At 41.7% G+C, this 110,486-nt stretch overlaps 6 protein-coding genes across 9 annotated transcripts; 2 read left to right on the top strand and 4 right to left on the bottom strand.

The window, feature by feature from the left end:
- Window positions 1-10,202: 10,202 nt before the first annotated feature.
- PODN (podocan) lies at window positions 10,203-36,118 on the bottom strand. 2 transcript variants are annotated; one of them, XM_063166126.1, is made up of 13 exons: window positions 36,021-36,103; window positions 35,322-35,403; window positions 33,417-34,565; window positions 30,792-31,036; window positions 29,216-29,309; window positions 27,602-27,666; window positions 23,382-23,491; window positions 20,996-21,152; window positions 19,492-19,607; window positions 16,989-17,646; window positions 14,547-14,695; window positions 12,733-12,940; window positions 10,203-11,639 (listed from the first exon to the last, which is right to left on the bottom strand). In XM_063166126.1, the coding sequence occupies exons 3-12, from the start codon at window positions 33,499-33,501 to the stop codon at window positions 12,766-12,768; spliced, it is 1,854 nt and encodes a 617-aa protein (XP_063022196.1). In that variant the 5' UTR covers window positions 33,502-34,565; window positions 35,322-35,403; window positions 36,021-36,103; the 3' UTR covers window positions 10,203-11,639; window positions 12,733-12,765. The 2 variants fall into 2 exon arrangements, 1 of the variants encoding a protein (XP_063022196.1); XR_010029038.1 differs by having other exon boundaries at window positions 14,547-17,646; window positions 34,393-34,565; window positions 36,021-36,118.
- A 4,172-nt stretch (window positions 36,119-40,290) lies between these two features.
- SCP2 (sterol carrier protein 2) lies at window positions 40,291-59,511 on the bottom strand. Of its 2 annotated transcripts, XM_063166124.1 has the most exons (16): window positions 59,380-59,511; window positions 57,238-57,292; window positions 56,585-56,656; window positions 55,981-56,112; window positions 55,222-55,286; window positions 54,075-54,201; window positions 53,352-53,415; window positions 52,989-53,075; window positions 52,224-52,374; window positions 51,325-51,472; window positions 49,628-49,735; window positions 47,168-47,321; window positions 44,641-44,734; window positions 43,900-44,029; window positions 42,423-42,502; window positions 40,291-41,174 (listed from the first exon to the last, which is right to left on the bottom strand). In XM_063166124.1, exons 1-16 carry the CDS (start codon window positions 59,419-59,421, stop codon window positions 41,079-41,081), a joined length of 1,605 nt encoding a protein of 534 aa, XP_063022194.1. In that variant the 5' UTR covers window positions 59,422-59,511; the 3' UTR covers window positions 40,291-41,078. The 2 variants fall into 2 exon arrangements, with proteins under 2 accessions (XP_063022194.1, XP_063022195.1); XM_063166125.1 differs by lacking the exons at window positions 40,291-41,174; window positions 42,423-42,502; window positions 43,900-44,029; window positions 44,641-44,734; window positions 47,168-47,321 and adding an exon at window positions 48,639-48,896.
- A 1,093-nt stretch (window positions 59,512-60,604) lies between these two features.
- ECHDC2 (enoyl-CoA hydratase domain containing 2) lies at window positions 60,605-67,266 on the top strand. The gene is made up of 10 exons (XM_063166123.1): window positions 60,605-60,654; window positions 62,035-62,102; window positions 62,712-62,799; window positions 63,096-63,182; window positions 64,316-64,408; window positions 65,002-65,058; window positions 65,466-65,653; window positions 66,107-66,157; window positions 66,516-66,563; window positions 67,021-67,266. Exons 2-10 carry the CDS (start codon window positions 62,052-62,054, stop codon window positions 67,096-67,098), a joined length of 741 nt encoding a protein of 246 aa, XP_063022193.1. The 5' UTR covers window positions 60,605-60,654; window positions 62,035-62,051; the 3' UTR covers window positions 67,099-67,266.
- Window positions 67,267-68,120: 854 nt separating this feature from the next.
- On the bottom strand, window positions 68,121-88,915 carry LOC134423255 (protein zyg-11 homolog B). Of its 2 annotated transcripts, none has more exons than XM_063166122.1 (14): window positions 88,826-88,915; window positions 83,043-83,208; window positions 79,918-80,672; window positions 77,734-77,874; window positions 76,327-76,503; window positions 75,369-75,433; window positions 74,688-74,787; window positions 74,557-74,607; window positions 73,879-74,040; window positions 73,720-73,767; window positions 72,896-73,093; window positions 72,748-72,800; window positions 72,397-72,494; window positions 68,121-70,121 (listed from the first exon to the last, which is right to left on the bottom strand). In XM_063166122.1, exons 1-14 carry the CDS (start codon window positions 88,826-88,828, stop codon window positions 69,931-69,933), a joined length of 2,208 nt encoding a protein of 735 aa, XP_063022192.1. In that variant the 5' UTR covers window positions 88,829-88,915; the 3' UTR covers window positions 68,121-69,930. The 2 variants fall into 2 exon arrangements, with proteins under 2 accessions (XP_063022192.1, XP_063022191.1); XM_063166121.1 differs by lacking the exon at window positions 88,826-88,915 and adding an exon at window positions 87,643-87,666.
- A 2,534-nt stretch (window positions 88,916-91,449) lies between these two features.
- LOC134422732 (uncharacterized) lies at window positions 91,450-91,815 on the bottom strand. Its single transcript, XM_063165125.1, has one exon. It carries the CDS (start codon window positions 91,813-91,815, stop codon window positions 91,450-91,452), a length of 366 nt encoding a protein of 121 aa, XP_063021195.1.
- Window positions 91,760-93,588, top strand: LOC134423254 (cytochrome c oxidase assembly factor 7). Its single transcript, XM_063166120.1, has 3 exons — window positions 91,760-91,919; window positions 92,000-92,140; window positions 92,998-93,588. The coding sequence occupies exons 1-3, from the start codon at window positions 91,814-91,816 to the stop codon at window positions 93,444-93,446; spliced, it is 696 nt and encodes a 231-aa protein (XP_063022190.1). The 5' UTR covers window positions 91,760-91,813; the 3' UTR covers window positions 93,447-93,588.
- The last annotated feature ends 16,898 nt before the right edge of the window (window positions 93,589-110,486 follow it).

Genomic DNA, 110,486 nt, shown 5'->3' with positions numbered 1-110,486 from the left:
TGTAATCCACAAGCACTGGTGCTATGTTCCTCTCCTGTAACCTATAGGTTGTTCTACTGTAAATATGTATAAACTCAACGCTCAAGCTCATGAACTCTGTGCTGTGTCCAAAGGGCAGACTGAACACTAACCTGGAGCCGAGGATGCTGAGTTAAAATGGGGTTTGGGAGGAGTTTGCTGTGGAAACTGTCCTATTATTTCTCATTATTCAGTCGACAGTTACTCCCCTTCCACTGTCACTGAATCTTTCACTTACAGTAAAATCTGCCACATATGTTTCCAATGTTTGTGATAGAGAACATTTTTAATAAACCTGCCATTTAAAAACAGGCTGTCTGTGCACTTCTACTATTAGTGTCTTCCTATGTCTCTGCTAAAATAGAGAGTGGAAGTGAGGAGACCTTTTGAAAAGTTGGGATTTGATCCAGAGATTACATACCAGCTCATACCAACACATTTGACATATTATATTTTGCTACTTGTGGCATAGCAGCTTGAGATACCATGTGCCTGGTATTCTAATATGCTCTTCTCATCTGTAGTCAAAAAGGAAATTTCAAACCCAGTCAAAAAGGACAAATTCTGCATTAACCAGTAGCAGAAGTGTTTCATGCACTAGTTCATTGCTGATTCAGTGTATCATTCATTCATGATTGGTGGTTTTCCTGGGATGTACAGGTTCACCTCTTCTTTAAGGGCTCCTGTTCAGACTATTTCTTATATCATGCACTGAATAGTTGCCTCAGAGCACTGTAGTATAGGTAGTTTAATTACCAAGCAGTGAAGCCACAAAGAACACACATAGGTCTTCCTTGTCTGTAGTTCCTCAGAAATTACATATTATTTTGAAAGTATATACAGTTGGTAACTGTTTGCTCGATTTGAGCCTAGAATGAAAACAACAAACTCAGAACACAAAGAATAGGGAAGAACTGAAATGATTCAGAGCAGTTTGCTCCAGAACAAGCCCAGTAAAGGACCTGCTCTGCAGAGTGTCACAAGAATGAGTGACTGGGGAGAGCTGAGGCTGGTCTGTGCCCCCCTGAATGGGCAGAAGCACTGACTGGCAAACACAACATCTGATATTTTCATCTCAGTGGCACTGGCAGCTCCTGGAGGTCCCCCTCATCCTTCCCCAGCTGTCCATTCATGCCTGCACTGCCTCCCCTCCTCTCCCAGCTGTACAGACCCAGTTATTTATGAGGCCAGACAAAGAACCAGATGAGAAGCATTTTTAATTCAAACCAGTTCACATATGTTTTTAGCACAGTCCTAACAGACAGTTGTGTCAACACAAGTGAAGGGGTGATGTAGGGACAAGATCAAGCAGCCAGGATGAAACAGGGTAAGGGCACGTGGACTGGGCAGGGTCTCCGTGTGCTAACTGCACCCACAAAGAAAACACAACCCAAAGTTTCAACTTGACTCAAATACAGCTACATGAAGTGATAATGTGATCCTGCCAGTCATCTATCAGTTTGCAAGCACCTTGCATAGCTAAAAATTACAAAGAGAGAGGCCGAGTGGATGCAAGACTTGGAACAAGTAGTTCTGGACTAAGTGGTTTTGCAGAGTCTGCCCACACACCATGCCACTGTGCCATGCAGAAAGTGCTCCCAGCCTTAGCACCACCCTCCAGCCCAGCCACCCACAGCCTCTGGCTAACTGCAAGTGCAAATCCTTTTGCCCCTTGCCTGAGACAGCTTACTTGGTGTGACACTTTTCAGTGCAGTCATGGCTCAAAAGGTCTAATTCAACTCTGGTGTTTAAGCAGCTCCTGGGAGAGCTTCAAATGAGATAAAGCACCAAAGACCAGCAGTCAGTTGTGCTGCTCAAGTCCTGCACAACAAAGAAAACCCATCATGGGTTTTCAAAAATTTTGCCCATTATGCTCTCACATAGGTAGTATGGGTAATATGGGAGTCTCATGTGTGAATGCATATTTTTATGGAATCAACAGGCTGGTTTAAAATCAGGTTTCTGCATTCAAACCCTACTCAAAGAGTATCCAGTTCTGCTCTAACTAGAGCCATAAGGCACTTGGTGTCTGTACATGTTAGTGTACTGTGTCCCTGACTGGAGCACCTGACTGCTGCTGCAGTCATGCTGTACTGAACACAAGACACACTGCTAGCTGGGAGAGGTGAACACTGCTGGTGTGATAATTTCTGATCATTTCTATGGTAAGTTCTCCTCCATTTTGCTATTTTCTGTGTCTCATGGTGTGTGTTGTCAAGCAGCTTGATGCACAGAGCAATTAGACTAGCAGTAGGTTCCTTAAGATATTTGTATGCATGGGTCTGTTCACATTTTCCAGTTATAATCACACTCCCTTCCAACAAAAATAACAAAGCTGTTGATTATCAAGTTAGAGTGCAAGCTTTGTGTTGGTAAATATGTTTCTCCTACTTTCAGTGCATATAAACAAACATGTGACCTTTACAGTCTCAAAAAATTTGTATTAAAAAATCAATCAATCGACCAGTCAATCACTTATTACAACAGTCTGCATGGTATAATTTCAAGCATATGTGGAAAGAACATATTTCTTAACTGGCAACATTCAATCCTATTTTGAAGTTGCCTTCCCCTGCTAAACAGAAAGGGAATGTGGCCAATTAAAGTCTTCTAAAGGCACACTGGGGAAGAGTCTTGAGGAGGGAAAAATCATTAAGAAGGGTGGTGCACTGCATACAGCTATAGAAGAAAGAATTTGGAAAGTAACCCAGATCAGCACATATTTATCAGAGGCAGTGGTTTTATGCTTGTTAATTTGCAACTCCTTTGCTCTGATGACACTACTGAGAGGAAAGAAGCCACCACAGATTGTTGTGGCATAAAACATCATTAAAGACAAATTAAAACAGGTTCTTGAGGACTTTGCCAATGCCAAGGGAGTTCTGCAGTGTTGAATTGCTGTAATAAATCCTTGTGCAACTATTAGAACTGAGAGAAAAAGATACAACCAGAGCACTTACACATCCCAGTAATTCCCAACAGCTTTTGGCTGCCAACTCAAATACAGAAGTTTATGGAACTAATACAGTTACTCATATGCTCTGCTGGTCTTAATTGATTCCACTTAAATTATTTAATTGCACCTAAGTTTATTTGTGCCAGCTGAATATGAATCTTAACATACAAGTAAGATTATCTAAATAGTCAAAAACATTAAATTGGAGTTACCCACTCTGCTAATCTAGCAATTCTATAGAAATTCTATTCTATTTTCTATAGAAAAGACAGGAACTCTGTAACATCCCCATTTGATGAAGTCTCGCTTTCAATTCTACAATAAACCTCAATTTTAGTCCCTTTTTAACAACAGCAAACTGATTTATAATACTTTCAAAGCAGACAGAAAGCTTCATCTTCAAGCCAGATGGACAGTCTTGGAGATGACCTCAGTCCTTTCTGTGCTTTCCATAAAAATGAGGTAACCATTAGCAGAGGGTGGTTGATGTGTGTGAGATGAGTGAGTGTGGAAGGCTCAGGCTGCCTTTGATCTTGCCCAACGCTGAGACCCCTGGCTGTGCCTCTGCTGAGCAGCCAGGTGTGTTTTTCCAGCACGAGCAGCTCTGCCACTGCAGCCACAGAGGCAATGAGCAATTGCTGGTTTTCCCCTGCAGGCAGCCAGCTGACTGATATCACAGCCCCACACCTGAGGATAAGTACAGGGAAGAGAGAAAGTAATGAAGGTTTTTCTGCAGTGACGCTACTGTTGCCTACCTTGCAGTGGGAGAGCACAACTCCTTGCAGTAATGAGTATCTGGCTTTGCTGCATTTGGAAAAGAGGCCCCAGAACAGACAAATTTAATGAACCCATTTGCTAAGGGCTGAGCTGAAAAGGAAACACATGAATTAAAATTCTCAGTTTAGCCTGTGATTTCACCTACAACTGAGATGAGAGACACTCAAAATTACATTCCTTACTAACTACTCTGGAGCATACTGATTGATATTCCTGGAATTTTAAGAGGGTTTGTCCCACAAAACCCCAAATGGATTAGATCAATAGAACAGGAAGGGTGGTCACTACTTAAGGTCATGTTCATTGTTCACTCAGAGTTCCCAAGTGACCACAAGAATGCAGGGTTTGCTTCCCCTCTGTAAACAGAGAAAAGGTCCTTTCTAAATCAACAGGGTGATGGATAAATGAGCTGAAGACTGAGACTGTTACATAACACAGCAAAGGGGACTCACGATTACCTTGGATTAGCCACTTCTGTCTCTCTGGAAGCACTACTCACAATAGTCACAGGAATTGCCAGGCTTCCATTTTAAGTGACAGAACCTCAGATGCCATCATTTATAAAGCAGCAACAGTTGCATCTCTGTTGCCTAGAAGATGATACATGGGAATAGATTTGGCACAGCAGAGATTTCTGGCAGATTTGTGTCACAGGGTATTTTAGAAATCTTGCAGGCTGTCAAAGTGAAATCGTAGCAGTCTGTTACTGAGAGTGGTATTTTGGGGAATGAGTACAGAAGGCTTCAGAAAGACAAGATGGGCAGTGTGGTGGGTGAACGGGGAAAATGTTCAATCACTTCTCCTGCAATAGAATCAAACCTTCTTTCCCTGCTGGTTCCACGATGAGATGGTACCAACAGCTGGAGATGTAGGGAGGGAGCAAAGCATCCATTCTCCTCACAAAGCTCCTGTCCCCACATGGCCACTGAAGGCAACTCTGCATGTACCCACAGGTACCTGTGACTCCCCTCACAGCTGTCCTTCCTTCCAAACCAGCATAAAGCACTCAGTCCAGCACAAGAACCAGCAAATGCTGCTCCTGAAGAGTTTGCAACTCAATCATTATAAAACTCTAGATTTCCCACTCCACTGGGAATTCCACTGGGATGTGCTCAGGTAGGTCACAGATGTGCTTTTCAGGTTCCATCTCTAGAAGTTTCATTCTGCAAGGTACAAAGAGTTCTACATCTGTTGCTTTAAAATCAGCCCTCTTTCATCACAAAGAGCTATCTGCATTTCATGTAGGGATTAAATGTATGCTTCTGTGTTTCTGCACACCACAGCAGCTGAAAGCCAGGCTCTGACCCACCACATGAAACTCACCGTAGTTAATCATCGCTTTTGAACTTTCCTAAAAAGGATCTGATATCTCTAGCCCACCCCTTTCCACCCCCCTGCACCAAAAAGTATTTTAATAAGATGGAAAAAGCAGGGGAAGCAAAACAAGAAGTGTTTTATGTTCACAGATATCTCATATTACATCTGCTACAAAAACTGCATGGGCTAAATGGCAAAACCAAAAGAAAAATGAGACTGACCTTGAGATGTTTCATTATGATTTCATTGCTTCTAGTGGTTGTGTTGGGTTTTACCACTAGGCTATTAAAAACATGTGGAAAGTACACAGAATTAAGTCAAACTGAGCATTTTCAACCCTTCTTCTTTTCCATTTAAATACTTTCATATTTCTTTAATCCGTTTTCCTGAAAACAAAGTGCAGAGATTTGGGTAGTCTATATTGAATGTTAATCAGTATAATCTTTGTTTTAGAATAAATCATTCCCTTTTTTCAATAAAAGAAATAATTTTTCTGACATTAATCCTTCCTAACCACATATTTGGGAAGGGAGGAATCAGGATGGACAGGAGGGTGCCAGTCCAGCACTGTGGCTGGATCTAGCTCTAGCAGGAAGTTTTGAAAAGAAGTTTAAAAGCTCTGCAATTGGGAGAATTTCCACAGCTCCTTCTCAGCTGTGGTCTCCACACTGGTGCTGAGCACAGGACTGATGTACACCTCCACACCTCACTTTCTGCACAAGCCCTCCAGAGTAAATTTCACAATGGGTATTAAGAATTAAGAGGTGATGTGCATCCCATTTTGTTCATCCCACAGGTGGGAACAACCTGGAAGGGTCACTTTGGTTGTTTGTGCCTGGTTTGGCATTGGGAGATTCCCTTTGGTTCCTCCCAGCTGCTTTGCAGAGAGCAGGAACCCCCAAAGTGAGTTCTCCAGTGCCACATCATTCAGCTGTGGGTGGTGGGGCTGCCTCAGGGTACAGCAACTCAACTCTTCAGCACATCAGGGGAGTTTCCAGCTTTCAGTTTATTCCACTGCTGCATTTGCAATAAACAGGCCCAAACCAGAGGTCCACCAGAAAGAAGGGGAGACATCTAGAGTGTTATGTAAGTAATCAAAGTGAATTTTAATCCTGCGTGAAAGATGGATTTTAAGATCTTTTTAAAGCTAATTCCTGTGATGACTGTCAACAAACACACAATTCTATCCCAAGTAACAAAATGAGTCTCACTAATTTCTTGTATGCAACTGGAGTTGAAAATACTGAAAATCAATACAATTTTTTATCAGAAGCAACAGTCTCAGCAGTACCATAATCATATGCTAAAAACAGATTCTGGAACTATCATGGGGAAAATTTGAGTAGTCTGTACAACTGTGCATTAAAACACTCTTTGCCTGATTCAAAATCATTTAAAGAAGGACTTTCTTGATGGACTTTTTAATGTCCTTGGATACTACTGAAGAATTTTTATGGAAATACTTTGTATACTGGATTATTAGAACACATTTATCATCCACTGCCTGCACATATATCTCACAGCTGGCTGACTTCACAATAGCAGCATGAATCACAGCTACAGGGCACACCAATATTTTCCTCACTAAAGGCAATGGAATTCTTTAGGGAATTTACTCACTGTTCTTGTATTAGAATAATAAACCAATTACAATGACCTCCATAAATTAATCCATTAAACAAGGAAATATTTTTAAAAAACCTAAGCTTATATTATGTAAGATTCCATATATGTTTAAGTTTCTAGGATACCTACACTCAAACCCAGGAATCAAGACTCACCAACATTACACTGTAGAATGAAATCAATTACAGGACATTGGACTATATCATAGAAGCCTCCCAAGAGACTGCTTCCTATCAAAAAATCTATTTGTAAAATATGTCTTTATTCTTGTTAAATAAGAATAAATTTTCTTAGGTTTTTTAAGCAAAATTTGCAAAAATGTTAGTGGAATCAAACAACACGGTGAGAAGGGGCATCATAAATTAAACTCTTATTTACCACCAGGAAACACTTTCAAGAGAGAACAATCATGCGGTTTTGATCAAACCCCTCCCACTTCCCTGCTCTGCACGGACCACTGGGGAGCAGAAGAAATGGCAGTGGGGTCCCAGGAAGGAGGATACTTCCCATTCTCATCCACATTGATAATGCAGCTCCCCAGCCTCACTCCTGCATGCACCGAACGCCTGCTCAGGAAAAGTCGTGTCTGTCTGGCACAGCAGCAGGAGAGGAGGAGGGCGTTTGGCCATAGATGACTCAGGAGCAACCCTGCCAGCCCAGCTCTTCAGCACCTGCAGGAGCTGGAGGATCCTTTCCCCAACTGCCCTTTTAATGTAGTCCTGAAGGATTTATGAGAGCTAAGATAAATAATCTCCAAGTCCCAAAAGCAGAGATTCTTCTGCGGAGCAGATGCAGCAGCTCTTCACCCCGGCAGGGCTGCCTGGCCCAGAGCCCCCGGCGAGGGGAGCAGCTGCCAGCCCTGGGGAGCAGCCCCACGGGGACCCTGTCCCGCTGCTGGGGACACTGTCCCTCTACTGGAGACCCTGTCCCACTGCTGGGGACACTGTCCGACTGGCAGAGACCCTATCCCACTGCTTGGGACACTGTCTCTCTGCCAAGGACCCTGTCCCACTGCTGGGGACACTGTCCCACTGCCAAATCTGCAGTCAGTTCCTCAGGAGCTGTCACTGCTCCCCCAAGGGAGGCATTGCCGGCCTCCCTCTGCCCCCACCACACCTCCTTCAAATTTCATCCATAGTTTTTCTTTGGGAGTTTTTCTTTTTTTCATAGAATCACAGAATCTTTGGATTGTAGGGGACCTTGAAGATCAACTAGTTCAAATCCCCTGCCATGGGCAGGGACACGTTCCTCTAGACCACGTCGCTCCAAGCCCCATCCAACTCACCTTGAACCCCGCTAAGGATGGGGCAGCCATAGTTTCTCTGAGCAACATGTGCCAGGGCCTCACCACCCTCACAATAAAATTTTCCCTAATATCTAATATAAACCTACTCTGTTTCAATTAGAACACGTTCCACCTTGTCCTGTCACTGCATGCTCTTGTAAATAGTCTTGTCCCATCTTTTCTTAACAAAATATTAGTTTTAAAATAATTTTCGCTCAGAAGAGTATCTGTATAATGCGTAAATCACTTCTTCATTAAACAGACCACTCAGACCCCGGACACCACAGCACAGGGTGTAAGGCGCTCGAGGCAGGGCAGGACGCACCTCACAACCCCACAGAAGCCTTGACTCCGTCCCTCATCCTCCCTCCCTCCGCCCCACAAGGGCCCCCTGGAGCTCACCCCTCCTGCCAGCTGAGGCTGGGCACATCGGGATATGGTCCTCCTTGCAGAGGGAATCACAGGGTACCATCTTGCATCGGCAGAGCCTCGGCCTTGTGCCGCCTCCCTCCCTCCCCACAGAGGGGCCGCCATGGCCGGGGCCGCGCCTCCCCTCACAGCCGGCGGGATGGCGCCCGCTCCGCTGTGGGAGCTCCGTGGCCCTTTGGGTCAGGAGGCGCCTGCAGCTGTGTGAGTGTGGGGAGCAGCGGGGAACGGGCTCCCCATCCGGCCCCTCACAGCACCCCGGGGAGGCAAAGGGGGTAACACCATGTGGGGAGGGAAAACCCCATGGGAAGATGCCGCACTCGCGGGCCTTTTCCCTCAGAAATGGCCGAGGAAGAAGCCGTGGGGTAGTGGAGGGGCGGTGTGGGGCAGGAGCCGGCGCTGGGTGCCCTCGTGAGGGGGTGGACATGGGGCGAGGATCCTGGAGGAATCCGGGGTGAGGGGAGCACGGCTGCAGAGCGGCCCGTCCACATGGCACACACAGATGGGCTGCGTGCCCACCGCCTGAAATAAAAGCTCATTATCCACCAGCTATTTTTGGCACCTGATTATTCTTTATAGCTCTCAAGCTGCATTTGTACTCCTGTCGCTGTGAAAAATCATAGCTCGGAAAAATCCCATTTCCCCTCATTTGGTGCAGTATTTTCTGTAATGAGGAAATATGGCTTTTAAAAGAAAAACAGCAAATAAACCCAGACCTCAGTCTGCATACAGACCACACAGGAATAGCAAGCATGCACAAATGCACATTTAGGGATAAAATTGCCAACTGAATGTTTTTGACTTCAACTTTCACTATTCAAACATCTATCTCAGCCTTAAAACCATTCTATCCTTCTCTTTCCCAAATCCAAGCAAATTACAGGAAGGAAGTTACATGAAAGCAATGTCTGTGTTGCCTCTTTGTGGCCTAAGAAAAGGCCAACTTCCCAACTCCCATTTTCACTAAAGGAAATAATAAAATTAGAGCCTGTTCCTGGGTCCTGCCATACAAGGTCTGGATTTGACTTTTGGGTGATGGGTACCAGCCACAGTCAAAACTTAGGCTTAGTCCCATGGACTTCTGATGATTCCTCAACATCCCTCATGGCATTTCTTCCTCCTTTAAGAGAAAGAAATAAACTAAAAAAACATTTTGGCCTGACAGCATTATGTCCAATGTCATAGGTATTGATAATATCAGGTAAGTGAGGAATAAGGCCTGTGGTTCTTCCTCACCAATCTCTTACAGTACAATCAAAGAATCTTGGAGCATTTGAGGCTTTTACTGGGTAAGAATGGTGGTGGTTTTTGGGGTGGGGTTGCTGCTGGAAAACAGTGCCCCATTTAAAGGACAGATTCAGTGTGCAACTACTTGAAACAAATTTAGATAAGTGTTTCCTAACTTTACCTTTAAACTGTGGGTGAGTCCCCTTTGGTAAAGGCTGCTGCTTGCTCCAAAAGCTTAACAGTGCATGTGTCATCCTGACATTTTGGGCCTGATTCTACAGCTGCTAAAATGAACCTTCACTGCATCAGACAGACTCTCAAGGGATTCAAAGAAGTCTGAGGCATCTGACTTTTCATAGAATCTTAATCCAAGGGACAGAAGTTTGAAGACAATAGAACAGTTCTCCATAAAACTATACAAATCTGCATATTCTCAGCTTGTTCAGGAGTTTAATAAATTGGTCTTTTTCACAGAAGTCTGGCAGAATTTCCACTGGAAGTTTGCTGGAGATGGCTAATTGATTTGAGCTACATTCTGTAGACATTTTACATAGAAATCTATCCCAGCAGTCAGTTGGAAGGATATTTTATTGCTCAGCTCTATAGCTGATATTAAAAAATGTGTGGGTTTTGCAATTTCTGGGGCCAAGCTTTTACTTTTTCAGGAAGCAGTCTTTCCTTCTATGATTAATGAGTGTGTTGAATTGTCTTAGGTAGGGAACAACAGCTTGAAATTACTGTCATGAGCTATGGGAAACAAAGGGAGAGTGTGGAACTAGATCCCCAGCAGGAAAACAGCTGGTAAAAAATTAAGCCAACTGTGTTTCCAAGTCAATCCTGGAATGCATTATGCAAAACAACATGTGTTCAATCAGAAATCCTCAAAAGAAAAGACCATTTTGTCAAGCAGATTAGCTGCCTCAGATGAAGGACATTATAAGCAACTGAGAAACTTGTACCTCTGTAGGTCTTCTTTTCCTTGGTTTCTTTATTTTCTGATTCCAACAGGAGCTGAGAGCACTCAACATCATAAAATAGGAGAAGCTTTAAGGGAGTATGACAGCAAGCACTGTCTCCAGACTTGAACTAAACAAACTTCTTTAGATACTTAATGGTTTTCTCCTAAGACAGCCCACACTCACTAACCTCTTCTACACCATTAGTCCCACTCCTGCCTCTGGGTGTGAATGAGATACACTGTGGAAAATTCTACCACATCCATTAAATTCCATCCTGTCACTCCATCCTCTGATCACACCTTCAGAGACATTCACCCAACTGCCCCATGGGCAAACAACAGCAAGACAGAAACTTTACCAAAGCTCTGGAAGGCAGACATTTTATATATGTATTTATATATATATTCACAAGAGCATTGTTTTATCTTAAAACCTTTCTAAAACAGGAATATACTGCAGGTTTTAGCAGTAGAGATAAAATATTACGGGATCCAGCCTTATTTTGTTTTTCTCATCCAAATATACACATTGTTATAACAGAGAAATAATTGCATCCAGAATTATTACTGCTGCTTGATGACCAAAATGCCTCATACACTGCTCTGCACTTGAAACTACTGCAGATATTCATCTGCCCTGGCCAAGAGCAGCATCTTTTGGGTGGAAGAAAAGAAAGGGGGCATAAACATGGTTCACTTAAAATGCAGTGACAAAAATGGCATTTGAAGGCCTGCGTTCAAAACAGTCCCATATTGTTATTACAGATGGAAACAGTGAGGGAAGAGAAACAGAAGAAACAAAAGCCAGCTTTTGTGAGTTCCAGAGCAATCCCTTATGATCCTGGGTCTTGTATAAGATGATTTGGAAGCTTTGGAAAGGCATTCAGGGTCTCTCCCTGAATAAGGCACTGAAACACACTGTCTTCCATGAGCCTGGCCCAGTGCCACAACAGTTTCTGCATAATTCATTGCACGTTTTGCTAAGTGTTCTCTGGATATCTATATAGATGTATACACATAGACATATATGTATTTTTCCATATGTTTTCCTGAAAAAACAGAAAAGTAAAATAAGTTACATAATGGAATACAGAATTCAGAATGAGACAAACATAGTACCTGTTGACATGTCACACATGCCCCAAAACTAAACTGGAGAGGATTGATTTTGAACGTACCCTAAGTCTGTAGATATAAATTATTTCTTGTCTAACAAAGTTTTCATATAACTCAGTCAGGAGGGCTAACGTTTGACTTCCCAAATACCTTCTGCCCTTTTCAAGCCCCATCATCTTTTAAGCTTATTAGCACTATTCCTAGCAATTCCTTGTGTCATTCTCAGTGACAAAATGTTGATTAGGGACAAAACTATTTTTTCCCCACTCTTAGATCTGCAGCAGCAAAGAGCAATCCTGAACCGCATCATCTTTGAACATAAGATGCTTAAGAGATGCAGTAAATAGATCACTATTCTTATGAAAAGAATGGATATTCTTCAAGTAGCTTTGTCCCTGTATCTTTTTTTCCTGCAGTTGAAAAGAGATTCAAGTAGAGATGCTATTCTTTCCATAAGAAATACACTAAGTATAGCATTATTTTTCTCCTCCAAGTGGTCAGTGATTTAAATACTGCTTGTGACAGTTTGTAATCTAATGACACATTTAACAGACACCAATGGGTCTAATCTTGCTTTAATTTGTCATCTATTTTCACCTCATGTCTTCTGCACCAGCAAGCTTCACAGTTTGTTCTTTGTTTTCCTTTTGAAGTGATTGCTTAAAAGTATTATGAAATACCTTTGCATTTTTTGTTATCAGAATTAGTGAACAAGTCCTGCATCTCTAACCACTGTGTCTGCTGTGGCTATAAACAAAAGCCAGTAAGAACAGTCCATTAAGAAGTCTGATAAAACAGATATATACTGTTTCATTTTACAAAATATTGTATTTTCAACCCTTTTTGATGTGTGACTCCCAGTCATGCTTTAGTGGAAGTCTTTAAGTTCAGGGTTCAGACATTCAATCAGACATTCAATCAGACATGATTGAAGCATGTTATGCTTCAATCATGTGTGTAAATTGGAATTATTTACACAAGAGTCTGAAAACTGGGGCCTTAATTTAACTCAACTACAGGTGTTACCTCCCATGTGATGGGATTGCATGACTTCACATTTTATCTCAGTTCTTCTTCCTCTTCCTCTTCCTCATCTTCCATCTCCTCTTCTGAGTCATCCTTATTCTTTGAACTGTTGCTGAATTCAAGGTTCCCTTCAATATCCAGCACCTGTAAGTGCTTCAGGTTTTGGAAGGTACTTTCTTTCAGTGCTCCAACTGCAATCTTATTAAACCTTAAACAAACAAAAAGGCACCCTTGTTAAAACAAACCCATTTTTATATACAACAGAGAAATTAGGGGACCAAGAGGAAACCATTCTGCAGCTACTCTATACTGACCCAAGTTACTCTAAGTTTACACTGACTCACAACAGCACTCTAGAAGTGCTGACTCCTCTAGATGGGGAAAGAAAAAAAATCATAATATTGGAATTCCTCCCCCACAAATTCTTTCTCTTGCTATTCTCCTTTCTCCTTCCCAGAGAGGAAAAGCATCTGCTTCACAGCCCATATTTTAAAGTATAACTGATTTTTCATAAAATTCTTTGTCATTCCTTGACAGTTTAATTCTTCATCTACTAAACTCAAAACAAAGTAACCCTTTAAACACAAAGCAGTCATTTTCCAGCTGTTATTTGCATTTCCAGGAATACAAATAAACTAATCTGCAGTTTATGAACCTGTCACATATACTGATCTGTTACTTTTGAACTGTATTCTATGTAATATTCCAAATGTATATTATTGTTTCACAGCACTGCAATGATTAATGGCCTCCCATTAAAAATATGACTGAGCTTGGGTGGAGTTGCCTCCTGAATATGTTAGCAAAACTGTTTTGCAAATTCCTTTTTTCTTTATATAGAAATATAGAATGTGGCATGTGGTTTCTGGTTCACATCCAAGCATTCACTAAAATCTCATAAATGTGAGCAGCTGAATAGACAGACTGCTCTAATTTACACCAGACTTTGTAATTTTATTTGCTTGGTATGGAATCATTCATCCATAAAGGTATGCTCCAGAACTGTTAAGAACTACAGGGCAGTTCAGCTGCATATAGTCAAAATAAGACCATATTTAGTCTTCTGCAGCCTAAGCCTTTTGAACACAGCCATTGGATCATCTTAATCATATACTAAGGAATTAATAAATTACTTCTAAATAATATTTTCAATAATATTCCATCAGATTAGAACTGAATATATTACAGGGACAGATTCCCTTAGTGTGCTATAAATCTCTGCTTCAGTCAGTTGTTACTGTGAGTTTACATTACATGTGAAAAAAGGTCAGTATCTGTCATCTACAAAAACAAAGTCCTCATCCAACTGACAGAGTGGGAAAGAACCCAGCAAAGCCCCTAAACTGGGTTACATAACTGTCACAGTTGTAACTTGTCACTTGTTTCTGACAAAGCTATCCAGGGAATGCACACAACTCCAAGATTACTCACACACACCTCACTGGAGGGGGATTTTGTCAAAATCCAGGGCCAACAGACACAGGCAAAGCTGCACTTCTGCAAGGGGACTGTAAACTTTTGGCTCACAGCTGAATATTGGAATATGACATCATGTTAAATATTAATTGCCCAGAATTACTGGCATACCCAATCCATTCTAATAAGCATAGAAAAGACAAGCTCTCTAAAAAGAGTTTATTGTGTGTATCCTTGTTGTTTCTGAGCAGATAAATACAGTTTTGTCACATATTAGTGTAAACCAAACATACTTGTTCAAAAAACAAGGATTTTAAATACTTTCTAAAAAGTAAGCAATTATAAAGTAGATGAAAAAGGAAAAAATCTTGTATGTTGAAGTGGAAGCTTGACCTTACCTGAGGTAAATCCCCTTTATTTTGGGTGTGGATTCAAAAGCATTCTCTGAAACCGTTGTGATCTTGTTGTTCTGGAGATACAGATATTCCAGAGATTCTGGCAGGCCTAATGGGATAGATGTCAGCTGGTTGCCAGCCATGTCTAGTGACTGCAAGGAAGAGACAACAAGGGGTCAAATAACTGAATTTAAATATTAGAAACACACCAGAAAGAGATTTAATTTTGAAGTTATATTTATTATAGAATAAAATCATTTAATCTACCTCAAATTTGCAGCAAGGCAAGTGTGGCCAAGACAATTCTAGTCTCTTACACTCCTACTGAGCATCCTGATTCCACATGATATGTCATGCTGGTTTGTTTCAGAGTTCCAACATTTCTTTATCTCTGTCCCCAGGCATTAGCCCATGTCTGTTTAAGTAAATTAAAAACAGTCTGGGTTTCAGATATGCAGGAGAATTCCTTGGCATCTGCTACTGCAAACACTTTGCTGGCTGAGGATGGTGATAGGTGAAGTTACACATAAAACCATCTGGAAATATTCTAACATGGAGGATGTATGAAGACAGCAGGACTAAAGGTCATGGTTGTTTTTCAGATTAATTTTTTGCAAGAGAATGGATCAATAGAAGTGTTTTGTTGTCCTGTATTGTAGTATTTTCATAGCACCAACCTGATACTATTTACCCACTAGTCAAAGCCACACTTCTGCAAACAATTGTCCTCATTCCAGTGTTTTTATTCCTCACATAATGCCAGTCTGGAAAACAATTATCATAGAACCATTGAATTGTTTAGGTTGGAAAAAAGCTTTAAGATCATTGACTCCAACTGTTAACCCAGTACTGCCAAGTCCATTATGTAAATGTCTTGCTTTGCAGTTGCAGAGTCTCCAGCGATTTCCATGGAAACAGTGTGGACTCAAGTATTTACTAAGTATATGCATGATCAGGACCTTTATGGATGGTTATTTGCCAAATTCACTCCAGGGCAACAACTCAGAAACCAACTGCACAGTTAAGCACTTAATGATAAAAAAGATTCAGCTGGAAAGAACCAACAAGAATTAATGCTGTTCCAAAGAAAAGCAACAGCCATAAATGCCCCATTAGTCCAGCAGAACTTTAAGTCAGTGCTATTATCTGAACCCTGTTTAGTGGGAGTGGGGTTTGCTGTGGGGATGGCCAATGGCTGTCAGCAACACCTCTGGCTTTTCATTGACTGCAGGGAGAGAGAGTAGAACAAAAGTTCCACATAATTGTGAATCTGGACCTTTGAGAAGGAAAGCTCATCATTCCAACCAGCAACTCCAGCTACCCAGCAGGGATCATGACCCATTTTTGTTTGAAAATAAAACAACCTACATTTTATTAAGGTGCTGCAGAAAAGCAATCCCAGCCATCTGTAATTTTCAATGGCATCTTCCTTCCAGGCTGCTTTGCATGTTAAATATATTTGCTCACACATGTATCAGTGTGGCACCAAACAAATGCAAAAGGTATTATTAAAGCCAGGGACCAAATCTGCAGCTGATGCAAACAGCTCTGCAGACACTGCTGCTGCACTGCTCATTGACATTAACTGAGGAACAAGCTATTGGTTATTCCCAGACACAACAGAAAGGGAAACGTTCCTATAGATTAACGTCAGGATTGTCTGAAAACACACTGGGGGCCAGTGTGACATATGCTGCACGTCCTTATCCCTGATCTGCTCTGAGATGTGCACATTCTGCTGTGCAGTGACCTGACCATATGCCCCCTCCGTGGCTGCTGTGTGACACAGGCAATACCTTTCACTGCAGGAAAGGGCCGTTGCCTAAAAGGAAATGCAGACAAATCCTTCAGCCGGCGTAACAATTCTGAAAGGTCATTTTGCTCGGCACAAATGTGATTGTTCCTGCCTGCCTTATGGTTTGTGTTTAACTTTCTCCAACAATTAAGCAAATGAGAAGACTGCTGATTGAATCCAGACTCTGAGCTGCTCCTCAGGTGCCTTAGCCAGCTGAGCTGCTAAATCCTACAGCTTGGCTTGTCTGACTATAAGCTGATGTGGGGGCTTTGAGAATTAAGAGTGTTTTTGTTTATGCATTCCTTCCTCCTGCTGTCTCTACTCAGAGCTGATTTTAAATCTTTTGGGAGACAAGCTCTTTGAAAGGCCTAATTTCAGTTTTAATGACAACATTCACTGATGTTTTTCTGAAAATATAGGACACTGTCAGGATTCAGACACAAAGCTGGACTGGCCAGCAGTGGAAGGTACCCACCTCTGGCACAATAGCACATCATTTCTACTCTAGAAACACGGTGTGTAGCACTTACAATGCAACCCCAAAACACGAGGACCAAGCACATTTAGTATTGGTGCTACATAATTTGATTTAGGCAGACAGATGAGGATATCAGCATCACTAAAACAATTAGAGAAGGTGGTGTTTCTACCTGAAGACTGATGAGTTCTCTCCACGCTCTTGAATAAATTGAATTTACTTTCAGTTTATTGTTGCTCAAATACAGTTCCCTCAGTTTTGTCATCCCAGACAAAGTCCCTTTTGGGATGATGCTTATCTCATTCTCCTTCAGCTTCAGAACCTGCAAGTTCTTTGGGAAGCCAAAAGGCACTGTGTGGAGATTGTTTCCAGAAAGATCCAGGGACTTCAGTTGCCGCAGTTTACGGAAGGCCTCCCGATGGATCTGGGGGCTTGTGAGCTTGTTGTAGCTCAGGTTCAGCTCTTCAAGGAAGTAAGTGGTAGCAAAGTCATTCCTGTTGATCTCTGAGATCTGGTTATGAAGGATCATCAGTGTCTTCACCCGCCGGGGCAGCCCGCTGGGGATCCTTTCCAGCATGTTGTTGTACAGGTGCACAGTGTGCAGCTTCTTTAGGCCATGGAAGGCTGAGGGGTGAATACCTCGGGCTTTTAATTTGTTATTGTGGAGCAGAAGGTACTCCAGGTTCTTAATTTGGGTCAAGACATCTCTGTCAATCACCTTAATTGCATTCTTCTCCAGGTGGAGGAGGACGATGTTTCGAGGTAAACCACTTGGGATTTGGGAGAGGTTATTGCTGGACAAATCCAGATATTCAAGACTAGACAATTTCCTTGGGAAAGCAGGAAAGAAAATATTTTGATTCTGCAAGGTGAAACAATAACCAATTTGCTCAAAGACTTTGCAATCTTTGCTTTGGAGCCTTTTTGCCCAGCACAGCTCCCACTACTGACTGCCCTTTTCTGACTTGGGATATGAATGATGTGAACACCAAAACAGGGAGCTCCCATATTGCCATAAGGGATTAGGGCTTGGCACTGCCACTGCTCCCCAGCCACACCAGCAAGAGAACATGCCAGAGTCCACAGACACCCAAACTGCCACTGAGCTGAGGCCTAGGATCAGTTCTGCAGTCCCAGAAAGCAACACATGAGCAATTTCAGTGAACAAATACCACAAGGAAGATGCCATGGCACCACCACCAGAACAGGGAATTTAGCTCTCAGTTTCACAGAAACAAAGCCTGAGCATGAGTAATTTCTGTCTCTCTCAAAGTATTTGCTGAAAGTGAAAGGCAGGTCTGCTTTCTAGATGATGAAATGTTACTTTTATGAAAAGCAGAAATGCTAACTTAGTGGCCTAGGCTAAGGTAGTGAACTCCTCATGACCCTCCAGTATTATGGAAGTGAGTCAGGGCTAGAGCTGCTTTGTGTAAGCTACTGAATCTGGATTCCACGGTCTCAGTTGAAGCTAAATTAAATCCTCAGACCAGCCACTTATACCAACTGGATATGGATCAATGGTTGTTCCACAGCCAGGACTGAGGAACCCTGTATTCCCTTGTATTTCAAGTCAGTTTCTCAGCTCAAATTAGAGTTTTAATCTACTTGACACAACATAACCCATTGCAGATGACCGGAGAGTTTTCAGGAAACAGGAAGACTAATGTGTTACAGACATTACTTACTGGTTACTACACTGCTGTTCCAGCTATCCAAGCATGCTCTGAATAAACAAATATAATCTTTAGGTAAAATGCTTCACTGCTGCCATTTGTAAGGTTTCCCCAGGATGGGAATATCTTAACAGAATTTATATGTCCAACATAACCTGGAGGTGGACTTCAGACAGATATAGTAAACTACTAAGGGAGGTTTCTGGGAATGGGAAATGGAAAAGGAAAGCACAGTTTGTTATATTTTTGTGTCTGGAGATCAGAAGGGTTTACAGAACTAAATTATATGCAGGACTGATTGTGTGGCCTGGATTTTCAGGTAGAGCAGGGGCAGCATTCGGTGCAAGCAGAGAAAAAAAAATTTTAAATTTGAAGGGCTAAGTCCCAGGCTAAATCTAGGACGGCCAAAGGCTATTTCTGTTGCACCAGTTGGTAGAAAAGCTTTTGCAGCCATCTGGCTCTCGAGCAGCACCACTGCATCCCTGCCTGCTCCAGCAACCACCTGCACTGGGATACAGCTGGGCATAGGGAAGTCACAGCTCTGTGTGTGGGGCTGCTTTCAAACCATCTTCACAGAAACACACAAGTGGCTGCAGTGAAGATGAAGGTCTGGCTTTGATGCCCAGTGAAGTGCCCTGGAAACTGGAAAGTCCCAGGTAACCTCACTTTTGAATGTTTTGGAAGAGCAGAGAGTAGCTTTCAGTTGTTCTAGGTGGCTGTTCCCAGAAGGGATTTAGTACCTGGTGTGACTGGGTCTGTGGCAGGCAGGGAGTGGTGCAGTCTAATGTTCACTGTTCTGTCTTTTGTATAAAACAATTCTGCAACCACTCACCCAGACCTTTGCTCTTGAATGGCAGCATCTGCATCTAAGCAGTGAAATGTATAACATCACCCAGCTTTGAATCACTTCACTTTCCACTGTGTCCTTTGTTCAGTGGATGCACAACTGTCCCAGAGGGAGCAGACAGACACAGAGGCACACAGTGCACATCTCAGTCTCACCAGAAAGTTTCATTGTCCATTCCCTCATTAGACAAGTAGTTGTTCTGCAGATACAGCTCCCGCAGCCCGGCAAGCTCGCTGAAGGCTCCTTTGGGAATCTTCTCCAGCTTGTTGCTCTAGATCACCAGAAGCACAAAGCACAGTATTTGGCATGAACCAACACAACATTTGGGTTCTGTTCAACTAGCACAGGCAATTAAACTTCAGAAGGGCTAGACATGAAATATTTAGGGAGCTTTATAATGGACCAGATTAATTTGTCAACGTATATAAAGTAGAAACCAACCTAGACAAATTTGGCTGAGTGTCTTAATAAAAAGTAAAAGAAAAAACCACATCTAAAGTACACCTCTCAGATACTTCTGGTCCACTTTTGGCTGCCTCTCATTTCTTGTTGTCCTGTTTTTTCCCAGTCAAAATATCAAGGTAAATGTTACTACTGACAGATAGTGCACTTGCAAATAAAACACTCATTTCTCTGCTCATCTCCCCTGTCCTTAACACAACTGGGGACAGCAGGGAAGGAGACAAGTTCAAAGAGTAATCCTCACAGTGTGAGACCCCTTTGGGAGATAATGATTATCTGTAAGTGTTGAAAAAATGCAGGGGACAAATAAGGGAAAATTTTTGGAGGGAAATTCCAGCAATTTAAAGGACTGGACTGGTTGCATTTACTTTTCTTCAAGCTGGAGAAGCCTGTTCTCTAAATTTTAACAGGAGTTCTGGTGAAACCTTCAAGGGAAAAGAGCTGGGAGGCAGCACAGAGCTGCCTCAGTCCAGGGCTGATAACAGACTCCAGTCTCTGCCTGTCCAAGGAGCTGTCAACACTCAGAGCAAGCAGACCAGGACTCCCCACTGCTGTGGCTCTCCCATTGCTGAGGCTCAGATCTCCAGCTCAGACATGATGAAGTGTTTTTATCAGAATCAGATGACATGGAATCCAAAATGCTGGAGAGTAGTTAACAGCACAACTCTGCTATTGCACTATGGCTGGAGGAGTTGTAGTAATAGGGAATTTCTGATCCAAAGTGAATTGCCAGCTCAGTAGCAAGCAGCAGCCACTGGTGCTGGGAAGCAGTGGTCTGTGTGAGATGATTCAGTGAGCAAAGCCAGTACAGAGTGGGTAAGCAGCTGTCAGGACAAGTGGCATTAGAGGCAAACTTACCTGGGAGGTCATGGAGCAAGGCCGTGGAATGATGCACTTCCTGTTCTAATATTTATTTATATTGTTTTATGCAGGGAGGAGACCAACAATGCAACCACACAGGGATTTGAGTACCTCCCTCTGCAAACACAGAAAGGCATTTCTGCCCCCTGTGAGCATTCTGGTGATTTACAAAAACACACTATTGCTTATGGACAAAAAAGGAAGGAGATGGGGACAGCTACTGATGAGAATCCAGCAGGCAAGCCTTAAAGTGGGCCTGGGGATGTTTCCAGAAACCCACACAAACACAGTACTTTGTCACAATCCTAAAGGATTACAAAACGTTTTTGCCATTACCTGTAAGTGTAATTTATATAGTGCTGGAGGGAGATTCTTTGGAACATACTTCAAGAAATTGCTGGACATGATGAGTATCTCCACATTATTAGAGCCATTGAACATATTATCAGGTAACCCAGCATCTGAAAGTTTGTTGTTATGAAGATACACAGATCTGTTTGAAGGAAGCAAAAGATGAAGTCAACAGATAGGGAGATCTGGAGTTTTTGTTTACTGAGAGAAAGCTTAGTTTAAAACTTAATTTCAATATTTCTTCTTTCCTTGAGATAATTGGATTTGGTTTTAAAATGTGCCTTTTAATTTAGCAAGGGATACAGATGTAAAACCAAATGGTCAGCCCCAAGATTCTCTGAAAGTTGTGTCTATTCAAAATCCAAATCTGCACATGAATAAAAAATTTCACAAGTGGCCTTAACTTCTTTACAAGAAACTGAGTGCAAGCCTGGGACTTTGCAGTACTTAAAAACACAGAATGTCAGTGTGGGGGCCTCACTCAGAGGGTCAGAATTCATCTCTTTTTAACACATACAGCCCCACCTTTAACTTCTATTTGGAATTGAGTCTGGACTGCTTGGGCTTACAAAATCAGCCTGGAGGTCTTGTTAAGAAAGGACCATCTCTTAACCCTCCATTCTTTCTGCTCCCATGAAGGCTGGAAACAGCCCAGGAAACAGTTTCTCTCCTACTCCTGGAACTCAGAATAGGATACTGACAGAAAGACAAGAGATTGACTCAGTCTGGCAGACTTTTCTCTTTTCTATGCTTTGGTTTTTAATGAGCCATTGGGATTGAGAGACAGAGTTCCTTACTTTTCCTTTGCCTGTCTTACTTCCAACCTTTAATACTCACCAAATAGTTTCTCCAAACAGATTTTCAGAAACTGATTCATCCTTACACAGGTTTCAATTCTGTACAAAGCAATGTACCTCTATGAAGTTATTCCTCCTTTTCACTGGCATAACTGCTAAATTAATTCATTTTACTTCTTTTTAACAGAAGAAATTATAGGCTTTTAGTGACTTTGATTACCTCTTCCTTTCCTGTGTTTACCCCCAGATGCAGCAGGCAGCTAAATTTGTAGAGAGAGGTTAAAACTGCAAAAGTGTCAAGTGAGCTTTTTTAACTTGTTCTTGGATTCTCTACCAGTAGCAGAGAACTTGGCAACATCCTTCTGGAAGGAAGGAAAGGCTCAGTATGGAAATACAATTGTGTGATCACACACTCCAGGGAGTTCAGAGCTACACTAGAAGTATTGTTTACCCTGCATGGTCAGCTGTACTTTTAACTCACAAATATTTGCCTTTCTGAAAAACTTACTCTCCAAATAATCAGTCTGAGATCATGAACTCTGCTGGGGGCAAAAAAACAACTGAAACAACTGTGTTGGGATTTTATATGAGTAACTTTGGAAATCAATTAGCTCTTGTTCCGATTAAAATTTGTGTTTGTATAGGAAGTGTGAAAATCACTTCAGAAGAGTCAATAATTTCAATATGGGATCAAAAGACAGCAGCATCTCCACCTGAGATTAAGGAAGAAAACATGGATAAATCTAGCTTCTTTCATTATGAGATATTGCCAGAAATCTGTGAGTGACTCAGCCCTTTCAGCTTCCAAGAGCCTGAGAGACTAAAGGCCCAGGAAGTGCAGAGCTGCTCCTGCTCTCAATGAATTCAGTGGGAATGGAAAGTTCTTCAGTTCATCACAAGACTGGGCTGTAGGGGCTCAGCTGTAATTAACTGCTTCCAAAGCTGGCTGCACAAATCGCTCCCAACAGTTTGGGAGTCTTTGCAGGATCTGCATGGTGCAGTGTGTGGATGCTGCAGATGACCCAAAACCCCTTCAGCAAAGGCCACACCTCACAGGAGGTGGTCGGGGTGCCTCTGGATTTGACATGGATGTGCTGCAGTCAGTCCAGGTGAGAAAATCACAGCCTGAAGCCAGCAGAGACCTTTGGCAGCAGATCTGGAGGATGAACCCCTTCTGAAGGTGCTGAAGTTCTTACCCTGAATAGAACTGAGTTATACTGCACTGAGTAGTGCCCTCTTCACCTGATTTTACTTTTAAAAATGAACAGACTATAATAAAACTAGAGAGTTCTAAACAGCTAATCTCCATTTTGAGAAACTTAATTGTTCTTTTCAAATCAAATACACAAATAAAATGGGGAAAACTTAATTTGATATTTGCAGAAGTGTCTGGCAGCTAGCAAAAGCCTTTGGAATGTGTTTGTTTGATTTTTCATGCTGAGAATAACAAACAGCTTCTTTCCAAAAACACAAGTAGGCAATAATATAGTTTAGCCAGATATTTTCTTATCACCCACCAACTGCATCCAAGCAGTGGCAGAACACCAGTATTGTTTTACTTCCCAGTCCCTTACCTCAAGTTTGGTTTCTGTCCAAATGTGAGCCCATATATCTTAGTGAGATAATTGGCTGCAAAATCTGCACTGATCAAGGTATTTGGTAGGAATTTTGGAGCCACTGTTAGCTGTAAAAGAAATATACAGGGGAGTTCCAATGAAATGTAGCAAATGTTTTAACCAGGTATTAGAGCAGCAGCAAAACACTTTCAAATTTATCTTCCCTAAGCAGGCAAAGATAAATTAAACTGAATGTAGATTTAATGAACAAAAACAAATTGTCCTCACTCACTAATCTCTCCAGGAAGGAGACAGACTTTTGCTCTAAGATATGAAAATGTTTGTTTTGGTTGGAAGGGTCCTGTCTCTTTTTGGTGGAAGAAATCAAGAAATTGTTATTCAGAGAGCAAACACTTTGCTTATTATTGTTCCTAATTCCTCAGTCTGCTGTGCCAAAAACCTCCAATCCCCCTCACAGTGACCTAGTGCTCATTCTCTTAGGAAAGTGTATTGTGGAGGGGAGGTGTCACTTCACACCTCTGCCCCACTGCAGCCATTTATGATGATCTCTGCAGGGGGGATTCAGGTTCCCAAAGAACCAGGACACTTCTGAGCCAAATGATGGAATATTGAATGGCACTTCAAAGCAAAGGGTACAGTGGTACCTTGTTCAATAAACCAGTGATGCATCAGGAAGTACAGAAAGGCCCTGTCCTCAAAACTTTATAGCTCACAACAGGCATAGGAGTGAATGTGTTACTCTTGTTGCTGCTTTTATCACTGATTTTAAAAGCTAACCCTAGAAGCACCTGCATCTGAACAAATTGGTGGGGTAAAAAGCAATGATCAAAAAAATCTCAGTTTTAGAGAGCATCCAGGTAATACAATAGCCAGATTCACTGAGTGGCTGTTAATAGCAAAGTCATTCACCCACAAACCAAGAGTACAGCTTACAATCCAGGCTGGATGGAGGGCAGTTTTCTGGCAAGCATACACCCAGAAGCTTTATGTATCAAGATAAAGCCCTTGGGAAACAAATTTTTAACACAATGCTGTACCAGATGATCCTTGAGTGGAGAAGACAGTGAACTGCAGTCAGCAGGTGCAGCCACCCTGGTTACAGGTGTTCACTGCAGTACTAATGAGACCACTCTGTTTTATGTGCACTCCAAAGGCAGATTCTTTGAGATCAGGATGGGAGACTGGGGCAATGGAAGGGATCTGCCTTCTAGCCTGAAGTTCATGGAATCTGTGATCTTCCTCACAGCTCTGTTGTGTGAAACAGAACCTGGTCCTTTCAGGCTACAAAGCACAGCAAGACTCACATAACGAGAAACCATATTTTTCAAACTTGTATTACCATAAAACTGCAGTGGGTTATGAATAATAGTGTAAAACCAAAAATATCTAAGATATGAACACTGTGTGAAAGAAGAGACACTTTATTGGAGAACTGCCTAACCCAAGCCTTAAACTATGTATTTATCTAAAGGCTGCCTACACCCCTCTCTACTGGTATGTCAAGAGTGCATTGATGAACTCCATCCATGAACTCCCAATTTACTGGACTCATAAAACAGTATTTTAAAAAAAGAATACATTATTTACTGTGTTTCATTTTCAGCTGTTCCAAAACTTCCATCCTTAGCCTGTCTTAAACATTTGTGTGTCACAAACACACAAAAAGGTCTTTCCCACAAATCACACTCCTATCAGCATTTCCAGATGGTTTGTGAGCACTGCAATGAGCCATTCTGCATATTCCTGCAGTTGCTCTTGGCTTTGGTGGTAATCTCTCACCTCCTGATCTGGGAGATATGATTGCAGGGTGCTGGATAAAAGCACTCATCTCTGACTGAGGTGGTCTGACAGTACCTCAGAAAGAAATAAGTCTCTGCCATGATGTAACACTGACAATTCAGACACAGGAAACAAGACTTAATCATTTTCATACACAGTGGTACATTAAAGCTTTTCTCCAGTCAATTAGGTCATAACTTTTGTACAAATCAAAGGGCATGGCTCAGACATGTGAAATGAGAGACATAAGAACCACAAGAAAGAGGAAAGAGAAAAAGATGTTTAATCCAAAAAGAGTTTTCACTTGCTCAGGATTTTGCTTTGGCATTTCAGCACTTGGTCATGAGACCGATTTTCACTGATTACCTTCTTGAAGGATTCATGCCAGATTGCTTTAAGTGTTAGCAAAAATAAAGTTGACTTGAACAGCTTTGTCTGCTTTATTGCCTAACAAGAAGGAATCTGCCATTTCTCCTACTGCAATTTTCTCTCAACTTTCTGCTGCATCTTCCTTTCCATATGACAGAGTGTGTCTCCACTGTTAACTAATGAATTGAGAAGGTAAATACAAAAGTCATTACCAGATTTGAATTGCTCGGATTTTTCTTGCTTGGACAAAGCTTTGATAAAAACAGAAAGTGCTGGATTGAGGTGAATCCCATATCACTTTGAGGATATGGGGAAATGTAAACCTTCTGTCACCAAAATCACCTGCTCATGGTCAATAATGACAGCTCAGGATCTGGTCTATCATTTGGTGGAACAATTTCATTAACAAGGTTTACTGTGCGCTCTATTTGAGAGAGACAAAACATGAGAGTGGGGTGAAAACTTAAAAAGGAAACTACAGCATCCACTCTTTACTTGAAGTACTTGTTACTCAGAGGCCACAGAAAGCTTTTAGTCTCTTACATTTCTTTTCTCTGACCAACTGTGCCAGTTTAATGAAAGATGACTTAGCCACATCTGATGGGATCACAATGGAAGATAAAGCAGCATTAAGATAATCCATAAAACAAGAAGCAAACTACCAGCAAATCCCTGCTCTCCTCCAGACACCACAGTAACTTGATCCCCAGTGTTTCCTGCTGCAGAGGAGATGCAGTCTGAAGGCAATCTGGTTTGTCCTGGCTTGTGATTTATAAAGAAATGTGTTATTTTTGTGGGTCCACAACTTGTCACTGTAACTACTTGTGACATTCGCTGATGTTTGCAATTTCTTTTGGGATTCTTTTCTCTCTGCAGCAAAGCCAGAAAAACCAAACACTTTGTTTTGTTACACAGGGAAAATCAGAGTGCTAGGTTCTGGAATATTAGTCACAGTCTGGCTTGTTCCTTTTTATGGAGTTATTAACTGCCAAGATTGTTACATGGAAATGGTGCTTGAAAGAGAGAAAAGAACACAATGTTACTGTACTAAGGAATGGGTTCTATTCTCAATCACTCCATACAGAAATGTATGGAGTGATTCTGGATGTGTCTTGGCCTGATTGAAACCTGAATGTGGCCACATGTATTTAATCAGAACATCAAATGGTCCCAGATTTTAAGAGGATAATAAAATATATATACAGACATGCAGAGAGAGAGAGTGTGGGATGGAAGGACAGGATTTCTGTAGACAAAGAAGCTCTGCCTGATGTTTTAACTTATATTTTTCTGTGGATCCTAATTTCTTCTGTAGCAAATATTTGTGGACAACCACTGGGGATAAAAGAAGCCATAACAGGAACCACCCAGATGCAAGGGTATATAAGAACTATTTCATTTCCTAACTTTGGCAGGAAAGATGTACTTCTGTCAATACATCCAACCTGGGTCACAATAGGAAAGCACCTGGGATCTTCTCCATCAAAAGAAGAAATTCAGCTCCTATCACTGCAGCTAAAAGAAGAAATTAATGACTGGCACAGTTTCACTGTGTGAGGGGTTATTCTCCCCATATCCAACCTAAAAAGAATGGGAGTCAGGGAAAAATGCATAGGGAAAATGCAGGGGAAAATGCATTTTTACAGATCTTCATGGTTCAAACACAGGCAGTAGGATGTGTTTGTTCACAATATTTTCAACCAGCCTCATCTGGTAAGGCAGCATTTCATGTAATTACCCACATACAGGCAGGAACCAAATCTGCATGCAGCTGCCCCAAAGCCTACTGAAGTCAGTGGTAAGTTTTGCATGCAGGGGCTTTGTGTAGCTCCCTACACAAGGGAATCTTTTCACCAGGGCCACAAATAAACAAGTGTTCAAAATATACCTGCATGTGTAGCCTCTAAACTTCACATACTGTTTTGACCTTAGATGAACCTGCATTAGAATATCATTTTAGCACAGTTTTACTTATGTATTATATACATTTTACAAGAATTGACAACTTGCTCATTTAATTTTCAGAACCAAATTAGAAAAGAGCTCTGAAAGGCTTTAGAGCCTCTTACCTTATTGTTTGCCAGGTACAGGTAATTCAGGTTCTCCAGATGCTCAAATGCTTCCTCTGGCAACCCTTAAAAACAGGAATAACTAATCAGTGACATCAGCACCTTTCTGCCTTTCTGAGTGAAAATACCACAGAGCAGCTTTCCCTCTCAATATCTTCCATGTGAGATTGAAACACCTTTTATAGCCACTGAAACAACGTGATTCACATCTATTGGTATCTCTTTTAATTGGGAAAAGAAAAAAACAAACCCACAAACCAAATCAAACAATACACACTTGTTAAGAGCAATGGAGGACTATTTAAAATCCTGATCACACAAGGCTTGTGGCCAAGGCCACTGGCAGGTGCCAGGTACAGAGCTGTGCACATCTGCTCTATGGCTGATTGTCAGTGTTTGCAGCAACCACACTGTCAGAGAACCTTCTCCTGTAATTTGCATAAGATTCTGCAAGTCTTTTCTCTTGCAAGGATATAATCTGAGGTTGCTTAGTGATCAGATCAACCTCGTGAATGACTATATTGCTAAAATAACCTGCATGTCACAACTCCCCTCTTGCTCTGCTCCTCCACAATTCAGGTATCCAAACAGTACCAGCTCAGAGAGCTGGTCCAACTCAGGGTTTATCCTCCCCCAATAATTATTAATTTTCAGCTGAGTCACTCCACATCCCGCTGATGACAAAATCCCAACTGCTGTCACAATGGAAAGAAACACTTTCACCTGGCACTTGTCACAGGCAAAGCTATTTTCCATGTCCAAACACGTTGGAAACTCAGGGCTGCACTGAAGCTTGTGAAAGAAAACATGCAGGCCCAAAGGTAATAGTGTCAAAGGGTGGATATAATAAGCACAGCTTTTCCTGTGCTCTGTAAGATTGCTGTGCCTTGGGGCCCATGTATAATATGCCCACATTCTCAATAAATTTTGTTCTCTGTCATTTCAGTAAAGATAAAAAGAGCATTCAGATCAAGTGGGTGACACATAAATTAATAATAATTACATCTTTTGTATCCCATATCCTCCTCTCCTACTGTTTACTCCAATTCCTCTGTTTCTTTTACTTTCCTCACTAAACCCCTTGTTAAGTTTCTCTAATAATCATGAGACTGGACAAGCAAAACCTGCCTATAAAAATCAAAGTGGTTTGAGAAGGGTAGAAATGTCCTTATTTGCATTATACATATAAATTCATACCAAATCTGACAAGGACAAAACTGGCCCAAACTGCCCAGCCTGACTAGACTGAACTAAACAAGGTCATTCAGGAGGAAATCATTCAGCATGTGGACGTTTCTGGTTCTCAAGTGCATTGCATGGAAGTGCCTGTGGGAGCAGAGGGAGTTTCCTGGACGAGGAGATCTCACGCCACAGCACACGAGCTGCTGCCAGCTCTCCTCCACTGCTTCAGCAGGGCTGCATTCCTCCACACTGAGTCTTGTGTTCAGATGATAAAGTGTCTCCATGCTCTGTGAGATGGCCAGAGGAGTGAGGCTCACAGCAAACCACTCCAACCAAGCAATCCATCACCCTGGCTTTCCTTATCAGCTGTCACTGCCTCATTGCATAAGCTGCTGCTCTGGAGGCACAGGCTCTGTCCACCCCGTGGCTCACCTTTTGAAGTCAGCCTGTTGTTTTGCAAATTGAGAGTTTCCAGTCTATAAAGACGAGCAAGCTCTTCTGGAAAGATTTCTTCTATTTGGTTATTCTAAGAAAATGGAGAGTATTAATCATCAACAAAGTAATCCAAAAAGGATCCCAGTAAACCCAGACTGTGAACTTCAATAAAATCTGGAAGTGAACCCACCATGTCAAATCCCTGTCAAGACTTCTCTCATAATGAGCCAAACTCAGATCTCAAACCAAAAACATCCAAACCCAGGAGCATTTGAAAGCCTGACTTCTGCTCATCTCTAGGAATATCCAGCTTATGCACCAGCAGCACACAAAGAGTGTGATTATGCCTGGCAAGGCCCACAGTCCATCTGCCACAGTCAAACCTTGTAGCTGCAGCAAAGCATTTGTTACAAGGTTGGTAGGGTGGATTTCCAAGCTTCTGTTATTCATGGGATGTTTTAAAAACCACTGGTCACAGGCAGGGAGCATCTAACCAGGCTCACTTGCACTGGTTGTGCTGTCAGGGGTGACTGCCATCAGATTTTCATTAACATGCTGATTAACATTCCAGCCATTAATGAGTGGTTCTAGCTTCAGCATCCAGTCAAGGATCCACTGTCCTGAAGCCAGGCCAGTGCACAGAAAGTGACAACTGCAGCTCCAAAAACCTTCTTTTCTTTTGGTAGCAGAGGCAGGAGCCATGGCTAACACACGCCTGGGACAGATCTGCTGAGGAAGGTGCCAGCTTACATTACAGTTTTTCTAACTGAAAATCTCTAAACAAAATCTGCATTTCATCCATTGGGCAGAATTGACAAATGGGAGCAATAAACCAAAGGCAGTTGGTGAAGGGCAAGGCATTGAAAACCTCAAGCACTGCCATTGCTCTGAGGAGGCACAGCCACAGGGCTGCCATGCTCTGGCCCTTCAGGTGTCAGAGCACTGGCAGGGAAAGGACACCTGCCCAAATGCTGGTCACAGGAATCAAATAACTAAAAGCAGAGCATAGAAACCGGCTGACAGTCTAGGACATCCTGATTCTTCTTCCTGAAGCTGGAATCTCACATCTTATATGACCTTTTCATGACAAGACATGAGGTGTCTGGAGCAGGACCACTTGCTGTAGGCAAGACACTTGGCACGATGGTGGCACTGGCCATGTCACACCTGCTCCTTGCTGAGTTCATGTGCTGCAGGGAGAGGTGGGACAGCGGGGGACATGGGCTGGCCTTGCCTCTGGACTGGCTCACTGTGTCTGAACTAAGACACCATTCTGTGCAAAGAATTCTTTGTCATTTAGCCCATATTCTTCAAAGACACTTCAAAATGGAAGGGCTCCACCAGAAACTTGGGTTGGCCAAAGGAGAAACAATAAATTGTTGGTTTGGACAAAATGAGAGAATGTGGAGCTCTTTTTCCCCTCCCTGGATGTGAGGGGAGAGCATGTCGATAACCAGGAGCCGGGCCCGCTGCACCTGCCGCTCCTGCCGGGAGCCGAGGCGGGGCTGAGGGAAGGGGCCGGGGTTCAGGGCCGGAATGAGGGCACGGGACGGGCGATGGATCGCGCCCTTACCTGCAGGGAGAGGTGGTTGGTCAGCTCGGGCAGCAGCAGCGGGAACTCCTTGAGGTCGATGCCGCCGCAGTCCACGACGCCCTCCTGGGTGCAGCCGCAGTCGCGGGGGCAGGCGGGGCCGGGCCCGGGCCGCCGCCGCTCCGGGCCGCCCTCGGCGAAGTCGCTGTCGGCGGCGCAGCCCAGGGCCAGCAGCGCCGGCAGCCCCAGCAGCGCCAGCAGCGCCTGGCCCCCGGCGGGCATCGCCCCTGCGGGCCGGACAGCGGGTCAGCCCCGCGGGGCAGCGCCCGGCCGAGCCCCGCAACCCCGGCCCGGCCGAGCCCCGCAACCCCGGCCCGGCCGGGCCAGCCCCGCCGCCTTCCCGCTCTCCCGGGGCGCTTTCGCGGCCCCTCAAGGCTCTCTGGGGACTGCGCTGCCCAACCAGCGGGTCCCGGTACAGCCGGCGGCCCGACAGCATCCCCCGCACCGGCCCCGACTCCCCGAGATATTTATTGCTTTTTTCATATTGAGAAACGCCAGATGATCCCCCAGATGTAGGGAAGAGGTTGTGCAAAGTTAGTTCCATGTGGCTGTCTGTCGTACCGTTCCTCACAGTTTTCCATAGGAAGAAACCCTTCTCGTTATTTAAACACAGAGGCTGGTCAGGAGTGATTCTCAGAGGGGCTGCTACACGTGCATCGAACAATAACAAAACCTTGCAGCTACTGAAAACAGAACGGGCTTCCTATGGATTTTGGAGAGTGCTGATCTGAACCTAAGACACTTGGCTAATGTTCAGCTTTTATCTTTCTGGCAGCAGGTTAAAATAATCCAAACAGAAGTTGAGTATCTACTGGAGCAGCCAGCTGGCCCTAACCCAGCCCCCTCAGTCCCACTTGCTGCCCTTCTCAGATTTCATACATAAAGGTTTGCAGTCAGAGCTGGTTATGGCTTGTCATTTATCCTCTCAGCTATTTTTTCACAGACGGATTTGACAGCAATGAGAAAGACTTAGGCTGATCTTTTAAGGTGAAAAGGCACAATGGATTAATGACCTTATCAAATAAATACTCTCTTCACCTCTACTAACCCAGATTCCTTCTTTGCATCAGAAACAAGAACGCCACAGAACCAGACTGGCAGCTGTCAAAACTGTGTCTCCATTTACATCCATTCACAAGTCTTTGCAGCTTTGCACCAGGAGCTCTCTCAGAGAGCTTGGGTGCTTGGGAGGCATTGGAGACATCCTGCTCTCAGTCACAGCCATGAAAGTCTTAAGTAAGTTTTTAAAACACTGACTTGAAGAAATGGGAGCAAGTGGGACTACAGGGTAGAGCATCCCAAAACATGGATGCTGGTTTTGCTTTAGTCCTGTGTTTGCTACAAACATGCACACACATCATTGTGCTTGATCTCTCTTTCCCCCATTCCACTATTTTACAGCTTCCATATCTGTAATAGCTGAATATAATGAAATTCATCTCTTTTATAGAACTTTCCTTGTATGGCAGTTATTAACACTGAGACCAAAACTGGCCATATGAGTATGCCAACAGTAGATTAGTAAAATCCTTAGTATTTAGTGACCTAATCTCAGAAAATATTTCAGAAATCTTAGAGAAAATAATCTCAGAAAGTATTTCAGATCTCTAAGAAAGTATTTTTCCTACATAACAGCTCTCCCTTACAGACACTTGCCAAAGAAACTATAGACAGAAAACCTTGCATGTACAGGTCTCAATCAGCTCTGCTGTAACAGTATCACCACTGTTCCCATAGCACAGTTACATTGTGGTTTTTCTTGGACTCTCTACGTTTGCAACATGCTGTTTTTTCCACATCTGTTGCTGAAAAGATGTCAGAAAATTAACATGAAATATTCTATCTATTGCACACTAAGATTTTGGGGTGATCTCACCCCCTTATCAATATGCAATTGTCTGCTACAATGCCTTTGGAGGGACTGCTGCTGTAGCACAGGGAGACACTTTGGATAGAGGAACATCTGTGTACATCTGGAGTGCAGGCAGTCACACCAGGCATGATGGTGATTTTCTTTTAGTTCAAAGAAAGGTTGAAGTAACTCTACTTCAGCTCATTCCCATGGGCCTGATTCAAAGCCTTGTTAAGAAAGCTTCTCAAAGAGTAGCTCAAAACCCACCAGACTCAGTCCCCTTCCCTTGCTGTAGGTGAGCTTTGGAGCAGGTCCTGCCACCCAAAGACTGAAGTGACACTGAAACCAGCTCAAGGGTTTCTGTGGCTGCATCTTTCTGAGTCCAGACACAAGTGATACCTGCACTTCAGTGCCTCACAGCACAGGAGTGCTACAAAAGGCACAGACTCAAGAGGTAAACTGAAGTTGCAGGAGTTACTGAATGCTTCTCAGTGATTACAGTGCTCCCAATAAATAACAGAATCACTTTCAAAATATCTCATCTCTGTTACCTGTCATTCCCCACTCACATTCTCACAGGACACACACACACACAGATAGAAAAACATTCACTGAAGGAGAAGATTCTCCTTCAAAATCAACAGGTTAACTGAATTTGTTACACTGAGTATCCTTGCTAAAAGCTGCAGCTGAAAGGGAGGCTGCTGCTGCAGGTTGTCTGACAAGCCAGCTTTAAAAAAAATAGAAAAACTTACCTTTGCTGTCAGAAATGAGATGAATGGAGAAGAACATTTCTCTTGCCCCCACAGGCTCTCTCAGCTCATGCCATGTCAGTAACATGCACTGAGCTCAGAGTGAGTCTCCCCTTTCCAAGCCAGATCCTTTCCAGATGTGAGCAGCAGAACTGGAGAGAGTAACAGGCAACCCTCTACCAGTGAGAGCTTCCTGCACTTCCCAGCGAAATCAGAGAGGAATTTTCCAAAGCCACCATATAGGAAAATGTGAGTAGGAAAGAGGAAGCAGCTATGGCCTGAATATAAAGACTTGGGAAATAAACAATCTCCCATTACTTTTGTCAACACAGTTTGTAAAATCTGTGAGCAAAGCCAAGAGCCAGCATGCAGGAATTGGCAGAAGAGAGGCAGAGACAGTGTGTGTGCTTCTGCATTTCACTGCAGGACACTGGAGCTGCACTGTTACTACATCTTTGAGTTTAGCTGCATTCAACCCAAATCTGAATTCCAGGTGGGAATGTCCTCCCATTCTCTGAGGGTCTGGTTCAAATTAGCTAGGAACAGATAGATCAGCAGTTTTTCCTGCATTTTATCTCCTTTCCCTTTAACTCTCCCTCCTTTTCAACACATTAACTGATCTTTGGGGACCAGAGATCAATAGGCTGAAACTACAAATGCCTAACAGGCAAAGTCCCCAAATGTGCTGTGACACCCCATCCACTCAATCTCTTCTTTATCTTCTATGCCCTGCATTACAGTACTTATATCAGAACTTTCCACCACTTACACACACACACAGACACTCAGCCCAGAAGCCTCACATTTCTTTTTTCCCCATTCTTGGTGAAAGAACAGGAAGATATATTTGCTAACAGTATGCTCCAAGTGCAGCAATATTCCCAAGAAAGCAGCACAGCTTTTTTCCCCTGACAGCAGTTACTATATTAAATATAAAGCCACCTGTTTTGTGAGTGCCCTGCAGTGCTCCATACAGTACCTCCACAAAACCTGCAGAAGAGCTGTCCTCACCAACAACACGACCTTCTTGCTGAATTCCAAAGAAGGGACGCTGATTCTTTCCTCTCCACTCCAGCTGAACTGAAGTCTAAAGCAATTAAGTTATTTCCTCCCTCTCTTCATCCAGGCTTATATCAACTGGAACTGATCCCCCTGTGTGCCACGTGGAAGTTTGAAAAGTTAGAGTGGGAAGTGTGTTTTTATTGAAACCAAAATAAAAACAAAACAAAGCTGGCTGCTTTTTCCTGGTGACTCAGAGATCCAGGACACATTTGCCTGCTCCCCCTTCTGTATTACAATACCCTGAGTCCATAAAACAAAATGTGCACATTTTTTTCAGGGAGGAGGAGTAGGGGGATTACCTCACTCACTATGGAGGCCAGAGCAGCCCACAAGGGAGAGGAAGTGACCAGCATTCAACCTTCCCCAAAAGTGCATTTTTATCTGTATTTTTGATGTAGAAGTACAGTAATTTGTTGTCAGGTAGCATCTAGAGGAAGCAAAGGGCATTATAAAAAGAGGGGCATTGTGCCTCCTTTAGTGGAGAAACAGAGGCACACAAGAGTCAGACACCAGATATCCCATGTGCAAAGGTAATGCACCCTCACACTGCTACAAATTATTTGTACAGGCTTTTTTTTCCTCCAAGTTTCCACTTCTTCCACATCTTACTCTCCTACATCACCATACCCCAGACTCACAATCTCCCTTCTCCAGGCCCAGTGCTGCATTTCCATCATCCACACAAATTCTCAGGAAAACCAGAGCTGGAGTCAGATCTGTCTAAAACTGTTCTGACACACCACTAAGGCTATGCCCTGCCATAGCACATGGACTCAGCAGCCACTGGTTTTGTTCACTGCAGCTTTCTGGAGCTTTCAGAACAAAGAATTTCCATGCAACACTCACAGCACAGAATGAGCTGAGGGAGACATTTCCAGTCAAACTTGAGTCTTCATGCTCTTGCATGTTCCTGAGTGGTGGCTGCAGCCTGTGTGAAGAAACATTTCCAGGTTTAAAAACTGAAGCTGAAGACTCAGTTTAAACTTTGGTATGATTATTTCTTCAGACCACACAGATGGCAGAGAACCAGGTCCTTGAGCAAACAGCTGCTGTGACAGGCAGTGTGTGCCACAAGAGTGCTTTGCCATGGGCCTGGCACAGAGCATCCTGTGCAGGAGACAGCCTCCTGCACTGCCCAGCAGTAAAAAGCCCCTGTGCTGGTCAAGGACAGGCTTGGCAACCTTGAGCTCTCAGATTTCACAGAAACTCTTGCAGACTTTAACATTGTCCAGGGCCAAGCTGCACTATGCAGTATATTCCATGTGAGACCTGCTCAGTTACTATCACTGTCCTAAACTTAGTTGTGATATGATAAACTCAAATAACAAACACAGCAATCACAGTTGGGATATGATAAAGTCAAATAAAAAAACATAGCACAGAACAAAAGGTATAAGCAGATCTACTGAAGCATGAGCTCCAAGAACAGTGGTTCAGTGGCTCTCCAGGCATCAGCTCACTTGTGATCTGCCTGGAGTGAGCCACCAGGCATTCTGGAGGTTTTAGTTATATCTTAAAAGGTAACAAAATGTTCATTTTTCTCACCTTTATTTATTTGATCAAGACTCTACAGAAATACTGACATTCCTGAAGTGCTCACTGCTATGTGCTGGTATTGTGCCTTTATATGAAAGGAGAGAAAAAAAAATCATTAAAATTCCTCTAAGTAACTTGCAGTCATTTTGCTTCCAAAAATGAATAATCAAAACACAAGGAATAAAAGGGGGCTTTGTCTCCAAAGCAGGAAGTATTTTTCAAACCTAAGAATTCACTACATTGCCTAACCATGAGCCTATTGGCATCTGTGTCTTGATCCAAATGAACTCTGAGATGTCTGTTCTCCCAGAGGACACATACAGTTAAAAAAAAAAAAATTAAAGCTCCATGACTGCTTTTAATCTACCTGAAATATGGGATACAGACACAGCATATTTTGAACTTGTTTTATATTATCCATGTTCTTTTTAGCCTGCTGCAGCATTATTAGGATGTTTCTGTTCCTGTATCACAGCATATAACTAACATTTCCCAGAAAACCCACCCTGGGCCATACAAAGCCATCTGCTTTCAGGTTAGCAACAAATTCTTCTTAGAGATACAGGGTACAGAACAGCTCACACTGTCACTCCAACAAATTACACTGCTGTTTATTTAAGTAATAAAGGCATTTGTTCCAAACAGTTGGGGCTTTTTCCAGCATTTGTTCTCCACATGTGGTTTGCTTCCTCAAGTGTTGATTTTTCATAGTTAAGAGACTTTTCCCTGCCTTTTATCCAGCAGGCTAATTGCATTCTTAGCCTTTTCTGCCTAATGAGAGCTGACAGGCAGTGCTCTCGGTGCTCTGCAGAGCAGGAAGCCATGGATTTCCTGTTCCAAGGAGGTAAGAGTTGAATCTGACCTCAGATGAATTGGACATATGGGAAATGGACAAAACCTTGTGACTATCTGCAATTTTTTCTATCCTAAGAAGGAAGATGTAGTCAAGGCCCTTTATCCCATCCTCCTGCATCCTGAACTGATCTATTGCCCAAAAATCCAGCTCTCTGACCCAGCTGCCACAAACTGTGCTCAGCTGTTCACAGCCTCCTGCCTCTGCTGCTTTCCAGAGGGATCCCACACTGTACCAGGATGTGCTGTACACAGGCAGAGTCCCCACAATGCCACCTGCCAGACTGTGTCACACACATACATTTTCAAAAGTAAGGGTATTCTTCTGCATTGAACTTATTTCTTATTAGGCAAAGCAGCAGGGCTGAAAAGACAAAACTCAAGTAAATGTTTAAAAATACAATCTGTGCTCCAAAACCAAAGCATTCACTCAAATTTTTGCAAGCCAGATCTGCTGAGTCAGGTACCAACTCTGCTCAGTGGCTCCAACTCTGAAAAATCATGTCATGCTTCTCTTGCTTTTTTCATTACAGTGAAAATTCCAATAAGCAAGAATTGCATGTATTTTGCAAAAGAAAATAAGGGTAAGATATACTTGCCAATCAGACAACACTTCTGGCTGTCACACTTAGTATAGCTGGGAAAAAAACCCAAACCAAGAGCTGGCAAGGGGTGCTCACCAGAGTCCCTGAAGGAAGAAAAACCTTCCCAAGCATTTTAATATCTAAAGCTGAGATTGCCCCTCATGTGACCTGGGAGTCTGAGAACACCAAACCCTCTACCCACAAGATTCCAAATTATTTTTTTCCTTTACACAAAACCTTTGAAACCAAAATTAAAGCACTGCTGTGTTGTGACTGGCCGCCTTTTGGTACCTCTAGCTTCCTTTCTAATTCTGCCCCCAAGGAATCCAGTTAACATAACATAATTGCAGTAACATAAACTTCTTTTAAAAGCCTGATCTAAAGCTACAGGGGATTTTAGCTGGAGAAGAAGAACTTAATACTGCTTGGTCAACAGAGCATTAGGGAGTGAGAATGAAAATCTTTGTAGCAAGATTTCTAAAATGGTACAGACTTAGGTAATGCTTTGAGTTATGCAAAAAATGAGGAACCGAATTTCATAATGTCAAAAGCTGCTTTGTACCACTGAGCTTTTCCTCATGAAAGTAAATTATTTCTATCCACTTTGACATTTATTTATTCAAAGTTGTCATATTCTAAGACTGCAGAATGTTCATAGAGGATTTGGGATTTCTAGAAAAAGACACCTTCCCCCTCACTCCCAGAAAACTCAGAGGAAGTATTATATAAAACATTACTCAGCAAGTTATAACACAAAGAAGGTGCTGAAAGTGAAGAAGCAATAGAGGACAGATGTCAAAAGAAGCCATTAGCAGGTAAATGGTGTGAATACATGACTTTGTCCTTTACTCCATCTCCTTAAACCCTGCAGGAGAAACACCAGCCTGAGCAGCCCTCTCAGCTGCAGGCTGTGCTAACCTTTGCACTACTCCCTCTACCTACTGCTGATGGGAATGGAAGGTTCAGTCTGGGATTTTTCTGTTTTACAACATCACAGCTGTAGATGCTCAAGCCTGAAAGCCCCAGGCCTGTGATAACCTAGATTTTTCTGAGGGAGAAATCAGGGCTTTAGCCTTGGACATGATTCCTCTTGGTAGCAAACAAACTCCAAAGTTATTTTGTTACCTTTTCCTCCTTCATAGTTCTGTGCAACTTTTTCCCCTTAAAAAACTTAACCTCATTCTGCAGCTGAGCAATCTTACTTGAACTATCATTGGGATGGACTACTATTTTCTGTTACCTTGTTTGCATTTCAAAATGAATTTGGCCAACAGTGACTAGAAGTATGTTGTGTGTGTGCTCAAAATTCTTGAAAAAGATATGTTCTTAGCTTGCATAACAGAGTTCTTCTGGTAGTATCAGTAACTCAAGAGGAGGAACAAATTGTTTTCTGGACAGAATTACTGCTGCAATCCTGTAAGTCCCCTTTGTTTTAACCCACAAGCCAAATGGCAAGAACTTAGGAAAAAGCAGGGAGTACAATAGCAAGTGTTATTTTACAGGGAGTTAAACACTGCTTTCATTTGAGAGATATGACTCCTATCTATTCCAATCCTTAGATAAGTCAATAAACAATGCACAGGAGGAAACTGTTCGTGTGACCAGATTGTACTTTTAAAAGTTTACAGTGGAGCAAGGCCATATTTGTACAAATTAACACAAAACTAATGCCTTGGAAAGATGATGAACAGTGGGGTCACAAATATTGATTCATCCTGATATTAAAAACCAGGCCTGAACACTGAGTTCCTGGGCAGTAAAAGACAGCTGAAATTCAGTACAAATGAACTGATGCATATAGAACAATAATTTAAAATATTTCCATTTCCCAGTGCAGAAATAAGCACTGAGTTAGTATGAAAGGAATGAGCCCCCAGTTTTAAGAGATCTAAGAAAACACCACCTCAAAACAAGGAGTGGTCAGAAAAGCAACTGGGGAAAGAAAAATAGAGGCAGAAAATGCTCTTGTACCTTGAAAACTTTTAACAGGACAATTGGAATGCTGCATACGGGAAGGATACCTGGATGGACAGAAGGTTACAAGGGTCTCTCCATGTGACACAGTTAAACAGAATGACCTCTCTGTAAGCTGAGAAGCCTGAAGGTGACAGGACAAGAATATAAACACCAGGAGTGCTCTGAAGCTGCTCACTGTTCTTCCAGTAAAACACAAAGCCCCTCAAAAAAGCCCCCAAAACCTAAGAGGTATAAAACTGCAGTGTATAGGATAGAAAAGGAGTGAGTTTAATTCTATATGATGTGTAGGTACATAAACTCATGATCCATGCTAAAAAAGCTGTCCAAGGATTCCAAAAGGGACTCGAAAAACTCATGAAAGACAATCCAGATATATTCACTTCTGGCTCAAATTGGTGAGCTGGGAAATAAAAAGACAATCAGTGGCAGTTAGGAAAGTACTCTGAGTAAAGAGATGAATGGCCATCTTCCTCTTCTTCCAAGGTACCAACAGGGAGAAAATCCAGGGGCCAGAAGCATTTTTGGTCTGAGGCTGTAGAGCCATTCTAAGTGCTCAGCAATCTGTCACCATTCCCAACAGGAGGCAGAATGATTGCCTTGAATTTGCTCTTTTTTATTATTATTACTTCAGTTAAGCCAGGGAAGCGAAAGTTTCAGTGTAAGTTCCTCAGCCATAGCCCAAGCATGTGAGGATGTGAGATGTGTCTCCTGGACTGACATGAAGTTTATGGATGAAGTTTTTAGTGCCTGAGGAGGAAAAAGTGGATGCCTGCAGGTGTCCTTTGTGACAACCTGAATAAAATACTCAGTTCAGTACATTAACATGAAATCCACATTTATAAATCTGAGCAAGAGACACACAGAAGAACAGGAAAAGTATATTTAATTTTCTATTAAACTTCCAACCAGAATACATTTTCCCAAAACAGAACTTAAAGCTTTTACATAACTGACAAGAATTTCATCATGATCCACACCAGTTTTTACCAGGAGAAAACAGGTAACATATTGGTTATCTTCCCTCTCTGCTCTCCTGGCAAATCTAATCTGTTTTCAAAGTGAAGTATTATCAAATCCTGTGAACCTCAAAGCAGCATTCTAGTTCCTGCTTACTTCTGGATATTTTGTTTATTTTTTAATTCCAAAGTAGTAATAAGAAAAGTATTTTATAGCAAATTTCTATTCTAAAAAAATGTTAGAGATCCCCTTTACAAGATCATTTTAATGTAAGCAGCAGCAAATTGGAGAGAATGGAAGTCTGGAAGCATTTGTATGATCTGCTATTACAACCTTTATAAAATGCAACTCATGTCATTGATATGCCAAACTATTTATAACTTTCCTCTCTTCCTTCCCAACTAATCTCAACAACAGTAAGCAGGCTAATTCAGCTCTAATTTTTACAAATTGTCCAAATTGATTAGAACAAAAGCTGTCACAAAGCCCCACCATGTACCATTTGTAAGTGTTAGTGCCTCAAGCTCAGCCATAGAGAAACTGATGGAAATTGTTAAGAGATTTAAGGTCTCTAACCACAGAATTTAGGTGAGAGAGGTCCAATCAAACCCAGCCTGTGCCATATTATTGATAATGTCTAGTTTAATTCTACTTTTTTGTCAAGAATATCAAGTACTGACTATTTACTCTACTGAGCTCAAAGTTTAGCTTTGCCTGGCTGAAGCTGTAGATTCTGAAGTTTCATTGCCATGCCCATGTTCCCAGAAATCTTCAATTTGCCTTGAAAGAATGCCTGAAAAGAAAGAGAAATTCTGTGAAATGCAATAAAACATTTTATCCCAAATGCACCCCTCCAGACAGTTATGGCTTATTATGGAAGAGCAGTTTGGTATTTCCAACATTCTGGCACCTCACATCCAGCAACAAATGCATTGTCTGACTGCAGAACAGCAAGCTGAGGAAGTTGTATTCTTATTATTTTTTGATACCTAAAAAGAATAAACTTGTTTGTTTCTCAGATTATCACAGCCATGGGTCTGTACCTGGAGCAGGCAGAGCAGCCCATGGTTGGGTGGTGACTGCTCAGAGCAGACAAGCTCATGGATTCAACTGCAAGCAGTGAAGCCACAGTGACAGTAGGTGCCACAACTGATTTCTTAGCTCAATCCTCCTCAGCCTTAACTGGCTTTGTTCCTGATCAATTCAATCTTACAAATGTCTGTTTGTAAAGCAGACATGCAGAAAATTTGGATTTTTTCCTCCAGACCTTGTAAGGAGATAAACTGCATGCACCAAAATTCCCAAACTCTGGATGTAAAGCCAGAGTTGCTTCTGAATTTTCTACATGGATATTACATTTCCACCATGTGTTTTATCTTAAAACTTCTCCTAGACATGTTTGAGTTGCAAAATTTACCCCATGATTACCAGACCAAAATCTTGACACAGTTACCCAGGGCACTTCAAATTTGGAAGCACAGAACAGCAACTTGAAATTAACATAAACATCTGCTTTACTTGTACACTATGACTGCTTTTGGTGCACAGAAGAATAAAAAAAAACAAATTAAACAAACCAAACAAAAAAAAAAAAAAAAAAAAAAAAACCCAAGCTCACCACCCAACAAGAAAAAATGACAGGAATTCAGTGGATGCTCACCTCAATTTCTACTTTTCAGCACCAAGGTGACTCCTTACACTAATGGCAGCTATGGGGTAAAGCCCTCCAAAGAGAGGCCCACATCCCTCCTTTCTCATGGCATTTTGAAAAAACTGCATTGCCCTTCCTCTCTGCCAAGCAAGCACTATGGTATCTCCTTCTGGGATATAACACAGGACACATCCCTGCAGGATATCTGACACACATCCCTGTCCTTCTTGATCAATCTCACTTTGGGTCATTTGTTCAGAGCACACCAAGAATTGTCATTTTTCAGATCAGCCATGGCAGTTTTGGATTAAAACATTCAAATTATTTCAACTTAAAAACAGGCAAAGCAACCAACCAGTTCCCTGATCAGGCCATCCTTGCTGTACTTACTGTCTGAGGGTTCATTTTGCCAGTCATGAGTGCCAGCAGATCAGTGTCAGCCATGGTGATTGTACAATCTGCCTTCTTATCTGCAAGACAGGAGAAGAATGAAGATTCAAATTCAGAAATTAAACACTTATAGGAGCTACAACTGTGTGGAGCATCCCTTCAGACCACAGGCCAGCAAATGATACCTGAAGCATGTACAAGCAAAAGCCATTAAAATAATATCAGCAAGAGGCAGCTGGGCCACCTTGTAGCACAGAGCACCCCAACAGTGAAGAAAGATGGGCCCTCCTGAAAAGCTAAGCAAATTCATTCATTTAAAAATAAATAATAATTACCTGCATCCAGACAGAATGTTCATTGCAAGCACTGATAATCATTTTTTAGCTTTATCAAGCTTATCTTTGCTAGTATGAAGATCAGCTTGGAGTAGATGAGTTTTCCCCTGTGACACTCTCAAGATATTCATTACTGACATTTCAGGCATTTCCTGCCCTCTCCTTCCGTGGCAACAACATGTGCATTCTGAAAGCACTCATTTGAATTCATTCAAGTACAGAAGTTTCTAGGATCTTCTGACTAAAGCAAGCTGGAAAATTGTTTTAATAAATTCTGATATAAATACTGATGTGTAAACCAAAGGGCTAAAATCTGCACACATCTTTTCCTACACTCATCTTATTAGACTGAAATCTTTGCTGCCCATTCAACAGAAGACTGTGGTCTTCTTTTTGTAATAACATAACAATGAATTTCTGAATCAAATCCCCATCATATTTTGAATTAAAAGTTGTGTTGCAGGTTCATGGATATATCAGATTTTGAGGACTGGCTCTTGCCTTTGGTTTGTTTGTTGCTTTTTTTTTTTAATTTTCATTACTAGGGTGTGTGACTTCAGATTTGTGACAAGACATTTTCATGGCAAGGGTACAAATCTTGTGTTCTCAATATTTTTATGGGGTTCCCCAACACCATCCAGTCTGTTTCTTATTTCAAAATGGAACTGGAAGTTTATGTCAGCTGCTACAGCACTGAAACCAATCAAGTTTTGTTGTTTAACTATCTGCAGAGGAGAAGTAACTTGACAAGGCAGACCAGTTTACTGCTTACCAGTGTCTCCAGCAAAGCAACTGAAAAATGGCCCAAATTTGGCCCAAATTTTAAGAGGTGAGAGCAACAAAATCCCCGAGGTCTGATTTTCACTTTTTTTTTCCCATTCTGATTCCTGTGAAATCATATCACAGATCTGTCTGTAGCCTCTAAGAAAACACACTATTATCTCCAGACAGGTTCAGAGTAGAAGCTGTTTAGTTCTTGGTCTGAAACACCATGGATTAAAAGTGTCAGTAATAAGAAAGTTTAAAATTAAGGTAGCTGTACATCACTTTTGCTCAAGGTCACTACAGCCTGAACAGAATATGAGTTCTGTGTTCATTAGTTTTATGTATGTTCTGCAATGACATAATAAAAGAGCACTGACCTGAATTAACTGCCACAGAGCCTTTACCATTTTTCACATCTACTATCCAAGTTGCTTCTTTCCCACCAGGACCATCTTTTACTTTGAAGGCAAAGACTCCACCAATTTTCTTAACAAATTGCTCTCCTTCCTGTAATGACACAAAATGAGAAAGTAATTTACTTCAACATAATTTTCAGTTAGTCTTAATTTAATAAAAGTAATTAAAAAACCTTCACCATTTCTACTAACATAAAAATATCTATTCCTCCCACTATGCCTCATTTGAACAACCATAAAAAAAATCTAAACAAAAAACCTCAAACTATGGCTATCTATATTGAAATCTATTAAACCAAGAAGAATAGTCCTAACAGCCTTGTCCTGACATGAGTTTGACAAAATGCAATTTCTCCTTCTAATCACACTTAAAAGGCAAGAACCTAACCCCAAACACAAAGTTCTTTGGTTAGTTAGCAAGCTTCTCACCTACAATCTAAACTTGCCTCCACTGAAATATCCCTATGCAGGTAGCAACTATCTGGGGAAAAGGTAATTTAAAATCATGGCACAGTGTAAAAGATTTCTTTTACAAAGATTTCTTTTAAAAATTTTGTAAAAATTACAAAATTCAAATCTGTAGCACTTGTTTCAATGAGCAGTCCTGAAGAAGTGGTGGTTGCTAATACACTTCCAACAGGTTTCACACACATTCTGTTCTAAATTAAAATCCTGTTGTAGGTGAAAGAAGTAGCCAGATACCTCTTGGAGCTTCTTTTCAATCTCTTTGAAGACCAGGTGTGCTTTAAATCCATCAACAGCTGCACTGAGAGGCACAGCTGCAATACGGCCGTTGCTGAAACAAAAACCCCATTAATTAAAACACTTAAAATCACATTTTCAACATCTTCAAATGATCACCAACAGGCCTAACACCAGCAAGAAACATTTCATTGGTATAAAGCAACTCTGCTATCAAAGTGAAGCTTGCTCTCTTGATAGCCTGAATTACTATCACTCCAGATATCTGGGTGTTCTGTATATATGAACTGAAGATTAATTTTACAATGGAAGTAAATCATTAATCTTATTCTTGATACTCTGGAGAAATCACCCTGCATGGCCTGATAGCAACATGGAACCCAGATCTTGATTCCTGCAGGGGCACACAGAGCCAAAGTACAGAAATGTCCAAAGAAATGGCAATTCAAGCAGCAGGAGGAACAGGTTCACTGCTATTGCCATCTCTTGGCAGCAGAGGCCAGAACTGTGCTCAGGGCTGACACTGCTGAAGTGACAGAATTGCTCAGGAAATGCTGCTGGAACTTACTGGGGTGGTAGTGACACTGCCCTGCAGATGTGTGACAGGGCAGCCAGAGTGGGCACTGTCTTGTCTGAAGGAGACACATCCACTTTGCCAACAAACCAAGGCTGTACTAACAGGATGGAAACTGTAAGGTTCAAAAAAAGCCACCAAACAAAAAGCAGAACTGTTTCAAAAACTAATGCAAAACTGATCAAGTCCTGCTGCCTTGATTCACATTCTTACCAGCTATTACTAAAGCCAGTTTTGATCTGGAACCAGTGACTGACTGTAGTGCAGGAAAGTGGTGTGAAGGATCTCCATAAACACGGAGTTTCACCACCTTTCCCTTAATTTCACAATGCCCATCATCACTCAGTTACATAAGGGGTGTCTGAGCACATCAGCCACTCTGCTCCATTCCAAAGTCTGACACACATTGGTGCAACTCCCTGTGTCAGGGATCTCCCACACAGAGCCTCTGGGAGAACTAAGGGGCTTTAAGCTCCTCTAGGATAAGATGAAATGAGTGTTGCTAAGATTTCTCTGGCTTGAGTTGTACTTAAGACATATTTTAAAAATCCTGAACACTAGAGAAGGTGAAATGAGCTACAGTAAATTAGACTTAAGTTTCTTCAGGAGAAATATTATCTGTACATGAAAAGCTCTCCCTGACAGGAAGGATTACTTCCAGCAGCACCTCAAGGCTGATGATATAAAAATAGCAACATTCTCAATACAGTGACTATTTTTAAAGACAAAGCACAAAGCAATGGGAAAAGGTGTACTCCCTGTAACAGTCTTTTCCCTTCAGATGTAAAACTGTACCAACACCCACTGACAAGCTATGTGAGCATGTTTGAAGAGAATCCATCAGAAGACATATTTTTCCTCACATGGTACAACCTCTTATGGATTAAAAGAGACAGAATTATCACTCCTGACACTGCAAAAAAATCACTGCTGAAGCCTTTCAAAGTTCAGTGGCTTCTCTCTCATCACCTCTTCCACAGGTTATATTGTCACCTCCCAGGAACTGCACAGGTTTAGCTGAAACAGATGTTAGAAATATCAGCTGGGAGGGAGGGGTGTGTTTCTTTGTGAAAGGCCAGTGTATGATAAATTCTGCTGTTCACAGGTTTTCAGAGAAAACAAAGCACTGGGATCGAGCTTTAAAAGCCATAATACCCACAATAAGCAGGTCAATCTTTCTAAGAAAAATTGAAAGTGAAAATGTAAAGGGAACTGTAAGTCTCCCCTGAAATACCAAAATATAAATTTTAAGTGTTTTCTCTCAATTCCTGTCTATTTGAGCACTGAGCTACAGCAGAGTGCAGCAGCTTCTTATCAGTGTTCTCCCACTGTGAAATAGGCTACAATTGCCAGTGCCAATTCTGTAGCCAGTAACACTCCAGCACTGTAAGGAATTACAGTATCACATGAAACCGGACTGCAAGCAATCCTTCACAGAGCTAAACCAGTAACAATTCTAGCAGAGAAAGCAGCGGTTTCTCTGTTCCCATGAATGTCTTGCTGGTTTTGGCAGATACCTAGTTTCAGTTAGTTACATTTAATGTGTCCTGTTTTATTCTTGGAACGGTTTTTATTTGGTGGCTTTTTTCCTCGGAACATCGCTCTTCCTCACCGAGGAATGGCTCCACATGAGCCATTTCTACAAGCCGGTATGAGCTTTCCAATAGCTCTCAGCGCTCGATGTGACACGAGAGCGTGTGAATTTTAACCTCAGCACAGACGTGCAGTGCCGCAGGAACACAGGAGTGTTTAGTTTACAGGGCAATCTCCCCCCTTAGCAGCGGCAATAACTCCAAAAGCACCAAGTTGTGAGGGCGCAAGCAGCGGCACAGCCAGGCTGGGCCGGCAGCGCTGTCCCCGCGCTCCGCGCCGCCCCAGCCCAGCGCTCCGGAAGGCCCGGCGGGGCAGCCGCGGTTCCCCCCGTGCCGGGCGAGCCCCCGGTGCGTGTCTCACCTGCCGTCCCGGGGGAAGCCCATCCTGAAGAGTGTCACCACCACGGCGCCGCCGAGCCCCAGGTTGTGCTGCAGCGCGACCTTCGCCCCCGGCACCTGGCGCCGCCCCGCCAGCCCGCGCAGCTGCCAGCACAGCTCCGCGCACTGCGCCAGCCCTGAAACATCGAGCGCAGAGCCGCCTCAGCCGCGGCCTGCCCGCCAACGGGGCCTGCGGAACTGCCGGCCAGCGAGCTTGTGAAAAATGCATGGATTTTATCGTTGGCTTTTCTAAATATGCAAATGGATATTATATGTGCTGTGTTAGAAAGTAATGCTGTATTAATTCTCTTTAAGAGCGTGTTAAATATAGTTTTAGGTTATAAAAAATGTTAAAATAGAAACTGTGCTATGTAGGATACTTTTTTTTTCGCAGCGAGATAGCAGCCACAGGACACCTGAATCTTTGAGAGAGAAAGAATTTTTGCCCTCATATCAGAAGAAACGAACTTCTTCCCACCTTGAAGGCACTGTTAGGATTCAGAGGAGGAAGCTGACACTGACCAGACTGAATCCTGTGTTTGAATGGAATTTATGCATCATGGATGAGGTTGCTTTTAAGGGTTAATCCTCTGTTAACGTGGGTCCTTTTTCGGGCTCGTGCTGCCCAGAAAAGGTACCCGGACATCTGCAACTCTTTGTCTCCATTGTCTCATATTGTCCTAATTCAAATTGTCCAAATGATTATTACTCTAATTGTATAACTATTTTTATAACCATTTTTATTACTATTAAACTTTTAAAATTTTAAAAACAAGTGACTGGCATTTTTCACAGAACTGGATGTCCCTGGGAAACCCAAAGGAAGGGGAACCCCTTTGCACAGCAACCCTGGCACTCTGGGATTGTGTTCACCCTCAGTCTCTATGCCAGCAGATCTGTCTGCAGCCAGGGCCCAGCCTGGGAGAATCGTGGAGTTCATTCCGTTGGAAAAGAGCTCTGAGACCATTGAGACCAGCCCATGACCAAGCACTGAGTGTGTCATGTCCTTCCTTCAACTCTCCACCACCCCCCAGGCAGCCCATTCCAGTGTTTAACCATTCTTTCTGTGTCAGAATTGCCCTGGATGTCCAGCCTAAACCTCCCTAGCACAGCTTGAGGCTGTATCCTTTCATCCTCTGGTTACAACCCTTCTTCCAGGGAGCTGGAGGGAGTGAGAAGGTCCCCCCTGAGCCTACTTTTCTCTGGGTTGAGCTCCCCCAATTGCCTCAGGAATTCCTCACAGGATTTGTGCTCCAGACCTTCCCCCAGCTCCATTGCCTTTCTCTGCACATTCCTCACACTTTTCTCCTTTCCCCCATCCCTTCCTGTCCCTTCCCCTGGACAACTGCACAGGTCTTTGGACAAGGCACACAAGCAATCTGCATTTCATGCACACAATTGTACATATTGCCAACTGACATATTATGAAGGAGTTAAGGAGTTTTAAAATTCCAGTCATAGATGAGAATGAGCAGGTTCCATTCACATTCTCTCAGCCTCAAGGAGAGGGTGTGTACTGTGGTGCAGCCTGCCCTGCAATGTTTGATATTTCAGAGGATTTACATGACCCTTGCTTAGCATGTAACTGGCCTCAAGGCTGTTTCCAAGGGAAATGAAGCTGACAGGCTAAGACTTGTCATTTTCTGCATTTTGCTGACTCTTCCTCCATCCCATGGCACTGGAGAAGCAAGAAGCTATCTCTGCTTCTATCACTGTGTAACAGACAAAAATTAGCATAAACCTGGCAATGCAATACTCTCACTCTGTTACAGATATCCACAGTCTCATTTTTCTGGAACCCTTTTCCTCCAAAGTTTCCTAACACCTCCCCTGCCCCCCACACTTAACTGCATATTGTATCTCACTGTTACAACTGTTTAGATTAAGATTTGGTGTTTCACAAGGTTTCATCTTCTCCAATTTTCTGATAACTTCTCATTTCCAAATTCACCCAAGGAGGGTGAATTATCTTTACAAATCCAATACATTTTTTCCAAGAGCCAACTCAAGAATAGTAGTTTAAAGAAAGAAAAAAAAAAACCAAACAAACAAAAAAAGGGGAAACCTATGTTGCTGGGAAATGGTGACCAAGTGAGCTTCTGTTGTAAACATCAGATAAACATTTTGACATCCAAGACTTAACAAAATAGGCTCTAGTACAGCTAACAATAGTACAGGCAGGAAAAATCTCCAAAATCAGAATTTTAAAGGATGACATCATATTAGAACAGTTATTCAAGTACTATTCAGAAGTTGTACTATTGAGCAATTATTTAGGAAGGTTAAGCTGTGTTACCCTGCTCCAACACTTGGATTATTTGGAAAGAAGACTTGAGGGAAGAAGCTTTGAGGCCCTCACATTTCAAGCACAGATGGGAAGCACTTGCCTGCTCAAGAGCTGTATCTCTTATCTAATGGGTGTTAAAATAAAGGTTTTGCATACCTGTGGCACCAAGAGGGTGTCCCTTGGAAATCAAGCCACCACTGGGATTAATAACCCATTTTCCTCCATAAGTATTGTCTCCTCTGTCGATCAGGTCACATGCTTTTCCTATAAAACAGAATTCATGTAAGAAAAATGTTCTTTTTTTATTTGTAAGTGATTTTTCAGTTCTGCTGTAACTTACCAGAGATGCTACATGTCAGTCAAACCCTAGGAAATGTTACAGCTCATCTTTCACAAAGAGCAAATATTGACCAAACTACATTAATGAGACTTGCTCATACCATTGGAGAAAGCATAACATGGAAGAGAAGCATTTGTACAAGAGCTGGTTTTAATTTGCAGTTGAATTGTTCTGTTGGTGTATACAGCATTACGATGCAATCAGTATAATGAAGCTATTTAGATTTTGTTCATAAAATTGCAGTGATAATTACATTTTTTTAAAGTTGTAATTTGTGACCCCCAGGACTTGGAAGGTGAACACCAAGTTGAACACAAACCCCTGTCACAAAGGCCAACTAATGGTACCTTGGGCTGTATTCAGACATTAAAATAGTGAATAAAACCACTCAGAAGACTAATGTTCAGAATTGTTTAGCTTTCCAGACTACAGACAATTCTCCCTTTTAACCAGGCTCTTACTCATTTATTCTTGTACCAGCTTCTCCAGCCTACATTAATAACACTGAAGTGTAAAAAAGATCTGTCATGGTTCCATGGTGCCATTAAATGCGAATACCAGGTTAGATTTGCCCATCTAAATCCACAGTGGTTTATGTCATTTCATTAATTTTTATGCCTAATTAGTCTATCATTCCAAGATAAATTTCATATACTATTAAGGCTAGACTGACAAAGGGTTGTGAGAACAGCACTATTAAATAACCATGCACAAGGCTAATTAGTCAAACAGACAAGTACCACCAGGATTATTCTGCATTAATTAGAGGAATGAACCTAAAGAGCTTAATGTACCTGTTTAAATATGTCAAACATTTACCATTTTTGCTGTAGATCCATAAAAATACAGCAAAAATGAGAGTAGAAAGCAGATATTAAAAGGCAAACACATTAAGTCTTCCTGGAGTTCCATAAATGTCTGTTTCAGTAAGAAAGCTCAGACCTAATATACCACCTAGTGCCAGAATATGGTATTTCCTCAGGTGGTTAAAAACAAATTAGAGAAAGATTATATCACATGATAACCTTTGCAAAACAAGACTATGTTTACAATTTAAATACATCATGAACTGAAATAGCAGTGCAATCCATTATTTATTTGAAATCATAAAATACCCTCTTTAACAGAAATTTTTAATGCTTTTACTTTCATGCACAGAGCTGAATTCCACTGCCATTGAATCTGTTGTAAATCCAGCAAACTCAGTGACATTAAACTAATCTGAGCATTGTTACATAGTTGACTTTAGATGCACGTTGACAACTTGCCAATAACTCTGAGGCAAAGATGTTTCAAAGATCAGTGACTGGCTAAAGCCCCCCACAGGCAATTCTTGTTCTATATTTATCTTATTAAAAGGAAATATATAGATGGAGGGAAATCTTGGGGTAAGATTATGATAGAATGCAGCTCCAAAAAAGGGGCCTAAGACTGAGATCGCAGGAGTTCTTAATTTGGGCATCCTTGGTGCTTTTCATTTTAACAAAACAATTATCTCCACTGCTGCTCTTACCTTCTGGACACAGTCCCAGAGCTTCATAGGTGATGAACTCATTAACTGAGAAGCAGTCATGAAGTTCAATCACATCAACATCTGTAGGTTTCAGCCCTGCTTTTTCAAAACATTTTTGTGCAGCATTTTTAGTCATGTCATAGCCAACCTGAAAAAAGGAGAAATTCTATGTTAAAATATCATTACAGAAGTATAGCTCACAGCTTAATTTTTACACTTAACTGTGCTTCTATAGATCCTGTCAGTGAAAGAAGGAGATGGTATTCTGATTTATTTGATTGCATCACATGTCAGAGTTTGATAGTCATACAATAAAAATTGTCTAGAAAGAAATAACATATTCTAAGGCTTATTGTTGGCATGCAAAACCTTTCTGGGGAACATCCTCTATTTCCTTAACCTTGATCACAACCCAAATTGTTCCTTTGCATGACTCAGATCAATAGCCTTGACACAAATCCTCAAATTGCACTGTTACTTCTTTATATGATCCACCTGATTGTTTTAAATTTCATTACTACTATAAAGAGAAAAATGCAAGGAATTTTCATTTGCTGCTGAAGTTGTTAAAAAAATAGCCTGTAAATAATTGGTTAAAAACTGGGTTTCTGATAGCCTGTTTATAAGTTACTTATTGTCATTCCACAATCATACTCCTTGCTTATTCTATACCTGTCCAAATGAAATCAATTTTGCATTCACCACAAAGCATAATATGTTTGCTCATTGACATGAAAATGTTTATAGCATCAGTAGGACTTGCAGGCACTTAAAAAAAAACCTAAACCCAAAACCGAACAAAAAAAACCCCAGAAAATACCAACCCAAAACTATAAACAAAAAAACCTCAGAAAAAATCACCCCAATGAGTACCAGGGAATACAGAATTGCAAACCTACCATCTTCATACAACTGTTCCCTTCAAATGTGCTTGGATAATCAGTAGCCATCACCTGTGCTAGAATTTCCACAGCTTTTGGCTGCAATTTATGCCTTTTCACAAACTCCTCATTAGCCAAAATTGCAGCTGCAGCACCATTTGATGTTGGACTGATTGAAAGAAAAATAATGATGTTACTGTTCTAAATCAGTAATGTCAATCTTCATTAGATTGTTGATCTTCCACAGATTTATCTTTTAATACATACAAAAAAACCAACAAACAAAACCCCACTTTCTTTGGCTGATACCACTGAAACTATAAATTCCATCGGTGCTTACTGGACACTTTCAGTAATATTTATACCAGACATTTGAAAATCATTACATCAAAATAGAAATGTGTCATTAAGGTTTTCCAATTTAGGACAAATCAAAGCTTCTACTTGGCTATAAACATATATAAACACATATATAGAGTGCTTAGGAAAGGCTGAAGTGAAGAATTAACACTTAACAGTGATGGATGCACATTAGTAATAGAACAGAATTACATTAGAACCCCAAAGTACAAAACTTCTTTCAGCTCACTGTATTACACTGAGAGCAAGTATCTAGTGTTTGGTCATGAGAGATTTTCCACATTTGTTTTATTTATAAGAAGTTTTACTGAAAGCAATCTGTAAATTATAATTAACACACAAACAGACTTTATTTAAATAGATGGCCTACTATATTTGTCTTAACATCAAGATCTATTTCACAATGCAAAGTCCTGTCCTTACCAACACTGTAAGACAGTCAAGTAATCAAAAACTTTGCGAGAGTGCAGAACTTCATCCAGTGTGTACTCCTTTTGGAACTGGGAATACCTAAGGGAAACACACAGATGCCATCTCAGACTGAGCAGCAGACACACGAATATCACACTATTAGGCAGCTAGAGAGCTCTCTTTACAAACTATAAGGCACTGGATAGATAGTTATTTTTTAATATATTTCTAGAATAATTTATTTATTTTCTCATTTTATAATAAAGAACATATGCTGACAATATTCTGAATGTATTCTTAAAATACTACTTTGTTGTGCAGGAATTTTTTTAACAACCAGGGCTGTTGAGTACAGAGGCAGAGTACGTGACTCACGGGTTGTTGGTTGAATGGCTGTGATTCTTCCATGCAATCTTTGCAAAGTATTCTGGATTTGTCCCTGAAAAGGAGAAAAAAAAAATCTGTGTTTAAATACTTTGTTTGCTCAAACAGTGCTGACATAACAGTTTAAATATTGTGTCATAAGAATCTGACCTTTACAAGCATCTTTACAAGAAACACATTCTTATGAAGACTTTCCTTAGAACTCAGCTGAGGTTTCAAAATTAGATAAAGACTACTAAAAATGACAGAACAACCCAATTGCATAGTTAACACTCACATAAAAACACAGAAAACATGCGCATTTTATTTGTAGTAGTATTATTCTACTGCTGAAACTTAAATGATCATTTTCCTATCAGTGCAAAACAGCTGCAGTGAAATTGTAGACTCTAAGTCTATTTTTTTTTAATGTAATAGCCTAAAAGTGCAAATAAAAGATGCACAACAGGCCAGGCTGTTACCTTGGAGCCAATTGTCTGGTCAGGGGTAGCAAACAGCAGTGGCAGCAGCCTTGTATTAAGGATTAAATCAAATCAAACACCCAACAGCTTTTGCCCAACAGTTCAGCCCCATGCCCATCTACCTATCCTAAGGCACAGGGATAAATGCAGGGAGTTATGCAACCCTAATGCTACCATTTCATAAAACAAAATCTTATTATTTTTAAATCACTTCATAAAGAGAAGACAATGAAAAAAATGTATTTTAACAGACCATATTTCTCCATATGTTCTTTGCCAGCGCTTGCAAACATCTGAGGTGCCACTGGAGCACTTTCTAGGCCATATTTATTTATCATAATGTCCAAGTGCTTGTCCATAGGATTAGTTCTGTCTGCAAACTGAAAACAGAAATACAAATCAGACCATAATTTCCTTTTCTTTTCAACATCACCACAAAACTGTCACAGATTTCAAGCAAATGATAAGTTTTTCTAATATTTTAACAAGTCCCTGCAGTATGCTGCACTTCAGAGACATGATCAGAAGTATTGATAATTTCCTAGCTATAAAAAAAAAGTAAATAAGCAGAAAATTCTTGACATTATAACCACAGCACTGATTCATGGCAACAATCACTGCTACATGGTTTGTATCACAGTCACTATTTTCAGCAGGGGACTTTAGGTATTTTTCACCTCACTTAAAATCCTACTGTTTACACAGTTTTAAGTTATAAAATTAATACTCTATAGTATTTTCAATGAAGCTTAGAAGAAATATTGTAAAGCATGTTAAAAGATAACTCTTTCTCAGTTTTATCACTTGCTAAATTTAACATTTTTCACCCAAACCTCTTGAATATATTATCGAATTTGGCAGTTCTGCAGTTAAATGACATATGGGCTCTAATATTGCTTGCCTTAAGGCAAAATACAAACAAACCCCCACACACTTCTCCTGTAAAAACAAATAAGATTCAAGAAGCCCTTAGTTTTTGGGAGAGTGTGTTAACAGGTCAACTGAGTAAGCATCAGACCAGAAGAGCCAGAATCTTTCTTTGATTTGCTGTGCTGTTTGAGAAAGATACTTCAGTTACTCAAAGCTTCAGCTTTTTATCTGGTATTTTCCTTTTTCCCCACTAACCCAGCCTTTAACATAATCTTGGCAAAATACAGCAAACGTGACACATGAATTTTGCATGGGATGTTTAAGAATTTACTTTTTATACTATGTCATAGCTGCCATCAGAATCACAGACCTCACTAAAAGATTATTTAGATCAAACTAATGGTTTCTTTTGTCATCATCTACAGGAACACAGTAAAGCAAGTGGTGTTATTGACAATACAGCTCAGAGAATGAGGAAGAAGTTCATCTCATGTACAAACATGAACATATCAAGTGTTTCAGACACTTACATGTGAAGCAAGAGATCCTTTTGCCATCCTCTCAAAGCCGAGTGCCAGAACACAGTCTGCCAAACCTTAAAATAAAATAAAATGTGTGACTATTTCAAGCACAATGTGATTGTAAATGACACTAGATACTAACAACTATTCAATTACAAGATATGTACACAAACACCTGCCAGCTGCCCTTCCTTCCTCCTTCATTTTTGAAAGACTTACATTAAGATGAACAAGATATTGATACAAAGATATTGATACCTAAGAATGAAAGATCACTGCAGCGTTGGGGTTTACTTTTAAGTGTCTGACAGCAACTCTCATAGACAACCAAGCATTTATGTCTCAGTTACAAATACTAAACAATCATACACAGTGTTACTATGGTTGTCATTACAGAAACATCAGCATCAGTGCAAGAAAGTATCAAAGTCCACAAACGAACTGCAAAAACAGGAGGAAATACTCATCTGATGGTTCAAAGCATGGTCTGTCAGACTGCCCTCTCCCCTCCCTTCCAAAAACATGATAGTTAAACACTTGTATAAACTTCAAGCTAAAAGAAAAAAGCTAAGCTTTTTAGCAGATTCTTCTTTTAGTGCCTGCAGTACTCTAATGCCACTTGTTCTGCACTCCTCCAAACAATTATTGCAGAAACACTTAACTGGCAGAACTGACTAGGTTCATAGAGCTCATGGCACAGGAAAAGACATGTGCATCCTCATACACCATCCTACTGCATCTCTTAGGTCACAGAGCAAAACAACCCACCTCCTTCCACAAGCTGTCTGGCCATGAACAAAGCAGTGGCTCCAGTAGCACAGTTGTTGTTAACATTGATGATGGGAATGCCAGTTAGACCCAGACCATGGTAGATTGCCCTCTGCCCAGAGGTTGAGTCACCTTCAAATGGAAACACAACATTAAAATAAGGTACAAACTCACCAAAGTTTTGCTTTTGCTGCCATGTATGTGCAGTGCTACCAATTAAACTGTAATCCTGAACTTCTGAGCTGTCACCTTGAGTATGGCTCTAGGTGCCCACAGTAAAGAACCTCAGAAACAAGATGAAACTCCTCAGATTTTATGAACAGAAGTTTGTTCTGTTTGTGCTTCACGGGCTGTGAATCAAAGGGACATAACTGGACTGGACAGAAGGGTCTTAGAGGTGTGGCTTGGGAGCTGCTCTAGGTATCACAGCAGACTGACCCTACTTCAGTTGCCACAACACAATTGTTAATAGGGAACCAGAAGGAAAGTAAATAGAAAAATGTTTTTGGAATAGAAATAGATTTCCTCCTAACAGAAAGCTTATTGATGCCATTCCTCTTACTTTATCCACATAGAAGTCTCATCCCAATCAAACAATACTCACCATAAACATAACCCACACAGGCCTGCTTCACTGCTGAATAAGGAATCCCAGCATCAGCTAAAGCTGCCTGGCCTGAAAAAAAAAACCAGTTTAAAAGTTGGAAAAAAAGTTTAAAATTGAGAGAAAAATTTAAAAAAAAATCATCTCTCACAACCACAACAAGCAAATCCAGAGTAGAATGCATGAGTCCTGCATTCACAAGTGAGAGTTGTAGAAATTCCTTATTATATGGTGCAAATATAGTCTTGGACCTCATAAGGACAACTTCATTCTCATAAGGACAATTTCACAGTTTTGAATTTTTGAGTTCTGAACAAGCTTCTTTATCAGAAAATTTCACTCAATCAGTTCTGTGCTCATGCACCAATGTTGTTCATCCCAATAAGAATAGGTTTTCAATAATATAGGTAAGTATTCCATTATTTAAGTGCACAATCCAATTTTAAGCTATCCTGCTGACTTCAGCCTGGGAGAGCTGACCTGGACAGGTCAGTTATGGATTTGCTGAAAGTAGTCTGAGTTTTAAATCTGTTTTTTTAGATGTATCTATTTATTGAACAGTAGCTTTTCCTTCACATGTATTATAAAACTATTGGCTCTAAGACCTAAAATAAGCATCAGCAGTCAAACAAAATGCTTTATTACTAAATTACCTGCTTCCTTAGCCATGTCAGGATAATCAGCACTCCTCTCACTAGGCTTTGAAAACTGGCAAGAGAAAAGGAAGGAAAACAAGCTGAGAATAAATCACAGTGAGATTTAACTCATATTTTGCTCAAAATGGTACATTTAAAAGCTCTATATTTAATTTAGAAATAAGTTTTAAATAATGCAAAAACATGTAATTTCATTGACCCAAAAGTGAATGTACAAAATCTTTACAATTCCCAAGTGCTGCTGCCAGACCCTGCAATGGCTAAAGGGAGAAAATAATGCAACTTTATGGGAGCTGAGAGCCATTTCTGGTCACTGTTAAAGAAGATCCATGACTATGGAGATGGACAATAATCCTGTCCAAAGCCTGTGGGTGAGACAGAGAATAACTGTAATCTTCACCAATTCATTGTAATATTCATTGAAACGTTGATAATTATTTCCCTTACACTTTTTTTTTCCTTATAATCCTATTTGTAACAAGAAAATTATTGTTCTTTGTAGAGAATTTATCATACCTTACTCCTCAACATTGGAGTAGAGGTGATATTTCTATTTTCTTTGCAGTGTAACTCATTAGAGACCCCCACAAGTACATGTGGTTTGCACTTTTACATCACTAACAAAAAGTGGCACTGCTAAAAGAAATCCTAATGCTAACTACTTATAATCCTACAAATTATTTGATGTCCCCTGTGAGCATATGAAAGTTAATTTGCTGCCTCCTTCTGCATATGTTCCTGACTCCAGTCATTTGTATCACTTGGCTGTACTTTCTGCAGTGCCTTCTTTCATTAATTTAGACAGAGAATTTACATAGCAAAGGTCATAAGAAAAAACAGTTGGTGAGTTAGTCATTGTAAAAGTCTGTATTGATACTGCTTGGGCTGACAGAGAGGAGAAGAGTCCTGACAATTCCTCAAGTCATACTCAAGTGGTAACTGAGATGATCCACTCCTGAAAATGCAGAGCACTGAGGAACTGACAGTTATGCACACATCAAACATGGACGGTTGTTGTGAGAAGATATAACAAATTTTAGCAGTCATTAAATCATTAATCCTAATCAAATAGAAGGAATACAGTGCTAAAGGATTTCATTGTAAAATACTTAAGATGCAATATGGTGCCTGACAGGTTTTACTTGTCTCTTCCATAAGGACATCACAAGTGACTTCAATAATTTCTATTAGTACATTCTGTGATCTAGTCCAGTAAACACAATTAACAGAATTGCTTTAACCTTTCAATTCCTTCCCTATCACATCACATGCTGGAAAGGTACCCGTGCAGCAACAAGACAAAAAGTTATTATTTAAAAGGTGGCCAGGAGGAGGAGTTTCTGATTACTCTGGCAAATATCAAAGTTGCCTTAAGATTCATCCATCAAGACAAAAATGGTTATTTTACTGTTGCTCTTTGAAAATCATAAAAACGTTTAGGTAGGAAAAGACCTTAAAGATCAAGTCCAACCGTTACCCAGCACTGCCAAACCCAGGCTGCCTGTTCCTGGGTTTGACAACCCTTTCGGTGAAGGAATTTTACTTAATCCTAATTCTAACCTTAATCGTGCCTTGTGAAAACTTGAGGCCAATTCCCCTTGTCCCATCACTTGTTACTTGGAAGAGGAGCCCCACGCCCAGCTGGCTCCACCTGCTCCCGGGGAGCTGCGGAGGAGCTGAGCGGGCGAACCTTGCGCTCACAACCCCAGGGACAGGAACAGAAAGGTCCCAGACAGACCCTGCAGGCCCTGAGCCCTGTCCCGGGATGGCCCTGGGCCAGCGGCTGTGGGGACACAGGGACACGGGGACACAGGAGCACCGTGCCCACTGCAGGCCTGCTGTATCGACCCGCTCTGTGGAGCACCACGTTCACCTTGGCCGGGGTCCGGCCTCCCCCGCAGACCGAGCGAGGGTGAACTTTGCGCGGAGCCGCTGCCGCCGGGCCGGGACGGGGCTCCGCCAGCGCGCACCGAGGAGCCGCCGCATCCCGTGAGGGGCTCCAGCCGCGTGGGGGAGGGCGCGGGCGGCTCCCGCAGCACTTCCCCCTCAGCGCTTCCCCCTCAGCGGACAGCCGGGGGGCGCCGCCGAGGCCGCCCCGGCGCGGACCGTGTCCCCCCGCGCACAGACGGGTGCCGGTACCTTGGTCATGCCGACGCCCACCACGAACACCCGGCGCTGCATGATGGCGGTGGCGACGGGACGATCCCTGCTTCTCCCGCTGCTGTCGCCGTGTCCCGCGGGCCCTCAGCGACACCGGGGCGGGGGCGGAGCGAGCGCCCGGGGGCCGGGCCCCATGGACCCGCCCCTTAAAGGCGCAGAGCCCCCATTGCGGCACGGGCCGGGTGTCCCTGCCCAAAGCACAGCCATGGCCAGTCCTACAAACATCCTGCTTATCCCCTTGGATTCCCCCATCCCGGCAATTAGCAGACGTTTTCCCAAAGCGGAGGTGCAATGAAGTTCGCTGCTTCTCCAGAGAGGGGCAGCAAAGATGGCGAAGGGTCTGGAGTACAAGTCCTGTGAGGAGCCGCTGAGGGAGCTGGGGGCGCTCAGGCTGGAGAAAAGGAGGCTCAAGGGGCCCTCCCCGCTCTCCACAGCTCCTCAACCTGGGCGTCAGGCTCTGCTTCCAGGGAACAAGGGACAGCATGAGAGAAATGGCCTAAGGTCGCACCAGAGGAGGTTTAGGTTGGACATTAGGAAGAATTTCTTCACAGTAAGGGAGAATGGGCTGCTCAGGGAGGTGCTGGAGTCACCGCCTGCGGAGGTGTTTAAGGAAAGACTGGACGTGGCACTCAGTGCCATGGTCTAGGGGACAAGGTGGTGATCAGTCATAGGCAGTACTTGATGGTCTCAGAGGTCTTTTCCAATCCAATTGATCTTGCGGCTCTGTAACTCTTTTCCTCCAGAGATGTCTTTGGAACCGATACTTGACGAGATCCTTCTATTTTTCTGAAATGCTGCTTGTTACCTACAGATTTATTTACAGTGAGACCTGAATATCTGACCCTTCATCCACTCAACTTCCCCCTTCCCTCACTCCGTCATCCTTGGGGACCTCCACGGCTCGGGCAGAACGCAAATCACCTCCTGCCTGCCACAGACCTGGCTGCACCCCGCGCAGGAGGTGCCAACTCCTGCCAAGCTCCTGGCGGTGCTGTTTGTGGCGGCGCCCTTGTTTCGCACCTCACGCTCCTCCCCCGCTCCCCTGCAGCGGGCTGTCAGCGCTGCCGGCTCCCCTGTGAGGGGCCGTTCCCCCGGAGGCGGGGCCCGGCAGGCCCGTGCCGGTTCCGGCGGCGGCCATGGCCCTGCTGCGGCTGTGGCGGGCGGTGCCCGCGGCGCTGCGCGGGGCGCGGGGCCGGGCGGGCGCGGCCGGGGCGCCGCGGGGCGCGGAGGTGCAGCTGAGCGCGGCCGGCGGCGGTGAGTGCCGGGCTCGGGGCGCGGCTCCGCTTCTGCCGTTCCCGGCGGACCCAGCTCGGCCTGGCGTGAGCGCGGCCGTGTGTTCCCCCACACGGGGGTGACAGCCCTGCCGAGCCCGGGGCGCTCCTTGTTGTTCTGCTTTCAGCAATGCCTTGATACATTTTTTTCAAAACGCTGCTGCAGAATGAATAGTTAGATACTTTTTCCCCGCTAAAGTTATGCGTGCGTGTGACCTCAACGCAAGAAGTTCTGCTTTGCATACTTCAGATTTTTCTAACAGCGTTAACGTGCAGTGATAAAGGTAGGACAGGACCTTGACATGTCTGTGCATATTTATCCATGAGAGCCACGAAGCAGTCTGAGGTTTGGTTCGGATTGCCAGGGATTTACTTTCTGTGTAACTGTTGCAGGAGTTTATACACAGTTCTGAGTATTTTGCTGGTTACAAAGACATTAGGTAGTTACCAGCTGTACATTTCCTTTGCTGGTTGCCGCTGTTCACTCGTGTCTCTGTTCCAGTGCCACACATCTCTGGTTCAGTAGCTGACCACGGCCATAGGCAGAGGAATAAACGGAGACCTTCCAGCAGGGCAGAAAGACCAAGCAAGGCAGGTGCAAGGTACAGCTGTGCACCTACAGCACAGCAACAGCATCTTCCAATGTCAAGGCCTGGGAAGTGAGCAGAAGTCCAGACAAAAAAAACAGAAGATTTTTTTTTTCTCTCCCAAGCATACAGAAGCCATTGGATAATAATTTACCAATCACATGTGCTAAGGAGAAGTAGGTAGATGTTGTGGTTTTATTTTTCTGCTTGGACTTAGGAACTTCGAGTAGAGTCCTTTCTGCTGATGAGCTTATAATGTTGAAATTAAATGGAGTTCACTTTCAAAATGGTTCTGGAACATGAACTGAGTGTGACCTGTCTGTGCTGTTCTCATGCAAACAGCAATCCCAAGAGGATGGTTTCCTTCATTAGGGAATGTACTGGAACACAGAAAGACAATAAAAATTAAATTAAATAACATTCAAAGGAGAAACCTAAGATGGACCATTTGGGCTTTTGTTTGTTTGTTTGGGTTTTTTTCCCCATTTCTGCAATGATTCTAAGATATATATTCTTTGATGTCCTGATAATTTTCTAAAAGTCTGCTTCCTCATAGACTTTTACAGGCCTGCTGAATTTTACAATTGTTCTGCACAACTGGGTTTTGTACACATGGTGTGCCACGTCCAGTTTTAAAATAACTGATTGTTTTAGAATATACTTTATATGCATTTTCAGGAAGGATAAGATGCAGCATAAGCAGATAATATTCCCAATTGAATAACTGTGCCAGAGAACTAAATGAAGTATAACTGAAATTGTCTCCTATTACTAAGGTATTGCTGAAATCCTAATGAACCGACCCCACGCAAGAAATTCACTGGGAAAAGTATTTGTAAATGAAGTGAGTATGGACCTGGCCTGTGTGTTTGGAACCATGATCAATAACTAACTGTTGTGAGAATAGTTGTGGGAAATCTAAAAAATAATTTAAGATGAAGGGCAGTGGGAAATGGCATTGGGACAAGACAGGTGAACCTTGAGAAAAACAGAATGTAACAGTTACTGCCTCAGATGTGGACAGGGATATCTGGGTTATTTAAGTTAGCTAATTTAAGTTAATTTATTGAAGTTAACTCAGATGCAAGTGAATGTCCTTACTTGTGTTATTACAACAAAAGTATACTCATTGTCACACCTTAGCAGGTGAAGTGTTCAAGGATGACACATCCTATAGAAGGTCTGGCTCATGCCTGGAGAGGAAGGGAAGTTTTTAGATACAACAAAGATTCATCTCTAAGTGGAAGGAAAAAAGAGATGGGGAAATGTGTCATTCTGAATTTGTAATGGAAAAAACTGCAGGTTCCACTGACACGATTTCCATGAATTTTCTGGCACCTGCAGGGAAAAAACCCAAAACACTTCTATCATAGATTAGGAACTTGCTATCATTTCAGTGTATATCCACATGCTTATATTTTTTCTTCTCTTGTGTGCACTCCCTGCCCCGTAGCTGTTCAGTGCCCTGGAACAGCTCCGCTTCGATGAGCAGGTGCGGGTGGTGGTGTTCAAGAGCCAGGTGAAAGGAGTGTTCTGTGCAGGTGAGTAGCAAAGGCTCTGCAAACCATTCTCAAAAAATGTGGCTGCTCTTAGGCTGTGTGCCAATCAGATCATGCACTTGGTGTTAAAAGAGTACTAAAAGAGATTAAAATAAATCTGTCAAAAGGGCACAGAGGGGCACCCTCATTACTGCTGCAGCCCAAATGTCCACACTCCAACTTCCATGGACCTTACTTAACTGGAATGCTCTATCTCAGACTTTTTAAATGGTCTGTCCTCTGAGAGGGACATTTCAGATGTCTGTTCCTGGATTCCAACCTTTTTCTCCTTTATTTAGGAGCAGACTTAAAGGAACGTGCAAAGATGGATGATGCAGAAGTTGGAGAGTTTGTTAGAAGACTCAGAAATCTTATGGATGAAATAGGTAAAGGATTACATCAGTTGGAAAATGTATCCTAGACCATTTGTAATGAAACATTTAGAAGCGCTGAAGGAGGGAATAACCAGCAGGTGATCTGCCTAGGAGTAGCTTTCCAAATGGCTTCAGCTTATGCTTGAAAGAAAGATCCAATTAGAATTAAATCCCAGCCATCCTGCTGCCCCTCCAAGGACAAGATGTGTTTCTTATGCACAACAAAGCACATACACACCTATGTGATAAATACCTGCTCCAATAAAGCATTTATTTATTCCACACTTCTGTGGAATCCTGGGGAGGCAAGTGCTGTGTTGGTTGTCCCACTTCCAGTACATGTTCAGAGACACTCAAAACGTGGCAGAGACCTAAGAACATAGATTTGAATCTCTGATTGGATTTGCTAAATGGATTTGTGCAATGTCAGGGAGGGTTGTATCTACAGCTCCCTCACCTCCCTTTTCTTTTTCTTTGCAAAATGAATATGAGCTTCTGCAAGTAGTTTTCTTCCCCTATTTATGAATTATTCTGCTCTCACTAGAAAGAAGTACCAAAGTCAAATCTGTCTAAAATACCAATCAGAATTGCAATAATTTTTAAAAAATAACAGGAGCAGTCAGAGGGGTGGTTACAACAGAGAACCAGCTCACCTCAGAAGTTTGCATCCAGCTGAGTATTTAAAAAAGTATCAAGAAGCTAATCTCCAGGTACATCAAGCTCCTCAGCTATGAGGTAACCTAGTTAAACAGTGTTTACTGTTCCTGTTTTCAGGAGCCTTGGCTAACAAAAGCACCACAAAAACCGAGCGCTGTGACAGGGCCTAGGGATGTTCTCTTTGGCTGTTGAACTGCAACAGATGAATATTCATGTCATAAATTTGCAAGGAGAGGACTGTTTTGCGTTGTAGTGCTTTGTTTGCAAGCTTCTTTGCATGGAAGAAGCATGTTTTGCATTCTTACAAAGAAGGGAGAAGTGCAAGAAGACAATTTTTACTGTTTCCAGACCGAAAACTTGTGGCAGGAGAAAATGAGTCCTTGAGAAATTCTGAACTGAAAGCTTTAGAATGTAAGGATTTGAAATCCAGAGCCGTGTGAAGCAGAACCTGTGGAACACAACTGTGCAATCTGTGCTCTGTTCTGCAGCTGCCCTGCCCGTGCCCACAATCGCTGCAATCGACGGCTACGCCTTGGGTGGAGGATTAGAGCTGGCCCTGGCCTGTGACCTCCGAGTGGCAGGTTTGTGCTGCTCAGTGTGGCAACCTCCTGGGAGCTGATGGCTGCATTTTAGAGAAGACTTACACACATGACAGGGGATTGTTAATGGAGGCCAGAAGCTTGAGAGAAATCTAAGAGAGGTTTGTGCAGAAATGGTGACATTTAGTTATTCGGAAAGTAGTTCCCGTGGTTAAAAAGTAAAAGCTATTTTTAGGTAAGATTAGAATTCCTTTAGAAAACTATTTATTAGTAAGATTGAATAGTTATAGTAACTTAATACTGGATCACATATACTCTGGCTACATCTAACCTTCCCAGCTTAAATCAGTTTGGGTTGGAAGACTTATTTCTTCTGTTTCTGTGCCTCCATCCATTATATTTTATCTAGCAGGGACCTGAGGTTCATTTTTCTAGCTAAAATACATACACTGAGGTAAGCAGACTTGAGACAGATATAGAGTAAGTACTGTAATATTCAGACTTTCTGGCTACCTGGAGAAATGGAGTTCCAGCTCAGTATTGACAGTTTCTAATTTTATTGATCAGTTCAATCTGGAAAACTTCTAGTTATACAAATGAAAATGTAGCTAACTCTACATTTATTTTTTTTATAGCTTCATCAGCTAAAATGGGCCTTATTGAGACCACACGAGGACTTCTGCCTGGAGCAGGTAACCTTCATTAAATCTTAACCTTCATTAAACCTTCATTAATATTCATTAAATCTCACTTTCTCAGCTGTATTGTAAATATTTTGCCATTAGAATGTGTTTGTGAACACTTGAAGTGTTTTGAATGTAAATTAGAAGTAGCATCTTACAGTCATGAAAGAGATTTATGAATCAAGAGTTCTGTCTCACTTACTCTGAATGTTGGAAGGTCCCTTTATACCTCTTCTTTTTTATCAAAATACTGAAGTCTTTCAGATGCCTCTCAAAATGTTTACATCTTCAGCTTGTAGTTATTACAAAAACATATGATCCATTTATTTTTTAAGGTTCCTGCTTTTCTAAGGAGACAAAATACTAGTGAGGCATTTGTCAGAAATGGAAAATGGTGTTTTCCCTGTTGTCCTAAGGTGGAACCCAGCGCCTGCCCAGATGTGTTGGAATAGGTCTTGCCAAGGAACTCATTTTCACTGGCAGACAGGTTGATGGAGAACAGGCAGCCTCCATGGGGCTGGTAAATCACTCAGTGCCACAGAACAGCGAGGGGGATGCAGCCTACCAGAGAGCTTTGACTTTGGCTAAAGAAATCTTGCCCCAGGTAAGTGCATTGCTCATGGCACCAATGTAAAGGCAGCGTTTGTGCTCCCCTTAAGAGAGCAAACAAACACCTGAAATTCCTTCCTCTGAAATACTGAAGTCTTGGTTCCTGATCTTTAAGTCTTTTTAAGTCTGTTCCTTTTTGTGAATGCAGTTTCTGTTGGAGCAAGTGTTAACATCCAGCTGCTTAACCCACAGGGCAGGTTTAGCCCCCAGCTGCAGCCACACAGACCTGCAGGACATTGAAACTCACACTGTGTTCATCTGTGAACTGCACACAACACCAAACTGATTTTTGTAAAGTACTTATTAACTTACTGCAGATTTCTGTAGACTAAGATGTCATTTGGAGCAAAATAATAATATAGCAATTAATCTGTTATAAATTAATTATTTATAACAATTTAATTACTTTAAAGTATTTGTTGTGGTTTGTTTTCTGTTTTTAATAAAGGCACCATTTGCTGTGAAAATGGGAAAACTGGCAATAAACAAAGGAATGGAGGTAATAATTATTTTTGTTTAAATACTGAAGTGAATGAAAAGATTAGCAGCTCTTACAAATTACTACAGTAAAAATGTTTAGAACAGATGTGTTATGAAATTTTTCTTTATATCAGACATTTAAAAACAGACATTTTTCTTTATATCAGACATTTCAGAAGTTTTAAAAGATTTAAGATAAAAGGAATATGGCAGGATTTTTTTTCTACAGATAGTATTACTGTACTTCTGATTTGGAGTGAAGATCACTTACTATGACTGTTTGAGAGTGACTGACTGCTCTGATTGATTTGAGAGCTCTGAAGCAGCTCTGAGGGCTGTACTTCAGACAAACCTCATACCTTTCCTCTCCTTCCCAGGTTGACATTGCATCAGGGATGGCTATTGAGGGGATGTGTTATGCCCAGGTAATCTGCCTTCAGAATTCATTCCTGAAAGGGACAACTGTATTTTAGTTATAGAATGAGTTTTGCAAATGGTTTTAGTTTAATAAATTCAAAATTATTCCTCTTGAAGTTCACCGTGGCAGGTTTTGAGAGCATGAACCAGCTAATGGAACAATACAGGGTATTACAATACTACAATATAATGAGTCTCTCATATTTTAAGATGAAGAATGAAGATTATGGGAAACTGTTTTCCCATATAGATCTATGGTATTTTTCTTAGGTGCTTTGTTTGTGAGTTACTCTACAAACTTACACTGCAACCCTGTTTTTTCCTAATTGCAAACCATGGAATTTTATCATTGAAAGAAAAGCAAACTTAGTCTCACATCACTACTGCCAAATTAGTCAGGACTTAAAAACACATCAGACTTGTGAATGGAAAACATACCTCTGTTTTATTTCTTTTCTCATGTAGAATATTCCCACCAAAGACCGTCAGGAAGGGATGGCTGCCTTCAGGGAGAAGAGACCACCTCGGTTCACTGGCAAATAACACTTTCTGCTTCCCTTGAGTTTCTGGAGATCCACTGATTTCTGAGGATTATTTTTATGACACCACTCTGTGCACTTAACTCCTTGCCTTGGACTGCCTTTCTAACTATTCCACTGGATCGCTTTTCTGTACAAATCTCCAAATAAAGATTTAACTTTGTACTCCTGATCTTTAAGCACGTTCATCTGAAGTCAGTAGTTATGGCTCTCACACAGATGTCAAGTAAGGAATGTGGAAAAGTTTTGGCTTGGGCACATAATTTCTCTCCATCACCTGTTTTCCTCTGTTAGCTGACTGGAAGTTGTTTTCTCCTTCTGCTTTGAGGTTCTCCAGCACTAAAAAATGCCACACAATTTAACTCTACAGCTTCTTACTCTCCTAGACTGGGGCCTTCAAAGAAAAATTAATTAATCAGCAAACATGGTTATAGGTTATTTTGATAGGTTATCAAAATAAGATGTGGCTTACCACATTGGAACTTCATGCCACGATAGTATCAAAGGAAACCACAGTTTCACTTGTGCCAAAAATGTGTGGGAATCTTACCAAATTATACACAGACAAATTTTCTGTGTAGAGATCTGCAAAGGTAAAGCAGAGTCAGGATTTTCAGCCTTCACAAAAGATGGCAGATGCTACAGGTGGAACACAAAGTTTGAAAGTTGCTTCCAGAATTATTCCACCCTGGCAGAAACTCCTGAAGTTGCACAGGAATGTGAAGAGACCTTTCTATAAGAGGCATATACAAACAGACATAGTGCACTTATACCTTGTAGGCATGCAGAGTTTTCAGCTTGAAAGAATTGTGCTCACTGATTGCCTGAAGTGTGGGGGAGCAAAAGAAAATGGGTATTTAGCATCTCTGTGCTTGCTGGCTGCAGAACTTCATGAAGTGACACGTCTCTCAAGCATCTGGCCTGATGCCAGCATCATCCTTGCATTTTGTGCTGCATGAAGGAGTAATTTTTTTTTTCAGTTAAGTTGTTTCAGCAAATTCTCCTGTTATTAGGAAAAGACAGATCTGTAAGGAGAGTTGTCACCTTTATTTGAAAATCTTAGCAATTGATTTATATTCATTCTATTGACACCAATTTTGACAAGTTTTGTGTTCCATTTCATGTATAAAGGAAATTCCATAGCAGACATCTTAGAAGGGTGGTGGGTAAAAGCCTGGAGGCTGTTTTTAATTTTTATTTTCAGAATTCAAAGCTAGAGCCAGCTGAATTTCTGTTGGAATTGAGAAAACTTTATATAACCAGATCCACAGATTAAAATGATGCCAGCCAAAATTATACTCTAGTACAAAAAAACAATTACACAACACTGATTAAATTACTGGATCAGTACCTTTTGAGGTTGCTGAAATACACATTAATTAGGTTATTGAAGATTAGAGGTGGTGTTCTTATATGAAGGATGGGAGTTGGGAGGGAAAGGATTTAAAAATAGTAAAATACAGTCATCATGAAGAAGCCATTTCTGCTGGTAAGCTACCAAACATAAGTTTTCTTTTTAAATTCAATTACCCAATATTTACACAAGAGTCTCTGAATATCAAATCAGTTGCCATGGAAATATGGAAACTAAGCAGATAAACAAAAATCACACCTGAAATTAAATTGCATTTGAATGGACATGCAGTTTGCTTCCACCACTTGCATTGTATCAGGCATCTGTACACTGTGCAATATGTTTCATTCAACACATGGTTTGAAACCCAAAGGTAACCAAGAAAGAAATAAATTGTTACAATTATCTTTATGTAGAATTTCATACTCCACAAAACAATGCAATTGACACAGGGCTTACACAGAACATTGGGTGATGCTTTGCACTCACTGTGATGGCTTGGAAATATAATTCACTGCACAATACTCAGAATATTTACAGAAAATGAGAGCAATCATTAGTCTCTTATAAATAAGGTGACCAAATATCCCAGCCTTCTATGAATACATGTAACCCCCTCCATGATGAAGTCATGGCAGTTATTTTGCTCTAATGAGCCTGCTCCTATCCCCATGAGTATTCTAAAAACAAAAGAAAGATATCACACACAACCAAAAGTAGTCACACAACAAAACCCCATTCTTGTTATAAAATTTAAATTCTCAAACATCCTTTTAGTACTGTCTCATTTTAGTTCCATTTCTACTGCTTTACTTCTATGGGTTTCCCCTTTCCCTGAATGTGATGCTGGTCCCCACCTCGACAGGAGCAGGGAGGACTCTGGAGAAATGAACTGTAAAAAGGCATCATCCCAGCAGCAAGGAAAACAAAAGAACATGGCTTGCAGGCAAAAGGAAAAGGAAGCTGAAGACCCATTTGTGTCTAGAAGGGTGAAGAGAAAACGGGCATTTTGGTCGCCTTAGTTACAAGGCTCTCGGTCACCTGCATGCACGGACTTTTGTTTTAGTCTGGAAGTGTTGATCTCACAACCACACCCGGTTTTATTCAAACACCAAACTGCTGAACAGTGTTATGAACAGCAATCACAAGGATGGAACAGCCTTTTCTCTCAGAAGTAACAAAACAAGATACTCCTTGAAGTCTTCTTTCCAGCTGTGCATATGGATCTGAACAAGTCCCATCTCCTGATAGGCAGCACTACCCCTGCAGGCATGACCAGCTCAAGCTGTGACCCTTGACAAGTTGTGCACGAGGTTGCCATTAAAGGTGACATTCAGCAAGGTTACCACACATGGTTTGGGTACCACAGTTACCAGCAAATCACTTTAATGGTGACCAATAGATTATAAGTTACTCCAACTACACACAAATCAGAGAGGATTATTACAGAGACAATACTTTACACTCCTCTACCTGCAGCTTTCAGTTTGGTTTGGTTTGTTGCTGTTTTCTACATGGTGGTGGTCTCCCGTGGCGCATAATGTGTTTTTCTAAACTATCCAGGATGGCAACAGCAATCCTTTGGACATGGGGATCAGTGTGGACATTTTCCTTGATGTTGTACAAATGCTGCAAACCACCTTCTTCAATTAACATGCTGCAGTATCTGGCGGCTGTAATAGGATTATAAAAAGGGAATTAAAACCAGAATTATCTAGGGTAAAGGTAGGAGATAATGTAAACACTGACTGAAATCCACTTTTGTCTCCAGGCAGTATTTAAGACACCCCCTAAAGTGTCCACAGACGTGCATGAGTACTTTAACAAGTGACAACACAACAGAGTTATTTGGACAGGACTCCAGCTGTAATCAGGTCTCTTACCAGTCTGTCTCAGCTGACTGGAAAGTGCCCTGTAATGTGCACAGTATTCTCTCTTCCCCCCACCTCCTCTACAGGCATTTAAAGTGCACATAAACAAACCAGAAAAAATGGGAATCAAAAGCACTATAGTGTCTATGAGTATACAGGTAATAGCCCCTTTCTCAAAAACCTTGGTACAGAACAATTACCAAAAAATGGTATCAGATATACCACATAATTTGTGGAGGCCTCCAGGCTTGGAGAGCAAATACAAACTAGCTCCTTCCAATAGCTTGCTAAATATATTGATGGTGGCCTCTCATTAATTATAAGTTGCTACAAATGCCTTTCCAGGGAAATGCCTTTCCAGGGTTTTTTCCACTTACATTCTGGAATTCACTAAGTTGAAATCACACCCCCATCAGCTGCAGCATTATTAAGAGCAGGGAACAGCTATAAAAAGAGCTGTAGGGTGGATGTAATGTGCAAGCTGCAGAAGTTGTTTTGGAAAGGTCAGGATGACTGTAATGCAATCCACAGGGCATTACCTCAGATGGGCCCAATGGCACCATTCATCTCAGTGGTGCAACACCAGACTTGTTTTAATGCTGATGTTCAGCATTTCACTGGGGATCACATTTACTGTGGCACTACAAATATTTTAGTTGGGTTACCTCACAGAAGTGACTATGACACAGACAAACAGCAGCAGAATAAAAAAAATATACAAAAAAATTTAAACCAATTGCTTCCAGACCACTTTATGCTGTCATCTGTAAGAGGGGGTCTAAATAAAAAGCATCTCCTCTCCAGGACTACTAAAAGCTTTCTTGGTAACAAGCACTAAAAGCTGAAGATTTTCCTCCCAAATACATCTTCATATTTCAGAATTAAACACTTTTTTCCCCACAGTAGATTACTACATTTGCTACCAAACACTTGGTTTCTCTGCAACTTTGTCCAGAAGCTTCTGGCATCAACTACCATGAGAACTAAAAGAATTCTGTCTTGGTCTCAAATCACGAGTAAGCCAATGCAAACCTCAGTAGCATGTTAAAAGCTCAGATGTGAGGGCAAACAAAATACCAAAATTAAATAGAACAAATAGGACAACACAAAATTAACAGGACTGAGGCACAAAGAAAACTTATAGGGCCTTATTTAAAATCCGTTATCCAGATCTGACCAGTAAAACAATTCTGTCAGAACAGTCTGACTTCATCATGAAAAATCTCACAGATTTCTGGACAGTACCCTGGGAACAGAGGCATATTTATGAGCTCTATGAAGGGCAGCAAAACAGTATTCTGTGTGCAGTTTTATATTATGTGATGTTATTGGTTGGTCCTAAACAGATGCCTTATCACTGCAGAAATAAAGATTGATGGGACAGGGATAAACAAGCCCAGATATGCTGCCATCAAGGAGATTAAAAACTGGCACAGAAAACACTTCAAATACTTCAGAAGAAATCTGCTTTATATAGACATATTCATGACAAAAATTCCTGTCAAAAAAACCCCAACATTAAAAGCCAGGAAAGTTTGCCCCTCCTACACTTAGGTATGGTTGGGGGATTTATTTCCTTTTCCCAACAATTCTGCATAACATCAAATGCTCTCAAATCAGTCTACTTCTCATTTTGCAGATGGGAAAGAGATTAAGAAAATGACATTTATGCCACAGCAAGTTACTGCAAAAAGGCAATTAGAGATGAGGAATAACTATAGTTTTTGTTCTCATAGTAAGACACTGCTACCTGCCATAGTAATTGCTCTTAATTTAAAAGGAATTTGTTACCCAGCATTAATATTTGCATATTCTATTTGAATAAAAACACGTGTGCAAGCAAAAAATGTAGTTAAATCTTAACAAATCCACATTGTGGAATTAACACTATGCATCTAACAGAAAAATTTCAGTTAATAGAAGAGATGTAAGGAACTTCCACTACTCTCTTTTTCTCCTCCATTTAGTCAAGCCCCAGGAGTAAATACCCCAGAAATTCTTATTTTTCCCACTTCATGCTAGTGAATACCATACCAAAAAAGAAGAATTTTAAGGGTAATATTCTCTCAATACATACGATTTTTGCTGCAGACGTGCTGCATTGCCCACACTGCCCATAACTGGACACCAGGTGTCATGAAACAGCCAAGTAGTGGGAAAAATGGATTGAAAGACCTATTAAAAAAAAAAAAAAAAGAAACAGTTACTTGCTTTATTACTAGATACTTTTACTTCAGAGGTCATATGTTTGTTCCATATATTAACTACATGTTAACTACACATGTTAGCCACATGTTAACTACAGGACACATTGGTCTGCTGCATCTAAAACTCATTTAAGACAACTACCTGCAAATATCATATATAGTAGATATGTGGTTTGCTTTTTTCCCCCAAGCTCTTGATCACAAGATAAGACAATATTTACCTGTAAGCCACCATCTCACATTCTGGGGTTGGCCAGTTCAAAATGGCAGTATGCTGTAAAATACAGAACCAAGAACATTGATTGTTAAATACAAACATTGAAACAAAAATAGAAAAGACTGTGATAAAATTCACCATGATTTCTGTACCAGCTGTTCAAGGAGAGATGTCCTCTGGCTGCGACTCAATGTCCAGGCCTGCTCTCCCCGAGAAATCAGATGAGCAATAATCCCTGCTGCAAAGTAGCTGACTTCCACCTCCACACTGTGCAACAATTTACTGATGTGGTCTATGAAGTCCTTCCACATTAACTCAGAATGGAGCTCTTTCACTTCAGCTATGTTATTCTGGAATGGGGAAATAAATAATAAAAAAAAAGAGAAAATGTCAACAGAAAGAAGATGGTGTGAGGGAGATAAACGCAAACTTGAATTATTTTGTGTGAGTAGACACAGATAAACACTCAGATGAGATCTCTGTACATCCAGGTGACCACCACATGCCAAAATTCTACTTTTGCTTTTAGAAATTTTTCCAGTCTATGCAGGAATTTGCATCAAAACAAAGAGATATTCTCCTAAATGATTTTATGCCATTAAAGTGTAGATTAATCAAAGGCTATTTTTAACATTCTCAAGCCCAATTTAAAAAAACTCCAGCAAGGCAAAAGTCTGCATTCCGCTGACTTTCAACCTACTTTTTGTATTTGGACTCATGTGAAGCCTCACTCTCCTTTCTGAAAAGCTCTTTTTATTTCTTCTAACCATCAATTTCAATATAATTTTTGAAGAAACATAAAAAAGTTCAAAAACATGCACATTGCAAATAATACACACTATAAGGATTAAAGAAGAATGTAAAAAATATTAGGATATGAAAAACTAATTTTTCAGGTTAACACAGGGTAAAAAAAATCCTTTCAAAATAAAATTTTAAAAGTATATGTTTCAGACTGTTATTTTTTTCATCTTACCAGAAGTCCAAGAACTTTCTGTTGGATGGATGATTCAGATGGAAAAGACTGTGGATAAAGCAAATTAAAAAAAAAAAAGTAAACATTTATGCTTATTATTGAAACAGCTTCAATTATAAACCTGTGCTGCTAATCCACCACCAAGCCCCCCTTCCTCACCTCTAAGACTCTCATGAAAAGTTCTAGCCCTTGGTTTTCAATAAAGTGCCGACACGTTGTTGGAGATTCATCTGTGAGGTTCCAAAGTGCACTCAATGTGAACTTGAGGGTGGTATCTACAAGATTCTGATTTGTTTTCTGTTTGACTATTTGTAGAAGTTGCTAGGGAAAAAAAAAAATCAAAATATCAACATATGTATTAACTCCTCTGCTTTTTTCTACACTAAGTGGGCAATGCATAGCTGTCATTTATACAGAGTAAAGATAAACATGCTTAGAGTCAAACTACAAAATAGACCAGCTATTAAACTTTTTACCTCTGCCTGCTAAAGGAACTCATTCCTTTGTTTCCACAGTAATTACATGTGTAGGGCTATTACAGATGGCACAAAGCCACCCACAGAATCAGAACCTTTACAACAGTATTTACTTCATTCTCATTCTGAGCATCTTTCACCCTCAACAATGAATTTCAAATCAAGGTATGTCTTGCTATCTTACTTTGCATTAATTGTGTCAAGTTTTTCCACTTTGGCTTACCTTCTAAATAATTTTCACATGAATACATGTTAATATGTTCTTAGAATTTTATGTCCTTATGTTTACTTTGTATCTCCAGGAACACTGCTAGTATGAACAGCTGGAGAGGATGGAATGGCAGGAAAGCATCTGACTTACCCTAACAATGAAGAGTTCTGCACCAAGTTGAGCTGTTTGCTCTGTTGAAAGCTGTAAACAAACAAAAGCAAATCAACATTATTTTAGAGTTTAGAAATATTTTCCTATCATCTCAAAGCTTAATTCCATACCTTTGCAGCAAGAATGGAAATTATGGCTACAGCCATCCTTTGCATGTTTTGATCTTCATGATTGCACAGCCACTGCATAACAAGTTTGGCTGCTTCAAACCTGGAAGTTAAAAACAAAAATTAATTTTTATAAGGCTCATAAGTGTTAGTAAAAGAAAGATGTACACAGACAACAGAAGTATGCTTCATACCATAAAAAGTAGAAAGACACAGTGAAATTGGATGTATTGTATGAGCCTCTGTCAGCTTTAAGCTGTTGACTTAGGGTCTCTTACTTCTAATTATGTATCAGAGTGCACAGGAAGTGCTTCCAAAGAAGGAAGAAAAATTTGGCACAGTCTTCTGAAACAGCAGACCATCACACTTCAAAGTATTTGGACAAAATATTTGAGTAAAAAATGGCTGCAAAAAGCAAGCCCAGAGAAATGCTGACTCCTGTTACATGGAATTAAAGATAGACCCATCCAGATGAAGTTCAAAAACCTCTGTACAGCAAAGGATTTTTTCAGACCTATACTCAATTGTATATATTTGTGTCAACAGGCCTAAAACAATATAGGCCAGATAAATTCAGCACACTGGATTGACTTAAATTGAGCAAAACTGGGGCCAGAAACAAAGCTTCTGAAGAAAAATATTCTGCAATGCTTCAACTCATTTCAACTGACATCTAAAACTTGCCTGTTAAATGGGACATCCTGAAGGATTCTGTCACTGCATAGTGAAAGAAGGCAATTCTTTTGCAGCTGTAAGAAATAAAAAACAATTGCTTTATTAGAAACACAAAAATTTTGGAACACTTTCTATTGGGGTGCACGAGACAGAGAGTACTTTGGACCTTATCAGCATAAGAGAACTGATAGACAAAATGCCTTGGCAAAAGCAAATGGAACTTTGAAAATTAAATCTAGATAGCAAGAAGATTTAATTAGACAGGTTTACCAGAAAAAGAAAATCCTATTAAACAATGCAAGCAAGAGATGTTGTTATATGCATAAGTTTGTGTATGTGATTTCAACCTAATCATTGTAGTACACTTTACTAGTCTCCCTAAAATACTATATAAGTGCTTGTATCCCACAATAAAATCAGATTCTGATCACCTAGTTGTTCCAGACACATTTTATGAAAAATCCTTTCCTTAGGATTTTTCCTCCTGAGAAGCTGAGAGACCTCAGGAACAAAATGTAAACAATGGTTATCTGCTGCTGTGGAATGCAACAGGTGCATCTGTGATTGGTCTCATGTGGTTGTTTCTAATTAATGGCCAATCACACTCAGCTGGCTTGGACTCTCTGTCCGAGACACAAGCCTTTGTTATCATTCTTCTTTTTCTATTCTTAGCCAGTCTTCTGATGAAATCCTTTCTTCTATTCTTTTAGTATAGTTTTTATATAATATATATCATAAAATAATAAATCAAGCCTTCTGAAACATAGGATGAGGGAAGAGACAAGCATCTGACCCTAAGTCCCCTGTGAACCCCATCACACTGAGTCAATCTCCCCGTCTCTCTCCATCACCGACAACTTTCTTGCCACAAACACATTTCCCCGAGGTCCTGGGATGTGGAGAAACCTTTTGTTGAGACCCACAAGACAGAGGACGGCACAGAAAGCAGAGGAGCTTTGCCCTGTACCTGCTGATGATTGGGGAAGTGCTCCATGGCCTTGAGGAGCAGGTGGGTGACGTCTGCCAGGAGGCGCACGGGCATGCCGGCCGCCAGGTCCTGCTTGGTGAGGTTGAAGACGCAGGCGCTCGCCGCCAGCTGCACGGGCAGGTTCAGGGGGTGGTTCCTCATGCCCATCACCACCAGCTGCAGCACAAGGGTGGCCCACGTTAGCTGCTCACACATTTGCACACAGAGCCCAAGAACAATCTGCCTCCTGCTCCAGGCCACAGCAGTGACTCACAGCACCCAATTTCTGCCTGCCTTGTACTTGAATGAGAAATCCATCTGGTGGGATTGGAATTCTCAAGGAATAACATTTCATTCTGCTCAGCGATTCAAAGCTGGCAACTTCTACTGCTCCAAGTCCTTTTGCACAGCTTGTAGCAACCTCTCAAAGAAGAGGCTGCAAGACTGCAAGAAATTCCTAGAAAGAACCAGGCTGGGATAAAATCACCAAACCCTTTCAGAGGTGAATGATGCAGGACAGAGTTTCTGCAGTGCAATAGTAATGATGTAGTGCCTTGTTGTTTGGTGATGAGCCATTTAGAATCACATCCTGAGCTGCTAGGTCAGGACAGATTTTTTGCAGCTTCTTCCTGCATGATGCTTTTGGCTATGTATGTTGATTGTGATCTCACCAAATAAACATTTAATAATAATATTTTTCTTGTTGATAACTGACAGGTAAAGTCTTTTGGACATTGATGCCAAATTTAAGGCCACTTGTTCAACATCGAAGAGGATAAGAAAAATAAAAACCATGTGTCCTACTGGTGCCTCTTTTTAGGATCCCTACAAAACTTAAACCATCTCTAACGTTCTAGACATGGAAAGCCAATGCCTAGAATGGATTTTTAAGGAAAGTTTTGGGCTCCGGGTTACAGCCCCATACAGAACACTGACAATATCCATTCACCCATTACCCTGCTGGAGGGTGACAGTAGAGAAGCTGTCACTTAATTCTTTCCTTATTATTAATGTTTTGTGAGCATCAGTAGAAGGCACTGCTCTGTCTGGTGAATAAGAGTAGACACAGCTTTGATTAGAACCCAAGCAGATACGATCTAATGTCAGAATTCAGCATCTGAAGAATACTTCATATCATATTCAAAGGTATGTGAAAAAATCAATTTACATGCTACTAAATTTAGATAATTTCCATTAATAGAGAACAATTTTGCCTAACATAAAACACTACAGGGCATCTTCTACATCCCTCATGTTTAAATAGTTCTTTTTTTTTTTATTTAACATTACAATTTTAATCTTGAAAAACACAACCAAAAAGGTAAAAGCTTATAAACTAATTTATACCAGGCTTTTGGGGATGAGCTCAGGAAGAACACACAAGAACCATCAAAACTATTATTTTACCTTTAAAATTTCAGGCTTAGTTTTTTCCATTACATGTGTCAGGCTGAATAAATGAAAGAGGGCTTCCCTCACAAAGAAGGCTCGTTCACTGTACCGCTTCAGTGCTTCTGAAATCTGAGTTTCATTTGCTTCTCCTGACACCTGTGAACACAGAAATAATCTTTAGTTCAAGATGTCAACATTTTAGTTGCAAAGTTTTGTTCCCAAAAAATGCAAAGCTGCAGTTTCAAAGGCAGTGATTTGGCCAAGTCTTTCTGTAAGCAAATGATTGCCAGCCTGCTCTAGTTTCCATTTAATGATATTTTCTGTTATAACTGTAAATTGTGTAACTGGTTTGTTCCTCAGTCCTACCATTTAATGAATCATTGCTGCAATCACTGTTTTTTATAACTCTTAGGGCAGCCATGCAAAAATTGTTCTACTTAACATGGCACATACAAAAAAAGTAAAAGGTTTATATATAAAGTGTCACATTCTGTGCATCCTGCATTGTATACAGGCATGTTTTTTTGAAATTTTTGATATCAGGAATATGTTACAGACTTGAGAGAACTGACAGCATCTTGGATTTTTTATTCTCCACTGATTAGAACAGGGTAGCCCTGTTTACTGACATGTTGTACAGCCAATTATACCCTACATGAAAAATTTCCACTTGGTTTCATGTTCTCGACTATAATATCTGCCTAGTGTTCATAATCAAATTTCACAGGGCTGCTGTAAAGACAGTAATATTTTACCTCTGCTGTTTCCATGAATTCTGTGTCTTGTTTACTCTTTAGCAGTATCTAGACTAAGCAGTTTAATATTTCAGTAGAGTTACTAATGAATTTAGATCACCAAAAAAACAAAATAAAACCAATCATAGCCTACAGTCTCTTCTTGACAATTATGCCTTTAAAAAAAAAGAATGCAAACTGTATTTTGCTAACCACAGTGCCACAAGTCCATTGTGACTTTCACATTACTAGAACCTTCCTCCTTCCTGCCTTTTCATGGTGCAGACAGTTCTATGAAGCAATTATTCTGAACAGCAAGGATTACATTGCATTATTTTATACCAAACATGAGGTATAACCTCCTGGCACTGGATATAATCACACCAAAGGGGAACTTGCCTTTTCTGTGCATTTCAACACTGAGACACTTTGCTGTCAGCTGTGACAACTAAGTACTCAAGAGACCTGGCCCTCAACAACTGTCAAATTTCAGGGGGAAAAAATACAAAAATTGTGTAGCTGTGTTACTCCACTTGCCTATAACAAGAGCATTCTGAATTTTAAAACTGAAGTGGAAAACTAGACTTGCACAGGAGACAGACTAAACTATGGACACATTAGGCTCTCTTCCTCATTCCCTCTGCAGCTTCCATCATTCTCAAGACCCAGCAGAAAGGAAAACTCAGTGTCAAAGATAACATACCACTGACATGTCTAAAACAACTTTTTTTTAATTAATTCTGACCTGCTTATTCTCCAATAATTGCCTTCAGATTTTACAGAACAGGGAATGATGTCTTGTTGCCTGGCTCTAAAAGATAAATAGATGCACTTCAGAAAACATAGTCTCATCCTAAGGGGCTAAGTAACTGAGGATTTGTTCAAGAAGAGGAAGCCTTTCATCCTAAATTATTGCTTCTTAGGTGATGCTTCTCATCACCAGAAGACCTTTCAAGACAAGTAGAAATATTGTAAGAGGAAATAGCAGTGGTGATGGAGCATAACAGCAGCTGAGTGATTCAGCTTTATTGTATCTGCTGTGTTAATCATGAACTGCTCAAAGCTTATGCAAATTCTACCTCCACCCCTCACACATTGCTGACTTATGCCAGATACTGTCTGGAATCCAGGAAATATTATCCCACCAAGTGACTTCAGACAAGGCAAAGCTCAGCTTTCTTAGATATGGAAAATCAAGATCTAAGGTTCACTGAAAAGGCACAGAAAACAGATGCCTCTTACAAGTATATGCATATATACAGTATTATGTAAATTTAGCAGTTTGTGTCAAAATTAAGTAGGAATTTCACCTAAAGCCAGGTGAAATTATAATTAACAGTTTAAATTATAATTATAATCGACAGTTTAAAAAAAATGAACCCACACAGACATACATTTACAAACTATTAGCTCTATTTCCCCTGCACATTCTATTTTTTCAGTGAAATTAATCCCCCCACTTAACCTTCAGGTTTCCTTCTCCTGTTAAGAACTCTGAGTAGCCGGCATCAGTAGCTAGCAGTCCTACAAACTGCATCGTGGGCCGCTGCAGAACAAATGCTTGTACAGCTTTATCTGTCACATGCTTTCTTCCAGAAATGTCCAAAGACACAAGGTTAGGCAAGATATCTTTCTGTTCCAGTAAACGAAGAGCTATGTCCGATGTGAACTGTTTGTCATCCGAAATGTCAAGGTGATTCAGGTATTTTAGTTCTCTTATTACATCCAGAATCTGGGTTGTGGTCATTTTCAAGCATTTCAGGTGGTGCATGGTCAAAGACTTGAGCCTGTCTTTGCAGGTGAGGAGTGCTGTTATGTCAGTGACGGAGGTGTTGGATATATCCAGACTTTCCAACCTGGGAAGTGAAGCAACATCTGCCAAGTCCTCGTTGTAGAAGAGCACGTTGGTGATGCTCAACGCGCGGAGCCCGGACAGCTGACTGAAACACCTCTCGTAGGGGTCTTCCAGAGAAAGAGTCAGTGAGTTCAGCACCAGGCACTGCAGATTCTGCTGGATCCACTTATTGCTGCCCAGTCCACTGATAATGTCTGTGATTGTTATATCTGCATTGACCCCCGTGGCATCCAGCTCCACCAGCTTGTGATGGCAGAAGGCTTTGCGGAAAGCCACGGCGGAGATTTTGGCCTTGCGGATGCAGGCGCGCTTCAGGCGCATCTGGGTGCCTCGGAAGATGCCCACGGTGCCATCGTTGAGCAGCCCTGTGGGAAAACAGCATCAGTGCTTGGCTCCAGTGTTACACACCACCACTTGGACAGTAAAAACCCAAAGGGTACAAAGTGTTGGCAGAGAAAATTAATTACAAAGTAGTTTCCCTCAGATCCTTACACCACCGATCCCAAAATCTTACGTTTGTGACTCCACTTTGAAGATTACGAGGTCGTGTCTGGAAAATTCCAGGTTTAAGAATAGGACAGATAAATAAGAAGCAGTAAATGCACGTTACCTGTTTGGTTCAGAAAATGGAACACACAATAAATAAAATATGGGTATGATTCATAAACAATTAGAGTGCTGCCCTCATTTGCTGTATTTTTCTCACTGAACTGGTTAGAAGTGTGCTAAAAGCAGAATTTCAAAATTTCTGAGTGCAATTCTCCTCTGGCCACAGTTCCATTAACCTCAAGATTGCACCACCTATCAATGACTCGTTCTCATCTTGCTTTAACTACGTAATCTAGCATTTGACTGAATTCTTAAGTAGGATCAATACTAAATTAAGCTTATTAAGTTCTATATGAAGAAGGTAGGAGTGTTGCTCAGAAACAAGCTGAATGTGAGAAAGAAACCTAAGAAGTGATTCAAAGAATAGAAAGAAGAGGGCAAGGAAAGGGTGGGAAGGAGAAAAAGACAGCAATGAAAAAAAGAAAAAGCAACAATCTTGTTTAGTATCTTTTTACTCTGTAGAAAGAATTCAAAAGTAGCTTTTTCTTGCAAGACACTGGCAACATCCTAACTGAAACAATACACTGAGTTCCCTGAATTATCAAAAATGCATTGAATATACAAATATGAAATCTTGGTGTCTTATCAACAGAAGGATTACAAAAAGCCATGTGAAGGGTGCAGCTGCACAGGCATCCACACAAAAGGAGTAGGAAGAACATGTCCTAGTTTTGCTCCTACAGGGTTATAAATGTCAACAACTCTCCTAGCTTTTAATCTCCTATCTTCACACATATTTAACAAAGAAAATGAAATAAAAATGCAATTTATTTGAATAATAACAACATTGCCACAACAGTTTGGATTTAAGTCATGGGCTAGTAACTACCTGTGTGACAAAGGCAAATATAAAGATTTGCAGACCTTTCTAAGGAGCAAATGCTTCAGGCACTTCTGACCAAGCAGTGAGGGGACTACTTCCCTCTTTTTCAGGGAAAGCAAAAATATGGGATGGAACAACTGGTATGGAGCAGAAAAATTAAAAGCAATAGATATAATTACAGTCTGGTTAAAGTATCACTAAATTACTTCTTAATTTTTGCTAATCTCATGATTTAAGGACCAAAGCTCTCTCCCTGGCCTACCTTAGTCACATTGAGTTTACCTGCCACACACCTTTTTTCCATCCTGTATTCTTTATGTTTGTGGTACTTTGGTGTCCGAAAATGTCTTCACCACTTCCAGCATTGCTAGTGAGTTTCTGGTAATTCAGTTTCCTTGAATCTGATTTCTTGGGACTACTCTAAATAACTCCTTATCAGAAAATAGTGTATATTAAAGATTACCCTTTTTTATGAGCTTGTCTATTTTAGGACCATTCCTTCTGTTTCTTCTGACCAGAACAACTGGAGAAATCCATTACCTGCCCAGTAAGACCCAAATAAAATCTGCATCTATAGGATAGGGTGTTTGGTCTGTTTACAGTAATTTTTCTAGTGTCATGTCTAATTTTTTAACAAAAATCTCCAGCATCTCAAGGAATGGGTCTCTTATCTCTACTCTAGCACAACTTATACCTTTGCTTTTTCATGACAGATATTTTATTATACAAATTTTATCATGCTTAAAGCAAGCAACCAAGATGGCAGCCCTATCCTCAGAGAAATGCTGACAAGAGAGCCAGTAAGCCAGTACACAAAATGTAAGGATACCATAAGCTGTTTACACCACTCTAAAACTGAGTGCTTTGAAACAAATAATTTCATGTCAATAAAAGTATTAAGAGAGATGAGAAACTGCTTTAATGAATCCCAAGGTTTTTTTCTAACTTAATCACAGTAAAAAAAATCCAATTAAATGCTCTTCAAGAGATATTGTTGCTAGAAGTAGTAGAATCTTTTTTTGTTTTTTTTGTGAAATTATTGAAAGAAGATTGAAAAATGTTCAAATAAAGGAACAGTAAAATCATAAACCAAGACTAAGAACTTTCTATTTAGATCTATGTGGCAATGCAAAGCTCAGCTGAAGCTGTGTAAAGCAAAAATAACAAAAATTCTCTATTAAGGGATTACAGAACACAGTTTTAACAGCTAGAGCAGCAGATTCTACTAGAAAATATAGCAGAACTGCAATGTCACATTCCAGTGAAATAAGTTCACCACTGAGCCACAAATGATTGTTTTTACCATGAAATGCCATCGTCTGCAGCAGTCGATCAGCCACCTCTTGAGGGAACATTCCAGGCTCCTGCAAGCACAATGTCCCATCTTGCCTTTCTGTGCAGAACTTCTCTAGGTTGGCAGTCAGGAAATTCAAACAGATATCCAGTAAAGAATATGGAGAAGCTTCCTCCTGTCACATGCAAGACACAAAGAAACAAAGGGGATTTAGTCAAGTCATTCTTTCTATGTCTTTCTAGTCTGGCAAATATTACAAGAGGAGATGTCTCCCTCAGGGCCACACAAAGTCAGGTCACACAATGAACAACTGGCCAAACTGATGGCAGCCTCCGTCCCCTGGCATCCCCAGAACCACATCCAGCCACGTCTGCTGTGCTTTGAACACTCCTTGTGTTCCCAGAGGAAGTAATGCAACTGCTGAAAAATAACTTTAATTTATGAAGTCTACTGGGAATTAATCAATCAAGACAGACTGAAAGAAGACTTAAAAATCAAATTATACATCTAGACTTAAAATATTTCTTTTAATCTTTCATTTAAGTCAATGTATATTAGAAGTCTGCTACCAACCTACATAAGAAATGCAGATATTGCAGATAAATTGCATATATAGGAGCAATTATTGATACTGAAAAGAGCAGCTACAGCTTCACATCAAAAAATGAAACCCAAAAAGAACCAGTTTAATTCCAAATCTTGTGCAGCAATAAACTAACATCTATTACAGTGATCCTTTTCCTCTTTCCAGGCACTCTGCACCTGGAAATCATCTATAGCACAAGTCTGGGTACAAAGGACAAGGCAGAATATAAACTTGATCTTTTGCCTCCGAGTTTGAGGATGTACACTGATACATAAAAATCTCAAAGGGTTTTTTTATTCCGTGTCTAATAATAACCTACTGTTTTCAGGCACACAGATTAATCAACATAAAGAATGACTCTCAGCACTGTGAATCATCCCCAGCACCACACAAAAGAAGGCCGAGTGACTGGTACATACTCCCCCAGACAATATTGAAAATAACAGCATCAACTGTTGTCAGATCTCATCTGTAGGAAAAATAGTAGCTTCCCTTTTATACAGAAAATTCTGGATAATTTCACCTTTCTTTCTCAGCCCATTTAACTTCTGTTGCTTCGCTTGCCTAATATGCTGATCACAGGAGTACTGAAATATGTAAAAGGTTATAGAGGAGAAATATAAATAAGGTTACAGAGATAAGTATTCTAAAATAAGGTGCACATATTTGAGGACTGGGAGGTACCACATTAGGGCAAAGATGGAATGGAGTCTATCTTTAATGAATCATGTATTAACAACAATTAGAGACTGCAGTTTAATGGCTCCTGAAGACTTAAGTACAGGCTTGGGAAGTAAAATCTCCAAATTATTCAAATGCAAGCTCCTTTTGCAGCTTTTGACATGCAACTTTTAATCCTTTGACTCAGTTTTGCTAAGTGCTTAAGTTTCATTATTTTTTACTTTATTATTACATTGTATTGTTATAAAAACAGGAGTTACTTTGTGATGCAACTTGCTCCCATACCAGGAAACAGCAATTTTGGCTGCCTCCAATCTTAAGAGGATAAGAAAATGAAGGACAGAATTTGGAATTGTGAATGTCTGATGTTTCTTTTTGTTTCTTCGTAGTGTGCAATGATGCCTGACTATTTTCAAATAGTACATTTTTTATGTGAGATGGGAAAATTTCCTTTTAAACTTGAAATCTATATATATACCCAGGACTTCTATGACAGCTGATGAATCAAACAAAAATCAGAATCTCTACTCAAAGGTGTATGAAAATCATTCCCACTGAAGCAAAGACATCCACATCTCCATTAGATCTTGTTTCTAATTTGATGCTCAAAGATGACAAAACCAGAATACAGTCTCTCTTCATTCCTCCTGGAACTGTTCCTTCCTGTCTGCCAAAAAAGCTGAAACACTTTGAAGTATCAGTGAACAAACTCCAATGAGAATTTTTAGCCCTGTAGATAGGCCACTGGCATATGACTCAGAAAACTATTTTTTCAACCAGTACCTCTGAGTGGCCAATCTGTCCTTTGGAAATGCAAGTTGAATTTTTACATAATCCCTCTGGAAGTTCATGCAGGGCATCTCCATACAATCAAGGAACAAAAAGCACAAGCAGGGATCAATTACACTTGCAAACAAAACAGTTCTGTTTTTATTAACTCCACTCATTCCCACTATAGGAGACATCTGTAATATTTCTTCAACTTGCTGCCCAAAGGCTGAGCAAACACCCCTGACAAAGGCTCCTGAGGCAACCTGGGCAGACAGGCAAAATGTTTTTAGCTGTATCTAATAAAGTCCTCTGACAAGCATCCTAAAAACAATTTCCTAAGCCGCCTGATACTGAAATAGAACAACTCAAATGCAGTCTGGAAACCTTTCATGTGAGCTGGAGGCATTCCTTTTCTCACTCTTCTATACTTCAAGACAATATTGCCCAGTTAAAGTTGTATTTAAGCTCTTACAAGGTCAGAATTTAAGTGGTTCATTTCTCTGGCTCTGCTTTTGAATGTCAGGCTGGAGACAAACCTGCCATTTGTTTTCTGATCACTTCACTTTCTGTCTAATGAGACACCATAAATGTATGTCAACCATAGCAGAGCACTTGAATTTTTTTGTTATTATTTAATAAACATCACCCAGCAGTTTTTAAGTAGAACTTCCATTATGCTATTTTACTTTTTCATAGTCAATTATCTGATATTTCAATTAACCTCACAGTTTCTTTCATTATATCAAATTAATTGAGTAGCCAGGAAACAAATATAAAAATTAATTCCCCAAAACACAAAATTATGAATTACATGATGCAAGCTGGGGTGCCTTCATTAACTAAAACATATATTATGAGAGCAATGTGACACATCTAAAACCTGGCTAGCTTATGGAATAGCATAAAAAGTAGAATAATTTCATTAAGATGGGCTTTTAAATGTTTATTTAAATTAATTATTTTTTTAAAAAAACTTTTAAAGTGCTCAATATAATCAAAGCCAACGAAAAGTGTGCAGGGGGATGGGGTAAACTGCCTGGCTACTGCCCTCTGACAGAAACCCAATACAGAGGTGAACTGAAATGCAAAACCAGCTCCAACTTGATGTTACCAGCTCAGCTTCGAGCTCACACCAGTTGGAAAGGTTCTCCCAAAGAACATTATCCTCCACTTTTTCTTGTGAGAATTCCATGAATCAGCTTTAAACACCACTAGAATATACTCCACACATATCTTGAAGAGCATTTCAAAAGCAAAAAAGAACTTAAGGGGACACATTAAAGCACTGGGAATAAGTTAAAGAACCTTAAGGCAAACATTATAAACCCAGTTTATAATGGCTGAGTGTGAGTATCAAAATAAAATCCTGTTCATTTGGGGAAGCATCACCAGGGAAGTATCTGCTTATATAACAGTATCTAAAGAAAAATAAGAAACAGGTATAACTGCTGTTTTCTGTCAGTCATTACAATCTAGCTTTAGAAAGGAAAAAAAAAAAAAAAACTCCACTGCTGTGTGGGCCTCTCATCACAGAGGTTGTGATCCCACCAACTCCAGCCTGGCAGACTCAGTTCCTACAGGCTCTGTCTCTCAGACTCATTAAAAATCTAATTTTTTTTTTCCATCAGTAGTGTTTTGTTTTGGCTGGCTCTTGTTCTCCCTCAATAAATGAGTATGTAACACTGGAAGAGAAATACCAATTTCATCTCTGACAGAGCCATGCCTGTGATGTGCTCCCCAAGTTTTACACCCAATTGCAGACTCAGCATGACAAACCCCAAACATGCAAAGTCTCTGTGAGCCAGGACCACCTGCTTTTCCCTCTCTAAAGTCTCAAAGGATGAGATGGGTACAGGATTAAGGACTTTTCAACTTGTGGTGGTCATTTCTCTCAAAACATTAACAGGGAAAAAGAGGCAATTTAGAGCCTCAGTTTTGGTGTTGGCTGTTTTCCAGCTGTTTTCTACCTCTCCACAGCCCCAAATCTTTACTTACTTTCTTAAAATGAACATTCTGAAAACAATTAAGAAATAGCAACTCAAGCAACAGCCACCAAAATTCCTCTGAGTGCTAAGAGAGGAAAGGCAGTGAAAAATAAACAGTTTCATGATTTATGCTACTAAGAAAGCTTTATGATTATCCCATTTAAATTAAGTTAAATGGAATTAAACAGAAGTAGGTGATTTATTAGCCAGACTCAAGGAAGGATTATGCTCAAAACTCCAATTTAACGTTAACTATTCTGGCACAAGAGGTGGGAACATACAGATTAAAGCTGCTACTGATACAAAGTCAGCAGCGATCACAAGAGGCCTAAAATTAAATAGTGCCACATAAGAACTACATAGTAAGGCCACATATTTTAAGATTATTATCAAGAACTTCAGAGACACGTTCATAAATTAAAAATGATAGAGAGTGGAACCAGACTGGTGTGCTGAACCACAAAAAAATCAGGGTGAAGCAGCCAAAGAAGGTGCCAGGAGAAGCACAAAAAAAAAAAAAAGGAAGGATTAAGTCACTTTTAAGACACTCAGGAGATCTCACAAGGCTATTTATGTTAAGAGATACCTGCACCATTCCAGTTTAAAGGTAACAGCTACTAGAACACTCCGGGGATGAAAAGTACATTGGGAATAGGACATAAACCCAGCTTCTCTTAGCCTAGAAGATCAAAAGGTGAGAGATACAAATGCTACCTATAAATAAATACAGCACAATCTATATAAACTATAGACAGAAAAAAAATAGCCATTAAAGAAAAACACACTGCAAGCACAGCAACAAAGGCATGTAGAAATGCCATGAACTGGAAGTTTTGCCATAAATTTAGACATCAGTACATAGTTAAGCAATGAAATTCTACCCTAGTTCACTGATTAATGAGCAGGCACAAAATGTACCTACTTCAATAACAATGACACATAACTTTATTAGGGGATTGACTGAAATCAGGCTTTTCATGACAAGGGATGAGATTAGATTTCCCAGGAAGCTGCTGCTAGTCCTTGAAAAGGAAATCTGCACACTCATGCCTGGAGCAGAGGAGCAATCCAAACAGCTCCCATATGTTCAGCTCCGGCCTGTCTGGAGCAGGGAAAGGCTGCTCCTTTGGCAGCTCCGTGCTGGGAGAGCTCAGCGAGGCCCACGCACCGAGCCTTGGCACGGCTTCCTGCACACAGAGCCCGGACAAAGCAATTCCCAGTGGGAAGGTGCTGTGGGGGGCTGGTGGAGGCAGGAGCCGGAGGAGGCACGGGCGGCCGGGCAGTGCAGAGCCGGGCTGAGCCCTCACTCCGGCCGGCCGAGGGGCTCTGCCCGCTCCGCCCTGGCGGCTGCGGGTGCTCGGCGCCGCACGGAGCCGTGAGGGGCCGCTCAGGGCGGCGGGTCTGGGCCGGCCGTCATCGCCCCCCCGGCGCCCTGGGGACACCGGGACACACCAAGCCGGGATCGAGCCTCCCTCCCTGCCGTCCGCCGGGTCTCGGGTGCCCTTTTACATAACGGCGGCAGCGCCGCGGTTACACAACGAACGGCGGGGCTGCCCCGGCCCGGCCGCGGTACCGGCGGGAGGGAGGGGGCTCTGCCTGAGCCCGTCAGCCGGGTTTGCGCCGCCGCCATGGCGGCCCCTTCCCCGGGGTCACCTCCGCTACCTGCGCCGAGTCCGGCACCCGGGGCTGCAGGAGAACAGCTCCCTGCCTCCCTTCCCTTCCTGCCTCCCTCCTTCTCCCGTCCCTGCCCGCCACCGTCACCCGCTCACCATCGCGGCGCTGGGTGCCGCCGGCGAGCGCCCAGCCAGCCGGTCCCGTCGCTGGGCTCCTTCTCTTTACGCTTTTTTTCTTTCCCTCCCTCCCTTCCCCCGTGTTTACCCCCCCGACCTGGAAGTGAATGTTGCCTCAGCCGGCCGGGATCCCGCCTCCCTTAAAGGGGCTGCGCCAGCACAGGTTGGTGCCGTGCTCGGGGAGCGGAGCCTCAACACTCGCGTTTTAGGCTCGAAGTGTGGGGAAAAGGGGCCATTGCACAGCAAAGCGCATCGGCCTCTCTTGCTACGACTGTGTGGGACCTTTTCTTGGGCATGGTTGCTCCGGTAGCGGAGCCGGGACCCGAGAGCTCTGAGGCGCCGGTGAGCGCCCGGCTGGAGCAGGTGAGCAGCAGCTCTGTGGCCCTGGGGACCTCCCACAGCCGTGAACTGGCGTCGGCTTCACGCTTGGTGCTCTCAAGCCTCTGCAGTTCAAGTGTTTCCTGCACAAACTGGTTTATTCTGGTAATATGAATAATAACGTGCACCAGTACAATAGGTTCTGCCCGCCTGCTTTGGGGGGGAGCTTTGCTGTAAGCATAAACCATTCCGTACAAAGTAATTTGAGGTTTCAGATGACAGTAGTGGTGAAGAAAACCTGTCTCCCGACCAATACATACAATGTACTTTGGTCAAAAGAATATAGTTATTTCTTGTTTCAGGATACAAAGTAAAGAGAGATACAAATACCCTATCCAAATAAAATTAATTAGACTATAGAATTTATGTAAAAGAATTGCTGATTCTACATGCAGAAGCTTTGGATAACTGTTGTTTGCAAACCAGCAAACCAACAAGACACATAAATAAAAATTAAGGAACAATTACCAAAATTATTTATGTTTCTTTCTTTACAAGATGGCAAAAGATTTTATTAATACTATGAAACACAGTTTTACCAGTTTAAGGACTGCATAACAATGGTCAGTTATAGTTCTAATTCTTTAGATTAGACTGCTGATGTAGAGAAAATATATTACATGCTCAGGATCTGACAAGCACAGAATTAAGAATCTTCATGTTCTGAATTTAACCACTTAAAAACCTAATCTGCTTGGAAGAAACAACTTATATAATTATGGGCACAGATATTAGCTTAGATAAGGAAGCAGCTCATACTATTATTCTTAGTCCATTACGTGTTTCTTCCACTTCGTAATGTCTTTGCAAGCTTCCAGACTGTTCTTTCAATGGCTTTTAAATTCACTGATTCACTCTGACCTATCACCAGATGTCTTGTTTTCCGAGTTTATGATAGGAACTGGGCTCAGGCAGTGAAAACTTTCAGTGACAGCCTGACCCCCTGCTCCCAGTGCCTGTTCTTAGCCTGTACTCAGGAATCCACTCCTGGTCTGGAGCGGCCATATGGTTGAGTTGGCACAGGCTCAGCACTGGCATCAGGAGCTGCAAAGACAAAATCTCAGCAAGAGCAGACTCTTCAAGGACTTAAACTAATAAACTCAAGGAATTTCTACTGAGCCTGTGCAAACTGAAATGCTGGATTTTCAGAGAAACAGTATTGCTGGTACAAAAGCAGTTCACCTTCTAAAGGCCCCATCCAGGATGGAGGTTCACATGAACATTCTCAGATTGCAGCCAGCACTGGCCAAGCAATGTGTAACTTCTTCCTGCAGTCTCACACATGTGGCAGTGAGTTTTGGTCAATACATATTGAAAACAAGACTTTAGCTGCACATGGAAAATGTGTTTTAACTTCAAACCAAATTTTTAACAGTCTAAAAAGTTTTAAGGAAATACTTTAGAAGATATAACTGGTGTTTCAGCTATACACCTGACAGGATTTGCTGCCAGTCCAGCTAGTCCTGGTAGCTCTAGTCCTTAATAAAGGATAAGGCTTCTTTCTATGGGAGACTGCACAGGATTTAACTGAGTTTTATTTATCCCAAAAAACTCGACAAGCTGGTGTTACTCTACTTAAATAATTTGGGACAAGGCATTTGCAAATATTGCAAATATTCTTTGAAATTTATTTTAACTCAAACTTGGATTGATTTTAAGCAATTCTTCACACAGATTTCTAATGTGCTACTTTACTCACAAAAAATTCAATTTGTGCTCAGAACTGCTGGAATTAGATAGTGTGCCATGTAAGTATTCTGTTATCACATTTGGGTTAAATTAATCCATAATGTTGTGCCCATCCCTGGAAGTGTTCAAGGCTTGGATGGGGTTCAGATTGGATGGGGCTTTGAGCAACCTGGGAGAGTGGAAGGTGTCCCTGCCCATGGCAGGGGGATTCTCAGATCCAGGAGAAGCAGGGTTCGTTGTGTGTTCAGTCCTTACCCGTTTCTGGGTGTTCCCAGTGCCCCAGCACTGCCTGCTCAGTGCAGGTTCCAGTACTTCAAAAAGCACCTGGGAGAGCTTTTGTGGTACCGCAGAAAGGAGTGGGGGCTGGGAGCAGTCTCTCACAGCAGCACCTCTGTTCTAAAACGGATTTGGAAATTATCGAGCTGTTAATCCAGACAAAAGTGTGCAGGAGGCGGACTGAGGAACAGGGAAAGCAGCCCTGCTCCTAGGCCATGCAGAGCGCGACTGTCATGTCTCAGTCTCTGGGTTGTGCTGAATCAGACATCGGGAATACGCATAGGATGGCGCAAACTCTGAAAGTAAAGTTCTAGCAGTGTGTTATCGCTTAAAACTGCTGAACCCTCAGAGTTCCCGATGACCCGGGGAGCGCACAGAAGTAACGAGAGGAGCTGTAAGGGAACGGACGCGAAGAGAGGCTGGGGAGTGACTGGAGGAGCGGCCGGCCAAGGGCCAGGAGAAGCGGGCGGAGGCGGGGCCGGTACGGGCGGTCGCAGCGGGCGGAGGCGGGCCCGGGTACGGCACGGGCGGGCGGGGAAGGGGCGGCCCCGGGGGCGGTGCCGAATCGAGCGCTCGGCGCTCACCGGAGGCGCCGCCGCGATCGCGGCGTGACCCAGCGCGGCCATGGCCGGCTTCATCAACTTCGCGGACGAGGAGGAGGTGCGGGCGTACCTGGAGAACCTGCACGTGGAGTACAGCTACCAGTGCTTCAAGGAGAAGGACCCGGACGGTAAGGCCCTGCCGCCGCCCCCCGCTCGCCGCCCGCCGCGGGGCCGGCAGGAGGCTCAGCCCGTGTGCCGTGCCTTGCAGGCTGCCAGCGCTTCGCCGATTACCTGGACGCTGTCAGGAAGGACTTCGCGGCGGCGGCGCGGGTGCTGCGCGACAACTGCGAGGTGCACGGGCACAGCGAGAGCTGCTACAAACTGGGGGCCTACCAGGCCCTCGGCAAAGGTGGGCAGGGGCGTTCTGGGGCTCGGGCCGCAGGTGACTCCACCGCCTCCCCGGGCAACCTGCTCCGATTGCTGGCCACCCGCACACCTGCCTGTCCTCCTGACCTTGAAGGAGCAACTACCCGTCCCGCCCCTTTCATGGTCACCTCATAAAAGTTGGGGGAGGATGGAAAACCTAAAATTGCTTCCTTCTGAAAAATCAGCTTTACGTTAACTATGTATTATTTTTTTATAATTACAACTGTTTGACAGGTACGTACAGCCAGTGCTCAGTGTTGTTGCATATTCAGTTCACAACATTTCTTCTTGTCAGACAGAAGAAAGTAAGAAAGAAGGAAACTCAAAGACTAGTAAAAGGCATACCTCAGTAGTCCCCAAGGCTGTTCAAAATGTATTTGCTGGCACAGTAATGGAAAGCTTAAATTAGACAGAGATCTTCCAAATGAAGGTACTGGTAAGGAACAATGTTACTACTGTAGTTCAAAACCAGTAACAATCTTGGTGTATACTGGCAAAATAATATTTGCCTAGTGTAAGGTAATAAATCCATGTATGTAGTAATGTAAAGAGTGTTGTAGTAAGGTAAAGGATGTAGTAATGGAAAGAGTGTTTTGTGGATCTGGATTATTTTTTGGATACCAGTGCTGTTGTGCTTACTGGTGAGTGGAGGACAGTTTTCTAAGTCAAAGACATTAGCAGAATGTTTGTCACTGAGACAACAGTAGTGTCTCTGAAGTCCTAAATGTTGAATGTAGTATCTAAAGTGATGGATGCTGTGTTTCCAGTGGGAAGCATCCTGCAAAGCAGAAAGCTCCCAGCTGTTTTAACATGTCCTCACAGTAATGTCTTGACCGACAGGTGGACTCAGCCCAGATTTGAAAGCTGCCTACAAATCCTTCATCAAGTCGTGTGAGAAAGGTGGGAAGAAGTCAGCAAATGCATGTCACAGCGCTGGGCTGCTGGCCCAGGACGGGAGAGCCAACGGTGATCAGCCTGACCCTGCTGCTGCTCGAGACTATTACACAAAAGCCTGTGATGGCAATTTTGCTCCCAGCTGCTTCAACCTGAGTGTGATATACCTGCAGGGAGCACCTGGGGTCCCCAAGGACATGAGCAGTGCCTTGAAGTACTCGCTGAAGGGCTGTGAGCTGGGGCACGTGTGGGCTTGTGCCAACGCCAGCCGCATGTACAAACTGGGAGATGGCGTTGAGAAGAATGATGCCAAGGCAGAGGATCTGAAAAACAGGGCAAAACAATTGCATAAAGAACAGAAAGAAGCTGAAAATTCTCTAACATTTGGGGAGTAAAACTGGCAGATGCCGATATTAAGACTGGTTTTTAAATGGCAAGTGAACTTGTTTTTTAAATTGTGAGAGTACAGTTTTCATTTAAATAAATATCCTGTATTTGGATATGCAAATAAAATTATATTTATATGGATACGACAAATTACTATCTCTGCTGTGCATTTCTGTGTTTTTGAACACACAAGTTCTTGAGTGTGTTTTGCTTAGATCCTTCTCTTCCCAAGCCAAAAACTTGTGGTCTTTTGGGAGTTTTTCCCACATGGTTTCAAGCACAAAGGATTTCTTTTGTGTCCAACTCTTCAATATCCAGGTTTGTGCTCTGACCAGTTCTAACATACAAAAATCACAACTGCAGGTAATCCAGCTTGGGCAGTCTGAACGGTTGCATCTCTCACAAGCATTTTCAGGACTTTGATAGCTGCACCTTTGTGTGAGCTGATCTGAGTCATGGATATTCATCTGTAATTCCGTAGGTCTAGGCCAATTCCTGGCTCCCTTAATTCCTCCAGCTGCCAACTGGTTTGTGAGTGTGTATCTGCCTGTCATATGTGCCTGGGTGCTTCAGGCTGCTCTCCCATCACAAAATTGCCCGTTATTTGATCCCACACAAATCATTTTACCTTCCTGCTAGCTTCTGGAACATTATGTTCTATTTTCTCTAGTTCAGATTTAGGGAACAAGGTGCTAACTCATCAGATCCTGGACTCAAATCCATAACCTATATATATGCAAACTGTAGCTAAACATACAGATTCTGAAACAGCTGTTTAAATAAGCAGGGCAGTGTTTGTAAATATATTTGTGCACTGACAGGATCCTTTGTAATTTTGGTGTGTGTAAATATATGTGATGTTTGTGGTATGTGTGTTTTGCTGTAAGTTTACTACTCAGAACCTGAATCCTCTGGCTCTGGACTAAATAAAGATACAAACTTCACTATTGAAATAAGTGAAGTGGGATTAAAAGCAACATTACTTTGGCTGTGGCCACGAGTGAAAGCAGAGTTGTTGGAATCTCGCTGCATGCATGAATTAAAGCAGTTCTTCCAATTTAGCAGAGTTCTTGGGAAGGATGTTTGCTGCTGGAACAGAAACCCGAGCTGCACAGCATAGAAGTGACACAGGCACCCTGTAACAACAGATGGCAGTGTGTGAAAACTGCACACTGGTGCAGCCTGGAAAAAAACAAATAGCGGTGGCAAAATCAGAGTAATTTTTCTGTCAACAGTTTTTATTTTTTGGCAGTTCAAAAAGGTGAAGCTCTTAGAGGAGCACACTGATTTTTTGCTAGGTACTGTTCTGGACATTTGTTTCACTTGGGAAAGGTAAGTAAATGCTACTGCTGTGGAGTGTTAGCACTAGTAATAAAACAGTTTGGAATCTGTGTGTTCTGGAGTAGGCAATTACAGGTGGGTCAAGGCACTGGAGAATTGGGGGGTATTTTAAGCCCTGTAATGCTCACTGCCACAGAGTGCCTTGTTCAGATCCTCAGCCCAAACACTAGAGCAGTTTTCTTCCAGCAGGACTAATGACTGTCAGTGATCCTGCCAGGAACTTCCAATCAACACAGCAAACAGGCACCACAGAACATCCTCAGTAGAGTAACACTGTGGATAATTAAAGCCATATATAAAGTGCATGTTGTGGGGAAGGTTTTTCGTAGCACTTGAGAACTCACAGACTTGCAGAGCTTAAATACTATAAAGCAAACCATTTTCATTAAAGCTGTGAAGTGTGTAAGATAAGTTTAGGTAGTGTTGTCCAATTTTGCATCACTGGTTGAAAAGGCAAACCCAAATTAAGGAAGACTCTTGTGTTTTCAGGCTGTCTCTGAGCAGTTTGCTGCCTGCTCTGGGCACACCTATAGGTTCTTTGCACAAATATTGATGACAGGTGCATTTAGATAGCTAATACCCTCACCTATATGACTCCTTTCCCTCCAAAGTGACAAAGCATCCAAAAAAAGGGCAGCCAGTCTCATTTCAGTGTATTAAAAATTATATGTGGTAAATGCAGTCTGTAGCAGAGTATCCACTCTATGAATAGCAGTCTATTGTCAGCCTCAAGATTCTGTTCAGGAGACATAATCAAACTCTTTAGAGCTGAAAATTTTCCTGCAAATCTTGGCTTTTAACCATCTTGCTCTGATATTATGGAGGTAATACCAAAAGACCAATATCTTCCTGCTCTTTTTTTCACCTGATGTTAAATGAGGCCAAATTTTATGTTCTCCTGGAGGAAAACTTTCTTCAAAGCCTCTGAGGTCATAAAGAAAGAGTCATAGATGTGTGATCATAGCAGAATAGTTGGAAATATGGAAGAACCTGTTGATCTCTCCAGGATCAGTGGGTTTTCTAAGAAATAAAGGAGTTTATCTCAGCCTCACAGCTCCTAAACCACTGTCTGCTTTCCCTTTCATTTGTTTGCATTGATCTAAGCATACAACCATTAATAAAGCAGCAATATACTTCAGAAGGAGCCAACCCTAATTAATTAAATAGACATATGAATACATGGCTGTAAATGATGAAAGCATTCTCTGCAGGATGCTTCCTGCAGCTGTGAAAAGATCACCAGTGGAGGGCTGGTTTTGAACTGAGATTAAATACTGGCACCACATCATGTGTCATTAAGTATAATTTGGATTAATCCTGGACAAAAGATGCTGTTGGGTAAAGAAGCCACATGATTTTGTAGAAAAAGGGAATCGTTCTAGTGGTTCTGTTTATGTGCTACATTGTAATAAAAGCAGTTTTGCAGCTTGCTGACCTTTTGTTCAGCCATTGGTAACAACTCCTCTCTGCAGTGTGTGTGTGAAGGGAGTTCTTGTGGCTGTACACGCCCACCCAGAGGGATGGTCTGGGAGATTTTGTGTCATCATCACACCAAGAAACAAGAATAGTAGTGTTCCTTGTTATAGGACAAACTTTTTGTTCAGTACAGAAAGAAATTCACTCTGTTGGCAATTTTTCACTTCATCATGTGAGACAGAAGAACTCTCAAGTAGCTCTTCTTCTCCTTTGGCAGGTGGAGAGGGAAGAATTCCTTCTTCCCTTATGCTTCCCAGCATCTCCTCCACTATACCTCAGAGCAACACAGTTCTGCTCAGGGTTGGCTTTTTTGTGGGGGGTGAAGCAAGAGGAGAGAGGAAGGAAAAGGAGTCATGGCACAGCAAAAAACAGGTCAGGAAATAAGCAACAAATCTGGTTGTATCATTACTGCAGTAATCTGTGCTGGGGTCACACCCAGGGGTTCAATTCAGATCCTGACATTATGCCATTTGTGTGCCCCCATAATGACACCCCTGATCCAGAGATCCACAGTCTAAGATTCAGGATTGTCCAAAGTCCCTCGCACGTATTTCAGTACTAAACACTGGTACCATGCTCTCATTTTCAAGATTCTGTATCAACAATATGGCCCAGAATCCACAAAAAACCAAATTTTCCCAAGAATCTTTAGACTATAAGGATCAAATGTGTGCCAAATTTTTTTATGCCTGATTTCATTTGCCAGATCTGTAGCCTCCCAGTTCTTTCATTTTACTGTATCCATACTTGAAGCAAGCACAATAACCAGTAATTACACTAATTTTAGACTATACCACATATTTCTTATTTGTTGTTATTGCCTTCTACCCTTAGTATTAGTTGCAAATTACCATTGTTATGTTTGTTCCGTATGTGTTTTATACTTCTTACAGGCACACTTAGTTTTTTTTCAGTCTTGTTTGTAATACCATAATATGGTTCTGTAAAATTTTTTTTTTAATTTTTGTCATCTTTTTATCCTAATCAACTAATCAGACATTTGTATGCGATGAAATGATAAAATTTAGGCCACTTTGGAGTGGTGATTTCAGATGGAGATTTGTGAACAGCATAATTGCAATGCATTCATGTGCTTGAATTCACGAGTGTGGTGGGAGTTCTCTGTAACTTCTCATTCTGTCTATGCAAAATTGAAAAACAGTACTTTAAACGTACCCTGGAGAGTTTTTCTTAGCAACTGTTAAAAAAGAAGAAAGAAAGAAGATGAAAAAACCCCACATGTTTATACAGCAGTTGTCACCCACAGGATTCTAGTGCACTTCACTGAGTCCTTTCTAGCTCACAGAGAGCCATTCCATACAGAGCTGGGGCAACAAAGCCACCAAAGAAAAATGTTGTTGTTTGGCTGTGAAGAATTTCATATCTTGAAGATGAGGCTAACCTGAGTTTATGTTAGACGTCCTTATTCTGACAGTCCTCTTTTGACACATAATAGCCTGCTGTGCACATTTCATTTTCACCAAAACCACTGAAAAGAAGTGGCTTGGTCTCCTTCCAGCTCTCCTGCCACTGGAAGCACGCCATGTTCCTATAGAGCTTCCTGCCCAGAAAACTCTTGTTGCTTTGCAACAACCTTTTCTGCAAACTCCTGAGAAGGAAACCTGGATTTTGTCTTTAGTTCAGGACAGGAGGACAAGCCACTGAGCAGCTACTGACTCATTGCAGGACACACAGTGTCACTAGGGGCCCAAACTGATTATTCTCCAAATGATATTTAGCGGGGCAAGGACTTATCAATTCTTCACAAGCCAAGAAACACTAAGATGGGAAACTGGCCTTTGAATGCTATTCTGATAATATTTATGGACTATCATTGCAGACACATGTGACAGTCACGTCAGCACAAGTGTTATCAATAACGGCTGAAGAGAAAATAAGAAGCTGTGACATTGTCAACACTGCAATCAGCCCTTCAGAGAAGCTATTTTCTGTGCCTTTTAAAGTGATATGTTTTCTCCACAGCATTGTTTTACTTATTTGTTCTGCAGCTGACACAAAGGCAATACAAAATATCTTCCTTGTCAGGGAGGCTGAGACAGAGTGACATCAGCTGTCACAGGCATCCAAACCTGCCTCAGACTGGCAGCTCACATACTGGGGTATTTATGAACTGACAGTGGCCCTCAGAGAGATTATGTACCATTTGAGGTTAAAAACTTTAGATATTTTGGAAATCCTGAGCTTATTCTAAATTCTTTTCTGCTGAGTTTTGTGAGTTTTATATGTTCCTCAGAACTCAGGGGTTGATATCAGAAGATGCCAGGGACTGACATGTTACAAAAGCCACAGAATATGTGAACAAATTCAATACAAGTGAAGGTTTCTGCAGGAGCAGCCCAGGATTTGTTACAGCAAACAGTGAAAACTTCCCACACCCTTTAACTCTTAACCAAAACATCTCTGCAGTGTACCTGGCTTGATAATTTCTGTTCTCTGTGTACTGCAGCCCAAGTGTGTTGTTTGCTGACTGTTCTGTTTATTGCTCCCACAGCAGGGTATGGACATTTCCAGATCACACTATCACACTGTAGTGACAATGCTGATCCACTGATGCTTTAAACTGCAACACAAATCAACAGCTAGTTAATATAGCTCTATAAATCACAGGAGATAGGTGATCTCTAGTGACCAGTTCTAATTCTCTAGGACCTTTCTTTCCTAATCTAATGCCATCCTGATATGTGTGTTAAACTAAAGCCTAGGGTCAGAGAGTATTTTCTTAGGCAGTACCTGTACCTTTTAGGCAAGAATTTAAAGCTTTCAGCCCTTTCAAATAAAGGATGATTTTGCTTTAGATATTGTACAGTTACAAGTTGCCACCTAAGGCCACATTTATACACCAGAGTCCTGGAAAAAAAAAAAAAAAAAAAAAAAAAAAATATATATATATATATATATATATACACACACACTATATTCCCCATTATAATCTTTGGGGAACAATTCCATGAAATACTTTTGCTCTATGATTTGAATAAATAAGTAACCCCCCACTTGATTTCAGTGACTATTTTCCCCCTGCATTTTTCAGTACTGACCCAGAATAACTGCTGTCATCCCACAGGCAGATACATTGCAACAATCAATGAGAGCTTTGAGCCAAATTGTGGAAAAGTTTTGTATCTTTGAAGCTCCAGTCGAAATTCTGCCCTCCAGAGAGCCAAAGGCAAGGGCAATTGGCAGGGTGCAATTCCTGCATCATGCACACAACCTGGGAAAATGGCATCCAGAGGCAAGGCAGGACCTGGTGCTGAGGAGCTGCGAGTCCAGGCTGCTCACACCTTGCTTGGTGTTCTCAAAATGCATTAATGTTGCTGGGGACAAACAGAGGGTGACAGAAAGAAAGGTAACATCTTTTGATGTGTAAAGTATGAAAGAACAAAGCTTTTTGATTCAGTTCCTGTTCACTTGGCTGAACCAGAGATATTGTGAGGCTTGGAAACAGATGTACCCTTGAAAACTAATTACACTGAAGCTTAATGCTTGAAAATTTTCTTTCAGGAAGGTCCTTGTGCAATTGGGGATTTTGGGCTATTTCTCTGCTTTTGTCCTGCCACTGCAAATGGATGAGATGAATGTGTGGAGGGGAATTGATTGAGTACTGTCTGTGCTTGGAGGCTTGAGCTAATAAGTGACAAACATAAATGCTGCTTCTTGTTAGAACCTGCTATGTGCAATCCTGCTCAGCCTATGAATACAGCTAAAACCAAAGGGACTCTGCACAATTCCTGCAGCACATCAAGCATCAGCTGCCCCCACCTGGGACCTATGTGATTGCTTTAGGGGGCTGCTGGAGTGTAGCTCAGCTTGGCCCAGTCACTCCAAGAGGACAGCTCATATCAGAGCTGGTGAAGAGAAACAGGATCTTTTAAAATAGTAGAGTCTGAAAAGAAGGGCAGCTTCACAACAGAAATGATCAGGAATAAATTGCATAGGAGAGGAACTATTTCTAGCCAGAACCTACTTGTCCTTATACAAAATGAGAGCACGTGATTAATTAATTCAAAGCGAATTCTATTTTTTCTCATTGCTCAGGCAGTAAACCAAAAGGACAAGTAATTTAATTTGGCCATTGAAGCATCTTTTGATGCCAGGAAAGGGGCATATCAAACTGCTTTTTCCTGATGTCTCCAGAGTGCAGCAAGAGCTACAGTTATACTGTGTGCAACAGGGAGCTTGGAAGGATTCCTTAGAGATGCTGGACTGCCTTGTTTAGCTCTGGAGATAAACAGGTGATCATTTTTTCCAGCTATGCCTGTTCCTAAAGGAAATTATCTCAATCCTATTTTAATGAAGGAGCCAGATCCAGATCATGGCATATTCAGATTGCGTATTTTCTGGAATAGAATCCCAAATCAGATCAAATTAGTCCTACAAGGTATCTGCAAGGTGTCTGGGCAACCTGAAATAGAAATCTTCCACAATCCAAGACCTCCCCTGTTAATTAACCCTGCAATCCCTATGGAGTGAGACTCCAGGCAGGAATATGACTCTATGGCATAGAGTGGGTCTTGATGGGCATTTATTAAATAAGGTCCAGGCTTAAACCGCGTGTGGGGCAGAAGAGGTGAGGGTTGGGACAAAGATATAGCCTTTCCTCACTGGCACCTTCACTTCCCATCTGTAGCCAGGGTTGAGCCAGTGGCTAGGTACACACACACACAGACACACCTGAATTTTGGAGACTGAGGGAGTTTTTGATCTCAGACCCAGCTGTGCATTTACTTGATGGGATTGCAATAGCTGTTTGAAGATTTTTGAGAACCCATTAAAGGCTGAAGAGTACCCCAGCACTTTGGATTGCAGGCAGTCTGAGTGCTCTGAATGGATAAAAGACTAGAACTAGACATCTCTATTTAAAAAAAAAAAAAAAAAAAAAAAAAAAAAAAAAAAACCAAAAAAACCCAACTCTAACCTCACAACAAAATCCAAATGTTCTCAGGATCGAATGAGCCTTTTGTGTTCCGTCCTCTCTACAAGCTGCTCAGCTGTGCTTTTTTTATTTTCCTGAGGGAGGACTGTTCCCTTGGCTACCATGCTGGCCCCTAATAGTTGGCATTTGGGCACAGGATGAAAACATTGCTCTGTTTTTCTTTCATTCCTGCAGGAGCAGTGGGAACACAACTGGAGAGGTTTCTGGTAGGCAACAGCTCTAGGTGATAGCACTGAACCAAGCCAGGTGATTGTGCCCTCCCAGGCACTGCTCCAGGTGATCTCTGTATTCCTGCTGGCCACTGCCTTGCCAGAGAAGTGCTAGCAGGAGGTGAGGCTTGGGGCTTGTGTCTCTGCCCTCCTGCACAGCAGGCAGCACAGAGCACCTTCAGCTGCTGCGTTTCCTTTCAGCCACAGGCAGCAGCAGTGCCTCGTGTGCACAGGCAGCCTCACGCCAACAGGAGGGCAGGTCACTGCAGACACAGCTAATGCCTGGCAGCTGTAAGCAGCATCTTTAATCTTGCTGGCTTTCTATTTTAAGGACATTGTTGCTTCTGCATTAGAGGAATTAGAATAGTCTTGTCTCCTCCTGAGATCTCAAGGTCCTGCCTTCATGTGCCATTATGTGCTCTGTGAAACTCTTTCATTAAAGCTTCCACACAGTGACCTTTGCACAATAACCTGCTCTCTGTAGTCCCTCCATGGTCTGAGGCTGTTCTCATTTAAATTATGTTTCTGTGGAGGGAATCAAATATATATTCTCTACTTAAATGCCTGGAGCAAACTAATGTTCTTCTGCAGTCATGAAATGCAACAAAGGGACCATGATTGCAAGGGTAGGTGAGGCCTGCAGTTTCTGTGGAAACTGGAGACCGATGTGAGCAAAGGGGCAGAAGAGGAAAGCAAGAACACAGGTCCACCAGATGAACAGAAAGGATTGTACCTCAGACAGAAGTTGAGAAAATGAGGCAATAAATGTGAGTGGATGAAGAGTTAAGAGTCTGAATAAGCAGCCTGACATGGTTTTCCAGTTCTAATCCAGCAATTGTGCCTCTGAAGGTTTGCTTGATGAGATGCAATATAGAATTTATTTACTAGGTAGCTGGGACCCTGGTAAGGACTTGAAGTGACTTATAACACAAAAGTAATAAGGACACCACTAATTGGGGATTGGGAGAAAAAGAGAAGTCACAAATACAGAAAGGCTCTACTGCTTTTATTATTTCCCCCCCTATTTTCTGTGGTGGCCATACCAGATACAGATATGACCAAGCCTGAGAATTCAGGGACATGCCTGGTGCTCAGGTAGATCAATCCCATCTCGGTAAGCAGGACTGCTGGCTTTGCCCTCCAGAAAGGCTCAGAGGACAGAGAAGGCAACTTGTGGAGAAGGAACACAGGAGGCACTGGTGCAGGAGCTGCACTCAGGGCTTAGCTGCTCTACAGGAATTTGCAGTGTTCCTGCCCAGCTCAGGAACAGGGGGAGGTGATTAGCAGGTTGGTTTGCTGAGCCTGTGTGACCTGAATTGAATCTGAGCTATAAGGGGCCTTGCAGTTCTACACTCTGGTTCTCTGTCTTTAGCCAGAATTATCTGTATTTATTATATCTGAGACCTGTCTGCTTAACCTCTACCAGAGTCTTCAGTCACTGCATGCAATTTTTTCCTGTGTTTACTAAACTTTCCAGCAGAGAATTCATTATTTCCTCAACCACCACAAATACAATGTTGTAAAAGAATAATATGGAAGCAAGCAAGAACAACCCAGCAGCACAGAAGCAGGAGGCCCAGCAGTCTTTGGCCTCCTTAGGCCCTCTATTACTTATTTAGTTCAATTTGATTGCAGTAGGGTGCTGTTTACAACCAGGTGAAGAACAAGAGCCCTTCCAGCACTCTGGGAGTGAAGATTTGATTCTTCAGCATCAGAGAAGACAGCTAGTAGGGGGTCGGTGTAAAAATGCAGCTCATTGCAATGAGGGAGAGAGGCAGAAAAAAATGAGAGTAGCTTCTGGTACTAGGGATAAGGATCATCTCAGATTTATCTTTCAACTGTGTCAAAGTGTAACTGCTCTTCAGGTTTTATTGTTAGTGTTGTCATTGCAATAATACGCTAGAAATGAAATGCTTTATTTACTGATAAGAAAAGAGATTTACCCACCATGTGATATGCTGCTATTTTCACACAAAGATTGTATCAGAAGTCCCAGACAGCTGAATAGTATCTGGAATTAGAGGAAAGCAAATAGTGGCAACCTGCTGCTCCCAGCTTCTGTCCAAGTAGAGATGCTATAATGTGCACTAAATCCTGATTTTTTAAAAATACTTTTACAGAAAAATGAAAGCTCTCCAATGGCTGTGGTCCAATTCCCCAGAAAAGAGGATCCAAGGCAGCCTTTCCATTGCTGGCACAGACAGCCCTGCTCTGTCACCTCCCTGAGAAGCAAAACTAAAAACCAAACTTGTTGATCTGAATAAGCAGCCTGACATGATTTTCCAGTCCTAATCTGGTAATTGTGCCTCTGAAGGTTTGCTTGATGAGATGCAATATAGAAAGATCCATAGTCCTTTGCAAAGGTTGGTCCACAGGTCATTATTTCAGCCAAAAATTTCCATTTCAAAGGAAATCAGAGGAAACCTAGTGAAGGCCATGTGAAAACAGAACTCACCCACCCAGCCAGCCCAGTAAAAGGCTCCTGGTGTGACCCAATGAGTCAGCTCATTTTCTTTCAAGCAACTCACTTAACTCAATCACTTTCTCAAATCACTTTCACTGAACAATTCTCTTAGATTTCCATGGAATAAAACACTAGATCCCATTTGCACAGTCTGCCATTTCCTTTTTGCATTAAAACTCTGAGTTGCCCTTATCAGGTCAGGGCTGCCTTATCACCTTCCCCAGAAATGCTTCGGTCCTATATATAACAAGATTAATATTCACTGCATCCCTCAAGTCTTGGAGCTCACAGTTTAAAGTTCCAAGTGCTGCCTTGGTAGCTCCAGCAAACACTAGGAAGGATTTCCAGGATCTCTGTAGCTCCTAAACCCCTTGGCACAGGCCTCCCAAGTACAGCAGTGCTTTTAGGGAGCAGCTCTGGCCATGGGCTGATCCCTGTGGATGTAGAGACCAACAGCCCCAGTGGGAACCCCAGGGGTAAGAGACCACTGCTCCCATTTAGCTCAAGATCATGATTTATTTGCACCAGTTACAAATGCAGCCTAATGAAAAGCAAAGCTGCAGAAACACGTTCTATCATTGACTCAAAAGAGAAATCAATATGTTCATATATATTACAGGGAGCAATCTCCATTAAAAAGCAAAGGGATGAGACAACAATGTTGTTCATACTTGCTAGGATCCTACAGCTTTTAAACATTTAAGCCTCTCTGTCAAAAACTGGTGGGTTCATACAAGAGATCAGCCCAATCCATCTGCTTTTACTGACTCTGGAAACTTACAGCCAACTACCAGGCCCTGCTGGGAAGGCACTTTTCCCAAAGTATGTGGAGGTCTGCAAAGAAGAGAGAGGTTTTTGCCTGTGAATTGTTCAGAGCACCCAGAAGATGCAGTGAGGTTCAATTTGCCCATACTGACAGTACACTTTGCATTTGCTTACTTAAGAAAACAAAATTGCATTGAGGGGATTTGTGTTTCCTTGATTGCCAGGAGATTGAATGGGGGCTGTTTGGGTCAAATGAACAATTTTAAGTGCAGTGCTTTGTGCAGGTGTCTTTATTAAAATAAAATTATAATTAAAAAGAAATCAAAAGAAACATCCTGAGTCACTAGCAGCCTGTCTTGTAATCACTTGTGGTCTAATTTACTTAAATTTATTTCTGAAATGAAAATTTATTGGGATGCCACTTAAAGTAATTTCACTGCTTTTCTTCAGGAAGCAAAAAAGTAGAAAGAATTAAGGTGGGCAGAGCAAAAATTCTGTCAAAGGAGGCAGCAGACATGGCAGGAGTCACACACTGCCCTGACTCTACTAGGCCAGTGAGTGCACCTTTGCATAGCTGCAGTCTGCCCCAAACAGCTGCTCATCATAGAGTGGCAAAAGCCACTAAAAGAAATTAACTGCAACATTTGTTACAACAGCTACATGAGACTCTGGTTCATTTTGTTATTGAAAACAAGGAGCTTTCCAAGCGGCTCTGGTCACAGATTGCATTATGCACGTTAAATGTCTGTGGCAGCAGGAGTACCAGACAGTAGGTGGAGTGAGGAACATGAACTGAGAAAAGGCAGCAAAATTCCCTAATACAGGCAGCAAAACCACCAGCAGAGACTCACTGCCAAGTTCACAATGAGCTGGAAGGCACAACTCTACAAAGGTGTCAGCACAACCACTGTGTCTCACAGTACAGGAACTATAAAGTACCTATGGCAGTCCTGAAAAGTAGAAATGTGCTAACTAAGGAACACAAGGAAGATTTGAAGAAGTCATTTCTAACTATGATGTCAAAGTACTACTTTTACATTTGCTGGTATCTCAAAGAAAACCTCTGGGAAGGAAAATCTTCTTTATTCAGAGGGTTACTGCAATGAACTTGGAATACAAGCAAGGATTGATGTCCAAAGTATAGAGGGCAGGGGCCCAAGCACTGCTTTCAGCTTTGGAAATTCTAAGTTACCTTATAGTTTGTGGTACTTTGCAAGAAAATCCAAAAAACTTGTTAAAACCAGGCATAACTAACTAAAAAGCATGTGCTTTGTTTTCTTTAGTGCGTCTTTAGCTTTGGCTCTGACAAACCACTGAAATGTTTAAGCCTGTGCTTTGACAAAACAAGCCAGGCTCACCCCTACACTGTGGCCTGACAAAGCATCTGGAGAGCTGCAAGCTGGGTGCTGCCTTGTTGTGCAAAGCCAGGACTCACCAAGGTTCTCCTGCCTCCTGTCCTGGCCGTTCTGTGCTGCAGGTTTGGCCCCAAGTGCTATTCACAAGCTAAGCTACAAAATGCTGCAGTGCTGCCCTTCACACCATGAGGAGACAAACAGATGTGGGGACATTCACACCTCAACTTGCACAGGAGTCATCCCAAAGGATAGAAACACATTTTTTATTATATACTGTGTACATAAAAATGTTGCATCTAATTGAACATCTTCTATCTAAAATAAATGTTTGGTCCCTTTCTGCAAATTCAATGGAAGTCAGAGTAAGCCCATCTGTTTTCATCTCTGGGACTAATATTGCTTCCTCCATTTCATTAACGTGCATTTATCCTGCTCTCCCTTGCAAGGGAAATGCAGCAACCCTGAACTTTGATTAGGAGCAATCAGAAAACATCCACACCTGCATGTAGGCAGTGGGAGGCTTTTCAATTGGAAATGGATTTTGAGAACATAATGTCTCTGTTTTGAAAGGGCAAATGCATCTTTCAAGGAATACAAGCAATAAAAAACATTCAAGTATTGTGTTTCTTCAAGGATAGTAATGCTATCATAGAATCAAGTGCCTTAATTGCTGAAGTGATTAATTTCTGCTCTTTGGAACTAAATATATTCAATGTTACTAAAGAAGTCCTGGAGAGTTTTTCATAAGCTGGATGATAGCACAGACAGTGCTTATCATCTGTCCAAATCAAGGTGTCCTTTCTCTTGCCCATTTTAGGTTCAAGAGACAGATGCAAGGACTGTGGTGTGGGGACCTGCAGTGCCACTAAAGCAGCCCAAAGAGCACTGCAGCAGGGCAGGGCATGGAGGAGCAGGGTGATTTCTGCTGGAGAAAGCAGACTGGCAGGGAAGCAGTGCCTAACTGAGATTAGTGGCCTTTATTCATTCTGTTTCCAGGTCTCTACTATCTTTAATGCTTGTTGAAATAGAGGTTTTGGAAGAAAAGTCTTCCCTGATGGTGTAACTTTCTCGTCTTTTGGTTAAATTCTAAGGATGTTTCTGCTCCTTGTTTGTCAGGTGCCCAGGAAAGTGGGAGGAAGGCAAGATTTACTATTCCCATAACACCTAAATATAAACTGTAATCAGATTTATAAACAACATCTACAGACCTCTTTCATAAGCTATAAAAAGCTTTGCAAAGTACATCTGTGCACTTCTGTTTCCTTTTCATAGTCTTTCCCCTTTGCTTCTATTTCCCTAAATAGAAAGATAATAGTATTAATCTATTCCTTGGGGCTTTTGTGAAGATTCACAATTAATATTTATGCAGTAAAATGAAATAAATGCTGCATAAGTGCTGAGCATCATTATTGTTCTCTTTCTCTCTTCATTAGCACATCATGTACATGCCAAGTAGAACAGATAAACACAGAAATTAGCTGCCCTCAAAGTCAGGCAAGTGAGAAAGGTAACATGAGTGCTAGAGAGCCATTAATTAAAAATGTTTGCTGTGGGTGACATCTGTGGCAAACAAAACAACCCTCTGAGATTTAAAGAATTAAATATGTTTCTTTACTCATTTGAGCAAGTTCTGTCTGCAGCAAAGAAGTTCTGGGAATATTTTCAAATTAAATATGCAGCACATACTCCCACAGCAGCTGCATCTTAAACAGGAATCCAACTGAAGCAGCAAGTAGGTTTTGCATTGTAAAACCTGGAAACCTCAGTGATTCTTTCCAGATGGCATTTATTTCCTTTGCTGATTACTACATGTGTGTTTTCCAAAGCACAACTCACATGGAACTGCCTTCACCTTTGCAATTACTAGAGTAGCCAATTCCCATTTCTACAGGTTTTTGATGCAGGAATTTGGATTAGTCCCAACATGATCAGGACTTCTCATTTGTCCATCTCAGGCCGTGCTGGCCTGCAGAGCTGAGGTGGCCATGCCCTTCAGAGCAGTGAGGTTCTGCAGAGATAACCTCAAAGATTTTCTTTCTAGGAATATCTGGCTATCTCATGGAATCTAATTAACCCTGGCACAGACAGCTATTTAAGAAGTAGTGAACCATTTCATGTTCTCAGCATTTGCACTTCAGGAATATCCTAAAGGAAAAGGAGGAAGATTCATTGTGAATGCTGTCCACTAATTTGCTTGATCTTTTCCTTTCAAGAGAAATAATGTCCAATGAGAAGCAGTGGAAACTGCAAATGGTGTGTAAGAACAAGTGTAATGTGCAGCTGTAAATTAAAATGCCCATTTGCCATGGATAAGAGCTAGTAAAAGAAACTCAGCGAAGCAGGACAGCTTTGCTTTTATCAAAGATAAAATGCAGACCTCATTGAGCGAGCTTTAAACTAAGCTCGAAGGGGGAATGGGAACCAGCTGAGCTAATTGGAAGCAGGCCCAAGAATTGCAAACGTAAGATAGGGGTGAACTCAGTTGCCCAGATGAAGTGCATGTATACAAATGCACGAAGTTTGGGCAACAAACAAGAAGAGCTGGAGGCCATGGTACAACTGCAAAGCTATGATGTAGTTGCCATCACGGAAACGTGGTGGGATGACTCATATAACTGGAGTACTACATTGGCTGGATACAGACTCTTCAGGAGAGATAGAAAAGGAAGAAGAGGAGGTGGCGTAGCTCTTTATATTAAGCAAACCTTCGATGCCATTGAAATTGAAACAAAGGAAGAAGGTGTCGAATGTTTATGGATAAGAATTAAGGGGAAGGCTAACTACGCCGACATCACATTGGGAGTCTGTTATCGTCGACCTGATCAAGAAGAAGAAGTCGACGATCTATTCTATAAGCAGTTGTGCAACGTTTCAAGAGCATCAACCCTTGTTCTTGTTGGTGACTTTAATCTACCAGATATCTGCTGGGAATTTAACACAGCAGTCAAGAGGCAATCAAGAAAATTCTTAGAAACTATGGAAGATAACTTTTTGTTACAACTGGTAGATGAACCCACCAGGGAAGGGACTACATTAGATTTGTTATTTACAAACAGGGATGGGCTGGTGGGGGACGTGATGGTTGGAGGTCGTTTAGGGCAGAGCGATCATGAAATAATAGAGTTTTCAATACTTGGCGATGTTAGGAGGAGCACGAGTAAAACTCGTACATTGGATTTCCGGAGGGCGGACTTTGGCCTGTTTAAGAGATTAATTCAGAGTGTCCCTTGGGAAGCCGCCCTTAAAAATAAAGGAGTTCAGGAAGGGTGGGCTTACTTCAAGGCAGAGATCTTGAAGGCGCAGGAACAAACCATTCCTGTATCCCGAAAGATCAGTCAACGGGCCAAACGTCCAGCCTGGCTGGGTAAGGAGATCTTGGAAGAGCTTAGGAATAAAAAGAGGACGTATCAGAGTTGGAAAAAGGGTCAGGTCTCCAAGGATGTATTCAAGAGGGCTGCTAGAGTATGCAGGAAAAAAATTAGGGAGGCCAAAGCCCAGTTTGAACTCAGGATAGCGACCGCTGTTAAGGACAACAAAAAATGTTTTTATAAATATATTAATAGTAGGAAAAAAGGTAGGACCAGCCTTTGTTCCTTAATGGACACAGGTGGGAATTTAGTATTTACAGATGAGGAGAAGGCAGAAGTGTTCAATGCCTATTTTACCTCGGTTTTTAAAGTGAAGATGACTTGCCCTCAAGACTCCCGTCCGTCTGGACTGGTAGATGGTTTTAGGGAACAGAATGGTCCCCACATTATCCAAGAAGAGGCAGTTATAGAACTATTGAAATGTTTGGACATTCACAAATCTATGGGACCAGACGGGATCCACCCCAGGGTGATGAGAGAGTTGGCAAATGAGATTGCAAAGCCACTCTCTATCATTTACCAACAGTCGTGGATTACTGGTGAGGTTCCGGATGACTGGAAGCTGGCCAATGTGATACCCATTCACAAAAAGGGCGCAAAGGATGATCCTGGCAATTATAGACCAGTCAGTCTAACATCTATACCTGGCAAAATAATGGAACAGTTCATATTACGTGCCATCATGCAAAATTTGCAGGATGGCCAGGGTATCAGACCCAGCCAGCACGGATTTAGGAGGGGTAAATCATGTCTAACTAACCTGATCACTTTTTATGATCAGGTAACCCGGCTAGTGGATGCAGGGAAGGCTGTAGATGTTGTTTTTCTGGATTTCAGCAAGGCCTTCGACACTGTATCCCATAGCATACTCCTACACAAGCTAGCTGGCCGTGGTCTGGATAGGAATACCCTTTGCTGGGTTCAGAACTGGCTGGATGGCCGGGCCCAGAGAGTGCTGGTGAATGGTGTCACATCTAGCTGGCGACCAGTCACCAGTGGTGTCCCTCAGGGGTCTGTGTTGGGACCAGTTTTGTTCAATATTTTTATTGATGATATGGATGAGGGCTTAGAGTCTTTTATTAGTAGTTTTGCTGACGATACCAAATTGGGAATGAG

This window comes from Melospiza melodia, chromosome 11 (assembly GCF_035770615.1).
Source record: "Melospiza melodia melodia isolate bMelMel2 chromosome 11, bMelMel2.pri, whole genome shotgun sequence".
NCBI lineage: Eukaryota > Metazoa > Chordata > Aves > Passeriformes > Passerellidae > Melospiza > Melospiza melodia.
Note: the sequence above shows the minus strand (reverse complement) of the source record. Positions and strands in the feature narration are given on the sequence as shown.

Bases quoted from the DNA above. Each gene is read 5' to 3' on its own strand.
- ECHDC2 (XM_063166123.1), top strand. From the start codon at position 62,052: ATGAACCGACCCCACGCAAGAAATTCACTGGGAAAAGTATTTGTAAAT. The intron at 62,103-62,711 runs GTGAGTATGGAC...CCTGCCCCGTAG, and splicing joins GAAAAGTATTTGTAAATGAA to CTGTTCAGTGCCCTGGAACA. The intron at 65,654-66,106 runs GTAAGTGCATTG...TTTTTAATAAAG, and splicing joins CTAAAGAAATCTTGCCCCAG to GCACCATTTGCTGTGAAAAT.
- LOC134423255 (XM_063166121.1), bottom strand. The intron at 73,768-73,878 runs GTGAGGAAGGGG...CTTTATCCACAG, and splicing joins TTTTCATGAGAGTCTTAGAG to TCTTTTCCATCTGAATCATC. The intron at 72,495-72,747 runs GTAAATATTGTC...TTTTTTTAATAG, and splicing joins TGTGAGATGGTGGCTTACAG to GTCTTTCAATCCATTTTTCC.
- LOC134423254 (XM_063166120.1), top strand. From the start codon at position 91,814: ATGGCCGGCTTCATCAACTTCGCGGACGAGGAGGAGGTGCGGGCGTAC. The intron at 91,920-91,999 runs GTAAGGCCCTGC...CGTGCCTTGCAG, and splicing joins CAAGGAGAAGGACCCGGACG to GCTGCCAGCGCTTCGCCGAT. The intron at 92,141-92,997 runs GTGGGCAGGGGC...CTTGACCGACAG, and splicing joins CTACCAGGCCCTCGGCAAAG to GTGGACTCAGCCCAGATTTG.
- SCP2 (XM_063166124.1), bottom strand. From the start codon at position 59,421: ATGCAGCGCCGGGTGTTCGTGGTGGGCGTCGGCATGACCAAG. The intron at 54,202-55,221 runs GTAAGTGTCTGA...TTCTGTTTTCAG, and splicing joins AAGGATCTCTTGCTTCACAT to TTTGCAGACAGAACTAATCC. The intron at 53,076-53,351 runs GTGAGTCACGTA...TGTTTCCCTTAG, and splicing joins AGCCATTCAACCAACAACCC to GTATTCCCAGTTCCAAAAGG.
- LOC134422732 (XM_063165125.1), bottom strand. From the start codon at position 91,815: ATGGCCGCGCTGGGTCACGCCGCGATCGCGGCGGCGCCTCCGGTGAGC.
- PODN (XM_063166126.1), bottom strand. From the start codon at position 33,501: ATGTTACTGACATGGCATGAGCTGAGAGAGCCTGTGGGGGCAAGAGAA. The intron at 21,153-23,381 runs GTAAGGGACTGG...TCCTTCAAACAG, and splicing joins GGACAGAAACCAAACTTGAG to ATCTGTGTATCTTCATAACA. The intron at 14,696-16,988 runs GTAGAAACACCA...TCTTCCTTGCAG, and splicing joins GAGAACTCATCAGTCTTCAG to TCACTAGACATGGCTGGCAA.